Below are 139,675 nucleotides of genomic sequence, written 5' to 3'. Positions count from 1 at the left end.
TTTAATTGGAGTTTTTGTGGTAGTCCAACGTAAAGTGGGACAAATGTGAAGTGGAAGTAAATGGTACACAGTTTTCATAGGGGCTCCGCACAACCTTTAATGTCTTAAATTCATGGATCTAAAATTAAGGCCTTGAAATGTCTTAAAGTGATTAAAAATGTAAGTTGGCCTTAATTTTGTCGAGGCAAGACTATATGCTATCTAGTTTGAGTCACAGACATCTTTGCGGTAGCGGTTGAAGCTAGCACTAATCAGCTGCTAATGTACCTCTGCTGGCTAGCTAGGTTTTTTCATCTTTCGTGGGTAAGTGGAAATTAACTGCCACTTGTCTGGATAATTTTTATATTCGCCTCTGGCTAACAAACACAATGCTACTTGCATTTTGTTCAAAAAACCTGGGCCTTACTTCTATATAAAATACGCGATGTTCTTTTGTAAATTTCTGTCATGACACAAGTCTTAAATTTTATTCATATTGCCCCTGGTTCGGTCTTGAAAAGTCTTAAATTTGAGTTGGTGAAACATGCAGAAACCCTGTTTCAAATCTGAAACAGGGTTATCCCTGCTATCCCTAAAATGTCATCTACCTAAACTGGCAGTGCTTGTGAGAAAAGTGCTAATCAGAAACAGCCAAGAGGCTTATTCTAACTTTGGAGGAGCAGCAGAGATCCTCAACTCAGGTGGGATCTTGCGTTAACAGGACAAGTATCAATAGTGCACTCCACAAAGCTTTGACACTCATAAGTAGTACAGTTTAAAGTTCGCCACAAGCCATGTAGGGAATATAACAAACGTGTGGAAGAAACATGTCAAAAGCTGCTGAAGACCTAGGCCCAGTCAAAGTCGACCTCAATCTTAAAAAAATAAATCAGTGATAAAACTTAAAGATCGATGATTCAAGACTTTCTCCATCCAATCTTTCAGAACTTGAACCATTTTGCAAAGAAGAATGGGCAACCATTTTAATTGCAGATGTCCAACGCTAGTAGAGACAAACTGCAAGAACAAAAGGTGGTTTTATAAATCAGTAAGTTTCTAATGAGAGGGGAACAGGAAAGAGGGCAACCAAACTCCTCTTTCCACCAAGGTATTTTCAGAGGTTCTTCAGTCATCCGCTACGTTGTGTTGGTCCATAACATCAAACTAAAACACGCTCGTATTTGGTTGTAATGTTGCAAAATGTGGAGGGAAAAAAAATTGTGGGTAATAAATACTTTTGCAAGATTTAAGACCTCCAGCGAACTCAATGACATTGACCCGGTTCCATTAACCATCCGTGTAAAAGTCACGCAATAACACGAAACCTCCCTGCTGTTCGCAAAGGACTCTAACTGCACGAAGACAAGTGCGCAGCTGAACTCATGGAGGTGGAGCTGTGGACACGTCAAACTTCATGTCCGTCTGTCTTACTGAACACACCAGGTGGATTTGTTGAACTCTCTTGGAGTCTGTTTGGAGCAGGAAAGCACCTTAAGAGTCCAGTCTGTCCACACAGGAAAAGCCTTATTTGGTACGCTTCAGTTCTCCAAGGCCAAACCGACAGAGACGGACTAATAGCGTCAACGGATGCTCGACGAATGGACTCCATGGCAACACTACGTCACCAACAATGCACGCTAAGGAAAGAAAGCCGACGCGATTCATAACCACTTTATGAGATTCAGTTCTGTGCAGTACGAGTTGCTCATGTTACTTTAATCTGTGAAAATCGCTTAAGTTCAACCCTGCAGTTTTATCTCGCCGCCACGGCAGCTTCGCTATGACATCACATGAGAGGCGCACAATCTGAAACAGCCCTAAGAGAAGACTTAAACTGCTTTAACTTTGGTTTTTCCAAGTCACAGATTTCAAACCACCTTATCGTTACCTAAATCTGATGATTACATTTCAAGATGCATTCCAACCCCTGACATGAAAATTAAAGAACTAATGCTCACATATTGTGGACGTTTTATTTACTCTTTTTTTATTCTTGCCATCTCCTAGTCTTAGTTGTGCAACACAACAGAATGAACGCAAAGAAAAAGGAAAAAAGACCCTTCAAACTGCTGTTTTAAGCTATTATATCTGAAAAGACAGATGGTAGGAAATAGTTTTTAATGCCATACTTTCTCATAATAGTGCATACGTAGGAAGCCATGGATCATTTAACACACAGTATAGTCACTTAATTCTTTCTATGTAATTTTATTTCATAGCCTAATGAAAAAAACCCTGCACATTAGACTTTCTTTGCCTGTGATTGGCCGTATTTAGGGATATCCGTTTATAAGTCCAACTGCTTTCAAACTTGAACCCAGATTAATTAGGTTTGGTGTGAACAGTTTTCTTCGATGCTCAGAATCAATTTTAGCAAAAGTTATCTAAAACCTACAAGACCCAGGTCAAAGAAGAAAATATCATAACGTAAAATGGTTCATTGTGGACATCAAATAATCTACTTTAAGATTTCAGAATCAACATTTTTGTTTTACATCAAAAATAGAAATTATGTTTTAAAAAAGCAACTAGGACCAAACTTTTCTATTCCCTCTATATTTTTTGTTTGGTTATTAGTTTTTATTTACCTAGCAAAGAGTAGCGAAGTCATCCAAAAGCAAAGTACCAATGCTGGCAAGTTTGAAAAACGGGTCTTTAACGTTACCAAGTCTTATAAGTGCTGAAGTCCGTTTCTGCTTTTTATGTGAAAAATATTTTTAAATTCTCAAGTGGATGCCATCCACCATCTGAAAAGATAAGGACCGTAAGTACAGTCACTTCCAGAAAAATACATATCTGTGTGTGAACCAAGCAACCACAAAACGGCTAAAGCCGTCATCCAGGAAGTAGCTTCTTTTCAGGAAGTGCTCTCAGCAGCTGACTGTCTGGAGGACTGGAAACCGTTCACACTGATTAATCTCACCATCAGGTCATGTGATGACGCTGCTATTATAAGACGCCACTCTGGCAGAACTCTACCCATATCCGAAGATTTGTTGGATCCAAAAACAAACAAAAAAACTTTCAGATGAACACAAGTGCATTTTTTTGGCCAGGCAAAGGCACTTTGAATATGACTAATTTAACTTAAACAAGGATGGTTAATTTTATTAAATTGAAAATTTACTAAACAGGCGAGTTATGCGTTTTAAAACTTATAAAAATTAACTGAAGGAAAGCGTGCTAAAGATTTTCAGTTAGCAAAATCGCTAAACTTAAAAAATGAGCTCCGCTATTAGAAGATTAGCCAGTGTCTAATTAAGACGTTAATATTGAATTCTTAACCAAAACTCCAACATGGATGTCAGCGGATGACGTTGTTTATTCTACTAAAAATTTAGCAGGCAAGTTAATTTGTGCTTTAAAATTTACAGGAAAGCATGCAAAATGTTTTTCAAAGTTAGCAAAACGCTAAATCTAAAAACGAAGTCCGCTACTAGCAGATTAGCTGATGTCTAGTTAGACATTTACGTTTCAACTTAAACACCGATGTTGAACTTCATTCTACTGAAAGTTTATAAAACAAGTAAATTAGTACTTCAGAATGTTTGTGGAAAGATTAATTTAAGAAAAGCCCGCAAAACGTTTTCAAAGTTAGCAAAAGGCTATTAGTTGAAGTGTGCTGGAAAACACCTTAAAATGAGCAGCAACAATTGCTTTTCTAAAGTCACTGCTGACGTCTTCCTTCATGGTTTTCTTTTGACACGCCAGTCACCACCAGTAAGTTTCCTTCTTCTAGTCTTTCCTCTTGTAGCTGTTCTTGTGACATTTGCTTACCTCAAAAATAACACACAAAGCATCAAATCAAGGGCTCATCTCTCGTCCTAAATGATCTTTTTCTTTTTGATTCATTCATTGTTTAATGAATACAGTGGAAGACAAATAAATACAGACAGAACAGTGGCAAGGAGAGGAGGAAAACAGAAAAGGAGGAGATATGGAGAGGAAGGTCAGAGGACGGAGAACTGCGGCAGGAATCCTGCTGATCTCTGTGAAACCCTGCAAGTCTCAGGAAGTGGGAACCAAAGTTTACAAGGCAAAACCAGTTTATCCCAGAGCCGAACTGGCCAGGCTCTATGGGAGGAAACCGAAACCGTGTGTTGATGCAAGTGTCGACGCTGGCTAAGAGAGAGAAAGTTTTTAGTGGAAGATACAGGAGGAAAATCCACGGAGGACAGGATGGTGTGAGTAAACCCTCATTTCTGATCTGCCGGAAGAAATAAATAAAAACAACATTTTTTAAAAGAAGAAGAACGGAACACAGTTAAATCAATAAAAAGAATACAAAACTGCCTTGTTGACGTTGTTTTTCGGTTAGTTTTTACTTGAAAAAATACTTTAAAAAGTAAAAAAAAAAAGAAAGAAAAATCAACAGAAAACAGTAGTGGTGGAAGTTTGGGCTGGGCTTGACGGAGGAGACGCCGAAGAGGAAAGACTGAACTATGACAAACGCTCCACCTGAGCAGCTTCACACTTCCAGTAACGTTTCGGACGAGGCCTCCGTGAGCCGAGCTCCGGGGGGTCAGAGAGGGGTCAACATTCAGCTCGGGGTTTAATTTTCTTTTAATGACTAAGGAGGAAGTTAGCGGAGCGGGGGAACATAGACACTGGTGTGTTTAATTAAGACTTGGCTGCTGATTTCAGGAGGTTTTCTTTGCTCCTCCTCTTTACGTCCCAGTTGTAGACTCGCGCCATGTCTGAAGGGAGCCACAAGTCAAGGTGAAACACCAGAAAATGTGGAGGGTTACTGAGAGGCAGCCCCGTGATTAATTCACAACATGTTTCAGGTGCAACCCTAACAACTAGATTATCATCAAAACCATGAAAAAAACCAAAACAATAATTAACTTCGAGACAAAATAAAAATGCAATTCGTATATAGATTTAGTGCACAGAGTCTGTACTTCCAGTCCAAAGGGAAAAACATCTGCCTACTGGGAAATGTTCATTTGACTCTATACATGTTATTCTTCTTCCCTGTAAACCCAGAAATTTGGTAATCCCAGAGTTGTGCATTAACTAGCTACTTTTACTCAGTCACATTTACTTGCGTAACATTTTTGGGAAAATGTACTTTTAGGAGTATTCGTACTAGGCTGGGTTTTACTTGAGCGACGTTATAATGAAGTATCGCTACTCTTCAGTAAACGTCCTGGATCCTCTACCCACCGAATGAAGAACAAACATGTTTTAACCAACAGCTCGCCAGACACAGAAACTGCAGCTTTTTGTTAAAACTTTAGACGTTTTTAAATCATGGTTATTTTGGTCCTTAAAATACCAAAACTGTAACTTAACTTTATATTTTAGTCCGTCTGATTGTGTGATTTTTAAATGTGAAATGACTGATAATTTGATCAGTTTCTCAGTACGTCAGTTGACTTTTTACCAAATACGTTTTCACTTTTACTTGAGTCACTTCTTAGAAAGCTACTTTGTACTTTACTCGAGTAAAGATATGTTGAAGTAGTGCTGCTCTCCATTCTTTGGATACACTGTTCAGACGCTTAAAAATACTACATGTTGCACATCGTGTACAGAACTAAACCTCCCCCTGCATTTCAACAAACTGAGCAATTAGAGAATGCTTCTAGTGACATCTAGTGGCTCAACCTTGGTATAGCTCAGTCATGACAGACGATTTTTTATTTTTTATTTTTTTAAAGGATACTGACTTCGGTGGTGGTGCCCTGGTCTCTCAGGTAGTCCAGGTCTTCCTCCAGCGTCTCCAGGTTGCGAGACGCCGTGGACAGGTTCTTCTCTAGGAGAGCCTGGGCTTCGTCGATGTTGTATTCCAACATGACGTTGGCCTTTTGAGGAGAAGAGCGTTGGAGAAATCGTTATAAGACACAACCGGTGATCCAGTTAATTGGAGTTTCAAAGGTGTAATTCAAATCCAACCGAAAGCCCGTGCTCACCCCTAACCATAGGCAAACTTTGTCAGTGGGCGGCACGGAGGCCTTGCAGTAAACGTTGTCGGCCAGCAGGAAGTGCGTTTCCATGGGCTCTGTGGTTTCCTGAAGATAAACAAGGTGCGGCCCTTAAATTCAACAGGCCTCCAATAGAGGATTAAGCACGATGAGTCGATGATGTATGTATTTTTAAACACAGTTTTGCTGCTATATCACATTACACACGTGGAGCATAAGAAAGAGAGAATATAAAAACAAGAAAAGAAAAAACTGCCGCTGTTCTGTCACATTCATGTTGAACCACGTCTTTGGTGATCAGCTGGACAGCAGGTAAGATCATTAAACATTCACAAACAGATTGGTGACAGAAAAAAAAGGCATAGAAACAGAGAAGGAGTTGAACTCATTGTTGAGATAATTGTCAGCAAACTAGCTCGATTAATCGTTCACTGGATTTAATGATTAATCGTTGTTATTGATTAATCATTAACACCTTTAGTCATCTATTTCATACTCGTTTGATCTAAAGAAATAATCACCAAATCATCAAATCAGCCCTACGGTGAAAATAAGCGACGGTTGCAGCTGTAGCCTCTAATATTCCCACCAAGGAGCAAGAATTGTATTTTTATTTTTTAGTTTCTCTTGTGATTCTTTGAGCCTCTTCTGGGCCGTGAAAGCAGAAACACAAAAAGTTCCCTCTGAAAATGTAGCAACATGAAGGACTAGACGGACGGCCAGAAGGACAAAGACTGATGGACAAACAGGAGTCCAGATGGACAAAGGGACAGACAAACGCATACGACTTTTAGAAATTAGATAACCCAACAAAGTCTAGAGATGCAACTATTTTTTTTTTCCCGTACTCCGATCTTTTCCGGACGTGATCAAATTCTAGAGTTTTCCGGACTCTGTAGGAGCCAGAACAAGCAGGAACGCTCCTGTTCTACTTGATGCTTCTTACATGAATAATACAATTATAAAAGAAGAAAGCAGCAGATTACACACTGAGGTTTCTTTAAGCAGATTAAACTGGGGGAAAAAAATAGCAGAAGAAACATTCACCCACCTTTTTCTTCTGCATGTGTCGGAGGATTTCTAGCGTCTGGGTGATCTGTGGGATCTGGTTTTTCAACCTACGTGAGCGGAGAACAAGAGGAACCGTTACATTACAGCGTCGACTGTTTGGTTACAAGGTCTCTGGGAAACTTCTGAAACTGGTTAAGAAATGAAAGGAAACCGTGTGGCTTCAAACAAAACGTCAAAGACATGAGATCATATTAATAAGAGACAAATGATGGAGTTATAGAAATAAAACGCTGCATATTCTGTGTTAGTGCGGTGAACTTTAGTAAACTGTTTATTTACAGGGTTTCTCTTACATTCCCACAGGGAAGTTCAAGAACTTTTCAAACATTTTCATGGCAAGTTTTTCTTTTTTTAATTACTTTTCCAGCACCACACATTAGAGATAAAAATACAAACGTACTACAGAAAACAGCTTCAATTCCCTATTATATAATAATAATACACATCATTTATAAATATTATTCTACATTTTGGAGCAGGGACAAAATAAACTAAAATGTAGCAAAATTTTATGTTTTGTAATGTTTCTCTGCAAAAGTTACAAAAAAAAAAAAATCTCTAAAAAATGGCCTTGCTAAGTTTTCTGGGAACGACCAAATAGAAATTATTTTTGGGAATTCTAACTGACCTAAAACATGAGACGTTTGGTCTGATTCAACTTAAGACAGCGAGATAAAAATGTGTGTGTGTGTCTTTATATTATTGTTAAATATCTGGTTTCAACTGTAGATGACGCTTTTCAGATTTAAGCTTTTAATCAGACGTCGGATTGAAACTTTAATGCTGCACAGTTTGGATATCAAGCACTTTCAAGGACGTTTTACAGAAAATCAAGCACTTTCCAACCCTTGAAAACACATGAACATTTTCAAGGAGTGAACAGCGTGAACCCTGGTGTTTAAATACTTTTTTTTTTTTTTGGTTCATGTTACCGGAGTTTCTTCTGAGACAGGTTGAGTTCCATGTATTTGTATTTCTGGTACTGTTCGTCCAGCCTCCTGAGCGCCGAGTCTGCCGTCTCGTTGCCGGGCTGCTTCATGAACGAGTCGACGTCCTCCTGTGAAAACACGCGGCCGATGATGAGCGAACTGGAGTTAGCAGATGACCTCTTACGGACAACAGTAGGATATCCTACAGAGGGCAGGCCAACGGGTTTTCTTCTCACAATGGTCAAAACCAAAGTGCTGCTGTTCAGCATGCAGACTCCAGCTAAATTTGTAGTGAAAATGAATATTTTAAAAGGTTTCTGCAGAGTCTAATTTAAGGTTTTTTAAAACCACTATGAATTCTATTTAAGTCCTGTGTCACGACAGAAATGCTCAAAAGAAAAGTACATATTTCGTATGGTGCCAACAGAACGCATGTAACATCGTGTGGGTTGGCAACAGAAGTGAGCCAGTGGCAAAGATTTACATTGTCCAGGTAACCAGAGATACAATTTAGATGAAGGCAAAAAAAAAAAAACTTGCTTGTTAGCAAGTAGGGTGTATGCTAGTAGCTAGTTAGCGGTAGCCTCAACCACTTCCAAGTCACAAAACGGGATGAAGACGCCTGCATTTGCCTGACAGAGGGAATAAACTCTGTAGAATATACGAGAAAATGGTCTTGACAGAACAAAATTTAAGACCTGTTATTAACGTTGTTAAGGCCAATTACTACTTTAAAATAAATTTAAGACACTTTAAGGCCTTAATTTGGACTTTCTAAGGATGCATGCCACAGACTCTGATTCTTGCTTTTCGTGCCAACAACTGGCACACATAATGGACCCGAGATCATTAGGATTGTGATGTTTCTTGCCATGACAAAAAAATTTTGATTTATTGCAATGCTTAAAAATAACTGTCATAATGTTTCTAATATTGGGGTGCCATGATAAAAGCAGCAACATCCTTCAGGTGGTGTGTAAAATGTATTTCTACAAATTAAACAAAAAAAAAAAAATGTCAACATATTCTTTCAACAACAAATTATAACTCCCCAGCTCTGTTCCCCATCTGAAAACTTGCAATATATTGCAAAACGTAGCGGGGTTTTTTGTGCAATATCATTTCATGCTGAACAACTGTGACAAAGTGAATTTTGAGAGAGATAAAAAAAACAAAAAACTTTAGCTAACCATTATGTAGAGGCGTATCACTTAATTTAATTATGCGGAAGTCTTTCAGACACAATCATTATTTATATTAGAAGCTAAGGTGTATCAGTTAATGCTTTATGCAAAACCTCAAAGTGGGAAACTGAGGCCTGTTACTGACATTAAACCTACACTAAGTTACAGAGACCGGCTGAAAAACACAAAAGCCCGTAAAATAATTCAGGAGAGACTGAAGACAGAAAAAGCCCACATCATTCAAACAGTAATGACCATAGATGGAAGCAAGCAGCCGCCCATCCTGCACACACAGCGGGATCATCAACTCACTGTCAGCTCTAGTGCTGCTAGTTAGCTAACAGGTTCGGAGCCGCTATATCGCGCCCTGTACGTCAGGGACTGGTAGAAACACATTAAACTGTACTGCACACAGGCGGCGCAGTGAAAGAAGTTCGGCTTTACGCACCACAAACACCGCTTCGGGGATCCCAAGGTGCTTTTTCTTTGTCGCCTGTACAGCATTGCTGTTGTCTATGGTCGCCGCCATGTTGAAGAGAAGTTGCTTCCTCCCTCACGCCTGCGTACAAGACGCCTGAAGACAAGGGGACTCGACTGCCTCTTGCGGTCACATATTGAAACTGCACCCAAAGATTGAATGTTTCCGGAGCTTGACATTTATTTGGAAATTTATTTTAACAGAGAATGCGCCATATTGGCTACAACATTAATAAATGTTTAATTTGCTCCGTCGTAATTGCTAACTAAATATACTTGGTATTATAAGTTCTGGTGGTCCCATAATTTGCATTACTATTCTAGAAATAAAGTTAATTTCTTTATAATCGACACAAATCAACTTAGATGGACGTCATAACTATTTACATTACTTATTAATTGACAGACAAGATACAGCAAGTAGTATCTGCGTCTATTTATTTCTCACATAATTATTAAAAAAATGGCTATAAAAATTGCAAAAATAATGACTAAATTAAAGTTGCAACAGGATGTTATTGCATTTTTGTACCTTTACAATAATGCATCATGCCGGGAATTGATCACCACTGTGATAGAGTGGAAAGTGAAAGAAAGGATTGAAGACAAATTCCGCTCTTCCCATATAACATCTTCAAGAAGTTTCTTCTTCTGTCCACAAGGTGGCGCTGTTGCAGTTGTTCTCCTGCATTTTCTGGGACCGCTACTGATCAAATGTCTGAAAGTGAGTTCATAAAATGTGTACGTTATCTTCTAAATTAGCTAAAAAATATTATAAAACTGTACATAAAATATTTTAACACAAATGTTCTACTGAACCTGAGAAATTACGAGTTTCGTACATGCAAAAAGGTTGTTAAGTCTGTCTTAAGAAAAAACCCCCCACAGTAAATACTCATTTTGTAGTAATTACAAAATGAGCAATTACAAAAACAAAGTAATCGTTCATTTTATCCATAAAGTAGAGGTGTTTTAATTGACAGAAATGATTATTCCATCAGAAAGTTGAAACAAATAAGAAATAACCTGTACCAGATAAATCAAACACAACTGCAAACCACTCTTGTTTTAGAAGCACTTTATTACAAAAATTATTACAATTTCCCATCCAATATTGATTCAGGAAATTCACATCATCTATGGAACACTGTAGAGTCACATGCTGTTCATCAACCTTTATAAAAATGCTAAAATACTCCATGTGATGTAGGTCTAATGTCTTCCATATCCAGTCTAGTTCTCCACATGTGTGAAATAGTCAACTTCACACTTTATTTAGAAAACAAGCGCCTACAAAATGGACACAATACAGAAAACTTACAAGATGATTTGTATTTTGAATTCGGGTTTCTTGTAGAGTGATCAGTGATGCCACAGTTATTGGTACCCCAGACAATTATTGAAAAGGAAATGCAACTAAAACGTCTTATGTTTATACACTCTTGAGTGGATAAAATTATCTCATAACGTTGGAGTCGTAATCCCTGACTTCCTGTTTCCCAGGGGAGTGCGTGACATGGCACACGTCTATTTCTCCCAAACAGAATCATAAAAACATCATAAAAGATACATTTTTACCTATTTTACTGGTGGTGACCAGTAAAATAGGTAAAAAAGGCGGCGTGCCCCTTGAAGCACCAGGCGTACTTAAACGTAGAACTTGTTTCAGCACATTCAAGGCTCAATGTTGATGTTGTAAAAATAAATTCTCAACATTTACCAAGGATATCAGCATTATTAGTTCATGTCATTCATCGTTTTACTAAGTCGTTGATTAATTGTCATCTCTACTGGTCGCTGTTTGCATCCGCAGGGAGGACTGACAGAGGATATTGATGAAGACATCAATGTCATTCCAGTAATAATCTTGTTTTTAACTCAGTTTTGTTTGTTAGTGCATGCGTCAGCATAAACTTTGCAGTTTGAAAGCGGAAATGTCAAGCCAACCCGAGATTGTTCAGGTTTCTGTTGAACTAATCTAACTTAAACCAGATTGGTTTTGCTTCACATTTGATCCAAAATGAACATCTTCGTATTCTATAAACAACCTATATTAAATAGAATAGAGGAAAGAAAACTGCTATGTTGTGTACAAAACATGCTACCTAACTCAATTAAAGGTTTCTTTTCAAGTTTCCTGACTGACAGCTGTGATAATCAGCGGCTCTGTATTTTTCCCGTGGTCAAAAACCCCTGGGCTGAAGAAAGGGAAAATCCTCTCCGAGAACAAACAGCCGGTGAAGGTGTAGATGTGCGATCTGTCATCCACGTCAAAGAACGAAACCATCCTTTCTTCGTAATCTGTGAACACTCCGATGGTCTTGGGACTCTTCTGGAGTTGAAGCAGGACGGAGGGGGAGTCCAGGGCCCGGTACTCACTGGCGTTCCTTAAACGCACCGTCCAGTAGCCGTTGTCCGGGGTGGAGGTGATCATGCCCTTCCTGTTGACGGACTCTTTGACAACACCCAGGTCCCAGAAGGTCTTATTTCCAACTGCAACCTAGTTAGCAGAACACGTTTTTGAGCACTGGTGCGTCAACACGGGCCTGGCGTCTCTTTGGGTTGATCGAACCGACCTACCTGAAAGTAGAACCTCCCAGACCGGAAGCCTTTCTTGCTCAGAACGCAGATAACCGGGTCAAAGCGTTGGGGAATGTCGGGAACGAGGTGTAGCAGCTCGCCTCGGCCCGCCTGCTTTCCGTCAGAGGACAGGACGATGTTCGGATGGGCCGTGTCTGGGTCCAACACCACATCCACTGTGGACACACCGGTCAAAACTTATCGTCTCCAAGCACCACCTCCTTCCAGACTACGATCAGTACACCCAACGTTTATCATCACAGTCATCAGTGTCTCAGGTTACCTGAAGGAATCTGACTCTATGGAAAAACCTATGAGAGCGACTGCTATTTAAAATCCCAACGCATGTTCTGCTGTTCTAATCTGTTGTTCACCTGGTGTATAAAATCAGGTAAAAACAAGCTCAGAGGCAAGAAGTAACTTAAAACATTTAATTGGAGGCTTTCAAGAAAAAAAAAGAACAATGGGTCATTTCTAGCAAAGAGCAAGAGACACAGCAATATAGTAGGATATGAGGAAGAAAAGGCAAGTTAATAAGATTAATAGAAAAAGAGTCTTTTAATATATAATTGAAAGGGCAAAGTAAAACGTTTAATGCAAGTGTAAATTGTGTTCATACCTGCATATTTTTGCATCCTCCTCATCTCTGTGAAAAAAGAGAAATAAAAAAAAACTTTATTAAATACTTTTTTTAATCAGAAGAAGACAATTAAAATGTTTGTGGACATCGAAAAGATTGAAATGTAGCAATGTAATAATTTTTTTTTGCCATTACAAAGTTTAACAACTTTTTAGAGAAACATGAGAAAATTTTTTTTTTTTTTTTTTTTGCTTTTGGTATGATAATAACCAAGATCACTTACTGGCACTCCTTATAAAAATATATATAAAGAAAGCCTTAAATAAATCATTATCAACCTGACAATCCCAATTGAAATACAAATAAATCAAGAAATTAAACAATTATTCAACTTTTTCAGGTAATCAGAGTGTAAAAGGAGCTCTTTATTAGTAATCCATGAAATCCTGTTTTCCTGAGGCAGAACTTGTCTACTCTGTTTGGAATAATAAAAAAAGAAAGACATGAATCTAACAGAAGTAATCAGGGTTTATTAAATTAGAAAATTTAAATGTTAAATGAAATATATATATATATATATATATATATATATATATATATATATATGTAAAAATAAAAGGCCAACATCTCTTAAAAGGGTAAGGCGGAGGTTTGGAGGCGGGGCCTGTTGGTTAAAGAGTGTGGTAGAGTTCTCACACCTCAACAATCCTCACTCCTTCATCAAATTCTATGATGTCATGATGACGACAGTCGTTTGTGATGTCATCGTCACTGTTCTTTACATGTAACAAACGAAGGTTTGTTACTTCTGGTCATTGCTTGCTACACCACTGACGAGTTCGGACGTACGCAAAGCGCTTTTAAAGTTGAACGTTGATCAAGACCGAGTTTGAATAGAGGTCGTTTTGTCCGGCATGTCCAGTCAAAGGCCACTTTACGTCAACAGTGCGATAAGAAGGCGTTGGGGAGCTGCACCAAATCACCAAGGCTGGTTGGAGGTCCAGAGACTTCGGTCTCTCTTGGAAACGGAGAGAGCGAGACGGTTGGAGGAGCAACAAAAGGTAGCTTCCTTGCAAAGAGAACTGGACAGCACAAAATCTGAGTTGCAGAAGCAGAGAAATCTCAAAGAGATTTTCATCAGGAAGGGCAAAGAGATGAAGAGAGAACTACTGGCGGTAGAAAAGTTTACCGATCCAGAGACTCTCCGCCCTGCTGCTGTCGCTTCCATGGTGCACAGCGAAATAAGACACAAGAAGAAGAAGCTGCTGAAGCAGGAGTTTGAGCAACTGAAGATTGCTCTTATGGTCAACGAGGAAGAATTTATGTCACATATCCAGGCAGGAAAAGAAAGATGCGACACCCTCCAAGAAGAGCTGGACCAAGTGAAGACTCGCTACGAGGAGCTTCGGTCAAAATATGAAGCCCATATTCATAAGGGGAAGCTGCAGGTCGACACAGAGATGTTTTACGAAGAGAAACTCAGGCAGGACCAAGAGCTCTTTGAAAACGTTACAGATCTTTCTGCACCAAGACAGAACGCCGACGCTTATCAGCATGAGAAAGAAGGTCATTTGAAAACACCAAATAATGACCTTGAGCTCACTGAGGAACTCAGAGCAGAAAAGGACAGTCTGAATCAGAGAATGGCACAAGAGTTCACATTCCTGCAACAGGAATCCGAAGAGGCAAGAAAACGTCTCCAAAGTGAACTGGAGCAGATTAAAGTTTCTTACCAGCAACTTAAGGCTGCATATGAAAGGGACGTCTCTGCTCTAAGAGAGCAAGCACAAATATTTAAGCAGGGCGTAGATAAAGAAATAAAAGCTCTGTCACAGAATTCAATGAGGGCCCTAAAGATTATCAATGACCTTGGAGCTGAGAAGGACAATCTTCAAAAACAACTTTCTGCTTTCCAGCAAATGTATTCCACCCGGGAGCTAAGCTACCAAACGGAGCTGGAAAATCTGAAAACGGCGATGAGAGACAGAGAGGAACTAGGACCTCGGAGAAGGAAAGTGGCAAAATGTCCAGACCCAAATGAGAAAGACACGACCCCTGTAAATAACATCTCTGACCTTCTGTTAGAGGAAACCCTATCAGAAGATTTTGAGGTACCTGATGCTTCTCCTGAGGAGCTAAGTGACTTAATAGAGGGGATTCTGAGAGATGCGGGTATTCTTGATTTTAAACCCCTGGAAGTGACAGACCTCTGTGAGGAAACTCTGTCAGAGGAAAGGGAAAGGCCAGATCCTGAACCCATGGAGGCAACAGACCCCTCAACCAAAAGCTTCAGGTGGGAAAAAAAGAGAGATGGCACACTTTGAGTCTGAGGAAACTACAAAAATGGAAGAAGTGCTGGGATACTACTAAAGTACCTAGCAGTCTTTCTGTGAGATTTTGTTGTTCCTCGGTTAGTGTCAGTTTTCTCCGGGTGCTCCGGTTTCCTACATATTCCCAAAAACATAAGTTATTTATTTATATATATATATATATATATATATATATATATATATATATATATATATATATATATATATATATATATATACATATATATATATATATATATATATATATAAATAACCATATAAATAACCAAAAAGGCAAACAAGAAACATTGCAACAAATTCCAAACAACAAATAAACACCCCACTCCTCCCAATTAAAAACAAACTAATCATATATGTGTGTGTTAGTGTACATGTGAGTGTACACCAGGTGAGTGTGAAGCGTCTCTTGCAGTAGCTTAGAGATTCTTCCTGGAATTGTACAAAGTTGCTTTATTGCAACTTTCTGCGTCCAGCTACTGCAACTGGCTTGTCCCCTTGATATGGGCTGAAAAGAGGAGCAGGGTGTGTGTGTGATTCCCCTCCTGCCAGTTTATAGCCTCTCCACGCCAAAGACCTCTGCAGTGCCTCCTCGTGGCCACACACGGAAACTGGGTACATTAACAGTCCCAGGCCAAACTGCAAGGGGTCTCGGAGCAACAGTGGGCCCCCAGAGATGAGGTGCACAGTGTGTGTGGACCTGTCAACCACGGTCCCAGCTATGGGCAAATAGCACCAATGTCTCATGATTACATCTAACAAGGCGAGAGCCTAAAGAGCCTAAAGAGCCTAAATAATCTGAAGCTTGTGTTTCAGAGCAAACCGCCAACCCTGTATTTGTTTGTGGATTGAAGTTTTTAAACTTTAGCTAATTAAAAATATTTAAAGTCGCAACAAACTAGATGGAATTGCCCTTTTATTCATCTGGCCCATCAGAAACCAACTTCAGTTCTGTATAATACAAGCATTTTTAATCTTTTGCGTAAACTGTCAAAAGAACACATCAATGCGTCTAATCCAACCAATTTTCTTCTCGATATATTTTCTTTTACAAAAGAAAGCACGAGTCGCGGGGGACCGGGTATGCTAGCTGCCAACTTATCCGAAGCTAATGCCACTGAATCCTATGCTAATGCTAGCCTACTCATGAGATTATCAACAAAGGAAGAATGCAATCTTTGGAGAGGCCAAAGGTTAACACAAGTAACTAGCCTAATTCTCATTTGCAAGTACTGGCTGTTCAGTTACTGGTGTCAGCCAATCATTAATCATATTGGTAGCTGGCTTCAGAATGGATATAGCCTCCTGTAACAAGGAAGTAGCCACAGCTTAGTGCACAATAGTCTTATTTTTGGGGCAGAAATATTGAGTATTCACTATGGGATTCAGGTGGAAGCAGGTCGGCATGAAGTTAAATCATTAAAACCTCTTGCAGGACAGAAAAGGCTGATACAACAACAAGTGCTATGACTTCTCAAGATGAGAGTTGCCACACATGTCTGTTTCCATTGGCTAGACACAGTTATGAGAATTTAACCCATAAATGAGACATACATCTGGCATCTATATGAGCAGTATTATTCAGCCAACATGGCTGCCTGGTTTTAGGTCATACTGTCATGCTGACCTTAGGCAGTACTATAAACATAGAACAAAGAATCAAAGGAAAGTTTGCTACCATGAATACATGATAGAAAATGGTTGGATCTACAGATGTGATTTCATCCTAAATGACGTTTAAACTCTTTTCCGTGTCGTTTACCTTCTTTCTTCAAGACATCCAGGTCTTTCCTCACAGTGTTATGCAGTCTGGAAAGCGCTCTCCTCACCGTCCCAACGCAGAGTTCAGGGTAGATCCTTGTTTCTGTCCACTCCCTGTTGGTAGGTGGAGGTGACACAAGCGAGGGCAGTCTCTGACCAGGATAAAAAAAAATGAATAGAGTTTGTACATTAATGAAAAATGATCGCCAAAATGCTGTGCTTTCCTCCTGACTGTTTCTACAGTAGCAAACCTGCTTCAGACGACGATCACATTAGCCAGCACATTTTATATATACATACATATATATACATACACACACACACACACACACACACACATATATATCCAGTTTCTAAAAATCTGCTTCCCATCATCACAATCTGAGGTTGATGCTGACCTGCAGGAGGTGCAGGTGGTCGTCGGTGTTTTCCAGCTGGTTTAGTTCGGTGTTTCTCCTCTGCAGCTCAGCGATTTCCTGCTGAAGTTCGCCGATGAGCTCCTCTGCCCTCTTCTCTTCTGCTCTCTGCCTTTCCTCGATTTCTGCATCAGCTTCGGCTCGTCTCTCCTTCGTCGAGTTGATCAGCGACGTGAAGAGACTGTCGCTCGCCTTCTTCTCCTTCTCAGCGCTCAACTGGAAAGCACCAAACATGTTAGCACTTGATTTAAAGAAATGGAGTGAGATATAAGTTTTGATTTTGGTACACCTGGGACAAGCTTCCAGTGATGAAATAAATATAATTTCTACTACAGGAAAACACCAAGATGCAATGTAATGTGTGTTTAGAGCAGGGTTTTGTTTAACACAACACTTACTTTCAGTTGGAGGTTGAGGTTTACTCTCTCCATCGTCACTTACTGTGCTCAGCTTCAGACAGGTTTTTATCTCCTCAATCTTCTTTTGCCGCTCCTGGATCATCTGCTGAAAATCTGCCTGCGTTTGCTTCATGTGAACCTAAATGGAAATAACATATTTATTTGTTTATTTATTTAAAAGATGGGCTGGGTCGGCACTCTGTGTATCACCGAGTTACAAACTGATGGTAAGCGGTAAACAGACGGTACTTGAACAGAGCTTTATCAAGTCTAGAAGACCCAAAGCGCTTCACAGGACATTCAGTCATTCACGCACACACCCACACACACACACATTCACATGCTGATGATGGACAGTGGCCACAGCTGGCCTCTGTCCATCACCAGCAGGTAAGTCTCTTGCCTAAGGACACATAATGACGGAGACATATGGAATGAGGAGTCGAACCGGCAACCTACCAATAAAAGGATGAACTCCTGCCACCATCGCCCCACATTAATCAGACCACAAATAATGGCACAGCTTTCTTTAACATGATAGAGCTGAATTTTTAGCTCACATTGTGCTGATAGACTACTTGATGTGCTATGTTCAGTTTGGGTGATTTCAAGTATAACACATGTAAGAACATTACATCACGATCCCATCATTTCTGGCCTTCAAAGTTCAGCTTACGATGGTCCCCATCTCCCGTTACCTTCCTCTCCTTGCTCTCGTCCTCCATCGTCACCGCCCGGTGGTCTTTGTGCTCCGTCTCGGTGCAGAACTGGCAGACGCACATCTGCTCCGTCCTGCAGAAAATCTCCAGCAGCCGCTCGTGCTTCTTGCACAGCCTGTCCTGCAGGTTCGTCACCGGCTCCATCAGCTTGTGCAGCTTCAGGGTGGCCGCGGTCCGGTGCGGCTCCAGGTGGGCCTCGCAGTACGACGTCAGACACACCAGGCACGACTTGTGGGCCCTCACCTGCAGGGAGGAGGCGGCGCACACGTCACACACGACCTCGCCCGGTTTGGCGGCAGACAGGGGTGAGGCTGAGGAGCAGACGATCATTTGCCTCAAAGCGTCTGCCAGCTCTTTGAAGGCCGTGTTGATGCTTATTTCAGGCCTGGAGGCGAAGGTCTTGTTACAGGCGGGGCACTGGCAGACGTCACTGCTGTCCCACAGCTGCCCGATGCAGACCAGGCAGAAGTTGTGCCCACAGGGAGTGGTCACTGGGTCAGCTAACACCTGCTGACAGATGCTGCACTGGAGCTGTTTCTCTGGGAGCATTTTAGCTTATGTGTCTCTTTATCTGTTGGACAAGAAATAAGACAGTTTGTTAAAAAAAAAAAGATGGAAGAGGCAGCAGTTAAAAAAACATATCATTGACCAATGGTTAGCTTTAGTTGAATATGTAAATATGCCAAAGGTACATATGTCTTTCCTCTCGTTCAGGTTTTCACACAGTCAACAATAATGAGTGTCCTTGGGATGTGGGTTATTATGGATCATCTACCAGGCACACCCAGCCTTTACTGAGGCTATAGTCACATAATAAAAACCCTGACATTACACCAGTACATCCACATAAAGAACCCAATGAATAATCTCTACTCTTAGATCATACAAAAAGTTCTAACAGACTGGCTTTATTGTTTTTGCTGGGGAATGTGAACTAGAACCACCGATCTATGAGAAGCTCAGTAATGTTCTAGCAAAAACCTCAATCTGTCCATCGTAAACTTGTGGTTTCGGACAAGTTTCAGCCCATTGCCAAGTACAGAAGGGCTCTAGTGACGTCAGTGGCAATATTAAGGTTTTCAGAGAGGTCAAGAACCTTCTAACTCTAATGGAGGCAGAGAGACACAATTTATGATGCTGTCACCACCAGGGTTCACTGTTGGTCTACATGCTTAAACCAAAAGTGGACTCTTAATCTTTAAAAAGTTTCACATTTGAAAAGTGACACTTTGAAAGATTGGCTGTGTAGCGTTTCCCTTTCAATGTTTACCAGCGTTTCTCTTTGACAGTTCTTTGTGAATGGATCATCACTGTGGTGGGAGTAATGATTCTGTTTAATTTCTACTCATTCTGTCAATCTGTAGGTTATGTATCCACCCATCCATCTGAGATCAGGTCAGAGTCCCAGCATGTCTAGGAGACACCTCTCCATTGACAAGTGTCAGCTCTTTCTGAAGGATCCAAACATCTCCAGAAGAGATTTATAGTGGGTCTGCCTTGTCCTACCAGTGGGGCATAACCATGTTGGGCTCTTTGACACCTTTCTTTAGGTGTCAAAGAGCCCAACATGCTCCTCTCCCCTTTTGATGCGGAGGGACAACTGTACCTCCTCATCCTCCCTATTGCTCTTTTTGATCATGATCCATATCCCATGACCAAAGTTAGACAGATGGAAGTTTTTGCCATTTGGGCCAGCTCTAGCTTCTCCGCGATGGACCAGAAAAAAGCCAGAAGTGCTGAAGAGAAGGCCCCATTACGTCTGGAACAGTCTCTCGCCCATTAACCCAGCCGTACTGCTTCACATTTCTAAACACACTCTGAACTTTTAGGTTAAATCAGCAGATGATCTGTACTCACCCTTCTCAGCTGAAGCAGTCTTGTCGTCTCTGACAGCAAGGCAGGTGATTCCTTTGACACATGGAGCACAGTTACTCATAAACCAACCCTCCTGACTCGCTGGAACTGCCTAATCTTAAAATCACAATTCACAGCTCAACCAACAATTAGTTACCGTAGCAACATTAAATAGCTGGCTTGTGTTCGGCAACCCTTTATGAGCACGTCTGTATTTATGTAATGATAGTAGTAGTTAAGAGTAGCTCTCACACAGGGACAGAGGTTGTTTGTCTCCTGGGTGTGGTGGCCTGGTCAATGGTTAACATTTTCCACTTGGAACACACCTGAAGTACCCGCTCTGGACAGCACACAGGTATGAGGAAGGCTCCAGAGCAGGGGTTCCCAAAGTGGGTCCTCGAGGGCCGGTACGTTTTAGTTCTCTCCCTGGTGGTAGTAACAACCTTCTGAGCATGTCAGTGTTCTCCTTAGGCCTTCTAACAAGCCGTCATTGTATCCAGGTGCGTTAAACCAGGGAGAGAACTGAAACATGCAGGATGCTGGCCCTGCAGGACCAACTTTGGACATCCCTGCTCCAGAGGCTCACCTAGATACATAATGGACACGTTCAGGTTCATATAAGAGCCATGTCAACAAGTCGGAAGCTTTCACACACACACACGCACACACACTGTATGTGGGATGTTGAAAAATGCAGTGTCTTTTTCACAATTTGGAATATTGCAGTCAGAGATTTCTGGGAATTTTAGCTGGGTTTTATGTGACAGACCAACACAGAGTAGTGCGTAATTATGAAGTGGAATGAAAAAAAAAAAAAACCGCGTGGTGAAAAAAGGAATGTGCCGTGCATTTGTTTTCCAAACAATACCGGTTTACCTTAGCTGACAGTTCGGGAGAGAAGAAAGAATGTATTAGAGAGGCAGTCAGAATGTGTTCACAGGATGATTGTTATGCATTCACACCACAAGTCTGGCCTTTATGAAAGACGAACAAGATGAAGGAAACCCTCAAGAAGTAAGCCAAAAGCTATGTAGGGGGAGCAAGCAAACATGTTGGACATGTGTGTCGGATCCGGCCCACTACAGGTGTTTCTGTGGCTCTCTAGATTCCCGAGGGCCATACAAATAGAACCTTGAAGATAACTGTGTGATGAAATGTCAATCAAATCAAAGCAGGTCAGTGTCTTTATATTGCCATATTACATTATCTATCCAGGAGTCCATTTTTTAACACCCTTGTCCCTAGTGGGTCCATATTACATTAATTAGTTCAAATATATATGGATAAATATTAGACCAAATGTTTCCAAGTGACATAAGGTTTGGACTAATTACGGTTTGGAGCAAATTTTTAGTACTAATCCGACTGAACTGGCCCCCAAATGTATCACTGTTCTCTGTAGTGTCATAACTTTCTCACTAGGTGGCGACAAAGTATTAAAATAGTGGCGATTTCACTAGTATCCTTCCTGCCTTCTAATACAGTATGACAGAAATATATTTAAACTTTAACTACTGTTTTACACTGCGATAGTTATTCGGTTAGAGCGAGTTGTGGAACTAAGTGGTTCTGCAATCATGAACACTTTCATATAAAATTCTGCGATCATAGGGGATAAAGATTAATTACACTTTTTTCTTTACGTGGGCAGGTCTTTGGACTGATTTAAAGAGTATTTATTTAAACTGCAAAAAAAAAAAAAAAGAAAGAAAGAAAGAAAGAGAAAAAATGAAAAATGCCATGCACAGTCTTTATTAAAGTTAGTTGACGTAGCACACGCCCATCCTGTTGCCTAGCCGTCAGAGCTAAAGTGAAACTAAAATTCTCGTGACACTTCTGAGTCCAAATTCGCCCGGAGAGGACGAGCACCGCAATCTTTTCCCCCTAAAACGTCTCCACGCAGCTCAAACCTGTTCTTCGTCATGGCTGGTAAGTTAAATTATCTTCTTGTTGTTAGGCTGCAAACTCGACGATCTGAAGCAAAACCGAGAACAGAACAGAATAGAGCACAGCTTCGCTGCACAGTCTCCTCCAAAACACCCATGTTGTTTCTCCTTGCAGTCCTGTGGTTGGAGACTTTTAATGTTTGTGCAAGAGGCAAAAAATGCGATAATATATGTAGAGCTTCTTCAGGGCTAAAAAATTATTGTTACTTCTTGATTTAAAAATAAAATCACGCAGTATTAGTGTGCTTACTTTTTTTTTAAGACGAGGAAGTTGCCAGAATATGTCTGAAAAGATTCCCATAAAGTCACAACACCTGCCTTCTCAGAGTTTAATGGTGAGATAAAGACAAATGGGGAAATGTCAATGTGTGTGTCTGTGTGTGTGAAGTGAAACGAATTGTATTAAACACTTTTGAACCGTTTTGCACTTTAATTTGACAAATTGACCTGAAAAGAATCCATGCTCTATGCAGATATGTGGGGGTTTGGAACCATATAAAATAACAAACTTTAATGTTATGTGTTCTTTCTGCATATTAAACCACGCAGAAGAAGTTTCAAGAAAATAAAAAAAATCAGCCACTACATTTTGTTTGTAGAGGAACAAGATGAAGGAAACCCTCATCTTGTTCCTCATCTTGCTGATAATATGCAATTTTTCAAATGCATATTATCAGCAGCAAGCATTTAAAAGTTTTTTGAAAGAAAAGAAAACAGGTAGATTGATTATAATTAATTTATAATTGTTTTCCTCTCCTTTTTGCCAGACACACTGAGGATTGTCCTGCTGGGGAAAACTGGATGTGGGAAGAGCAGCCTGGCCAACACCATCTTGGGGAAGGACGTTTTCGAAGTCAAGAACTTCACCAGCTCAGCGGTCACTCACTGCCAGGCAGAGACCCAACAAGTCCACGACTGGAGCCTCACTGTGGTCGACACGCCTGGCTTCTTTCACTCTGGACTGTCTGAGAAGGAGCAGAAGCGTCAGATAGAGAGGTGTACCTCAGAGTGCGCTCCTGGGCCCCATGCTTTTCTCCTCGTGCTCAAAGTGGAGAAATTTACAGAGCAGGAGAGACGGGTCGTCAGAATCATACAGGAATGTTTCTCCGCAGAGGTCTTTAAGTATTCCACTGTTGTTTTCACACACGGCGACCAGTTGGCGGAAGACATGAAGATCGAGGAGTTTGTTGGAAAGAACCAGCAGCTGAAAGATCTGGTGGAGAAGTGTGGAGGGAGATGCCACGTCGTCGATAACAAATACTGGAAAAACCAACAGGACGAGGTCAGAAACAACCGGTTCCAGGTGCAGCAGCTGCTCAACACCGTCAGGAAAATGGTGACAGAAAACCACGGCGGCTGCTACGGCACAAAAATGCTGCAAGACTGGCAGAAACAGAACCAGCAACCTGTAGTCCGCCGTTTATTTCAGACTGTTATGACATATGTGAGACCTGTGTTCATTTTCAGTGTGATAATTTTAGGTATAATTACATGGAAAAGATGGGGAGGACAACCTACAGAAATCAATAAGGACCAGATAATTGGGTTGGACTGATTACAGAATCTCTACCAGTGATCTCAACCTGACAGCAGCTCCATCGTGATTTGCTGCTCTGAATGTTTCTCTAAGAGTAAAAATCAAACCTCTTTGGTCCCACTGAAATTGTTATCCTATTTCTGACCTAATAACCACAATATTATGGATTTTATAATCCGTAATACTGCATAATTATAACAATAACATGTTAATAATGAATTCAGTTTGATTCGGCTACAGGGTTTTTTTTTTGGCAGAGATTTCTCTGTTTTAACTTTGTTCAAGTGTTAAATTTTTTTTAACAGATAACTGGATTCACTGGTCTGGATGGCTGAACAAAACCACCGAATGCGGCGCTGCAAAGCTTTTGACCAGAAAGTGATTGAATATTTGAATTACACAATTAAAACCAAAACATACCCATTACTTTTTTTGTAGATAGATTTTGTTTAAGTTAAGTAAATTGAATTCTGAAGCATCGTTGTCCACAGGTGCTTCTGTTTTAGCGTTTAGCATTTCTGGCTTTTTTTAAAATTATTATTATTGTTGAGAATGTCTTCCCATATTTACGTCACTCTGTTTAGTTTGTAATCTAGCTCATATATTCTGTTCTCTGTGCATTTTGATTTAAACTCTGTTGTTAGACATTTCCCCTCCTCATGTACAGTTCCTGTTAGACTTTATCATCACTCTGTCATTTATAATGTTTGTTACTATGCAATAGCCAGCCCCGCCCTCTCCTCTCAACTCCTCGGGGCTGACTACTGACCAGTTCTCTGTCTAACAGGTCCGGAAAATCTCTTAAGACCGGGGTCTTACCCTGAACAACATCTTTGAGATAATCTGTTTAAACTGGTGGCGAAAGAAACTTTGCCTCCCTCCCCATGTGGGTGTACAAAGAGAGAGAGAAAAAGAGCATCTGTGCGCGGCGCAAGCAGGAAGCCAGAACCTGCGTCACCATGACCCAACCACGAACTAATGCACTTATGACACCTGCAACCCGGGTCATGTCGACCCAGGCGTAGGACTTCTTTCCTGAGCAGGTGGTTTGACTCTGAGCAACAGGAAGCCACCCGACCTCCACCAGATAGCTACATCCTCCAAACTCACATCTCAAGTTCAGAATAAAAATCACATTTATAACTTATTTTACTTCTCTGATTTATCAATCATTCATAATGTTATGATAACTAGAATTTATCATAAAATTTATAATTAAACTTTCATGCTAAGTAATAGTCGGAACTATTTTTATAAATCTGCCGGCTGGAAGTCTACTGTTTGGTCTAGATTTTCTCTTAAGTGATTCATTCTAAAGATAACTATAACTATTGTTAACTAAAAATTCAGATCAATCAAGTTTTATTGGTTTAGAAAAAGGAGAAAAGTAACCAGTGACAGGATAATGGAAAAATTTAATCTTAATTTTTTTGCAATTCAATAACCATAGATTACTTGATTTTGGTTTATCGTTACAAAGAACATACTAAACACAGAGATTACACCTTAAGAAATCATTATTAATCAACACACAAGGCTGTGGCAGTCTCCTAGGCATTTTATGATCGTTTGTTCTGCTTTGGCCTGGACAGATCTCACACTCACATACCAGATTTCTTGACAATTGTTTTTTTTTTTCCCATAATCCCCCTACTATATGCTTTTCTCCAGCTGTTGCATTGAATGAAAAACAAGCAAATTTATTTTTACTTTCATGTAATTAAATATCATTTCATATGTAAAATTATTGCCAAATCAAATTGTATGTTTGCGGCGGCCTCAATATGTCAGACTGTTGAACACAACAGTAATAAAGCCGTTGCTTTCTAAACAGAAATCTGTCATCTGTGGTTCTTACTGAATTAAAAATCAACGACAATTCTTCCTAAACGTTTAGTGACTAACAGCTCCCCTTTGTCTCCGATTGGTTTAAAAATGGAAATATGTATTGACAGATGATGTGTCTAAAATAAAACTCTGCCTTATGGTATTGATTTCAAACATGTAGTTGAGGCACAGTTTTAGTCTAACACAAAATAATTATGTACTGTAAGGATCATGTGGCATTGTGTTTTAGAAATTTTACAAAATTTCATTTTACATTACATGTATTAACTTGTAATAAAAACACAATGAAAACAAAAGTTCAGATCAATCAAGTTTTATTGGTTTGAAAAAAAAGGAAAGTAACAGTGACAATAATTTAAATGTTTGTAAAGGAAAAAAATTAAATCTTAATCTTTAGACATACATTCACAAGTTGTGATAAACATAAACAAGAAAAGTGTTACACACACACACACACACACACACGTATATATATATATATATATATATATATATATATATATATATATATATATATATATATATATATATATATATATATATATATATATATATATATATATATATTTAACATAAACGATTCAGTTTTACAGTTATAAAGAAATAAGTTGGGCTAACATGAAAACTGGCTATTTCAATTTTGTATTCAGAAAACAACAAACTTAATGCAATAAAAATATAATTACAGGAAACAGTAACTGTTAGGTCATGAAAAGGTTATTAAGGTTTGAATTAACAGTGTTGTTCCAAAACGTGGTTCGAAAAACAACTAATAGTTTCACAGTTTCATAGAATATATCAGTTTTCTACATTTTGTAAATGAAAAACCACTTGGATTTATTTCTACTTTCATGTAATATAGAATAGTATATTATAGTACCTGCTGTGAGCTGGAAAACAGACAGTTTTTTTTAAAGATGTAAAAAATTATGTGAAGAACAATGTTTCCCCCCCAACCCTCTGGATCCTTCATCATTTTGTTTGTATTATTTACATAACCAATCTTCTGCCCTGCTGTTTAAATAATATTTTACAAACATTATTAACCACTTCCACAGTGAGCTCTTCTCATCCTCATCTGAGAAATACAAATTTTATCGATGACCTCCTTCTCTGGACCAGACGTCCCATTCAGTCTGCAATAAGGTGTGAATCTCAAACGTGCAGCCATTTCAAACTTTTAGAATTTCAGTTTTCATATTAACTTCATCCATATTGTTTCCAAACACAATGAAAACCAAAGTTCAGATCAATCAAGTTTTATTGGTTTGAAAAAAAAGAAAGTAACACTGACAATAACTGAAATGGTTATGAAGGGAATAAAAATAATTACTTAAATCTTAATATTCAACGTACATACACAAGTTGTGATAAACGTAAGAAATAAGAAAAAAGTTTCTTACATATATATTTCTTTTTTTGTTGTTTTTACAGAAAATAATATAAGTTCTTTTATATAAGATATAAAATAAATACTAGACTTTGATCTCAGAACAGACAACAAATTAAGTTGATAACATACAAGCTCAAGTTAAATGGAAATTTAAATTAAATTGATTTAGCAACAAAGTTCAGTATCATAAAAATATAATTACAGGAAACAGTAACTGTTAGGTTATAAAAAGGTTATTAAGGTTTGAATTAACAATGTTGCTCCAATATATGGTTTGAAAAACAGCCATTAGCACAAATAGTTTCTCCGAATATATCAGTTTTCTACATTTTATGAATGAAAAACTATTTAGATTTATTTTTACTTTCATGTAATATAGAATAGTATATTATAGTATCCGTTGTGAAGCTGCAATTCAGACTGTTTATTTTTTTAAAAATGTTAAAAATTATGTGAAGAACAATGTTTCCCCCCCAACCCTCTGGATCCTTCATCATTTTGTTTGTATTATTTACATAACCAATCTTCTGCCCTGCTGTTTAAATAACATTTTACAAACATTATCAACCACTTCCACAGTTGGTGATGACAGATTTATCAGAGGATGTTTTTACTCCCTCCTCAATTTTAACCCTCCATGAAGAAAAAACATCTAAAACATTTGACAAGAAAATGGGCATTTGTAAACAAAAAGGAGAAGACAATTTTAGGTTTTTTCTGAGTAAAACACCCAAACACAACAACAACACAAACACACAAATCTGACATTTTAAGTTCATTTTGAGTAAAATTTAAACAGTTCACCCATGATGAAGTGGACCTAATGGTTCCACGTTCTGGTGCAGAACCATTAAGGACAAAATTGTACATCATCAGTCTGAGCATCTTGCCCTTGAAATTTAACTTCTTTACTTTATTCAGGCTTCAACTTTGGCTCCTTGTGTCCAGTAATGTTTGGATTGTTTACACAGCATGATACACTCAGCATTCTGTCTCTGACATGGAAAATTATTTCAGTTGTATTTACAACAGCATCCATTGTTGTTTCACTGTTGTAACCTACACCTGCTCCAACTACGCCACCACCAACTGCTCCAGCACCTGCACCAATACCTATAGCAATACATGGGACTACTGTGCATATATAAACACCTAAAAATGCTCCCAGTAACATTCCTACTGTAGCTCCGGCTGATACCTTCAAAATCTCCCCCCAGGGTAATCCTTCTTTCACTTTCCCCACCTCTTGCAGTAACATTTGATAATAATAAAACTTCTCAATGCTTATTTTTCATGTTTTTCTCTATCGATGAGCTGCTCTGTGCTACCTGAGACTTGTTGCTCCTGTTGCCGTCCACCTTATCTTTCCAGTATTTATTATCCACAACGTGGCACCTGTTTCCACACTTCTCCACCAGCTCTGTCAGATCAGGATTCTCTTGAATAAAATCTTCAATCTTCTGCTCTTCTTCCAGCTGATCACCATGCGTGAACACAACCACAGAGTGTTTCAGAGCCTCATCTGAGAAATATTTCTTTATTTTATCGATGACCTCCTTCTCCTGGTCTGCGTATCGTCCCACATTCAGCACAATAAGAAACGTGTGAATCTCAGGTGCAGCCATTTCGATACACTTTAGAATTTCAGTCTTCAGCTTCTCTTCATCCATATTGTTTCCAAAGAAGCCAGGAGTGTCGATGACTTCGACTGGAGCTCCGTTGACATGTTTAGATTCAATCTGGCATTCATCTGTCTCAGAGTTTGGGGACATTTTTTCCTTAAACAGATCGTCTCCCAGTATAGTGTTTCCAAGGCTGCTCTTCCCACTGCCAGTTTTTCCCAGCAGGACGATCTTTGTTTTATTTAATCCTAGAAGACAATGAAACATTTTTTTATTCAATTGAAAAATTAAATCCTACTAGACTTTGATCTCAGAATAAGCAAGGCTTTAGACAACCCCACATGTTTTATTGCTTGAGTTATGTTCAAATGACTGCAAAACTGTGTAGCGTCTCCGTATGTCAACTGTGAAACTTTGGTTCGCTGAAGTGTAAAACTTGACAAATGCAGCTAATACTGCGTACAACAATTAAAACCAGATGTTAACGGTTAAGGCAATAGATTAATCAGAACATTTTAAATATTGTTAATATTACTGCAGATTAATTGAGCCAGTTTTGACCTAAAACCCTCTCTCCCGCAGAGGGATACCACAGCAGCGCGTTACGAGGTTCAACACACGGTGTTTCCACCGCAGCAGACAGGGCCGGAACTTTGCTGCAGAGAATAAGGTAACATCCGCGTGCACTATTATGTTCTCATTTCCACTTTGGATAATTTTCCAGGTCAGATCCACAGAAAATGGATAAGGAGGGACAAGAGTACAAACAGTTACTGTACTGGAGACTCACAAAAAGTGACCGTGTTTTTATTCTGAAGCTCATACTAAATTAAGGACCTACTATTGTTACGTATATACACAATATATGTGTAGAAGAGTTTACATTCAAACTCTTCTGCTTCTTACATAGCAACAGAAGAGTGAACGTTAGTATAAAAAACAAACAAACAAAAAACAATTTGAGATGGCTTCCAAAAAGATGACGGCAAAAAGAAAACAGACGCGCTCTGGTGTAAACAAAAAGCAAAGAAGGAAAATATTGGTGAGAGTAAAATAATTCTTTTTAAAAACAGTCACTGTTTTTATAAGTTCATTTTGAGAAATTAATTTAACCAGCTCACCCGCCATGATGAGAAGGAGCTGAAAGTGTGGAGATCTTATCGTCAGGTGTTGGGGTCGTAGGTAATGAGTGTCTCTCTCTCTAAACTTAAAACTGTTTTACACTTTACTTTCGCTTTTGGCCCCATTTCCTTTCAGTCAGTTATTGGGTGTGTCTCTCAGTTTAAGAATTGCTTGAGTTATGTTCAAATGACTGCAAAACTGTGTAGCGTCTCCGTATGTCAACTGTGAAACTTTGGTTCGCTGAAGTGTAAAACTTGACAAATGCAGCTAATACTGCGTACAACAATTAAAACCAGATGTTAACGGTTAAGGCAATAGATTAATCAGAACATTTTAAATATTGTTAATATTACACATTACACATTATTTTTCCCTTTTGACTCCAGTACAGAGATCAAAATATTTCAAAACACCCGAGCTTATTGTGGATGTGGGCAACGGTACTTTACAGCGCAAGAGGCTGCACTGCAAATACTGAACTTATAAAGCCATTTGCCTCCTCTTGTGGACATTTAGTTAGTTCCTCACTTCGTGTGTAGAGAAACCTCGGCACATAAGCAGAGCAAACAAGACGAAACCCCTCGTCAGTGCGCGTATCACTAAGGATACGCGCACTCCTTATCCTCCTTATCTTTCCAGTGACCGATAAAGTTCCTGTTTTCGTTTTAGGGCCGGCCCTAGGCACAAGTAAACCAAGCAGCCGCTTAGGGCCCCCTAAGTGGAGTTGTAGAAAGTATCCTATATTATACATGTATATAATGTAAACTGCACTGTCAGAGATGCAATACGTTTACAGCAGGAGTGTGAATGACTTAATGATTGGACTGCTGATTGCAGCCAGTCCACATTGTTAGCAGAACTAGAGGGCCTCATAGAGGCTTGGGCCGGCCCTGGTTCGTTTGGATGTGAACGCGCCAACTGTATTTATGACGTTTGTGGGTTTTGTTGGAGATACTTTGTGTTTGTTTTTGTCTTGTACTTGAATACCAGCATGGATCAACAGAGGAAGAGAAAGTTTTCTCCATGTGGGATCATTTTAATCTTAACACAGAGAATAAGGTAAATTATTATTATGTTCTCATTTCCACTTTGGATAATTTTTCCAGGTCATTTCTACAGGATACTTGAGTTAGTTTACATGAATTAACTTTTATTTATATTGTAGGTGAAATAGGGATTTGCTCCCAGGTTTTGTTTTACTGTAACCGGAGCTTTTCCACGATGCTGAGGCTTCATCGCCCAGCAGGAGGGGGGATGAACCGGCTAACACTGTGATAAACCCTGGTGTTTCCAGAAAGCAGACGACTTAACTGGACCTTCAACTCAACCATCTGCTCCCAGTTCAGGTTTGTCATGATTGTGTTTATTTGTGTTTTTAATGTTCTTTCAAATCACTGCACTTACAATATAATAACAACAGATGCATTTTATTTTTCTCTTCAATGACGACCTGCCCCTTAAATGCACTTCGGAGCAGAGTAACCAAAAGATGTCAACACCACCTTGGGAATTGCACCCGATGTAATAGGTACAGAGCCAGTGATATCAGCTTCAAAAGGGAGGCCCAGACTTCCCTCTCCCCAGCCACTTCTTCCAGCTCCTCCGGAGGAATCCCAAGGCGTTCCCAGGCCAGCCGAGAGACATAGTCCCTCCAGCGTGTCCTGGGTCTTCCCCGGGGCCTCCTCCCGGTGGGACGTGCCTGGAACACCTCACCAGGGAGGCGTCCAGGAGGCATCCTGACCAGATGCCCGAGCCACCTCAACTGGCCCCTCTCGACGTGAAGGAGCAGCGGCTCTACACTGAGTCCCTCCTGGATGGCTGAGCTTCTCACCCTATGTCTAAGGGAGAGCCCAGTCACCCTACGGAGAAAACCCATTTCGGCCGCTTGTATCCGAGATCTCGTTCTTTCGGTCATGACCCAAAGCTCATGACCATAGATGAGGGTGGGAACGTAGATCGACCGGTAAATCAAGAGCTTTGCTTTTTAACTCAGCTCTCTCTTCACCACGACAGACCGGTACATGAACAGTTGTCATAGTTTTTGTACTATATGGATACAATAAACAGTACAGACCCCTTTTATGTTGCCATGATCAACACAGGGAGGTGAAATAACAGCCACAGCCCTGTGCATAAAGGGAGACTCCAAGCAGTTTCTAAATCCACCAACAGTTTGAATTAAACAACAGAGCCATGTCAGCTCTCATACAGGAGCAGCAATACTTACTGAAGTTACTAGAGTTATGGCCTCTGCAACCCAACCAAGCAGCATTTATGTTGAAGTGTGACCATGCCAGGGCATGAAGAAACAGGTGGAAGAGCCTCCTTTTACACTCCACACCTGTTGAGAGTTAATTCGATGCCAGGTGTCCTCAGTCCTGGACTGCAGGCTTCATCCTGCTACTAGAGCTTTAAGTGGAAAGAAACAAGCACCAGCTCTCCGCTTAACGTCACATTATGGGACAGAAACACGGGTTACATTTTTATAAATAGATTAATAATTTTATGATAGAGACATGAAAACGGGACAATTTCATGCGTTATTGTGCTATGCTTAACAACTTCAAGCATAGCGTAAATGTAGACATAAAAAAAAAAACAACTTAGAAGAAATATAGGAAATTTAAAGCTCTTAAAAATACAAAGAATTGATAAGTTGTGAGATGTCAATGAGATTATTATTCACTTCAGCGTACGTTTTCTCATTATCAGGCCTGAACTCAACAAGCAGATGGCATTTCTTCAATATCATCTTTTTACGGTTCGAAGCAACGATGTTGTTCTAAAAACAGCCACTGGGACAAAGGCCATGTAGGTGCTTCCCACATCGTGTAAGAGAAAAAGAAATACAAGATTTTTTACTGTCTATTAGCATAACAATTTGTAGTATTGTATAGTTTCAGCTGCATTTCAGACACTAATTACTGAAAAAATATCAAATATAAAAAATTACATGGAAAAAACAATGATTTGATGCTTCATCACTTTGTTGTATTATTTACTTAACCAATCTTTACTAACATTTTACCGACGACTCCAAAGTACCAAACACTTCCACGCTTCCTCACATGCAGAAAAACAGGAGTAAAAGGAGAAAAACATATTTTACTGTTTATTTATTGTTAGTTTGTTTTAATGTTTTTACCACCTTTCACATTTTAGCCCTCCGTCAACACAAATATCTACAGCATTCAAGAAACTACATGTACAGCGCTGAGTGTCCGTCACTGGCAGGTGAATTTGTTTAGTTTTTGACTTGAACTGAGAGGAGAAACAAACTGAGGCACGAGGGTTAGGCACTACGATGCCTCTGCGACAGAGAAAGAGACTTTTTGTTGTATTTTCTTTATCTTCAGTTTTATCTAACTTTGTATGAAGGGTGTGTTGAGTTCGTTTCACCCAAATCTGTTCCTGTTCATTGGTATTTTAAGGTTTCTTGGGACTGGATGATTTCTTCCTGGTGTTAGAGCGCCCTCTACTGGCCGGTGGAGTAATGTAGAAGCCAGGGAGGAGGCAGAGATTTCGTACACAGATTACTTGTCTCACATTTGAATCATAAAAAAAGAACATTTATACACATTTTAAGACACTTGCATCACATTTATAGAATGTCAGAGTCTGATGCTATTTGGTCCAGTGGTATTTAACTGTTATCAGCAACAAAGTTTGATCAACTCTGAGATGTTTATTTAATAAACACCAGTACAAATCTTGTCATAGCTGGTTTGAACTCCACTTAAATTGTTTTTCTTTAATTATTTAGAACGGGGAAAAAATAAAAACCAAACTAAAATTAAAATAAATTATGACATTCATTGACATGCAATCTTGCATTATTTGTTGGAAAAGGAGCAGGTAGTAGGTACAAGATCTTATGATTTTCTGCCACTCTCATACTCATAGCCTACAAACATTTAAATCTCCTCATACCAGATAAGCTCTAAAATGATTTCCACACTTAATGATACTTAAACATCACATTCTCGCCCTTAAATGTACAACTATTTATACGTTTCTAATATCCTCATTTTTGGTCTTAGAGACCCACATCCAATAACATGCTTCCCAATAAGCTCATATTTAAACTGTTTTCTAAAGCTGGTTTATGTTTGCGCTTTAAAACAAAACAACAACAAAAAAAAAAACTCATCATTTAATCCCTTCCATAAATCTGCCCCACAACCTGTTCTTTTTGGTTGTTCTAATACATTGTTTAAAATTTCCTTCTCTTAAATCATAACCCCCCTCTCTGTCACAAAATAATTTTTTGCATATTGTGTGGAACCTGATGGTTTCTTAGGCTGCGTTCACACTGCAGCCTGAAGTGACCTCATTACTTTTTTTTTTTTTTTTGTCAAATCGGATTTTTTATTTTATTTTATTGTTTTTATTGATTTTATTTTATTTTATTTTCCAAATATGCAACCTGTATGTGATCAGCAACGTAAACTGCAAACGACCTAAACTGTCCCGCATGCGCAGTAGAGGGCGCCATAGCGTCACACACAGAGAGCGTGCTCAGTGTTAGCAGAAGTTAACATGGATGCTAATCTTGGAGCATATCCTACGATTTTGACGTTGTTGTCCAACCGGAGCCAGCGCTTTAACAACTTACTCCTCGTTACTGTCCGCCATGGTTGTTGTGTATCATGATGCAGAACAGTGACGATGAGTATCAGTGACGTTCAGATCGGATGACCTGACCGTTCAGATTCAGGTCACGTTTGAATCGGATATGTGTCGGATACCCAAGAAGCCTGGGTCGCATTCGAAAACAATCCGACCTGTGTTGTTCAGGCTGTCATAAAAAGATTATTTACAGCTCGCTTTAAGCCAAAAAACAAAAACAAAATCTGAACTGGGTCACTCTTGACACTCTTTCCAACATACATGGAAAGTCAGAGAGAGAGACTGCAGTGTGAATGCAGCCCTACTTTGATCATGAATTTTACATCTTTAAACTTTACAAGGTCCCAGAATTTCAGTACATTTGGATGAAAAAAAGCAACGGGTTTGCATGTTCCCAATGTCCCACTTTATCTAGTATACAGATTGATTTTTGTTTGTATTACGTACAATGGCTGTAAATCTGTTCTGCATGAATTGCCCCAAAACTTACACACAATATGTCAAATGTGATAAAATGAGTGAATTATAGAAAATAAACCAAGATTTGTATAATCTTATTTCCCTCAGAACAGCAACACTTTGGCTTGTTTTGATTTTACGAGGCAGATCTGTGGTTTCCAGCTAAATTTATCATTCAGTATAAAACCCAGAAATCTGATCTCATGGACTCGTTTTAGAGCCACACTGTCAATAGTTATTTTTATTGCATTATTTTCTTGTGCATTGTGGTTTCCAAATTTAGCTTTATGTAAATTTAATGACAATTTATTGACTTTGGACCAGTGTTGTAGATTTTTTCATTTCTGTGTTGACCACCTCAGAGTTGTTGGATGTTTTCTCTGGTACAGACGTTGCTAGCATCATCTGCAAATATAATATAATTTAACAGGTTTTGATACTCTGAATATATCATTTATATCCTTATGCTTAATAAATCTGATTTCTGAGTATGTATTTCCACAAATTGTTTCCTTTGTCAATGTTGCGTCTAGGCCAGTTTAATGCTACCCCCCTAATTCCTCACCTTTCCAGTTTTTTGAATCGAAGGCTTTCTTGAGAGCTAGAGATCTGCACCGATTGCAAATTTCCTTCAATCGGTGGAAATTTGCACCATCAATGTCAATGTTGACATTGATGGTGTCAACATTGACACCATCAATGTTGACACATTGATGGTGTCAATGTGTCAACATTGACACATTGACACCATCAACGTGTCAATGTCAGACACGTTGATGGTGTCTGACATAACACCATCAACGCCACTGAAGGTGATCTATTTTCTCTGAAACCATGTTGACAGTCTGTCACAATGTTGGGCCTCTTCACCCGCTTTGCCTGCTGCTGGTGGCCAGAAGGCCCAGTGATGTCGACTATATGGCAGCCTCTCTTCTGTCAGTCTGCCCCAGGTCAGCTGTGGCTACATTGCAGTTCCTCACTATCAGTGTGTGAATGAATGTGTGCATAGATGGGTGAATGACTGACTGTAGTCTTCTGGACTAGATAAAGTGCTTTGGCCATTGACTAGCTTTACCATTTGCCTAAAAAAAAAAAAAAACAAGGAAAGGATAAATTTTTTATTTCAAAGTGAATGTTCTTTATTGTACCCGAGTACCGCTGGGCATTCCTCAAGGGTTAATTTTAGACCATCTGTTTGTTTTTTGTGCATAATGTTCTTGGGTTTGTGACAAATGACACTTGATCCAATGAAACGTCAAATCCTTCCAGATGAGCCTGTTGGGACATTCTGTTCTCTCGCTTTGTTACGATGACCTATCAAAAACTGGCTGGGTGAGGTTTCTAGCGCTCGTGTTACATAAGAAGGTTGACAAAGTAAAATGGTTCTCACAAAACCTTCTCAACCCCTTTAACTTTTCCATGTTTTATCATGCTACAAGAAAAAAAAACTTCAATGTGTTTTATCGGGCTTTATGTGATGGATAGCCTCCATAGTCTTCCTGTGAATAACTGAAGATCAGCTGTTCTGTGCAGTTTGTTAGAGAAGATTAATGAGCAAACATAGTCAGGAAGACCAAGAAACACAACATACATGGAAAGTCAGAGAGAGAGACAGTAGTAAAATAGAAGTTGTGACAAGCTTTCATTCAAACAGACTGAGATGAAATTGATACTCTTCTCTCCGAGTTTCAATTTCAATTCAAGGTAACCGGAGAGGCTGCAGATAGAAAAGGGTTTTGACAGAACAATGATGAACTGGGCACGAAACAAATCTGACCTACAAAGAAAGGTGGCCAGAAGAAAGAAATCCAAGAGCAAAAACAATATCCTGACAGTGAAGCAACGTGGTGGCGATGGTATCATCAGGTCGGAGTTGATAATACAAGGGAATATTTGAAAACCCAACAAAGATTGCAAGTAACTTAAAGCTGCAGAGGAGATTCATCTTCTGGCAAGACCTCAAACGTAAACAGACAACCAGAGTCGAACGGAGTGTTGTTCTTTTTTTATTTAATCAGAGCATATTCATGACAAATTCAAGATACGGTGTAATTGAGAATCTGTTTACTCCTAAATACATAGTATTACAAAATGAAGAAACAAATGAGAGAAAGAACAAACAAATTGAAGGAATAATTGAAGGAACAAACCAAACAAACAAACAAACAAACGAAAGACCCCTCTAGTTCAATGCACTTATTTTATTTCTTACGTTACTAATGAGTTTTCACACAGAACATAAGTTTGACTCTAAATGTGTGTGCATGTGTATATGTAAATAAATATTGATTTTACAGTTTTATGAATGCAAAAAATTGAGGAAAAAAACACACAAAAAACTCAAGAACCTAGAGAAGAGATTAAAAAAAGACCCTAAAACAACCTTGAGCGCAACAATGAAAGTCTACATGAAAAAAAATATATATACATACACACACATGTTGCACATATTCATATTTATCACACATATCAAAATAAGATCTGGTTGGGATGTTCACAAGACAGGAAAGTAAATGACATATTTAAGATAAATTAAATAAAATCAGTTCTTATTGCGAGTTGCTGGAGTAAAATTTATGTAAGAAAAGTGCAATAGTTGCAGAAACCTGACAGATTTGTGATTAAGTTCACGAGTCAACTTCTCAAGAGGGATAAGATCTGAAATCCACACGTTGGCGGTGACCAAAATCAAAAAACCGACTCTGACTACCAGCAGAGATTTAGAGAACGTTAAATAAATTGTTTGGAGTGTGTCAAGAAGACGGTTTTTAAGCTTTGATCTAAGCAGCACCGATTAATGTCTGAGGGTTAAATTTATTTACTGGGCTTTTGACTCTTTGTTTCTAAGCTAGAGGACGTCAAATTGATCACGGTGTAGAAACGAAAGTTTACTGTGCACAATCAAACTCATGTGGAAACAAACCACTGAGGTGTTTTTTTTTTAGCAACTCTAAAGTGAAAAGTCAGAGCAGAGAGTCGGTAAAACTGGAGAAACCGGTTGATCGGAACGCCGTGGTGGGAGTAGCTTCCAACATAAAAGGAGCAAAGCGTCTCGTGGAAGTCAACACACCTGGGGAAGACCGTCGACCCACACAGGTGAGACATCTTTAACAATTATACATAACATTTTAATCATTTCTTATCTGAGCTGAACAAATGTGTGCTACTGCTTGAACAAGATCTCCAGAAATATTGCTTGTGGCTGGATCATATTATTAATAATAAATGAATAGATAATAAGAGTGCTAAGTGTTTATTTAAAAAGAAATTTAACAATTCAATGATTAAACAATTTAGCAATGTTTGAAACTTGCAATGCTAACATAATCTGAACCAAGTTGAAAATGTGTTCATCCCTAGGGGAAATTAATTTGTGCAACACCTTTAAAACGTAACATTAGTCCAAGTACTGTGCAGGAAAATGGATTATGATTTTGAGTACGAAATTACAAACTTGGATCACCATATTTTTTCGGAAACCCATCGGCTGCTCGCCGACTCCACCTGCAGCAGGAATGTGCAGGCTGCCGTTTTTACAGGAATCCTCTTGAATGTGTTCAAACGGCAACAAGCTGCAGCCGAGTACAGGAGCAAATGGCAGACAGGAAAAAACGATCAGGAAATACTGACGTTTTTAAATTTCACTTCCCATTTACTGTTATTTAACTTCACCTATTAGGGTTACTTATTATGACTGTCACTATAAATAAGGCCACGGAGCAAACTGTGAAGATTTACTACCAGCAAGTATGTACTATTGTTTTTGAATTGCTTCTTAACTGCGCTCTGTGTTAACCGTTTGGCACAAACGACTGTTTATGAAATTATATGCAGTTAAAGCCAGGTATTTACACACGCCAAATTAAAACACAGGTTTTCTTCTCATTGTTGAAATTAAATCTCTTAGATTTCTTTGTAACTTTCTTCAAATTCTGATGTTTACTTCCATTGGGAGTGTAGTTAGGACAACTGTCTTTCAAACTGCATGACTTGGGTCAAATCTTTTGGGTTTCCTTCCACAAACGTCTCACAATAGTTTACTGGAGTTTTGGCCCATTCCTCCTGACAGGACTGGTGAAACTGAGTCTTCATTCGCGCCTTTTCAGATCCTCCCATGACTTCTCCATAGGATTCATTTCAGAAGTTTGTGATGGCGGCACCAAAAATACTGACTTTGTTGTCGCTAAGAAACATTGTAAGCACTTTGGCTGTGTGCTCAGAGTCATTATCCACTTGGAAGACCAATCTGTGGTCAAGCGTTTTCTTCCCGGCTAATGTCTCTAGATGTTGCGTCATTATTTCCACTTTTCTCATGATGTTATATGAAGCAGACCTGGTCATCCAGCAGCCTAATGGCACCAGTTTATGACGATCCAAACATCCACGTTCTTCCTTCAAATACAACGATGGTCATTGTCACCAAACAATGGCAAACTTTTAGGTTCATTAGACCGCAGGACAGGTCTCCAAAAATTAAGATCTTTGTTCCTGTGGAGACTGGCAAGCTGCAATCTGGATCCTTATACCTTTTTTTTTTTAAGCAAAGGTTTCTTCTTCGCTGAGTGTTCCCGTCAGCCCATGTTGGTACAGAAACAGTTTCACGGTGGATGATGATACCGTCTAACCAGCTTCAACCAGTATCTACAGAATGTCTCTGGCTTTTGTTCTGGGGTCAATCTGCACATTTTAAATCAAAATGCATTCATCTCTGTGACAGAATGAATCTCCTTCCTGAGCGCTGGGACGGTTGGACATTCCCATCATTTTTATACTTGAGTAATTTTTTTGAACAGATGGCCGTGGCACCTTCAAGCATCCGTGAATTTTTCCCAGGGATTAACTGGACTTGTACAGTTGCATAACTCTCTTAATGATATATTGTCCAATTTCTTTTGACCTTCCCACCGCGTCAAACAAGAAGACAGTGTGTTCCCTGATTGGCATTAAAGTACATCTGCAGGTGTGCCTCCAATTAATTCTAATAGGCCAATAACATGCCAGAGGTTTCCAGAGCCATTACATAATAATCTGAGTTTTATTATTGTGTAAACAGACTGCAGTCGTTCGGTATGTAAGTTTCCAAATTCTCTAGGTTTTCTGGCATTTTGTAAATACATAGACAAAAATGTGCGTAATTCTAACTACTGTAAAACAAGAGACATTTGGTCTGATTTAGTTTTAGACAGCGAGATAAAACAAAAAAATGTGCAAGTTTCCTTTTAATTGGTGAACACTTCAGGCTTCAACTGAGAAGTACTGAATAGTACTTTTGAGAAATGGCTTAGTTACAAGTTATTTTGTGAACCTTTTCTAATTCAGGGTCCAGTTTTTTTTTTGTAATAGAGTAGAATATATTTATTTTATTTTTTTAGTTTGTCTTTCCCTTCCGTAAAAAGGTAACCATGTGTCATTTTTTTTTTTTTATCCACCCAGAAATATGGCGTACGCTTTGTCTGAGGAGCAGGTTTTGTGCGTCATTTGCATGGACAGCTTCACCGATCCGGTGTCCATCCCATGTGGCCACAACTTCTGCCTTGAATGCATAAATGGCTTCTGGGACTCGAGCCACAAGGCTGAATGTCCGCTGTGCAAAGAGAGCTTCCAGACCCGCCCAGACCTCAGGGTGAACATCGTCTTAAAAGACATCACCGAACAATTCAAAAGGTACGGATCTATTCCAACATCGCACAATCAAACATGTTCCTCTTCCATTTTACTAAACCTGTGTTCTGTGTCACAACAAAAAGGTCTATGAGGAGAAAACAAGCAAGCGGGCCGCAGCCGGCGCCGAGGAAAAACTCCACCAGACGGTCCTTAAAAGCCGACAACATAACTTGCGACATCTGCAGCGGAGACAAGCAGACGGCGGTGAAGTCTTGCCTGGTCTGTCAGGCGTCTTATTGCGAAATGCACCTGGTGCCTCACCTGAGGGACCCGGTGATGACGAAGCACAGGCTGACGGATCCGGCCACCTTCAGCACGAGTCACCTCTGCAGAACCCACAACAAGCCGCTGGAGATGTTCTGCAAGAAGGAGCAGACCCCCGTCTGTGCGAGCTGCACCGAGAGGGACCACAAGCACCACGAAGTTGTTCCTATGGAGAAAGAGAGCAAGCGGGTCAAGGTATTTCACTCTGCTATTGTAGACTTTACGTTTATTTCAAGTCAAGTCAGGTTTATTTGTGTAGCCCGAAACAACAAGGCAGTTCAAAGTGTTTTACACCATAAAAACATCAAACAGTCACCATTTGTGAAACAAGTAATACATATTAGATGTTGTCAAATGCCATCAGTGAAATCATCAATACACACAAAATATGTTGATCAATGATTCGTTTACTACTAATCAAAAGTAGGACTTCAGAACTCCCTCTTCTTTGTTTTAGTCAGAACGCCAGCAGCAGCGTTTTGGATCATAGCTTGGTTTTTGTCACCCACTAAGTTGTTTGATTTTATTCTCATTTATACCAAGCAATTTATTTCATAACCTTATGAACCACGTTCTATTGATCTTTTAGACAATCTGTGTTGTTGTTTTAAATTTTTGTTCAGGCACAGCTGAAGGTGGTTCAAGCAGAAATTCAAGAGATGATCGAGACCAGACTGAAAAAGACCGAGGAGATCAAGAACTCCATGGAGCTGAGCAGGGTAAGGCTTTTATTTCAGTTCAAATTCAGTTCACTGCACGTTTGCTCTTTCAAGGTGTCCAGCGGATTTATTGCATTATCTGCAATCATTACTGCTACTTTGTTAGCAGAACTAGAGGGCGCTTAGGGCCCCGTGGAGGCTTGGGCCGGCCCTGTACTGATATATGTCGTCCAACCCTATGCCAAGTTATCAACAAGTTTTATCAAAACAGAATAAATGTGCTCAGTGGGACCCGTAGTTTATTTTCAAGATGCCCATAAAGAACTATTCTACGAACATGTTGGAAATAATCATTTAAACATTTGCATTCTAACTTGCTTTCTGTAAACTGTGAAATCAGTTTTCGTTTTTTCCGATACTTGCAGATAGAGAAGGAAAAGGAGATACAAACCAGTGTTCACATAGCCAACCTGGCAATAAACGCCATCGAGAGAAACCAGGCTCTGCTCATCGAGGAGCTGGAAGAAAAGCACGAAGCAGCGAAACGGAGAGCAGAGGATCTCCTGGAGGAGCTGGACCAGGAGCTCGGCGAGCTGCAGAGGAGGCGCAGCGAGCTGCAGTACCTGGAGAACACCAAGGATCCACTACATCTGCTGCAGGTCAGTCGTGGACTGATCACCACAAAAAGACCGTTTTAGAGAATGTGCAAACTGACGGGGCATAATGCAATCTAATATACCAGATTGTGCCAGGTCAATTTCACCGATGTAGCCTTGGCAGCAGCAATACTAGGCTTGTTTCTGCCTGTTAAATTGATTTGCTGTGTTCATTAAATACATAATTTTAGAGCTTCCCCTGTCTGAGCTCTACGCCATCGTCAACGAACTGGTCAGAGGTCAGCGTTGACCCCGACATCTACATAAGACGCGTGAGGACGGCCTTCTCCAAGCTGGTGGACCTCTGCCAAGAACTTGAAAAGAACCTTTGTGCGGAAGGTCTGTGGCTAATTAATTGACATTGCATTAAATGTTGCTCTGGCGACCTTCATGAAGATTTTACTATGCTCAGTTCCAAGTTGATTTATGAAATGGTTTGAATCGATTGTTTCTTCCTGTTTCTTTTCAGAAGTCACCAAGATGGTCAAATTTGCAGGTATGCGCATGAAGCTTTAAGGAAATGCATTGTTCCCTAACACTGACGACCAAAATGTTTAGGGTTTACCTAGACAAACGTGAAAAACTTCAGTGATACTTAGAATAATTTCACATCCGATTGTTGACTTGGTTTGATTAGGGACCAAAGGTGCAACATTTGTTATGTAGCATTTTCAGCTGCTGTGGTTTGTTTTCACGCTGTTCACATTATATACAGTACAGACCAAAAGTTTGGACACACCTTCTAATTGGATTCAATTAGAAGGTCTGTACTTTTGGTCTGTACTGCACGTGTGTAATAGGATACATTTATTGGCAACTGATTTATCAACCATTTTGCTAGTCCAGTGAACTAGCAAGTGGGCGGTTTTGACCTGACTGGAATTGGCAGGAACTTTTTGAAAGCAGATTAGCTTTAGGAATTAAGGATTCATTTTGAAAGCAGATTGAAAGCACTGAACTAAAAATAGTTGTTCACCATTTTGAACAATGTTGGCTCTGTACCAAGAACCACTGACGAAGGCATAAGCATAACTTCCTTCTTCATAAAATGTGAACAAAAATGGATTTTGGCGGATGTAGAATTTTTCTTTTGTCTTTGGCAAAAGACCAAGAGACATTTCTCCTGCTACTGTTGGACACACATTTGTTTTGATTATATTTAGCTAGATTGTCCTGTGCTGTAGCTTGTTTCATGCTCCGTTTGCCGTTCACATAGTTCCACCAGAGTTTGCTTTATTGTTCCGCATCAAAGTTCGATTGCGCATTCAGACCTCCCCGAATGAACCGGACTAAAAAAACTAGAGTTTTGATTGAAGCAGACTAAACAGGGATGATGTGAATGCATCCTTAGAGAGATTAACATTTACTTATCCATCCTCAGTGGATGTGACTCTGGACCCTGCAACTGCTGCCAGCTGGCTGCTTCTGTCCCCGGATGGTAAAAAGGTACAGTTTACCGAGAGACCGCGTCATCCCTCACTATATAACCTGCTCTTCGGAGTTTTAGACATGTGAGTTTTGGACTAACCAGTGTCATGACGGTGATCCACAGGTGAGCCTGAGCTCCCAACAAAGAAAGCACGCGCTCCCTAATGACTCTCGCAGGTTCGATTCCTGTGTTGCCGTTCTGGGGAAACAGAGATTCACCTCTGGGAGACGATACTGGGTGGTCAAGGTAAGTCAAGGCAGCAGAATCACAGCTATTGCTGAACAGTGACAGAGTGTAGGAACATTGCTAACTTGTAGGCAATTTAGAGCTCAAAGATTGATGAGAATTGCCGTTTTAATCTTGTTTGATGTGGCAAGGAGTTTTAAGATTTGACCTTTGAATTAGCAAGTACCACTGGGGCAAATATAACTGAATCCCCTTGTGAAATCTCATCAGTTGTTTAATTCTGTTCTCTGGTGTATTTAATAGGTAGGGGATAAAACAGACTGGGATCTTGGTGTGGCCAAGGAGTCCATTAACAGGAAGGGCTCCATAACCGTCCGTCCAGACAACGGTTACTGGGCCATCTGCAGGCGGAAGGGGGAGAGTCTCCGGGCCTGCGCCGGACCCTCCGTCATCCTCAACCTCCACGAAATGCCTACGAAAGTGGGAATTTTCCTGGACTACGCAGAAGGATCAGTGTCATTCTACAACGCAGACACAAAGACTCACATCTACACTTACAAAGGATGTTGTTTCACTGAGCCCATGTACCCATACTTTAACCCGTGCCTTCACGACAATGGGAGGAACACAGCACCACTGATTATCTGCCCAGTGGAAACGGGGCTTATTGTAGAGACTACAGTGAACTGAAGTTCAAGTCAATTAAACAGATACAGTGAAAAGTCCCATTTTCACTCTACTGAATACTCCAGTTTATTAATGCATTTTAAAGGTTTGAGGAAAATCCTTAGGCTGTTTGTTTTGTATTTCATGTTCAATACCAGAAAACTAATGAGAAGATTCAGAGAACTTCAGAAATCAGTTTACATTTTAAAGCTCTTATTGTAAATACCAGTGTAATTTTCTGTCTCTTTGTTGCTCAATGACCAGTGTTTATAATTCCCCTCATTTTTCTTTGGGGCTTGTTGCAGTTTTACCTTCCACAAACCAACAGTTATCAGCAAAGCCAGAAACAGTGAATGATCTTGTTTTACAGGTTGTTTTAATCTTTTGCCCTCCGTTTGGTTTTGTCCACCGTGGTGTTTAATAAAGGTCATTGTTATTTAGAAATATGATATCACATCGTCACATGCTCGTCTTTCATTTTCCTCTCACGGGTTCTGTGATGTTTGGTGTTTTTAGGGGGCTGAAGTCACGTGTCAACCTTCAAGAAGTTTTATTTTAAAATGCGTTGGAGGAGAGGAGGCAGTTGTCACATTGGAACAACGGGTGAAGGGGGTTAGGTCAGACCATCCGATTTCTCAGTTAGTTTGTAATCAGAAACATAAGAGCTCCACAAAACGTTGCTTGCACACAGTTCTTGTCTGGAACTGGGGAAAAATACAAAACGGTGTAACCCTAACCCTAACCCAGCGTCTGTCTAGCACAAATGTAAATATAATCAAGATAATTAGGAATGAGGTGTAAATGCTACCAAGTCTAATCCTGGCATTTCTAAAATAAATCCACTGTTGTGCAAACACTTGACCACGTGGTATGAAAACATTTTTTTTTAAAGGGAGGAATATCTCTTTCTCTGCTGGGAACACGAGGAACCGGTTCAACTGCATGATTAGACAAGTATCTAATAAATTGCGGGCATTGTGCTTTCAGTTTAGGACTATTTATGACTTGATTTTTACATAAACGTATCAAAGGACGTTAAAAACGCAAGACTTTGTTGAGGACACAGTGCAAAACCAATACCTGGGAAACTTGCTCACATGGCTAGCAGTCAGCTTGTTTTAGAAGGTCACACAAAATCGAAGAAATGCAAAAAATACATGACGCAAGCAAGTCAACAAGCCCTTCAATTGTTCACAGGCTTAGTTTGTTGTTTGTTAATGATTGATAAGAAGCAGAACTGTCTCCCAAAAAGCAAATATAAAGCAGTTGCCATGACAATGAGAGACAGCTGTAGAGAAAAACTTTTAAGTCTAGTTTGTCCTGTATTGAGACTTCCTGTTGATCTCTTTGTTAAAGATTAGATATGCAGGAATTGCTTATTTCAATACTACATCAATCCAATACTAAATGCAAAAAAAGTGACCTTTTTAACTCAAAGAGACGTTTATTCGAGTCACAGCTTCAGGGTTTCAGTGTAAGGGAAACACTGACATCTAGTGGTGAGCTAGAGTTACAGCAGATATTTCATTTCTTTCACGAAACATCAAATCTCTGTGTTCAGTAAACCCTCTTAAACCTGCCTGTTTCTTAAAAGTTTGAAATATAGACTAACAATATGGATTCTATCAGGATTTTTCTAGAGCAAACAAAAAATTCTGTCATTCCCTTTTGGGATTATATTATTTTGTTTCAAGTTCAGGTTAATCCCACCTAAAGAATTTACTTCATGGCAACCCTATTTCATGCATGCTGTAAATACTGAAATGGAATGTTTCCTTGCTAAAAAAAATAATAAAAAATCCTTCGTGATGAGGATACATTGAACGCATTTGTGGCTCGTAACTGGCAAAACAGAAATGTTTTTTGTGAGCTCTCTTATTTTCCCCTAAAGATCGTCATCTCAAGTAAACTGACTGAGACTGGAACTGAAAACTGGCTCAGAAGGAAAAGAGAACACCAACCTGAGGAGCAATGATGCAGTACAATTCATGCCACACTGACAAAAGACATTTCTAGATGAGTCAGCCATCAGATCGTTGAGGTGGTTATGTTTGTGAGCATAATGTTTCTCAGGTTTCTCATATTTTGTCACACCATGATCATTACCCAGATGTCTAAGAGAAACATTTGCTGATGTCCGCAGATTCTTTTATTAAAACAAACCAATCACTGTTCACTTCAAACGTACTTCATGAATGTTTACTAATTATAATTAAGTGCAGCGGTGAATCGCATTTTCTCATTGCCTGAGTTTAATGAATGAGAGACTTTCCTGCTGACTAACATTAGCTGACCTTTCAATGATAAATGACGTTGCTGTGAGGAAACTAACCAGGCTTCAGTGGGTAGATGCTGATCCATTTAGTACCAAACTGGACAAATAGCCAGGAAATTATTCACCCCCAAAATGCACATATGAGATGGAGACTTTGACATCACTAATTTGGCCTATTATGTTATGTATTAATGTCTGAGTTTGGTGTTCGTCTACAACTTTTGGTGACATCGTACCATACCATACCATATTATACCATAGTATAGTACACTGCACCATACCATGGCAACTTTATTCATAAAGCACTTTAAAACACCCATGTAGTATATAAATGTATGTATGTTTCAGTAACAGTATACTATACTATGGCAAAATTTGACAATAGACAGTGAACAGTCCCCTCTAATGTGGAAAGGCAGGTCACAATAGACAACAATAGAAAAGGCCCTGCTCTGTTTGAGTTTCTCCTGAATCTTGGCACCTGCAGCAGCTGCTGTTTGGGAGATCTAAGGGGCCAACGGGGTAAATATGGACAGAGAAGATCAGTGGGGTAACATAGGGCACGAACCTTAAATGATTTAAAATCAAATATTCAGAATGATGCCCACTTTCTTCCTTTTACATTTTGTACACTCTTTCCACTTCAGACAGGAAAATGTAAACTATAGTAAATCCAAAAGGGAGGAAAACATGAACATAATCCTTCTAAAAAACTTTTTTCATGGGAAATTTTAAAGCTCTTGGTCTTACCACCTACTTTTCCCACTGGCAGTGGAGTTACATTGGGGGAAATGAGGATATAAAGAAGGGCGTACAAGCACAGTAGGACGGCGAATAGGCATGAAACCAGAAAATGCTTGATGTGATTAAACGTCTGTTTGAACACAGGGGTTCCTTGGAACAGAGAGATAGTCGCAGAGAGAGGGGGAAAAAGAGGAGGAGCAGAGATAAAACCCGAGGTAAAGGCTGAAGGAGACTCTTGGGAGGCTTTAAATGTTTCCAGAACAACAAGCTACCTTTACTGTCTGATGTAGGAGGTGAGTAAAGATATTTTAGTCTTTTCAGCATGTCTTAATGTTATTTTTATGCCAAAAGGTTTTTGGTGTTGACAACGTTGATGGGAAATTAGTGGTTCATTGAAAAATTACTCAATAACTTTTTTTTCTGCAGAAAATCCATAATTTGTTTCAATCATTTCCAAAACTTTGTGTTTTTAATATTGTGATAAGATTAGGTTAATCTGTATTTTATGCTGAGTTTGTGTGAAGGAATGCGGACTCTGTGATCAAACAGGAAAGATGTGTGAGTGGGAGTTTTTACCTACAGATGGCCTCTCAGTGGTGCCACTCTGATCATCCACGTTCCCGAATCCTGAGTCCAGCTGGCAGCGCTGATGCACGCCGATTCATGGCCAAAACATTACCTAATCACTTATTTTGATCCTCGATGTAATATGGTTTCTATTAATAGTCAGGGTTTACGCATTTTGAACTGCATTTTACTCGAGTTTAAAATAGTTTTACTAGAACATCACAGGTCGTTTTAGCCTATTTAAAAATGATGATAATTACAGGAATGATTAATTTCAGTGCCTGGGTTCTATGTTGCAGTCACGTATATTGCTGATTGGCTTTTTTTGGTTGGATGATTGATTGATCGGATGCAGACAAGCCTTGAAGAGCTACTTTCATGACAACAGTGGAGCAGTGTGCGGAAAATAGAGGATGTTTTGTGATTGATATTTTGTTTTGACACGAGGCGTCAAATGAAATGTGATGTATTTTCAAAGAAAATGAAAACAAAGTCTCTGAAAATGAGCTGTGTTTAGTTGTACATTTTATGTTTCCATTTCAAGTAGAAACAATCTGAAAGGATGGACAAGTATACCTAAACAGGATATATATCTTTACACTACTTAGTACATTTATATGCTGTATGCATCAAGGATTTTTTTTATTTATTTATTTTTTACAGTTTTTCATAGGATGCCGCATATTTATCAAACATAAGTGTCTGATGTTTCACTGCTTCACAGGCCTCAGGCTGTAGACTCTCTTCCATCAACTCCAGCGACCTGTTGTAGCGTCAGGACCTGGACACGCCCCCCCTTCATTGGTGGCTCTCCTGTCGTATTGAAATGGAAAACCTGTCATCTTGATACCAACTAGAAGACGTCTTTAAAGGGAATCGGTATTCAGCCAGAGCAAGCCTGAGCCACTAAATGACACGAGAGGATCCCGTGGCGTGTGTCTTCTTTTCCGGTGGAAGCATGGCCTTGTAGCTAAAGCAGATTTGTACCACAGGAAGTCACTGAAGCTTCGACCTAATTCGGAACTATGGCGTTTCCGTTTTTTAACCCTGCACCTTCCTCGGTTCCCCAATTAATCGTTCTTGTCGGACTGCTCCTTATTGGCCAGTGGAGGCCGTCGGGGGTCAGCTGCCAGAATGACACTGAGCCGATCGTGTTGGAGGGAAAGTGTCTGGTTGTGTGCGACTCCACCCCATCGGCGGAGCCGTCGGGCAACGCTCTGGGCATGTCGGTGAGGTCAGGAACGGGTCGGGTGGCGTTTTCAGCCATACGCAACACCAACCATGAGCCATCCGAGATGAGCAACCGCACCATGACTATCTACTTTGATCAGGTGGGTTGAAATAAGGTGGTAGAGTGAACCCCTGGTAGTCACAAGAGGTTATAGGGACGATAGCCGTTCGCAAATAGCTTAAATCCTTGAGGCACTCTCTACGAATCCTTAGAAGTGCCTATTTTAATAGTTCTAACACCAAATATACCTTAATATGCATGAATACGTACAGTAGAGACTTTCATCTTCCTTATCTCCACTCTTGGGGGTCCAAACAATCCGTGCTGAGGAAAATTAATGCTGCTCATGGACTGGCAGGTTTGTAACACCAGCCCATCACATACTTTGTGGAAAAAAATGCAAATAGACAAGCATTCCCTGAAAAATCTGAAGTCAGGTTCCAAGTAAAATCCCCAAAAAGGGCTCTATGAATTCAGACAATTTAACAAGAATCTTACTGCCCTTACATTTAGCGTATGGTCTTTTAACAGTTATAATCTTAATAGGTATAACTGGCTTCAGTTGATAAATGGAAAACCATTAAGTATCATGAGCTGTGTTTAAGCAGGAGCAAGACAGTCTCCTAATGAAAATATTAATAATCACTTAAAGAACAACAGCAGAACATTAATGGGGGTTTTTTTGTTGTTGATTTTTTTTATTCATATCTTCTCTCCAAATTTCTGACTCCCCCTGGTGGACACCATTGAGAAACGATAATGAATACATGGCTTAGCATAATTCACGATTTGACCTCATGACACTAAAGAACACCATTGGACAATCTATCCTTATTTGACCTACATTATATGTGATTTAAAGCAGTGTGCAGAATTGCTTGTTAGAGAGCAGTCAACACTTTTGGAAGTTTTTATCACCTTTTTTCTGGAATGCTTTGTAACTGGATTAATGGCAAAAAAAAAGAAAAAGAAAAAAGATCTTGTTTTCTTTCATTTCTTTTCAAGCATTACCACCTCTCCTAACGTTTGCCTCTCTCATCGGCATTAAAAGATTCAAATATTTCAAAAAACAAAGATTGAGCAGGCATGTTGAGCTGCTGGAAAACGTCTTCAACAGATTTTTTTCTAATTTAGCTTAGCCTTGAGTTTCTTGACTAATAATTAAGAGAAACTCCGTCTCTCTGTCTCTTGCTCTCTCCTCTTGTAGATTTTAGTGAACGTTGGCAGCCATTTTGACCCGGCAACTAGCATCTTCGTAGCACCCAGAAAAGGAGTCTACAGCTTCAGCTTTCATGTTGTTAAAGTTTACAACCGGCAGACGATACAAGTAAGAGAAATTGCTAAAAGTCTCAGCTAAAACTGCAATCCTACTTCTGCCTGAATATTGTTTCCATTTGTTTATGTCCGTAACAGTTTCACATCCTCAAATCCTCCTGCTACTTTCCTCCTTCGCCTTGTCTTTCTAGGTAAGCTTGGTTCTCAACGGCTGGCCGGTGATCTCGGCCTTTGCAGGTGACCAGGATGTGACACGGGAAGCGGCCACCAATGCAGGGCTGGTGTTAATGGAGCGAGGGGACAAAGCTTACCTTAAACTGGAGAGGGGAAACCTGATGGGTGGGTGGAAGTACTCCACCTTCTCTGGCTTTCTGGTCTTCCCGTTGTAGGGTTCTCTTGAAGCAGGATGTTGTATAAAATAAAGATTGGTTCATTTCCCAAAGGGGAAAGCAATGACAGATGCGTTTATGCTGCAATGTTAGGATCCACATTGGACTGCTTAACCCTCCCGCAGTCCTAAAAGGGGACCCTGCGTGAACTTTTTTATCCCGTGCGTGTTCCTGGCAGGGTCTCGCTGACCCCATGCGTGCTTTTACAATTTCTTTTCTCCTGGTTTCGAGAACTGGCGGGCTGACGAGATATTCCCATCATTTCCCTGCTGTCCGACCGTGACATCTGCCGCGCTCTTCCCGAGCGTCTTCAAGCTAGGACTGCGGGAAGGTTAAGATGTGAATTAGATGAGAGGATGGATTGGCTTTGCACCAAACAGTCTTGAATGTAAATTTCCATGACCATGGTACGTTTGTGACTCGCCATCTGTTCCACAGACTTAATGTGTGTTTAGCTGCTTGCTTAAATCTAGTGTAGCCTCTTTGATGCATGAAAACCAAATGTAGGACATGTTTGTTGGCAATAAAGAAAACAAGAACAACCACTCTCTCTTTGTTTATTTTTAATCTATAAACTGTTAGTTATGGCTTGCTCAAATAGTCAGCTAAAACAATTTTTAAAAATAAATGTGTACATTTAAAGCTTCGGTGTGGAATATTTCCTTTATATCCACTGATGGAAATGGTTTTCATATAGTTAACATTGTTTATTCCCTCTGTCTGTCCGTCCAGCCAGATGTCATTCCTTGTGTTACAAGTAAGAGTACCCTGAAAATTGTTTCGGGTTTTGTACTGATCTCTTACTTGTAAAAGACATAATGTTTTGGAGTTAATTTATATTTTAAGGCATGCAGTATATCCATTAAATCTTAATTTTTCCCAATTTTCTGCATTTACCAACTGAAAGTTGAAAAAAATTGTAATTGGAAAAAAAAAAGAAGTCTATTTATGAGTAGCTTTTTAAAATCGTACCTAAATATTACAATGCTGTCTAAGCTACGCTACCTTTTACAATCTGACAGGGAAGAACACATTGGAAATTTGTGTATCTGGGAAAGAAATATCTATGATTAACTCAGCAATTTTATTCCCAAGCAACCTTGTTTAGGTTTTGCTTACCTTCGAGTTTTAAAGTTGCATAGAAAAGATTGAAAGTTTACCTTAAGATTCTCACTGTCCCATTCAGGCACCATTAAATTACATTAAAGCACCAACATATCAAAATCTGTTACGGTTATTAAAACTGACGCATTGCTTTTAGGATCCCAAACAGCTATGACATCCATTTTTCGCTCCCGCTGATGTACAGAGACCGTCCTCCGTATCTTTCTCTGCGGTGGATCCGGTGGCAGATGGAGGACTGGCTGTGGAAGTGGGAACCAGTGCCAGAATCTTGCTGGGCTCATGCTGGACCTTCACAACCGATTTGTGTCAGCTTCCTGGGACTCAGCAGAGGCCTGTGTTAGCACTTTGGAGATTCGTGTATGGAGCATAAAACTGCATTATGTGGAGACTAAAGGAAAAAAAAAAAAAAGGTCAAAGACTTCAAAATCTGTTTGGAAGTCTTTGAGAAAACGAGTGCGCACACGTAACCAAGTACCAAATTATTATTAAATTTGCGATTAAAAACATGTTATGGGATGCCTATTCAATTTAATGTGCTAAAACAAAAACCTAGAAATAAATTATATTACATAAAATGATTACAAACAGACTATCTTAGCAGGACAAGAAAATTTACTGACCCATGCTAATTACATTAATAATGACAATTGTAAATCACAACAGGACATACAGCACCAGCAAAATTACCAGCTCCTTGCCAATGTACACCACATAATATGGTTCGTAATCTGTGTATTTACTGAAGGGTAAATAAATTGATTATACCTCCTCTTCTCACAGAACCATATTCATGCAGCAGCCATATTGGATTGTGTGGCATTGGTTGGTGGCACAACTCTCAATTTCCAAGTCGGATTTAAAAGTTCATGAGGCATTTTTGTGGATTTTTTCATATCGGCAGTTAAAGAGTTTGTCTTCCTTCACCAAATGTAACGCAGCATGAATCCAGCCCACATCAACACACCCACACTAAACCCATCCTCATCCCCACCTGAAAATAGTCTCCTAATCGTTTTGACAGACAGCGATGTATTTTAAACTCACCTGCTGCAACGCTTCGTTGAAGTCACAGCACTCATCGGGTGAGAAAAAATGTATTAAATTCCAACATTTCACGTAACACGCATTGTTCAAAAATCCTTAAGGTTTGTCATTCTCTGTTTTATTAAAACTCCTGATTCCAAAGCCTCTACAGAATAAAGCAAAAAATAGTGCAGCGTACACCAAAAAAAAAATAGCATTTGTACCTTTAATTTATATTTATATGTACCGTATCTTTAAAACACTTTGTTGCAAAAATAGAATATAAAAAATATTTCTTTCAGTGAAACTACAGTAGTGACCCGCTTAAAAAAAAAAAAACAAAAAAAAAACTCAGCTTCTACACCTGTCTTCAAAACACATTCCTGAAAAGCTTCGAATCAAACGTTCGCTACTTTTAATTACAGTCAGATGGTTGCGAAGGCAAGTTCTGGCATCCTAAGAGATGTTGGCGTTTTGACGGTAAATATTTTCTGACCACAGTTGGCATAAAATAAAAAATTTAAAAAAACAGCCGCCACCTTGGCTTGTATTTAATGGCGACTGTGCAAAAATGCTGGCCTGGAGTTTTTGCCTGCTGCTAAAACCAATTCCAAACAAAAGAAGCCAAATGAATTACAGTAGTAGTAATAAAAAGATGATGGAAAGCTACAAAAAGCTGTATTAAACGCATTTATGCTACAAGAAATAAATAGGTAACATACAAAAGCTAAAACAAATATCTTGTTTTGTTTGAAAAAGAGAATCAAAAAAAAAAAAAAGCAGTTCTGGGAATCTATGGATTAGCTGTACTTGTGCGGTGTTGTGAGGAGCTAACAGTAGATGGCGCCGTCGGGTGCCTCTTTCTCTCGGAGGAGCCAGGGAGGTTGATGTGCATTTTGTTGTTGTTTCCAAACTGCAGTCCAGTCACACTGGAGCAGTGAATGTTTAAAATGCCAGGGCTGGAAAACTGACGCTGTGGAGAAGAACAAACAAACAAACAAACAAAAAAACGCTTGATGAAAATATTTCTGTTTTGGGTGGAACCGAACACGCTGACGCGTCTGATGGCCCAGAGCTTTGACAGCCGAGTGTCAATTCAGAGGGAATGGCAACTTTTATTAAATGTTTTCCAAGCACCTATTTGCAGCAGAAAGATGCTTTAGAAGTGGGCAGGAGTCTGAACTAAAGCTAAACTTTAGGTAAAGGTTTACTCAGACTAGCTCTTTTAGACTAGCTTTTTAAAAAAACGTGTCTTCAAGTACGAAATGGGGATGATTTCCAATGAAAGCTTTTTTTCAAAATAAAAAAAATAGAGTAAAACTAGACTGGTAAAACTGGTTAAAGATTCTCCCGTACCGGTTGTATCTCATGATTTCTTTGACTTTAACTCTTTGTTCTGACAAACCAGGTCAGAATAATCCACCACTTTGCCGTTTTAGTTAATAACGGGAAGAAAACTCCCGGATTTGTTTCCCCCGAGGTTATGGCTCATGGCTGACGGACATGTGGTCTGACTGCTTACAGGTGTGAGATTGTCTGATGATAATTGACGTACCTGACACAGAGGTAACAGAGGCTGATTTTTTGCTTTGCCGTTGGACGTCGAATGAGCAGGTTGAGTGGGTTCCACGGAGGACGACTTCATTTCAGGGTCTGCTGCTTGGCGGGCCTGATCAGCATCACACAGATTTGTAGCCCAACCAGGTGATGGACCTAAAAACAAAACAAAACAAAAAACAAATAAACCTCAACGTGTAAAACCCATGACAGATGACTTGTTCCAAGTCAGATATTTTCCTAATCAATCAGCTAACAGCGTCTTTCTCACCGTCGACTGCTGCGTTGTCTCCTTGATTTCCTGGCCAAGAACCGGCTATTTCCTGAAACATGCAAATAAATAAATAAATAAATAAATAAATAAAACATCCATCCATCCATTTTCTTTACACCCTTCTTCCCTAATGGGGTCGGGAGGGTTGCTGGTTCCTCTCCAGCTGCGTCCCGGGCGAGAGGCGGGGTTCACCCTGGACAGGTCGCCAGTCTGTCGCAGGGCAACACAAAGACATACAAGACAAACAACCATGCACACACACACCTAGGGAGAATTTAGAGAAACCAATTAACCTGACAGTCATGTTTTTGGACTGTGGGAGGAAGCCGGAGAACCCGGAGAGAACCCACGCATGCACAGGGAGAACATGAAAACTCCATGCAGAAAGATCCCCGGCCGGGAATCGAACGCCACTGTGCAGCCACATAAATAAAACAAATAAATAAATAAAAGATAAAACTTTTGTGTTTGACAAGAAAAATTGTTGGTTGGATACCAGAGAGTGACTCCCCGCATCTAATCTAAAAACTGTATCAGTATTCCTCAGAGAACAAGAGACGAACTATTGCATCATTACCCAACAAGTCTTCTGTCTTTCATATAAAATTCCAGTTTGTTTTGAGTAAATTGCAAAGTTGTAACTCCATCCCCTTATCTTTCAAATAATGTTGAAATCATTTTTACATTTGCTTTCTTCACCACCCTTTCCCGTAAAAAAAAAACCCCATAGTGAAGCAGGGAGTGATATGCACAACAGTTCCTCACACCAGCAAAAAAAAAAAAAAAAAAAACAATCTGCAGTGTAGCAACACCACAGGACTGGCCGAGTTGCTGCAATACCAAGAAGAATCTCCCCCCTCCTCACTCAGCGTCACAGTCTTCTTGTTGTTTTGTCGAACTGGGCTAAAGATCTCTCCTTTCTCTTTGACTCTCACCAGAAAGGTGAATATGATGATGATCTTGAGATGTGATGGAGATGTCAAACTGTTTTTATTCATTAACCCAACTCTGGTCGGTAAAATACGAGGTCACTTTACCTACTGACTTTTCACAGTTGCTTTCAGTCATTCTGACAGATTGCTCACCTGAACCGGCGGCGGTCCTGTCCGCACACTGTCACAAATGTTTGCTGCTGCAGCTCTGACCGGTTCTGCTGCAGGAACAACGAGAAGTCAAACCTCCGGAAGTCAAGTCAAACCTTCCGGAAGTCGAACCTCCGGAAAGCCAGGCGGAATTTTCCAATAGTGCGACCAGACTGACCTGAAGTCTCAGTAACGGAAAGCTTTGTCATCCCATGTGTAATCCTTTCTTTTTCATTTTGGTCCTTGAAAGAGGAAGAGGAAGACTTGAGTCAGACCGGGGCAAACCTTTCTGATATAAATAATATTGTGATGCATCATGTTAAATTTTACATCACGCCAACGTGGCTTGACTTTGTTCCTCACCAGTTTCTGCAGGACTTGGTGGACGGCATCGTGAATTGCGGGTCTGTGCATCTTGAATAGTTCTTCCATCACAGTTGTGCATTCTGTCGACAAAACCGAAGTCACGTTAGCTTCAAGAATTTCACGTTTAGTTCATTTCTCTATACTTGGGACTGTTCTCAGTCACCAGGTAAAAAAAACAACAACTTTAATTAGAGTTTAGTTTGACTCTATTCACTTGTCATTGTTGGTTATCTTTGAACAAAGTTATGGACAGGGGCCTCATTCAGTTACATGCCAACAAGATTTTTTTTGTGTGTGTTTTAATCTATGTTATATTGATGTAGGTATGACAGTCTAGCCCGGCAAAAAAAATAAAAAATAAATAAATAAATAACAACAACAAAAAAACAGCGTCTTGTTCTACGCTTTGCTTCGTGGTCTGTTTTGAATTTTACCCGCTCGCTAACGTTCGGCCGTAACGTAATGCGCCAGTTCGACGCAATATTTTATTTTATTTTTTTTACCGGAAATACAACCCTCTTCCGCCATGAAGAGAGAAGTACCGCGTCAAACAAGACGGCTATTAGTGTAAATTCAATATTTGGAAGTGTGGCCAACCGAGGCTTCGTTGACTTCCTCCTCCGTCATTGTTGAAACTACAGGCTACTACTGAAACCGCAGACAATCGAGGTCATCGTTTACGATTTCTCTTTCTGTTCGCTGATTGGCCCAGTAGAAAATCTACGCATTTCAAAGCCCAGATGGACCAATGAGGTGAGATTTGAATGGGACCTGGCTAAAACCTGTGTTTTTTAAGCACAATGCAAAATAGGACGCAGATTTGCGCCATTCTTTTGTATCAATGAGTTGTTGTTTTTTTTTCTTCTTTAAAACATTTTCTCTCATTTTGGTATACTGTACCACTGTTACTTACTGTGGGAGGAAGGCCTTTGTTTGGGATTTGAGCGCCAACAATCCTGCATGAGATCGATGAGTCTCGTCAGTCCCGCCACTCTGGCATCCGTACACCTGATGTCATCCAGAGAAGGACGGTCTCCCCTGGGGATGCGGATAGGCACTATGGCGGACATGGCATCTGCAGGAAAGGCAGAGATTGGAGTCGAAGGTGTGATTAAAAAATGTCCCTTTGGTAAAATTTATACTTAAAAATCTTCACTTGTTTACATTTTGGCTGCCGGTTAAGATGAAAATTATATACAGGGGAGACACTTGCTTAAATTGAGAAAGTTGAATGTGCATAAAGGATGATGCCGTTTAAAAATGTATTTCTTAGTAGTGGTTCAATTTTTTCGTTTAGCCTATAAACACCCATATGACCCCAATTTTCAATAACTTCATTTCAAGGATTTTTTAAGGTTTTGTGACAGTAAAATCACATAAACAGTTAAATATGTCAAATTTTATTTATTTATTTATTTTTATTTTATTTTCATCAGGAGGAGTTGCTAATTGGACAGTCTCTCTCTTTCTCTCGCTCAGTGATTTTTACTTTAATCTGCAGTGGAACAAATTAGGAACTTACTTGGATATGGTTTTTTTCCTGTTGCAATGGACCACAGCAGTATACCGAAGCTGAAACAGAGGTCAAGAGAGTCAGAGATCACTGCAGCAGCTAACTCACCTCCTTATTGTTTTATTTGCTAGCAATCAGAACCTAAAGAAATGGAGCCCACGGCCATTTCATCAAAAGGAGGAAATCGCATGATAGCGTCAATCAGTTGATAACTCATCTGAAAAATATTTCCTCAAATCTTTCACTTCCTATCCGGAATGAAGGATGTAAACTGCTTGACGAACAATAAAAGTGCCCTGATGTCTCTCTACCTGTAGATGTCAGAGGCCCGTGTGGGATTGTATGAAGTGTCAAACGCCTCTGGAGGCATGTATCTCATGGTCCCGCCTGGATCTTCGCTGTCCCTCTTGGAAGATCGAGTGATGCTGCTGGAAAACCTGGCGAGGCCAAAATCTGTAAGCTAAATAGAGGATATAAGTGCAATCAGGCCGTGATATTAATACCATTTTATAATTCTGATTGTGACACATAAAAAAATAATAATCTGAAATTAAACATCAGCATTAATTTAAGGTCAAAGATGTTTCTTTGTGAGATTAGTTTGTAATAATTGCATTAAGAAAAACCCCTGTTCTTGACGACATCTCACTGGATGGATTTTGGAACAGAATAATGTTTGACTGAAAGAACATATTTTTGTCCTGGTGAGATGTTTATTTAAACGTTCATCAACACAAATCACTCAAATTATGGTATTTTTTAAAATTTATTTAAACCATTTTTGTCAATGATGTGTAGAACACATAACTTTAGAGACGGACAATGATAATAAAACCAGAATTGGACAGAAAAATTTAAATTTAACATGATTTTGCTCTACGTCATACAGAATTAGGTACATAAACACAATAAAGGTCTGCCAATGTTAAGTTACTATTCTCTTTCTGTTACTGTTGACATTCTTGTGGAATAGTTCTGGTTGGATACCAGATCACTTTTTTTGGTGGAAATGGTAGAGTTCATTTAAATTGTCTGGTTCCCAGTCACACATTTTAAATCTGGCAAATGTCAGGTCATGTAATCTGTTTTTTATTAAAGACCTTTATAATTTAGAATTATGAGCACCAAAATGATCTTTTGCTTGTTCATAATTTATGAACAATTTATGAACAAGCAACAAAATTGTTGGTACCCCTCTGTTAATGACATTGAAATAATTTGAAACTGACAAAAGTAATCCCCCCCAAAAAAGAAAAAGAAAATTAACCACTGAAAATCAGACATTGCTTTTGAATTGTGGTTCACCAGAAACCACAACAGACTAACGAAACAAGCGTAGACAAAAATAATGCTACCTCTAGAAAAGATTCGAGATGATTTGACCAGAGGGACATGTTAAACTAATGTGTGTCCTGTTGCCTTCAAGCTTCAAGTAGTCAGTCGTCCTATTTAAAGGTTGACAGGTAGTTAGTGGGCTGTTTGGTGACATGGTGTGTATTACGCCGAACATGGACCACAGGAAGCAAAGGAGAGGTTCGTCTTAGGAGATTAGAAAGAACTTTATAGACAAGCATGATAAAGGTAAATCAATACAAGCATCTCCGGTTAGCTTGATGCTCATGTGACTGCAGTGGAACATAGATATTAAAGGTGGACTCCAATGTCAGGGTACATCGGTGCAGTATCGCACTATCCATTGCTGTTTGAACCGACCAAAAAGGAAATCAATGTGAGTTTGCTGCAATTCACACTGACAAGCTGCAAAGGTTCTGGGAGGATGTCCTTTTGGACAGACGAGACAAAACTGGAGCTTTTTGGCAAGGCACATCAGCTCTACGTTCATGGACTCAAAACAGAAGCATACCAAGAAAAGACAGTTCATACGGTGACATATGGAGGAGGTTCTGTCATGTTCCGGGACTGGTTTGCTGCATCTGACACAGGGTGTTTTGAATCTGTGCAGGGTGCAATGAAATCTCAAACTATCAAGGAAGTTGGACGTCACGTAGGTGTAGTGAGTAGAGCAGGTGGAGGTATGCAGCTGTCCCAGGTTCAACGCTCAACCGCCGTACCTTTCCTGCATGTCTTCCACCCTCTTTCCTGTGTACCTACTTTCGGAAAAATTGAAAAAGGCCACTAGCGACAGCCATAAATGGATAGCGACAGCCATAAATGGATTATATATTTTAAAAAAAGATTATCAAGGCATTCTTGACACAAAGTTGCAGCCCAGTGGCCCAGGGGAGAAGCTTTCTTTTTCCACAAAAAGAACACTTGATCTTAGCTGGAAGACACACAACCTGTAGGTTAATGAGGTTAATGACCCAAAACACATGGCTAAGCATCCAAGAATATCTAAGAATATCTAAAAGCAAACGATTAGACTTTTCCTATTTGGTCTCTTATGAACCTTGCTCTAAATGCTATTGAACATCTGTAGAAGAAGCTGAAATGTGTCGTTTGCCCACGATGAGTGGGTCAATCTCATTGGCCCACTCCTTTTCATGATCTAAATAGTTTGATTGGTCAGCTACTCTTGCATATTAAAACAAAGCCATAAAACAGCAGGGAAGAAACCTGTGATTCTCTTAACTATCCAAGCGTTGTTGTTGTCCCCTGTAACTTCAAACACAAACCACCTTTCCTTAACAAAAGACAAATGGCTAGACCATCTGTGTTGAGCTCCACAGAATCCTTGGTGCAAAACAATCAAAATCTTCACACCTGCAGTTCAAACAAGCCTTTTCTCTTTGTTGGGAAACACCACAAACAGCGACAGCCTGCTGTTATAAGATCTGCTGACCAGAACCCACAAAAAGGCAGCCAGAATCGACTGGTAGCCAGAGCAGACCTGAGACTCCTTTGACTCTGTGTTTTTGTTCTCACCTCGCGAGGTTTTGATAAGTCTCTTACTTCTTCTCATCCAGACTCTTGCTATACGAATTTTTTTTCACCCAAAAAAGAAATTGAAAGGTAAACTCCAAAGCAAAGGCTCATACATTTTCACAGTAACAGAAATTGATTTTTTTTTTTTTTTTTTGTGCTTTTTAACAGAGGGTTGTCAACAACGTTTGTCCACGTGGGTAAATATGTGGAGCTCTTGCCAGAACCAGTGGACTCACCTTGGCGTTTAAATCCGAGTCCAGCAGCACATTACTGGGCTTCAGGTCCAAGTGCAGCACAGGAGGGGAGAGACTGTGGAGGAAGTTGATACCCAGAGCTATCTGGTGAGTCAGTCTGAAAGCCAGTGGCCAGGGCGGGGGTCCTTGTAAAGTTTGCTGATAAGAGAGATTACATAGTTGAGGTATTCCACAGTCTTTTAGTTCTTTTTACTACTTTGTGCCATTTTCTACTGCAAAGAAATTGTTGTTTTAAAACTAAACATGATGCCACATGAACATCACAAGCCACGTCTCTTGCTCTGACTGCAGTTCATTCATGACCTTGTTATACTGGCAATCCAAACCACAACATTTTCCTTAGACTTTCTAGGTCAGCGTGTTGCAAAAACCCACTCAAACGTTTTGTGAAAGTTGCAAAACGGATCGTCTCTAAACTCACAACAATACTCTTGGGTGGAATTGCATCGCGTCAAGATAGTAAAGTTTACTGTAAAACATTCAAAGCCGTTGAGATAATTCAATGTGGACCGGCTGCATACCTGGAGGTTAGCCAATGATCCTCGCTCCATGAAATCCATGACCAACCCCAGCTGAATTGACGACCCTGAGGAAGGCGATTTACCCTTAAAAATCCCAATGACTTGTAGGACGTGGCGGTTGGATCCTTGATGCATCATGTCCAGTTCACGCAGCAGATCCTGGCTTTTGCTGTGGTTGGAGGGTTTCCCATCAGTGTGTTATTTTGCAGCTCCGCCAAACAGCCAGTCAGTCGTATGCAGTACTCACCCGTCGTCGTAATGAAGCAGCTTAATGGCCACATCGAAGCACCACTGCCGGTGTTTGGCTTTGTAGATCTGTCCGAATCCTCCGGATCCGATCACCTCCCAGCCCTCTAGATCAGTGTCTTTAACCACTTTCAAAGCAGGTGTGTTTTGCAGCTCCATGGTTCACTAGAAAAAAACCCATTAGATTCTTTCATTGTAGGTTGAGATGAAGTTTCTATTATCCTGTTCACATTTCAACAAGACGTTATTAGATATTATGCGAGAACATTTTCAGAGTCAAACTTAAGAGTTCTTCTAAATTAATATACATTTCCAAAGGCCTTTGATGCTTTTATCTTTATTTTTTTTATAGGAAATGACTACTGTTTGAACACGTATGTCAGAATATTGTTAGAAGAAGCTAAGCAATTTTGAAAACAAATAACACTAAGCAATCAAAATAGCATGGAAAGAAAGAAAGAAGTGAGGATACATCAGTTTAAATTTGTTAATGAATTCTGAATCTACATATTGAATTGCTGTAATCTTAGTCATGATTTCATTGACTGGCCTGTACTGTTAACGCTGATGAAATATGACAGATTCTGATTATATCAAATCAAAGTAACTGCGTGACCTTCTGCTAGTAAATGTTACCAATCGGCTTCACGTAGCGATGTTTCTGTTCAGCAGATTATAGATGAATTATGGAAGATGTACAGCGTCTTGCGAAAATATTCACCCCATTGAGAACGAATATTTCTACCTCAGGACCTTGAGTGAAAATGGACTATTTCAGCATTTGTGTCATTTTATTTACAGAATATGCCTACAACTTAGAACATGTCACGTTATTTTTATTATATTCTTGCAACACTGAAAAGGATTGTGTGGGTCATTTACGTAAAATGATCATCATCCCATCCAAAGTACCGTAGTGTAAACACAGAACCGGTTGTCACGGCAACCTCCTCTGTGATGTTTTGGTTTGAACTAGGTGGAGTTAGCGGCTGCCTGTTTGCTAGTGAAGGCTACCACTGAGCCAGCGCTTAGACGTTCCCAGCAGGTAAGCTAAACGCAGCTCCACCGGTTTGTGATGGCGGTCAATAAAACGTGGTGCCACGAAATGTAGCCTGAACCACACAAATTAGTGGGTCTACTTTCCAAACGTCATGTTGTGCCCACCTGAATGAAGCACATGGTGAGCCACTCGGTTATTATTGCGAAGGGAGTAAGTAATTTTGGATGAGCCTTTTATTTCTTTTCTTTTATTTTGAACGTAAAGAAAAACTCCTTTTTTGACTTTTTTTTTTTGGGGGGGGGGTTGATTATTCCTCTGACAAATAAATGAATAAAATCAACAAGCCGATCAAAAATACTCACATTTATATCTAAAACTGCATCTTTACAGATAACTTGCAAACATGAAGGCTTTTTAAAAAGTCTCTATACAGGCACTGCCACAACAATCTTCACAAAATACTCCATTTGCTGCTAACGTTTATGCATTTTTGGAGACCGAGGGATCTATTTTACTCAATTTCAAACAGGGAAATGTCTTGGTAAGCTCTATCCAGGGATACAACAACCTTAAACGTGAGGAATTTTACCAGCAAATTGGAGGGTGGGAAAGGGAGGAGAGCCTTTTTGAATAATCAATACAAAGCCAAAAGTTGAGGAAATGACTTAAGCAAAAAGTCAGTCATTAAGGAGTTGAGGTATTTCTTTATCTTGTCTCTGGAGTTGCAGTAGTTTGGTTTCAGAACCAATGAAACAAATCTGGGAACTGTACAGAAACAGCACATTTTGCCCCTCACCCTTCAGCTTGAGGTTAATGTTTTTCACCAAGTCGTCTCCCATCTAAAGTCGGTGTCATGTCAGAGTGGCTCACAGAAAAGTCCCAGGGTGTGGTTCAGTCTTCAGTCCTCCCTGTACCACATCAGTGAGAATAGTTCTTCTGAAAATGTCATTTTCAAATATCTAGTTTTGAAACAAATCTGCCCAGAGTCTATAATAATGTACTCCCTCTGCTGTTTGTCACCCTGTAAGTAGGAAGCCATGTTCTTTTGTTGAGCGTTCTCAGCGGAAAATTCAAAGTCAGAGCAAATCACCTATAAGCAGTTCCCTCTTGAACGTCGGCTTATTTATATTAATAACAGTTTAAAAAAGAAATACTTTTTTATTCTAAAAAACAAAACCTGGGCAACCTTTCTACTTAAAGGTCGCACTGCTTAATAAATCAGCAATTTTTCCTTTTTCTTTTTTTTTTTTTTTACAGAAAAAGGGGGACTACTCACCCTTTGGGATTTGTTCTGCTCTCTCATCATTCAGTTGTCATGAAAGAGTCTCAGGGGGGCAAAAAACCCTCTTATTCCCCCACGTTCGTCTCCCAGGTTGTCGCTTTAAGTGAATAGAGAAGTGAAAGCGCTCAGAGCCGTCCCATCAATCCCTCTCACTTCTGCTTCCGGGTTGCACAACGAGCGGGGTTCTACAACCCATTCCTGTTGATCATTTTCTACTTTGAGCCCATGACTCTGTGCAGACCTGCTGTTTTCCCTACATGTAGCAACTAATTCAGCTTGTGAAAGCCATTTTTTTAGGAATCAGATTCAGGACTTAACTGACGTCTACAAAGCTTCCTCATAATTGTTAAAGATTTGGGTTCATTTTATGCTGAAATCTTCCAAATGTTAGAAGTTAACCTTTTCAGTATTATTATTATTATTGTTGTTATTATTGTCATTATTATTTATTACTCCTTTTATCTTAAAAATTTAGTTGCATTCCAAGGCATTTCTGTAAATGACAACAGAATTTAGTTTAATTATCCAGAAGAGGGCTGTTATCTGTGTCTCTCGCCCTCTGGCGAAAAACACAGATAACAACCCGTGGTTACATCCCTCTTTTTCTGTGACCTTTATAGTCACAGGTAATAGCTAAAGCACTGCCTCACACTTTTTTCAGGAAGTGATAAAACAACACTGATAAAATTGAGGATTGATGTTTTTGTCCTGTTTTCAGGAGCAACAAACCTCTGATCTGACAAAAACCAACATTGAAAGTCCTTAATGAGGGTACTTTTTACATTTACAGCCTCCTATGTGCGTGTGTGTGTGTGTGTGTGTGTGTGTGTGTGTGTGTGTGTGTGTGTGTGTGTGTGTGTTTGTGCTGAAATCACGTCAGCACAAACTCTTCTGATTCATACCTGAATCAGGTCAAAGGTTGAAGTGTTACCTAAAGAAGTCAGGTTTTATGACCTTAGAATCTAAGGTTACAAGATCAAAACTACTTTTGGAAAACTAGTGGGAGTGTGAAGAGAAGATTTATTCTTCCAGCTAGCAGCGGATTAACGACTACACCAGAGCCGGAGCAATGTCGGACAGGGCCTCGGGCAAAATTTAATTCAGGGGATTTAGAGCGGATGTGTTCGGTTTACATCTCCGAAGCGACCCGCATGTACAGAAGAAAGAACGTCTTCATCACACATAAGCGGTCAGTGGGAGGATTATGAATCGATTTTATAGTTCATTCAGCAATGGGAACTGTGTTATCTTTACAAGATCAAAAAGCAAAGGAAGCTGATAATACAAACCCACAATAGCAATGGTCTTTTGTGGCGCTTCCACTGCAAATTCAGCAGAGAGGTCTGCTTGGATGTGTAGTCAGTGCTTTGAGTGGTGGCCTTGTGATCACACAATTCATTCGTAAGTTCATAATTATAATTTTTAGCCACTGTTTACGTCCTGATTTACAACGTCTGGCTTCTACTGGTGCAGAATTACGACGCACATAAAGCCTCACATCAGTGACAGCTAAAATGCAACATGACCGTTCAAAACAATTGGATATGCATCCGAATTAGTACCACATACAGAAGTGACAAAGATTGGATTTTTTTTGAAGGGCGTAAAGATTGGAATTGGGTCGTTTAGACTGCGGTGAAAAAGTCGCATCTGGGCGAGAAAAGCGGATTTGGGCTGCATCTGCCTGCTGTGTGAACGTAGCCGATACGTCTTTTGTATTCTGTTCGTTTAATTTTGGCATTTATTAGAACTGAAGAGGGGGCTAATCAGATTCATAAACAGCTAATACCTCAGGATAGTTCCACTTTACATGATGGATCCAAGATAAAAATAACTGTAACTGTTTATCCTTACGCCGACAGATGAAAAAACATTAAGATGTAGAAAGATTGAGCAACAAAACTGCTACAAGATTAGATTGAACGTTGTCTTAATCATCAAAAAATATTTTACTCAGAAAAGGTTTTAACAGTTTGATTTAAAGCATTTTGGTGTCCATGATACCTGGCAAATTGAAACAATTTCATTAAAAATGCCTTTACTGTAACAATAAGCTGCTGTAGATGAAAGATCTAAAGAATGTTTCCCTGGGTACCATTTACATTTTATTGTTTTGTTTACTCTTTTATTTAAATTTCTCTCTCTTTTGATCTTTGTTCAGATGAATTTTGTTACGTTTTTCATAATTCCACATCTTTGTCAGATTGAACCAAACTTACTTTTTATCTCCTAATCATCTGTTGTTGTTGAAGTTGTATAGTCAACACGTAAATATTTAAATCTCTCGTACATTTTGGACTTTGCAGCGTCTCGCGTTGGTACTTTTGAGCCGAATTTTCATGTTTGACTATTTATGACCATTTAATCCTAAATTTCACACTTGTTGAAGGAAGACAAAAGAAATTTATGCTTCTTTGATTTAGGAAAATGCCAAATCATTGTGACTTAAAAAAAAAAATTATCGGAGGAAATGCGTCTCTTCCTGTGTTTAACGGAGTGAACTACCCCCATTTTCCCCTAAATGGCTGTTATAGTGAGAAGACAAAAGCCACGGTTTTACCAGAGTTGTGTGGAAAATATTATGCTCAAGTAAAGCGTAACCAATTAGGTTCGTCAGAGCAGCACGGGGTTAAAAAAGAAAAGACCAAAAACATTCACCTCTGACGTCATTGGAAATCCCCTTTACATTGTTTCTGACTGACACAACTCAAAACACACACTTTCAAAGTTGAACCATAAATGTGTTTTATAAGACTAATATGTTTAAAAACAAACATTAAAAAAAACTAATTGTGTCCAGCTAATTATGTACAGTTTTAATTAAAACGCTGATCTGAGAGAACGTGCGGGAAGTGCAGTCTGGTTACATCTATTGCGCAGCCGCAGAACTCTGTTATGAAGATACTACTGCTGCCCTCGCATTGAGCCCCGTCGAGCCCGCAGCGCTCCCTGTGAGATAAACTGCCTGCTTCACTTTCAGTTTTGTCTTCGGGGCTTTTTCGCCGCTGATGTGATGTGCGGCTCGGGTTCGGGCCCGCAGCTCCACCGGGGACAGCCGCTTGTACGTGACCGTGGGCCCCGTCGACTCTCCCGTCCGTCTCCTCCCCGCCGAGCAACGAGGCTGAGCGGCGGAACTTTGGACTCTCGGCTTGTTTGTTGTTGTTTTATGACTGCGGAAGACCTGGGCAACCAGCTGCTGTTAGAAACCAACGCGCAGGAGTTCTCACGACCTTAACGTAAGCTACCCCCCCCCCCCTCCTCACGACCCCCCAAATGAAATATTTACGACTTGGATTAATGTTGAAAGTTCTTCTGAAGTTATGTTGTTGTGCTTCCGACACGAGGATCGCGGTTGCTTCCTGGTTTGAATTCTGCCAGGGAACGCTCTCTCAGAGATCCGAACATTCAGATGCCGCATTACCTCACAGGTCCACATCTATAACGCTGCTTTCAGTTTAGATTTCTTCATAAAAGCGTCATGTTGGCTGTTGCTGTAAGTACTGTGTGTGCGTGTGTGTGTGTGTGTGTGTGTGAGGGAGAGGCGGGTGGGGGGGATTGCTTAAGCGGAGTTTGGTTGAGGAGCAGCAAATGGATGCCAAACGTCCTTCACTACTCAGAAAGGAAGATTAGCACAACATTGACTGATTATTTGTGATTGTTTTCATTCTTGTTTAGACTTTAAAAGTTATTTAGTTTTCCTGTGAGTGGCTTATTACACCGTAAAAACGTAGGCGGTGAAATCACATGACCTGTGATTCCTTCAGCTGTCTGGTTGGGGCCGTGATGACTGAAATTTCACCTAATTGCAGAGCTTGGTGCTCTTAATGCATTCAGGCATCATTGACAATATAGCATATTACAATGTAACACAATACGGTATTGTTGTCCCCTGACTATCTCTTTGGGTTCACGGTTCTTGAGTGTTGTTATTAGCCGTTTAACTGTGTACAACTCTTTTAAAATAATATGTTCAATTCAGTGATGACTAAGCTGAAATAATCCAATGCGTTTTTGTTCAAATGATCATTTTTCTGTTGTGATACACTGATTAACTTCTTTGTGTGTTAATTTATCAGGCCAGGGCCGTAAAGCTGGAGATGTACTGATGAGAGATTTGTGGCCAATTCCAAACTCCAAAATTTTTGTTCTTGTAAATCTCTTCCCTGCTGTTACTGATTTTTGCTGATTTTGTTCTGTCTTTAAAAACTAGAAGACGTTGTAGGAGCAGCACTGAAGTGATTTCTTGACAGCCTTTATTGCCGCTTGATTAAGAGCAGTAGCTGTAAAACGGAGGTTTATTGTTAATTCAAAAGGTTAACGTGATACGAGCGTTTTTAAAACTTAGTATATCAGTAATTTGCAAGCCGAGCATTACGAGAACATAAGTCTCTGCGTGTATTTCTTGAGAATAAGTCGTAAATTCTTACATTTGCTTTGAGGTTCTGTGAAGGCAGCCAATATTTCCAGCTTCAGCATGTAGCGGTGGAATGCTCTATAATAAAACAGAGCAGCTTTGTGTTACCCCGTTTATCCTTCCTGCTCTCTCTCACAGTCCAAGTGAACTACGACTGCATGCATAGAAAAAAAAACTATTTCCTTTTAAGAAAACTTTTCACACATCTAATACTGACTTCACTTTTGAAGCACCTTTCAGATACTAAATGTAGCTAATGTAGACAGGGTGTCCGCGCGTCATTAAAAAGTCTTAAATTCATGTTGCCAAAAAGTAGGGTCTTAAAAAGTCTTAATTTCTTTAAAAGACTAATTTAGCTCTTAATGTTTATCACAGTTCTTAAGTTTTGTCCTTATCAGTCTATTTAGGACAAAGTTTGTGCATTTCTGTGGAGATACAGGTCTGAAACTCCATCTATACCGGTCTTTAAAAGCCTTATATTTGAGTTGGTGAAACCTGAAGAGACACCGTTAAAATGTTTGCTTAGTTACAGGATCCACACTGAAGAGAGTGGCATCCAACATGGCAGTACGATTATCGCCTGTGCCTTACCAGACTTTGTATTGAAGAATTCATCCATTGAACTAATTTAGGCGTCTTATTTACATAAATATGAACCCATCTGAGAACCAGACGCTTAAATTAAGATGAAATGTTATGCTTTTTGGTATATTCTTCAACAATATGAAACTGAGCTTTGGCTGGGGTCAGGATCTGGGGGGTTTTTCAACAGAATTTGTTAACTCAACCTAACCAGCTGATGTTTTGTTTTTCTTCCCAGTATGCTTGACTCCCAGCCACCGATTTGAGACCACACGATGGCCGGTAAAAGGAGCAGTGGAGGTGAAGGAGGGAGCGGAGATCCAGAGGTGGAGGATGAGTTTGCTTGCGCCGGGATGCTGCGGGGATCTCTGACTTCCCTGCACAGCACCGTGGAGCGGATATTCAGGGTGACATTTGGAATCGGAGCGGACGATTTGCCAAACGGGAACAACGGTCAGATATGGCTGAAGCTGCGAGGCCTCAGCACCGACGTGAAAGCTGCCAAAGTAAGACGCTTCTCCCTGGTTTGTATGTGTTTCGCTCAACGAAGGCCTGCTACTTGGACGTTTTTCCTTCTGTTGGATGTTTCTGCTGATTGCGTGGCAGGTTTCAAACACTGACGTAAACATGGAGTTCAGTTTTTGCGACATTGCTGGAAGTAGTTGGATGTCTGAGTTGAGGTACTGGTACGTGTATCCCAACCCGAAATACATCGAATGCAGGTCACTGCGAGGGCATGAGGTCTTTACAGTAGACTGTCTGGAGATCAGAATCTGATGTGACGTCTGCCAAGTCTGTGAAATGGAACCGTGACTCATCAAGCTAATGCCACAGTTAAGCTAAAACAAATCAGCGGTTTAATCTGGTTAGGATGGTAAATTCAGCAGAGCGTCTCTGAAAGCTTCGATCGACAGGCGTTCATGTTGGATGACTCACTCCGAAACCAGTCTGACTTTTAAAGTCGGGGGTTTTAAAGCTCATCTGCATGTGCTGGCAGGAGGTGGTGAAATGACAAGCCGCTGTTAGCGTTAGCATACTTTCTTTTCTTTTCTTTTAAACTATTATTATTATTGTTATTGACAGGAATGGAACCGAAACCCATTGCCGTTTCTATACTTGCGTGATTAAGCTTCTTTACCCTGGGAGTTGCTCGGCTGCTCATTTTAATATTACGAGTTTGGGAAGGCCCCCGCTTTTTTTTTCTTTTTCTTGAATGCTATATGCGTTTTCTCAAAATAAGACTTACTTATTTATAGACCATAGTTAACTAAATAAACAAGTGTGGATTCTGTCTGCAAACTTTGAAAATCTGCAATTCTGAGGAACAGAGTTGAATTTTCTAGTGGGTTAAAAATGTCTAGAATCAGCCTCTTAAGCGTATCGGCACTAAAACTGCTTGTTTAAGAAAGGAACAGGTATTTAAGACCAATAGGACCTACAAGTGATATGATACGCTTATCAACGCTTCTTTAAGACAGTAATGTTTTTTTTTTACTGATCTACCAATCAACTGTCCAGTGATCTTCAGGTGAAAAATTGAAGAGTTAATATTTGATTTTCTGCCTTTTTAATAACTTTAAACCACAAAAAAAAAAAAAAAAATTATAAATGTGTTAACAAAGCATGTTGAGTCTAGTAAAAATGAGATCGATGTTAGGAAGCTGTGTCTTTATTGGAGATAAAATTGCTATAATACCTACAAAAGTTTACAAAAATGATTCGAACTTATTTTAGTTCCTGTTTTTGTGAGAAAGTTCAGGTCTAAGAGAAATCGGTAGTGGCCAGTAGCGCCCTGACCGGGCCATCTCTAGGCGTTTTCATACCCGAACGTCCGGATCTGTGTAAACGATCACATCCCAACCTTTTCATACGTCGTTTACCTTTGATTAATTGTCTTGTCAGCCGTGCAAGAAGTATGAAAATCCACCCGCACATTCCAATACCTGTGTGTAACCAACTTACGTGAAGCGTCATTCTTTCTGGAAGGCGACTTGATCAGTTTTTAAACAACAGAAGCGTCACGCCCAGAGTTGCAGGCAGCTCGCTGACTCAGCAGTCACGACTACCGTAGCTCAAAGGAGACGTCTGGCAACTGTATGCAAACAGTCAAGACTGTTTTCATGGAAAACTGGTCACTTCATTTGTAGAGCAATCCAGCTCAGCAAAGCTTGTTGTTGCACAAACACATGAGAACAGCACATCTGGTGTCCAAGAAGTTCATTGCTGAATCTTTCTTTGTGTTTTGTGTTGCTATGTAGTCGCAAAATATTTGATCTTTTAGATGATTTTCAGTTTACGATCCGAAGCATAAAAACAACCCACGCGTCGCCTCAGATCAGTTCACTGCTTTGCCAAATTATTTCCCCCGTTTTGAACCCAAATGTGATCATTTTGCACTTGAGGAGAAAATGTTTCTGTACTATGTCATTTACCTTTGTATGTCTGCTTATTACCGTTTCTAACATATAAATTAGGCTGTAAATCGGAATAATCCTGAAAAAAGTATTCAATCTTATGTGAAATTTGTTTTTACAGTTTTTGAGCGATTTTATTTCACACCCTCTTAAACTCATTTCCCACTTGATTGTCTCAGCTCTTGTGAAATATGGCAGATTATGACCACCAAACTCATAAAAATATATTATAATAACCTTTTGCTTGTAGATTATAGTAATTACCACATATTTTTTGACTTTAGGCAAAAAGTCAATTATAAATCAACCGGCTACGTTTGGTTTGAAGTGACCAAAACAAAACAAAAAGAAAAATCACATGATAAATTCAAATGAGCTCACTGATTTTCTTTCTGATGATTAATATTAATTAATATGATTAATATTCTATAAAATCTTGAATCTGCGCATCGTTAGCCTCGTAGTGTTTTTGCCCAAGTCATATTTTGGCCAAATTTAATATTGATCACCTTGTGCCGTTACCTCACCCTGCCTCTTTGCCCTCAGCCTATCAGAGCGCCTGTTGCACTCTAAACTCCATAATTTATTCTCTTTTTTTTTTTTTCTTCTTGTTTTCCAAAAATGTTAAGAAACTTCAACGAGGTCTGCCAAAGTGTGCGTACTGGTCGGACCCAAATCAGGCGATCAGATGCCCAACAATAGCAACAACGCTAAGTTTAGCTTAGATGTAGTCAGCGCTATTTGGAGTATCGCTAGCATGTTGACTAACACAGACTTACTCGGTTTGTTACGCAAGCAAAATTGTGCAAGTTAATAATCTAAAATGCTAAGGCTAGCTTAAATGCTGTCGGTAGCATTTGGGATGTTACTAGCAAGTGGAGTGACGTTAAAATATGGTGTAGGGAATTGTGCTGAGAGGCTGACGTTATGTGACTAAAAGCTTCTTATGTAACTTGGTGATCTGAAGCTGTGCCTCAGATTGTGTGCAGTTGTGCTCAATTTTTCAAAAATTTTTCTCTTCCTGTTTGTCAGATTTTCCCTTCCGTCGTAGGTTTTCTGCTTCCGTCGTAGGTTTTGCTCCATGCTCTTAACGCCTGTTACTATTTTTTTCCCTAAGAGTGGGCTGGTCGTCTGTATCAAGTGGTATTAAAAGCTTCGCTTTCACAAACAAGAACTTTTTCCATCACACCATTCCCCACGGTTGGAAGTCCTTTGAGAGCGATTCCAGAAAGAATGACCGAAAGAAGTGTACAGGGGTGGAGCACTGACCCTCCATCCCCTGTTGCTGTGCACTGCCATGTCAGCAGGCTGAAGGAAAGCTAGAACACTTTCTGTTTACAAATAAGTTAACTCCTGTATTGAATAATTTTAGTAGCAGTAAGAATATGTGTTGCGTTTTTGGTTTTATATATAAGAGTTATAAAATATATTGTTGTGTTGCTCTAGCACAACAATATTTTGGTGTCATATTGCCCATATAGTTCAAGAATAACGGAATAACTTCTTTAAGTCTTTGGTTTTTAATCCAAAACAGTGATCTCGAAGCACAGTGAGGCGAAGAAACCAACTTTATATCAGTTTTCATAGAATTGGAAAATGAATAGAAAGTCAATCTCATCCAAATATTGTAAACTCTCCAACAGGAGTTTTGCTGTACATTTTATTCAAGGAATAATTTATGTATAAGAGACTTTTCATGCTTTCTACCTAAAAAGAATGTCTAAACTTGTCTATGTTTCGTTTTTATGGGACAGTAAATATACTTTAATAACAGGGACAAGGTTGCATTACGTTTAGTCTTGGGCTGTAGAGTTATTGTCACTTAAACGTAAAACACACGACTGAACTGAAGTATTTCTCTCTTCTAGTTATTTGTGAAGGGAGTCGTAAATCAGGAGGTGCAGCAGGAGCTCTCGTATCCCGGGACCCTTCACTGCATCTTCTGTGGAGCCAGAGGGCTGTTCATGGACAGCCTGATCAAAAACACTTCAGCGCTCATCGTGGTAAGTCGCAAACATTCACCTATTGACCATATCCAAACGTCAAACCTTTCCAGTAATTTTCTACTGAACATCTGTTTAACAGAGACCATAATTTGTGGTTTGGATGTTTAGTGGCCATTGCTTCACATCCAGTAATTATTGGGTTGTTTCGAGTCTGATCTGTAAGTTGAGGAGAAACCAGAGGCATGTTATTATTATTTTTTTTTTTTTAAAGCTGTCACACTGAGTATTAAAAAACGTGCATATGTTTAGATTTTGATTGTTAACCATCAAAATGTAAAGGCAAAATTTCAAATGACCCTAAATGGGACGTCATTTTTAGAATTCCAATTTATGAGGAATAGATGTTGCCATAGTGGGTGTGATTAATACAACAAATTCCCCAATTATCATTGTGTGTCATGCCAAGTTGGCCTTTTTTTTGTATTTTTTTTGTAAAATTTTTGGTGCAACACTAATATTGAGCAACATTGTGATATCTAAGAATGACATGTTTGTCAATTTAAAAAAAATTTCATGGTTACTTAACTTCAGTGTTGCGTCACCGGCTCAAATTGAGACACATGCTGTTCAGCAATAAATGTGCCTGGAATAGAAAAAGGAGCAAAGTTGTGGCCGGGAATTTCTCGTCTGTTATTAACAGGTTTGTTAAAAAGTAAATATGCAACTTAAGGGAAATTTGCTTTCCGATTGCTTTCTTTTTCGGTATTAGATAAAAGGCCTGATTTAAAAAAGTGACTTGGAAATTACCTCACAAAAGTTTCCTTTTTGCATGTGAGTTTTGAAGGTTTTCCATGGTATCAAATCTAGAGAAAATAACAACGAACTGTTTACTCCCTTCAACGGTTTGACAAAGATTAAAGGGTCAGAAATTACAGAAGAAATAGTTGCCTTCAGATTACCACTCTGTAAAGGCAATTCTACCAACAGCGTCGTGTAACAAAAAAAAGACCGATGTAGTTCATCATTTCAGTGTTTTTGCTCACATCAACACCTGCAAGTGTTTGTTTTTAGCCATGCGTACAGTTGAATAAAACCACAAGAAAAACATTTGTTGCAAAATTTTAATTAAAGCTGCTGTCAGACTGTATTCTGCTTGGATTTAGAAGGGGAGAAATAGAGAATGTTGTTGAACATCTAGTCCTGTCACGTTTAAAGTAGCCACATCTCTTAATGTCCTCTCATATAGTTTATTATGGAAATCAAGGACGAGGAATTCGCAGTGTTCTGCTGAGTCATGACCGGGTATCTTACTTTCTACGTAGTTCGACAGTTTTATCATACTAAAGATTGATACTAAATGCCCCCAAGTGGTCAGAGAATGGTTTGCTGAATAAATCTCATTCGGTCACCTCAAGCCTTTTGGTGAGGTGTGTAAAGAAAGTGTTTTTTCATCGAGTTGGGTCATTGAGAAGTCACAGTTTTGTCGCACTGGTGCTTAGGAGAGCTGCAGCAATTTTTTTCTACGTATCCAAACAAAATCTACGGTAGCCTTTGTGTGGTGATCAAATTTTGTGTGCTGTACTAAACTGCTGTAGCGATATTGTCCTCTGATGTCTGGGCCATTGAAAGAAAGCGCAGCGGTGTGACAGGAGTCCAAAAACTGCGTATGTACAACATGTGAGCTGAAACTGTGGCAGCAGAAATGAAACACGAGGAAAATCCTTCCTATAGATTTTTTCTTTGACTTATCACTTATTTGAAAGATTTTTTCAGTTGCAACAGACAAAAAAAAGCAACTCTGTACACATCAACTCCACAACTCGCTCGCTAAAGAACCCAAAGTTTCCATTGATTGTGGTTCAAAAATTTTTTTTTAGGTCTCTCCTGTATAATAAAACTAATTGAGGTCCAGGAACCAAAAAGAGAAAAAAAAAACCTGTTCAAGTCCCTAGGACCTTTCAGCTGACTGACTCTAATGTAATTTGTTTTGACCAAACAGGTGGGCTCGCCTGGATTCCTGCTTGTGTCCGGCCTGGCTGAGCCGGTGGTGCGAGCCTACTCACTGATCGCAGAGCTAGTGGCGAGGTATGAAGGCACCCAGTCCAAACGCACTGAGATGGGGGACAGAGTCTTGGGTGAGTCCCTGGATTCGCGAAGGGCCTTCAAAACTCTGGTGGAGAAATGGGAGGACAGACACATTCTGGATCTCCTCGTACTTCCAGGGACTGTGAAGGAAATCCTTCTGGATTTGGTGAAAGAGTCGGGCCTTGGATCGAGCCCAAGCCCAGAACCGATCCATGACAATACAGGTGCAAAATCACATAAAGATTCCAGAGATGGCTGGGACAAAGCCAGTAGTTCTAAGAAAACACTCCCCGATCCTTTCAGTAACACTGATCGATGGGCTGAAGGGAAGGCTACAACTTATGACTCTGCAGCAAAGGACCCCTTTCTCCAAGATTCTTTCTCTCCTGTAGGCACCAGAGGAAAGGCAGAAGGGGCCGAGGAAAGACTTTTGCACTCTCCTCAGGAAGTGGGGGAAGAGGAACAGCTTGAGAAACAGGCAACTGGCGTCAAGGTGGGCAAAGGACAAGGGGACAGTGAAGAGCCAGAGTGGCAGTTGTCAATGGGAAACAAGGAGTTCTGGCTTCTTTTAAAGTTCTTCACAGCCATGGGGTACACGGAGGACGTTGTAAAACGTGTTCTTAAAAAAACGGGGCCTAAAGAGGCGTCACAGATTCTGGACTTAGTTCAACAGGAGCAGGATCTCAGTGACCGGGAGCAGAACATATGTAGCGGTACAAGCACAAAAAAACAAGACGGTGTTATTTTGCACCAGGGAAAAGAGCAGCCCTGTGAGACAGAGCACAAAGAGGACGAGGACGCAAAGGAAGCAGGGCGTAAAATAAAGCATAGCAACGGAGATTTTGAAGGAGTACAAGTAGGAGGCGAGGAGTTGGCGATAAGAAATCACAAACACTCTCAAGGACGGGGTAGCGAAGATGTCCAGGAGGCAGAACAGCAGGAAGACTTTGTCCTAGGGGTAATGAAGAGAGCAGCTGCTACATGTGGGTACACTGAGGAGAATGTGACCAAAATCTACAGCATGTTGGCTGAGGGGTCCACTCACCAGCTGCTTCTAGAGCTGCAGAAAAAGGAAAGCAAGGAGACAGAAGGCTCCAAGAAAGAACCAAGAGAGATTCATGATGTCTTGGTGGAAAAAGAAGAGACAAATCCCGGAATAGCCGAGACTGAGGCAAAAGGGCAGTTTTTTATTCACAAAGAAAAAACAGATCCTGATGAAGGACAAACAAAAGAGACAACGTGGTCTATGCAGTTAGCAGAATCTGACCTGCATACCTGGAGTAATAAACCAAAGCACCTGGCCCCTAATCAACCCATTTCACAGTTAAACCAGCCTTTAAACACGTTAAGACCTCACCAGGATGTCCTGCAGGACGTCAAGGGGCCCCCCATGCCTACCTACGCCTCTTCTCTAGGTCCTCCACTAATGACTTTTCACCCCAGCAAGCAACAGGGCCAAACCACCTCCAGGCCCGACCCGGCCACGTCCAAGCAAACGCATCAAGCTCACCCCAATGCGCCAAACTCAAAGCGGCTCTCTGCAATCTCCTCAAAGCAAGAGCATCAAGCTCAGCCCAACGTCTTCTTCACAAGTGACCCGCCCTCCACCAGAGCGAGGGATAAACGGAGCTTCATGTCACCTTCTTCGTCCGTGGTGGTGACTGGGGAGCAGCGCTTCCTGGAGGGTCTTCAGACCCCCTTTCAGCTAAAGCTTACGGACAAACCTGGAAACCCCAACCTGAGGGCAATCGTTATCGACGGGAGCAACGTGGCAATGAGGTGAGAAGTAGTTCAGGGAGCATCTCTCAGACTTATGGGAAGTATCATTTAACCAAACAACTTCTGGACTGTTGGATTAAAACTCTCTCTGCTGATATTTGTATTATAACACGACTCCTTAGTACGTCTCAGGAACTTTTCTCCCCTGTTGCTCTCGACCTTTTGCCTGGGCTGGTTGTGAACACACACACACGTCAATCCTGATGCAAACCAAACTACCGGACCCAGACCCGCTTTTTGAGTGGATCTCTGTCCACTTCCAAACAAATTGTGTTAGGGTTCGCCTCGGGTGTGAATAATCGGCCTCGATGCAAACCAGCTACGTCCATTTGGACTTTACGAGCCAACGTTGCTGGGCATTGTGGTGAAAATGAGCCCTTCCGTGTTGCTAATGCTACAGCTGCATATACTCATTAGACTGAATCCTACCTGATCTTCCATTTGCTGCCTAGCAATGCTGCTGCTAGCATGCTGTGAGTCAGAGCATCTCGGCTCATTCAACTTGCAACACGCGTTTGCTGATGTCGTTCTAAAAAGTAGAGATATTGCAAAACCTGCGTTTTATGACATCAGTGTTTTATGAGCTGCCCTCAACGTTCAAAATGGTTCTAAGATTAGCGCAAATGCAGCAAGCAGGACTTTAGTGTTTGTTTTGTTTTTTTCTGGGTCAATTTCTGCTTTGTTTACAAATGATAGTCCGCTTGCCAAAAAGCACAATGTGAAAGCAAACCGCACCAAATAGAAAAAAATAAACAAAGTCCTCTTTCAGTCCAGACCAATCGACTTCCCTGGTGTGAAGATACGCTCAGACGTTTGACAACAGATGATATGAAATGTCAGAGTGCCAGATGATCACACATATATTATAATTTTCTCATTAAATTGCTTAAATCTTTTTTTTCCTTCATTTGCTAGAGCAGTGGTTCCAAAAGATTTTCTGGGTTACAATAAAATTCCCTCCTCCCCCAAAAAGAAAAACAAAATCAACTGGGCAAAAAAATCGTTCAACCAGACATAAACCTACACACATATTTTGTTTTCAAACTCCACTGAAGTTTATTTCACACTTCAGGTTGCAACAAAACTCACTATGAACCATCTTTACAGTGAAACACTTTTCTACAGGCTAAGGTTTAGCCTTTAGAAATGAATGGAGGTGTGACTGTGTAACTGTTTCTTTTTTTTTTCATCCATGCAACCCTACACTTTGGGAACCACTGTGCTGGAGAATAGCAGAAGAAAAGATCTACTGTGATCCAGACTTTCTCCAGAAATCCACTAACGGTCTCTCTCTCTGGGTCTTCCTCAGTCACGGGTTGGGTCATTTCTTCTCCTGCAGAGGAATCGCTCTGGCCGTCCAGCATTTTTGGGACAGAGGCCATCGTCACATCAGCGCTCTGGTGCCGCAGTGGAGGCAGAAGAATGACCCCAGGATAAAAGGTAACAGTTGGTTCTCATCTTCTTTATGTTTTTTTTATATATATTTTATTTTTTGTTGTTGTAATGAATTAGTTCAGTTGTTTTGAACAGAAAAAGACGAACTTTGATCAAGAGAGGTCACCAATAGTAAGACCTTTGCGATTGTTTTCCATTGTGGAAAAATGCTCTTAGGTTTTGTTGAGGGTATGAAATAATGATTACGTGTCGTTTCAAGTAGCGAAACCCTTTTTACTTCTGCAAACGTGGCCTTGAGCTTACCTTCGCAATATATCAGAGAGAGCACGAGTTCACTGGAAGTCTGGCAGTAGAAGAAAACAAATAAATCTGAACGAAAAGCGTCCTTGTTGTGCGTGTGCTCGCCTTGAACCTGGATGTTTCCCCCGTCTGAGCAGACAAAACATGTTGTCGTTTGTTCCTGTTTCTCAGAGCAGCACTATATGACGGACCTGCAGAACCTGGGCCTGCTTTCCTACACCCCCTCCAGAGAGGTCCATGGCAAGAGGATCAGCTCTTATGATGACAGGTAGATGTATACTGCTGCTGGAAAGGCACACCTGTCTGTGTGTGTGTGTGTGTGTGTGTGTGTGCACGCTAGGTGAGAGCAGTGCTTTTCCATATTTTGTCAAACTACAATCAAAATCTGCAGTATGTTTTTATTGTAATTTGATGTGATTGACCAAGAAACACATTGTAGCGCATAAATTGATTCTGTGATTGCGGAAATGTGCTCAAAATCCGCATGGAAAAAATGCGTTAGCATTAGCATTTTTTCCATGCAGAGTTTGAGTTTATTGCAGATGTTCTGTACAAATGCACAAAAGTAACGAGTTTGAGTGGCTGCTAACTCCCACCTACCTGCAGGTGGCAGTATTTCCTACTCCTACACTGCTTTCCCCGTCTTTGTTTGATGTCAAGTTATAGTCAATAATTGATATGAAGAGACACAAAAAGGAGCTATTTAAGTTATTTTGAAGAATAAAAATGTTTTTGTGTTCAACCTGTTTGTTATTTCTAATTTTTTTATTCTATATGTAAGTTTTGTATGGGGCTTAATGAAGGGGGAAAATGGCAAAATTCCTTGCAAATGTTTCTTAAGTAGGACAAAGTCAGTGATTTTGATGCTCTGCTTTGTGTTTTTCTCTTCTACAAAATCCCATTAAAAACACTGGAGTTTGTGGTTAAAATGTGACGGAGTGTGGAAAAGATTACGGGGGGTAAATACTTTTTTGTAAGGCAGTCTGTTCCATTCTTGTGACGTTTCCTCTCCCTTTTCCCCCCACAGACTGATACTGCAGCTTGCACAAAGAACAGATGGAGTGATAGTAACCAATGACAACCTGAGAGACCTCTCCGATGAGTCGCCTGTATGGAGGGACATCATCAAAAAGAGGTAACAGTTGAGGTTCGGGAGGCGACGTTTGCCATTTTCCACTCAGAGTTGGATTGTTGCCTTCAGGAACCTTCCAAAATCCCACATCTGAAGTTGGTTTCCATCAGGGAACCCGACATGGGACTAAATTAATTCCAAACTCTACTAGCTGATTGCATTGGATGCTATTAGCTAGTAGAGTTAATGAATAGATTAAGCCTAATTTTCTGGAGCAGAAGCCGTTGCTCTAATCCATCTCTTGTTGTTCTTTCAGACTTCTTCAATACACATTTGTCGGCGATCTCTTTATGGTTCCAGACGACCCGCTGGGCAGAGGAGGGCCTCACCTGGACGATTTCTTACGTTCAGAGCACAGGTAACAAACCAGCTAGTCTGAGGCTAACAGTGTTGCACAGTTGTGAAACGGATGGAAAGGAAAACAGGAGTTATCATATAAAATTTTGAAATGTTCGGCATTCATCTGAGTCCATTTTGAGACATTGGAGACATCCCAGGTCAGAAGCACGGATGGCTAGAATACCCAATAGATGGACTTAACTGCATCAAAATAGTTTTACTCAAGTAGGAGTAAGAAGTTTCCATAGTTACCCTATTAATGGTAAAAAAGAATTTGGTAAAAATTCTACTCAAGAACTGAGTACTGGATCAGTTCATCTGATTTAATATTTTACGATAATGTCATCAGAGAGATGAGTTCTGCTATTTTAAAAACTAAAGTGGAAAAAAAAACCCCAACAAATAAATAACATTATTACAAAATAACAAATTAAGAAGAAATACTTTTTCCAATTTTCATCATCGCTTATTTCCATCTCCTTTCCATTTGTTGTCTCACTTCAGGACTCCCGACCCAGGAAATCATTCGTTCGCCGGCTTAGCCAGCACTTTTCCTTCCACCAAGCCGCCTCGCTCCCAAACCGAGCCCTTAAACTTCCGCGACCGAACCCCAGGGGGCGCCGTGGACGCTTTAGCTCTCGGCGGCCGAGGGAGGGGCAGGAGGTGGGAGGCGGAGAGCCAGCACAGGCAGCTCGGGGCAGGCGGCCATAGGACGACGGTGACCCCCGACAGGAACCCCGAAGAGACGGCTCACCTAAGGGAGCAGCTGCTCAACATCTTCGAGGGACAGGACAACATGGTGACGCTGGTGCTGCAGTGCCATCTGGCGGAGAGAGACATAAATGTGCTTTCTGATCTCATCTTAGAGCAGCAGAAGGACTAGAAATCTCCCTATTTAATAGTTTTTTTTCCCCCCTTGTTTGATAAAACGTTTTCCTGATAAATGGCTTTGTTTTCTACCAAAGCAATTCCAACTACACATTACAGATAATCCGTGCATTATCTGAAAGATGCAACGAAACGTCGACAAATCATCGAGAACGTCCCGTCTCCTCTGTGCCGTCTTTGCCGGGACCTTTTATGTTGGAGTCTTAATATTTATCTGAGCTTCTGCTTTTAATCCACAACTTACGTAAACAGCCGCTTTGCACCGGGAACCTGGAATTATTTCCCAGAAAGAAACGAACCGACAATTATGAGCCCGTAAGACTGCAATTGTTGTTCATTTCAAACTGAAATATTCCATTCAACAGATTAGTAAAAGGAAAAAACAAACCAAAAACTTCCACATAGCATTTGTGTTAGGCGTGCTACTGCTAGCCACAGCAGTTGGTTGTGTTAAGCTCTGACTTAGTGGTGGAGAATTATAAATCCAGTTTTTAGTTATGAGAACATGCCTGGAAAATCGCTCCAGAAAAAATTTAAATGTCGAAAGAAATATGTTCTGTTTTAAGCAAATGGTTCAGTTATTCGTTTAGTAGATTACACCTTCCTGGATCCCTCAACTCAGTGAAACTTGTCAAATAGACTCTTACTTTCATAGAGAAGGTATAAAACTAACCCAAAAATACAGAGCTAAACTAGCAGCATATATTTTTGGTTTGGTCTGCGTGTCTCAAAAGATGTTAGATTAATTATTTGTGGTCTTCAGTTCATAATTACTAAGCGAGGAGATTCGTTCTTTCCTCTTATGCGTCCAACACCAATTTCTTCATTAGATTTCAATCAGACGAGTGAAAGGGCTAATCATTAGCATGCTAGCACGGCCTAGCATGCTAGCACGGCCTAGCATGCTAGCACGGCCTAGCATGCTAGCACGGCCTAGCATGCTAGCACGGCCTAGCATGCTAGCACGGCCTAGCATGCTAGCACGGCCTAGCATGCTAGCACGGCCTAGCATGCTAATGAGCGAACAAAGTAAACATCGGATAATCTCTGGACCATTAATTAAAATATTTATAACTTTTGGGGCTTTTTAAAAATAAAATAATTCGTGTTTGACTCACTGACTTTAACAAATGGATCATTTCTGACTATTAAGATTTTGTTGTTGAGAAAAAAAAAAGCAAAACATTTTCTATGTTTCTACATTTAACAGCTGTTATGCAGAGGTGGAAATATGTGATGCTCGGTGTATGTTGAAACTCCTTATAGAAACACTGAACCAAACCCTGCAACAATTTGTACATTTGGTCCCTTATTTTATTTTATTTTTTAATATTGTCGGGTTTGACAATCGTGCACAAAACTATGACCAAACCAAGAGATGAAAGCAAATCAAGATCTTTTTTAAAAAAAATATATTTTTACATGTAACTATCTCACTAATTTTTCACTGATTATTGAAATAATTTTACCTGCTGTGTTTATATCTGTACATTTTTAAGAGCTTATTAAAGTTATTTCTGTGGTATTTCCATTGTCTCGTTTTACATCCTGTTTGTGGTGAAAATAATGTAAATATCAAACCCACTATCTTCAACAGTCATGTTCATAGACTTGTGCTCACAAGACATAATGGCAACTGGAAGGACACAGGTGGAATAAACTCATGTTTCAAAATTTAAAGTTGCTGTTTTTACTGTTGGCCATCAAAATATGAGTATTCCTGTATCCCGTCGACTTTTAGTCACAGTTACAAACTCGTTTCGCCCTGACAAGAAGAAGAAATCTTTTTATTGAGAACAATTTTATTGGGAAGGAAAATCAAACTTATATATTTAGATGGAATGTTAATATAGATTTCTTTTCTTCAAGGAAAGTAATTTGTAAATAGGAACTCAGTTCATCTTGGGGTTGAGATGAACTGAGTTCAAAAGTTTAAATTGTCTATACTAGCTTTAGAGAAGTGTATGCTTGTACATCATTGTGTTTAGCAGTTGTAATACATTTCTAGAATAGTATTTTCAAATTTGTCAATTTTTCTGATCACATTCAGTATGACTCTAGCAAAAGAATAACAGAAATAAGTGCCTAGTTCTAGGAATGGACAACACTCTTAAAATCTGGAACCGAAACATCGGACGTTCTTGTGTTTAAGTCAGTTTACTTCCAGTTTTTTTTTTTTTTTTGTTGTTGTTGTATTTTTTTACTTTGACATATTTAATGTGCACACTAATTTTGCACATGATTTTGGAATCTGCTCTAACTGGTTTAAAAAAAACATCCGTAGTGGAAAACTTTGAACTAAACCTGCAGTGCTTCGCCTTGTCCACCAGAGGTCAGACATCGCTTCCATTTATTGGATAAGAAGAAGCCGAAAATAAGTCCCGTACATATTTTTGCTTTATCGTTTTAAACAAAAAAACAATACTACAATATTATATTTGTTTTGTCGAAATCTGTTTTAAAAATTTTTTTGTTTTGTTTTTTTTACCTTCTTGTGATAAAATATGTTGTAAAAAAAAAAGGGTTAATGTTCTAGAAGGCTTCATATGAAAACAATGCTTGTTCCTCTAAATCCACATGAGCGGCTTCCTGTTTTAACCTGCTTCCTAGTCTGCTGCCAAAGTTTCATGTTCAGTCCCTAAATTAAGGAACCTCTCTGCAAAGTGCTACGACTGCGTGAAAGAATTAAAAGCTGCAGTGAACAAAGCTCCAGTTTATTCAATAAACCGAAATTACTAAAGTGAACTTATGCAAAGTTTTGATTTAAAATGAGGAAACGTACCAAAACAACAAACAAATGAAATACCAGACAGTTTTAGACTTTAGTCAAATCAGAAGATACGACTACAACCTGAAAAAGAATACAAATGCAGTGATTGGTGCTCTGCTATTGTGACTTTCTGTTTTGTTTCTATTAAACACAAAAACTATAGCACAATACATACTCGTGTTAATACAGGGAGGATTTTTTTATTTTTTTTATTTTAAGCTTCACAGAAGAATACGGTGCCATGTCTTTCCGAGAATAGATTCACATTGAACCGGTTTGGCGAGGCCTGCAACAATGGAGCAAAAAGTCAGCACGTCTATTTTGGGGAACATCCTGAACGAGACTTTTACACTCAATTGGCGGCGCTATAGATGGAGATTAAGGACTACTGATAATTAGAAAGAACTTCCGCCATGTAACTGTGTAGTTATTGAAAAGAAAATGTATGGAAACCTTTAAATAAATGCTACTTTCGTTAGTGTTAGACACACATTAGCGTTATTTCTATACAGATATAAACACGTGTTTTATGGGAACCATTTTTTTTTCTTTTAACAATAAATCATGTGACTCAATTATCAAGAGAGACCTTTATATGCTCTTCGCATAATCTCTTCAGACTGAGTCCTGGATCCTCTCTTAACTGGCCATTATGTTCATAGAAAATTTGATTCTCATCTCTTTTCACTGCTCTGTCTGGGCTTTCTGCCATTGACCTGGATTCCTCCAGTCGAATTTCAACCAAGCCAATCAGTGAACAGAAGGAGAAGATGGGAAAAACGACATACATTTTCTGCTTCCTTTTACAATTGCAGTCTGCCTATAGTTTTAGTAATGGCAGTAGAGGAAGTCAATAAAGCCGTTCAGTTTCTTGTTGGCCACGCCTCCAAATATTGAATTAACATCAGCAGCCATCTTGCTCAGCTCCACACTTCTTGTCTGCACAGTGGAAAAGGGTTGTTTACACTGCATGCAATTTCCAGTAAGCTTCATAGTATCCAAATGGCTCGTATATGTCGTGACTAAACGTCAGGGTAAAATGAAAAACTTCAGCAGAGTCCACGCTACCAATAGTTTCTTCTCTCAAGCTCATAACTACTGTTTCTCTGTAGGATTTAGAGGCAATCCCTTAATGAACGGTGTTCTAGGCAAACCTGTCCTTAGGTTCTCCCTTTAATTTCAATATTTCATAATTTTTGGGTTTGATCAGTCTTGTCTCTATGGCATGTCCAATTCAGAAGTGGTCCTAATGTCAAGAAAGCTTGAAAAGGATCTGTTTTAGTGTTTCCAGAATGGAACAAAAATTCTTATGAATATCAGATTACGTTTTACGTTTTGGGGTTAACAACACAGATGAGACCTCTGGGTGTAAATATGTGAGATTTGAAAACTCGACATGGACAAATATGCTCTGGACTCTATAAATCAGAGGTGATGTTTGTGATCATAAGTGAAGCAAACTTCACTTATTATGGTGAAGTAAAAATGGTTTTATAGATTTTTCCCTCTGGATGTTAAGTGCTCTGGGCAGAAAGCCATATTGTTTAAACAGTAAAAAGGTTGATTTTGTGTCTGACAAAACATTTCCGTACCGATTTGGTCATATATTTCTGATGACATCCTTAGGGTAGGGTTAGGGTTTGCATTATTCCCTTAAGTTCATGAAGACTCTAAGTTCCAGGGGGGTTTTGGAAGAGAAACAGGCCCACAGCATCACAAATCCTCCACTATGCTCAACAGTTAGCATGGAGTGTTTTTCCAAACAATTGTGGAGTGCGAATATTAACAAAGTCCAAACCTTGTTTAAAAGAGAGAACAAAACAGAGTTTATTTCATCTGTACAGATGGAGAACTCAGAAGAGATCAAAGTAATCACCTCTCTATATATGCTGTTTAATGCCCTTCATAACCAGACAGAGCGCCATCACTGATATTCCAAAAAAAGCTTATCAGATTAATACACATAGAGAGAAAAATTCAACCTTTAGTTAAAAACTAGTTTCAGGCAGAATATTCAGTGCCTAAAAATTATCACTCAGCCGTTGGGTCTGGTCTGTCACTCCTCAAAGTATGATAACTATTTGCTATAGTTATTTACTTATCTTCTGTTGCTAGGCTTCTGACACACTGGAGCAAACTTGTGAAGGCCAGAAGAGAAACAATGACTCTGTAACCCTGAGTAAGATATAATAAACCGATTAAACATTGTAAGATCAATATTAAAAGTAAACATACTGTGAATAATTATTTTATTCCACACATTCATCCTCTGTTTCACTAAATCCACTCAGAACAAAGTCAGCGGTTCCATATCAGCATCTTTCAGCAAACTCCACATGTTTATGTTTGTGATGGTAGGACAGAAAAAGGCCTTTTATAGGCTTTTCATGGAGACTGTGACTAAATGGAATGTGACTAAATTTAACTAAATGGAGCCAAACGGATACAATTCAGTTCATTTTCTTTTCATTTCAGTAATTTTGTGGCATACGCAAAGGCACATTTGGCAATGGCGCAGGATTTTTGTTATTATCCTGTCCGTAAATGTGGATAAGTTTAAGTTTAAACCGATATTTCCATTTTGAAGAGTGGCTGAGAAAAAAAATAGCTTTTGTGTCATGCCGTACATTTACCCCAGACAATCAGAAAGTTATTGATATTCAGGTCATTTTAGAAGAACTACCAACGATGCTTTTCTATTTAAGTCTTCAAATTGGCAATTGATTTGCGGGGGAAAAACATTTGCGCTGTGGAGGTTTAGTTTAATCCCAAAACAGCCCAATTGTTCACTATGACGGCCGTACTTTGTTCCAGAGGAATAATAATAGTAAGAAGAAAAAATACCTTCACTTAATTATTTATTGAGCCACCAGCTTTTTTTTTCATGTTCATCATGTATACAACTACTGAACAGAAAAATAAAGACAAGATGTCTTTTATGTCGCCCTTGAAATTATACTTTGACACTTGGACTACATCCGCATCACTCTGCTTTTGTTCCCTTTAATTGTTTCCCCATGATTCTATAATAAGAACAAACAAGTCTCACAAAACTGAAACTATTCACTTCTATTCATTCATCCAAACATAAACATAAACTTAAAGTCAATTTTTTAAAACAAAATTTAATTTAAAATATGTACATCTCGAGACGTGAACACAGACTTTTGATATCAACGTTTTTAATTCGCCAGATCTCAGCATCATACACCCTCCACCGTGCAGTAAAGCGAGCATCTGTGTCATCTACAGTCAGGTATGAGCATGTGTGTTTGCTGATGTCATAAAAATACGGTGGCTGTCAATGTGGGGAAATATTGCCACGCCAGTAAAGCTATTCGACTGGAAAAAATAGACGACAGAGAGGGGAAAAACAAATTCAGAGACAACCTTTGAACAGAACGTTAATTGAGTCAGTTCGCTTTTCTTCGCTTAAAATAGCAACAGTTCTGATTTATTAATAACTATAAATGTTTTAACTTAAACCGACTCTTGGCAGCTGTTGCATGCTATCTTCAATAACTGCATGGGTGTTTGTGACAGCTGCCCCTGCTGTCACACAGAATTGGTAATGGTTTTCTGTTTTCTTTAATGTTACTTTACATATATTAATTAGTGTTTAGTTTAGATTTATCTATATCTTTGAAATTATTTTTATTAGTCTGACTTTTTAAGTTAACTATTTGAAGTGCACACATTTAGTTAACTTTATTTGTCAGTTCTTTGTATTTTTTTGTTAAAGACAACCATTTAATTTCTTCCTTTTGAGTTATTAGTTTCCTTTGGACCTGCCCCTGGAAATTATAGATGAGCTCCAGCTGACTGAGGTCCACGGATGTCAAACTCCCTCAGCGGGCCGGTCTATTTGTTTACCAGGGGAAGGGGATATTTGGTTTATAGTTTATTTTGACCATTTATTTAATGTTTCTTCTTTTTGAAAGTTAGTTTAAATTTGATATTTATTTAATTTAAAGATTTAATAATAATCTCACTAATATTTGTTAGGTTCTTGTGTGTTTAGTTACCCCCTTGTGTGTTTTAGCAGTGGTCTGATCACCCACTATTTAAGTTTCCCTCATGTCTTGTTTGTTAGGTCAGTTTGTGCTTGAGTTTCTTTTGTTACCACTTGAGTTACATTTTGTTATGTTGACCTCAGTTTTTGGGCCCAATTTGTCATTTTGAATTATTTTGGACATTTTTTGTAATAAATTAAGATTATTTTTGGAAATTATTTTACGTCTCCTTGGCTGGTTTATGCAAAACCCTCACAGTGTTGTTATTATGACGTCCACAGGACTGTTGTGTCTAAAATGATAATAATCAAAATTACAATCATAGCTACTAAGCCATCTCTTCTTTCATTTTATGTATCCATGATTTCATTTTCCTTTTGTTTTATTTCAGGTTTGAAAAGTTTTTTTCCACAACTTCATCACATTGATCTAATTTCCCACTAATTTCTTCCCATCTTTGTTTATAAATTCCATCTCTGCTGTGTTTATCTCATTTTGTTTACTTTCTATGCTGTTCCTTTGCTTTGTCTAAGTTTATTTTTCCACTGCTTGACCTCATCCGCCTATACGACTACTGCGACTATAATCTGAGGTCTGAAAACCACTAAAGTAAAACTGAAGAGTGTGGAGTGCACTTAATTCAGCCTGATTCAACTAGTATATATATATATAACTAGAAACATCTTTCTATAATTACAGCTGAAAGTCTTTTAGTCTTTTATTTATTTTTTCTTTTTACGATTAGTTTTTGTAAAACAGCTCAGTAAGATTGAAGGGAAAATCTAAGCCATTGGATTGTTGTACGTGTATTAATGTTTTACCACTATCCAACTTCTGGTCAACTCTTACCAGTTTTACTGTTCCTGTAATGAAGAACCGTATCCCCTCAGCATGATGCTACCAACACCACAAGCACCTTTGTGAGATGTTGAGAACTCAAAATTATTCATTGTACCTTCATTTCACTGCTTATTTTATTCACAATTCCACTTTAATGATGCTGATTTACGTTGATTTGTTCCATTTAACTGTATTAGCTCATTTTTTAAATAAAAAGTAAATCCGTTGACAGACCCGAGTCTTAGCTTTGCGCCGTGTCTCATAGAAAGTCTGATCTTTGCCCCGTCTTTCCTCTCCATCTCTCTCTCTCTTTTTCTCTCTCTCTGTTTACTTTCACTCTGTTTGCTTTTGTGCCGCTGCTGGACCAGCGCGCTCCCGCGCACACAGGCAGGCAGGCGCGCGCCCACGCTCGCACTCAGCTCCCTTCCTCGCGCCCGAAGCCGAACTTCTGAGGCTGGTGCGCTGCATCGAGACCCGGACTTTCCAAGGGCTGTTTTCAGCAACGAAAAATAAGGATTTTGACGGACATTGTTTCGTTTTTCCGCTCGGTTTTAGTTCGGCAATGTTTATTGTGCTTTTTCAGTTTTGTTTGCTATCGATAGAAAGATGACTGTGAGGACGCGGAGCGACGGAGAATCAGGGAAATTCAACCCTGTCCTGCCTGTCAGTTGGTCTGTCAGGGAGATGGAAGATAACTTTGTCAAACAATAAGGTATGGATATCTATCTATCTTCATGGCACATTTCTCTAATATTTAGTGAATTCGCTTCTTTTATTTAAACAGAGAAAGTGAGCAATACTTTTAATGTCATGTTTTACTGTTAAATTCGCCTCCAAACACTTTAAACCGAGGAAAAGTAACACCTTATCACGGCTAGATTATTATAGCTTTTTTTTTAACACTACAATATAGCAGCACCAAAACATTTTTAAATTTGTATGGATTGATTTATTAGCATCCACAATTATACACAAAGGGTTACATTTACTTTAGAACCTTAAATAATATTTTATCATTCACATACCAGACATATTAGCATGTTGCTAGCTTTTATGTATTCTTGCAATTTGTTCTTTCTGACATTTGGTTTGTTTAACTTTGGGGAAAAAAACATTTTGGAGGATCTGAGAGTCTTTTAAGGAACTATATATATTTATTTATGCTAATTTGGGTGGGAGGTTGTCAGGACAAACTCTCATTTAAGAATATAAAGTATTGTTTTCCTCAACCATCTTGACTTCAATTAAATCAGCTGTTGTTTGTGTTTAGTAATAAAACTTGAAGCATTTTATCAGTGGGCTCATAGTGTACATAAAAATAAACCTATGAGATACAAATGAACAATAATAATAATAAAATGCATGGGATGTTTTGGTTAGTCACTGGGATATTCTTATGTGTCTCATCACACCTTGAGGGCCTGTTGTGTTAGGATCGAGAGGTTTCACATGTTTTTGTTTCAATTGTGTCATTTCTCGTTGCATCTGAATGGTAGAGCTTTTCATCTCTGCGTATTTTTATAATTTTTTAAATTTTTTGTAGTTTTTTTTGGTCACCATGAACAGACTGTACTCAGGTGTCCAGGTAGAGCCTGTGAAAGCAGACGAGTAGACCAGCAGAAGTAGCCTACTCCTAGGTTAAGTTTGACTTCCCCTGTTTTTAGGAAATTGCTTCTTTGACTAACAGAACAGAGTAGTGAAACCAGCCGAAAGGAGGAAAGGATACTACCAGAACAGCAGCTCATGTAAAAATTTCCAGTGATTTAGACCTGCAAGTGGTTCTTCCTCTGATGTGAGCTGCAACAACGACACAACGTTAAACTGATCGGCTGCACCAGGTGAGATGAATTTCATTACAATCCCTTCTAGAACAGTGATAAATCAGATTAATCGCTGCAGGACAGATAGATAAAAAAAAGATTGAGACTAATCCTGGTATTAACGTGACAAGGGAGCCAACAGGTTGCATGGGGAACTGTAGCCATGAAACACTGGTTGGGCAGAGAGGCAGTTTTCTGTGATGGGGAAGAAGAGGCAAAAAGAGGGAAGCCACAGAAAGAGAGCTGGGCTGAAGCTCTGGCAGTAGGTGTTGATGGGAAAAAAATGTTATTAATGCGAACCGGGTGAGTCACTGACATTTTAATGCGGTACACACCTGAACAGCTGCACAGTATGTGTGCGGTATGCAGGCGTTTGTGTCACGGGGGAAGAGGACTAACTCGTTTTGCATAATGGGGAAATGTCTCAAAGCGGTGTGTGATGAAAATGGTACTAAAACCAACTCTTTCTTTGGCAGAGACGCTCTTCTTCCTCAAAACATGGAACACAACTCATTGAAGGAGATCGAGTTAAAGATTCCTTATCGATCTGTGGGATCGTACAACACTTCAAACTCACTGTAAATTGACACACAAGCACCCTGGGACAAGTTGTGACAAGTTGTAAGATTGCGCTCGCAGGTATTTATCTCGGGGCAAAAAGCTGACGGATCACAATGCCAGACGAGTCCAGAACTTTGCAGGATGAATTCAGTCCCAGACAAGAAGCAGCACAGATAGCCTTAGTGCCAAACATTGTTGTCATCTCCAGTGATGGCAAGGGCAAAGCTAGTACCTTGGAGCTCCAAAGAGACGGCCTCAAACAGCAAGATGCTCCTGGAGGGAGCCTGTCAGGACTTGGTGCGTCCCCTGTTTCCGTAGAGTTGGGCGAGGTGAAGACGGCGCATGTTCCCGAACCTCTCAAGGCCATTTCTTTGTTGAGGGGGAGAGAAGTGAGCGTGAATCAGGAGTCCCCGGTTGATCCATCCGGCATGAAGCAACAAAACGACATGAACCTTCCACTGCAGGCAAACAGCTGCACCGACTCGGACTATAGCAGCACCAAGTCCAGCCCCGGTTACGCCTGCAGCGGCTTCGGCACGGACCTCTACGACGGAGAGCTGCTGGAGCTCGACCCAAGGAAGTTGGAGAAGATGAGCTCCGTCTCCCCCGTCAACTTGTCTGGGACCAGCCTAGATTCGGACAAGGCCAGGAAGAGCAACCTGGACTTCAACAGAGGCGATTCCATGTTGGACCTGACAGCCAAATCGAAAGCGGAAAACTCGACTAATGGCAGTTCACCCAGATCGTCTGTCGTCAGGCCAAACAGATACAGTGTGGACGTTGGATCCGAGCGGTACCTCGAAGACGACTACGTCGACAGGCAGAGCACCCGGTCTAGGCGGAGTGTGAAAGAAGGGGTGTTTTGCTGCTATCAGGCCACAAACAGAGCTTTCTTGCGCTGCGTTGAGGAGACTCCAGCCATGCTGTCGGGCCTGCTGCTGTCCATCATCTTCTGCGTGGTCATCATCATCGTGATTGCCGCTACAGGAAGGGTGAGATGAAGCGTGAGCGAGCGTCTGTCTGCTTCAGTGTTTCGGCTTCTTTTCCATTTGTCTTCCACAGGTCTGTTAGGAAGACTTGTTGTGCAGAAACGATTCATTGGATTAATCAGTTATTGAAATAGAACTAATCAACTAATTTAGCAATTGATTAATCATTAACTACAGTGTGCAGACTCAAAAAAGGCCAAAAAATAGATGCATTTTGCACTTAAGATAAAAAAACCACCTTTGTCTGTAAATCTGTTCTACTAAAAACTCGTCTAGTTTTAGCTGCACCTGCTGCTGCATCTTATAATAATGAAATGGAAGGAAAATTATGGATTTCAAAATAAAATGAAATAGGCTATAAATCAATTTTATTTATTAATCAAGATTTATTTTTCGATGTTAGTATGCCCAGGGCGGCCATCTTGTTTGAAAAGCGTGTTCAGGTCAACAAGACAAATGTTAAAATGTTACTTTTTTTTTTTTAAATGACAAGAATAAAATCATAATATTACAAGATTTGTCCAATGACAATAAAGTCAAAATTGTAAAGTAAAGTCATAATTTCACCAGAACAAAGTTGTAATTTTATGAGAACTCCAACAAAAAAAATACCAAAAAATTAAAATAAGAAATGTTGAACATTTTGTGAAGATTTTCTTTGGTATCAGTGAAGGAAATACTTCATCTCTTCACCCATAGCATCAATTTATTATCAATAAAGCTGGACTTTCAAATGATAATTTAAAGACCTAAGTCCATTTCAAAGAAATAACTGTGGAGTGAGCTGGTCATGTCAGGTCATGAAGCTTTTTTTGTCATTAAAACAACTATTTTTGTGTAATTTTGCAATGTTCTTCTGATAAAACTGAATCTTTATTCTGCTAATATTACGACTGTATTCTTGTATTCTCGAGATTTTGACCTTTGACCCAATCTCGAGCTTTTTGGAGCCTCTTACAGATTTCTTTACAAGTCAAAAAAAAAGAAAAGTGAAAGCTTTGTAGAACTTTCTTTAGTGACGTTCGGTGAGGTTCAAAGCAGGTGAGGCACTGACTAAATCATATTCATATTTATAAATATAGACCCTCTGCATGTTATTGTGTACATCAGGAAATTCTACGCCTGAAGACATCGCTGCAGGGCAAAAAGACAATTCTTCTAAGCCGCGCTGCTACCGTAGAATAACTCCATTAACTTAATCAAACTTGGACATGTAGATATTATTAATTTCCTGCTGTGATCCACAGCAAAGGGAGAAACTGTTAAAGTACAAAACAAAACCACTTCTTTCTCGCTCTCTCTATCAGCGCAGCTAGGCACCGACTCGTTACCATAGCAACTGACAACAACACCACAAAAAAAAAAAAAAACCCACTACTCAGTTCCCACTACTACAGGAATGTGTGTAAGAGCATGGCCTTGCTGTTTGTGCCCAGATCCTCTTCTTCAGGAGAAATGTTTTCTTTGAGAAACTGTCTTGAAACTCTCTTCAGTTTGAATAAACTGTTAATGCACAAATAGATCATGAATTCAAGTTTCTCTGGGAAGATTAACAACACTTTAGGTTGTAATTAAGACCTTAAGATGTCTTAAATTCATTTAAAATAATGTAAGTTGTCCTTAATACATTGATCATAGGTTTCAAGTTTTATCATGCAGGACTATTTACCCTTGAATATTCTATGTAGTTTACTTTTCTCATGAGACTTTTCTGGCAGGCAAAACCTTGAATCACACCCACCACTAACTAGCTGCTAATAAACCCTTGCTAGTTAGCTAGCTGTTTTCATCTATCACTAGCTTTTCAAAGTGTAACTTATCTGCAGTTGACTGGTCGACATTCATCTTCACCAGTGGCTCATTTCTGATGCTAACCCATGTGATGCTTGGTGCACTTTGGGCAAAAATGCTTGACACTACTGCTTTTGTACATTTCTGTTGAGATACAGGTCTTAAATTTAATTCACAATGGTCTTAAAAATGTCTTAAATTCATTAAATTATTTTAAGTTGACCTTAAATACATTACAGGTTCTAAATTTTGCTGCAGAACTATTTACTCTTGTATATTCTATGTATTTTTTTTTTCTGAAAGTTGTTGGGTCTACTGCTAACTAGCTGCCAATAAGCCCTTGCTACCCAGCTAGCTTTTTTGAGTCTATCATTTTACAAGCGTAAATTATCCCCAGTTGGACAACGTTCGTCTTTGCCACTGGCTCATTTCTGATGCTAACACATATGATGCCAGGTGCATTGTTGTACAACCTAAAGTGAGAAAATATTACTCATTTGAACATGCTTGTGTCCACAACACTGCCTTTATATGTAGCAGGAAATAAAACAAGTAGAAATTTCTCACATTGGAGACTTCAATCAAAACCAGGTCAAACCTCTCAGCTTTGGAAAAATGTTTATCTTGAAGAATTAAGTGCCCGATTATTTTGTACTACAATCAGTGGATAGATTAGATTATCTAGTCTTCCGAGTCAAAGAGAAGACTTTTACTTCATCACAGTGCAAGTCAACGACTTAAAAAGGAAATCTAATCATGGCGTTTAAAGGAGCATTAAACCTGTTTTTGTGAAAACACCAGGACATGCTTGAGCTCCATTTCATTCCAGTAAAAATAAAGTACCGCGTGTGAACAGTTGCCGCAAACAGTCTCCCGCATCCCCACAGTATTTACCTACATTTAAAGAAGTGATACTTTTTCAGAACGCTGTTCTGTTGAACTCCTAAAGCTTTATTGCTGCTCCAACGTCAGAGCAGCTCAGATCGCGCGTCCTTTCGTCAGAGCTTCCCCATATAGCCGTCCCTGCGCCTCCCCAGAAACGGAACAACACGTCACACCTACGCAGAGTAATTAACATGTTTGATATGCTGTGTTTACTGCTCTTGGATATGATCACGTGTGTGTGTGTGTGTGTGTGTGTGTGTGTGTGTGTGTGTGGAATTGTGTTATTGTTTATGTTCCAGTCTTCAAAGCAAACTCGTGGCAACCTGTAACATCAAATAAAATAGTAACTACAGTAACTGCAAAAACATGACCAATTTCAGTAGCCTTTCCTCTGTTTTACGAAAAAGAAAATGAAAGTGTCAGGTTACATTTAAAGCAGAGCCCGCTTTTCATGCAAATGAAAAAAGGCTTTTTAATTTTGCTCCGACTCGTTGAGAGAGATCAGCAGATGATAGGTTTATAGGTCAGTCACTGGAATGCTTTGCACACTCTTCCTGTATTACCTTTGATGGGTTTGCTGATGAAATTGATTTCAGTTTTTAATTCATGACCTGACAAAGCCTCTAAAATAGAGCCTGCTTTCTTTGTTTCTTTTTTCCCCCCACATGTGCATTCGCCTCGCTGCTGTACTCTACTGTGATGTAAAGAAATAAACGAGACCTGCGGCACAATGGGAGTTATTTTGGTTCGTTCGGGGCTCATAATCTGTAAAGTTTCAGATGGAAATAAACATACAGTGACAGTCGAAAATACTTTTTTTTAAAAAGTTGGTGGCTGTGGTTTATGATGTGGACGAAAGCAGGTTTATTAAGATAAAGTGATACAGAGAGGAAATGGCAACATATTTGTATGGAATGAGTTTACAAATTGTTGGAAGCAAGCAGCAGACGCCTGGCTAGTTCCAAAGGAAATCGGCTTACAGTGATCAAGACAACGGGATATAAAAGCATGTCTTACAGGGATTTTACCCAGGTGACTATCAATCTTTAGGATACACTTTCTCATTTAAATGTGTGATAAATACAATAGTTTTCCCATAGAAGGCCAGGGAAGAACTGGGTTCTGATGGTGCTTTTGGGTCCTAAGCTGCATGATGTTCTTGTACATGTTGATGATTGTGCTTCATGTCAGCTAGGTAGGGAGAAGTAGGCCGTATGTAGGACTTTTAAGGCTCTCCCATACTTCATCTGGAGCTGAAGAGTCTGCACGGGGTCATGTGGCTGTAGGATGTTTGGTGACGGATTGTGGAAGCAGATTAGTTGAAACAAAATCCCAAAATTGCTGTTCAAGTGCACTCCTGTGGAAACATTTAACTGCCAGAGAGGTTAAGAGGCTGGGCAGGTAGAAGGTAAAAGTCATCATAAAGTTTCCCGTTATCGTCTCATTTTAACATATAGATGTAAAACTCTTGTTAGAAAGCAAGTTTCTTGTTAAAACAAGGTGAGTTTTATGTCTTATTACAGTTAGAAATGTTTTCTTTTCAACGAGAAACTCTCGCGTTTCATTTAGAAATTTTTACATCTCGTTAAAACACGAAAGTTTCTTGTCATAATAAGTGTTATATCTCGTTATAGCAAGAAACTTGTCCTTTCATGAGAAACTCACATTTCTTGTTGTTGTTTCTTGTTACGAGAAACAAATTTCATGTCTCGTTATAACAATATGCTATTTGTTTTAATGAGTTCCTCGCTATAATGTGACCAGTTTTATATCTCGTTATAACAAGATGTAAAAATACGCTCCTCAGACAGATTATGACTTGTTCAGAAGGCATTAAGGGGCTTGCTATGACTCTCCTTCTTCTCACCCTGTTTCCTCTAGACGACAACTAAAAAGACCAAGAGGTGTTGCTGTTTTACTGTGGCTAACTTTCTGATTTAAAGGAAAAGATATTTTGTTTTTAATCTTGTTGTAACAAGAAACTTTTTGTAACAACAAAAGTTTTACGTCTTTATAGTAAGAAAGTTTTCTCATTTAAAGGAGATACTGCTCCTGAATTAATCCCCAGGCTCTGGCAGTTAAAACGCTTTCTTACATTTCTGCCTAAAACACACCCACAAACCTCTGACCAATCACACAACACTTCGCACAAAGCTCAGTGAAATAACTGGATCTGGGTCTGGTGTGTGAAGATCAGTCGGATGCCTCCCTCCAGACAAAACAATGCCATTTTTACCACGCGACTACGTCAACGAGAGACTTTTCTTTTTCACTTCGGATGAAGTATGGCAGAGCCTTTTTAAACCGTTGGAGCTCACAGCCTGATATGCAACATCTACAGAGATAGAGGCAGATATCGCTGAAGGTCTTCCAGAATTTAATGTTATCCCATGAAGACACTTTGTATGAAAGAAGAAAATTATGCTGTTTGTAAGAGTTGCTGTTTAAACTTTACCTAAATCTGCTAACATTTCCATTATCCAGATAGAAGAACCGTACCTCGGCGATCACGTTGGTGCCCTGTCGGTGGTGTGCGTGGTTCTCTGTCTGAACGTGATCTTGCTCGTGTGCCTGCCCTGGGTGGCCACAGTCAGACGCTGTGGAGGAGCGCTGGTGCTCTTCGTCTGGGGGATGCTCTACGTCACGGCGATGGTCTTCATCTTCACAGGGGGAGAGGTGAACGCATGGGAACAGGTGAGAAGCAGCTAAAATAGAAAATGGGATTGAGTTTTGTTCTTTTCTTTAGTTACGGTATCCTAAAAAAGTTTAAATTCATATATCTGAAATTAAGACCTTAAGATGTCTTACATTCTTTTAAAATGATATAAGTTACCCTTAAATACATTGATCATAGGTCTCAAATTTTATCATGGCAGGACTATTTACTCTTGAATATTCTATGTAGTTTACTTTTCTCATGAGACTTTTCTGGCAGGCAAAAGCTTGAATCACACCCACCGCTAACTAGCTGCTAATAAACCCTTGCTAGTTAGCTAGCTGTTTTCATCTATCACTAACTTTACAAAGTGTAACTTATCTGCAGTTGACTGGTCGACATTCATCTTCACCAGTGGCTCATTTCTGATGCTAACCCATATGATGCTAGGTGCACTTTGGGCAAAAAAGCTTGACACTACTGCTTTTGTACATTTCTGTTGAGATACAGGTCTTAAATTTAATTCACAATGGTCTTAAAAATGTCTAAAATTCATTAAATTATTTTAAATTTACCTTAAATACATTAGAAGTTCTAAATTTTGTTGCAGAACTATTTACTCTTGTATATTCTATGTTGGTTTTTTTTTTCAAGGCTGTTGAGTCTACTGCTAACTAGCGGCCAATAAGCCCTTGCTACCCAGCCAGCTAGCATTTTTGAGTCTATCATTGGCAAGTGTAGATTATCTTTGCTATTGGCTCATTTCTGATGCTAAAGCATATGATGCCAGGTGCATTCTGGGCAAAAAAGCTTGGCACTACTACTTTTGTACACTTCTCACATGGTGCATGTCTTAAATTTCAGTTGTAATGGTCTTAAAAATGTCTTAAAATTTTTTTATTTGAGTTGGTGATAACTGCAGAAAGCCTCTCTGAGTTTCATTGCTCCCTTCTTGTGTTCAGGTGGCGTTTTTCCTCTTCCTGTCTCTGAGTGTTTACACGGTCCTGCCCCTCTCTCTGACCTGGGCCCTCATAGTTGGGATAGGAAGCAGTGTCTCTCACATCATCATCATCAGTGTGTATGTCCCTGTCAAGAATGCAAACACTCGTCCAAACATTCCACTACTGGCCGAGCAGGTAAAACAACATTATTTGTTCTTTCAAAAGATTGAATAATTCATTTAATCTAATCTAGTATGAACAGAGTAGAGTAATATTAAGGAGTTTTAAGATATTTGCAACATTACCTTCACATAAGACTCATAATTCAGATGCAGCATGAAGGTGTATAAAAGTATTTTGTATTGTGCGACCAACACGGTTCACTTCCTCTAGAAAACATGCAAATGATCAGGCAGATATGTTACTGATTTACAGCTTACTCATGTGTAAACAGGAACCTTCTATAATAACGCTCATTATGCGTCTTAATGGGGACAATTGAAAAACGAAAAAGGAGCGTTTGGCCTGTTTCAGCCTAATTTGCATGTCGCCGTCGTGTCTCGTGGAAAACTGTTACGTCCAGAAGGTGAAGACGTCATCCAATGAACTCTTGTTTTGCAGCTGGTGGCGAACGCCGTGCTGTTTATGTGCGTCAACTGCTTCGGGGTCTTCCACCTGTGGATGACCGAGAACGATCTCAGGGCATCCAACAAGAAGCGGGAAGAGTTCAGCGCCGTGCGCTCCCAGAAGGAAGTGAAGAAGTATCAGCAGGTTGAAACATTTGTATAATCATATTTACAGTAATAACACACTGATTCTTGTTAATCCGTACTCTTTTGTTTAGAAAGGACAGAGTCAGTCGTATGAAAAGTCCCTCCTTAATACCTTTCTAGGCAGCTTGTTTCACCTGGATTACAAACGGTTCTGTGTCATTGGTCTCATTAAAGGCCTCATTCACTGGCCAGCCACCGCCTGGTACCTGTATGCTTTCCCTGCTATTAGGCCAATAGATTAATCATTCACTCGTCTGAGGGCTCAGCAGCAATAGAAAAGGCAAACCCAAATGGGCACCATTCATTGCGGGCAAACAAAGAGATGAAACACAACCCAGCGAGCAAACACTGCTTTCTTTTTTACAGACTCCGAACACATCCCTGTCGTTTCTGAGCGACAGAAATCTGGTGGTTTCGAGTCTCGAAACGTCCCGCCTTGCTTCGCCTCTCGCACATTAACACCCTTTTCCGTGTGTTTCATCTGACACAGGAGGGGCTCTTGCTGTCGGTGTTGCCACGCTACATCGCCGTGGAGCTGAAAAGTGAGGTCATCAGGAGGCTGTCCAAGCCAAAGAGCGACGAGGCGAAAGAAACCAGCAACCACCCCAACTTTCACAGTCTTTACGTTCGGCAGCACAGGGATGTCAGGTAACAGCCGCAGGTGGAGGATTGGCTGATCGCTCTTAGTGCTATTTGACTAGTTCTGTTACAGATCCTCAGTATTTATGCATTATCAGATTACAGCCACAAATCTCTGTGGGTTTTATTGGGATTTAGTGTGACGGAGCGACACGGAGCAGCTCAGAAATGTGAGGTGGAACGGGAAATGAGACCATGTTTTCAAGTTTTTAAAAATACTATGGGCTTAGCGGCTTTTATTTAGGGGCAACAGAGTAGCAGGGGTTCAAAATGTATTGATTTCTACATACTACAATCACAATGTGACAAAGTGCCATTGTTAGAAAGAAAGGAAGGAAGGAAGGAAAGAAAGGAAGATAGAATGACATAAAGAAGAAGGGAAAGAATAAAAGACGGAAGGAAGAAAGAAAGGAAGGAAAGAATAGAGGAGAAAGGAAAGAAGAAAACTAAATAAAGTTTAGAACGGGATTGTTCTGGAGTGTAAAAAGTGGTTCACATTTACAGAAATATACAGAATAAACTATATATTTCTCTACCTTTTCACAGGATTAGATGAAAATGTATCTGTCAGAACAAATTTACAAAGAAATGAGACATGGATCAAGACTTTGTCACGGTACACACCTCGCTTCAGGGAGTATCTGAAAGAAACAAAACACAATACAGCTACGTCTTAACACACATTTTTCTTTATAAATATAACTTTGTTATTTACTTACTATGTATACTACATCTGTCACATCTCCTTGTGAACGTCCCTCTATGCCTGAACTCTCCCTCTACAGAGTGACAGACCTTGACTAACTTACTGTTAGCTGTGATTGCTCCATCCTACCAAAAACACAAACATGTTTCTTTTTATCTTCCCCATATGTTAAATATTTATTTTTCTCTGCGTTTGTCCAGCATCCTCTATGCAGACATTGTCGGCTTTACTAAGCTAGCGAGCACCTGTACGCCTGAGGAGCTGGTCGCGGTCCTCAACAAGCTTTTTGGCAAATTTGACGACATCGCAAAGGTAAAGCTGCGTATGATGTCACGTTTTTGTCATAGACATCTTTCTGTTGAATTAAGATGTTTAAGACCCAACTCTTTCGTCCCCCGTGTTTCTTTCTGAGCACAGAAGAACGAGTGTCTCCGCATCAAGATCCTGGGGGACTGCTACTATTGTGTTTCCGGCCTGCCTGACCCCATTCCCACCCACGCCATCAACTGCGTTCGAATGGGCCTGGACATGTGCACCGCCATCAAGTCAGTCCATGTGGATTTATCTGAGTTTGTCTAACCCTTCCCCAAGAAATTTTTAAATGATCTAAATGTGTTATACCGGCATTTACAACGTACAAGACCACCAAATGATCAGTAGGGACAAAAAATAACCAGGAATTATTTTCTTTGTTCCAAAAGAATTCCAAAATAATTTTAGAAATGCATCTTTTTCACTTCTTTTGTTAAGTTTTGGCTTATAAAAATGACATTTTGATATTTGATCAACTCTTAGCAACTTTCCAATCACTTTCAGATATCAATAGATTTATGCAGAAGGTTTTACACATTGTTTTCAGTTGTTTCGCAAAGTGTTACTTTCATCCTTTCATGTATGCTTGAGAAATCCTTTAATCTCCATAGCAACCATTCAGCTGTGCAAAAAGCCTGAGTGGACTTAGCTCCACCTTTGAGATGCAGTCTCTTAGCTTCCAAGATACCGTCTCACGGAGCAGGCCTCCCTCCCCCACTCCGCTCCTTCAAACTAGCCAGCAGAAATTAGCAAACACCTAGTGGGTCTGCGCATCTGCTGAGCTCCTTGTATGAGCTATTTCTCAGTGCAACGTTGGGAAAAACATTGCTAGAGGATTAATAGAGAAGGGTTGTTGTGATGACTTCCTGAAGGCGGAGTTCCAGAAAGACCAGGCCTTTCGAAAGAGACATAAGCCCAATTTTAAGGCGTTAAATTACAACATCAAATTTCTTAAACGTCATATTTGGCATATGTAGCATTTTTATAACAACTGAAGTTAACATAGTTACTTCACTGCACTACAAAATGGTACTATTTGCCTGGAAAACACATAATACCCCTTTAAGAGTTTTTTTGCTTGCAGTAGTTGATGTTCAATACCAACTGCTGCCGGTGTTGGTATTGCTGACGTACCAAGTCAACGTTTTGACAATTTGACATGTATAATACTTTGACGTCAGCTCACACGTTCATTGACGTGTGAACTGAAGTTAGTGGTTTTAATGTGACAAAATATAAAAAACTTAGAGTATTAGTACCTTGGTTGTGTTTTCCCCACACTTTTAAAATAACATATTTTGCATAATCTATTTTGTTTTCCGTTCTGTGCTGTTTGATGCAAATGCAGGACACCATGAGGTGGAAGCCTCATTGCTTGCGTTCGTTGGAAATTCAAGTATGAGGCAAATGCAAATCAAATGTGGCAATATTTGGTTCCATTTCATTTGAATGGAGCCATATTTATGTACTTTGAAAACAAACTAAAAGCTGTTCTGATGTGGAAAGTTATTACATTTCATATTAAACACAATGAAATTCTATTTATATTTAATAATAACATAAAAACTAGATTAGCTTAATATAAGCAGAGAGCTCTAAATATGGTGTGAAGACACTTATTAAGACAAATTGAAAAATTTCATCCACATTTTCTTTGATTTTATCCATGTTTCTCAGTGAAAGTTTGATTTTTAGCTTCTTCTTTGCCTTCTTCTAGTGAACTTAGACGGGCTACAGAAGTGGATATCAACATGAGGGTTGGCGTTCACACTGGCAACGTGCTCTCCGGTGTGATTGGCTCTCAGAAGTGGCAGTATGATGTCTGGTCAAATGATGTTACCTTAGCCAATCAAATGGAGTCCGGAGGCCTTCCTGGGTAAGAAAAGTGATCCTTATCTGACAACTAAACTGTATGAAACCATGTAAAATGTTCGTTAATTTAAATGAAAAAGCAATATTTTTTAAGCTTAAATCTATTCTGGAAACATTTGAACTTGTGTTTGTAAATGCTGGTGCAACTAGGCGAGTCCACATAACTGAAGAAACACTGCAGCACCTGAATGGAGCGTACGAGGTGGAGGACGGGGATGGGGAAAGTCGAAATACTCACCTTAACTTGAGAAAAACATTCCTGGTTATTGACCCCAACAAACCAAGCAATGTTCCGCGAAGGCCTAATCTGGTAGGGGCACGCAGTTTCATTAGCCTTGTTGCTAAAAAGGTGCTATGTAAATAAAATTTCCCTACCCTGCCCTTGTGGGGAAACATTGTCTTAAAATGTAAATTAAAAGATTCTTTTCTCGTAAGTATGGGTTGTTGATCTAAAAACTGAACAGCCTCTGCTGTAACTTCAGGCAGCGGGTGAGAACAAGCAGAGGGCGTCCGTCCGAATGTCTCAGTACCTCAAATCTTGGAAGAACGTCCACCCTTTCGCCGACCTGAGCAACCCACAGAAAAAGAAGGCCTTCAGGCCTCTCAAAGGCGTCAAACCGCGTCCACGGCTGACATCGATGGTAAGGACGTATTCCTGCTTCTCCATCCCACTGGGCAGTGTTGTAAATGATCATGGCCTATTGTACCCCAGTCTAACAGTGCCTGTTATGTTTGTGTTTGATTCTAGGAAGAACCACATTTTCACAACAATCCCAACCGGTAAGCTGCGAGAATCTCTTAAAGAGACGTTGCTAAAATTTCTCCAAAGTCGAATCCAACCAGCTCAAAGGAGCTAAATGAAACCAACTCTCTGGTCTTCTCAGAGGATGCCATCAATAATGTCTTTTCATTTGTTTTAGTCTGTCTATTGATAGCAGCATAAAGGGATCGCTGGACACAGTGGACATAGCTGGGTGAGTTTACAGGGTGTCCACTCATCCTTAAAATGTCTTAAATTTGTGTGTAAAATCAACATGTCTTAAATGCTCTTAAAACTTGTAAGTTGGTCTTAAATATGTTGATCGGAGGTCTTAAATTTTGTCATAGCTTTACTGTTTTGTGTATTTTTTTTCTTGTGGGTCATTTCTGTCAGGCAAAAGTCAAAGATCTTCATTGCATTCAAGGCAGTTGAGGCTGATATAGCCTTGCTAGCTAGTTGTCTTTTTTTGCCTTTATTACAGGCACAAAGCCGGGTTCACACTTTTTACTTATTCTTTATTCCTATGCAGCAAGTTCCCCCAAATATCCCCTATATTTTTAATTCTTTCAGTCTTAAATTTAATTCTTTGTGGCATTAAAATGTCTTAAAAAGTATTAAATTTCACTTGCTGAAACTTGTAGATGGCCTTGTTTAACTTGAGATTACTTTTTCCTGTCTTTTTGAATTTTAAAGTCTAAAATATGACAATATAAAAGAACTACCAGGTGCTGTTTTAGCTTATTAAATTTCTCCAATGTTTCCTTGTTTCTTTTCATTTAGGAGGAAAATGAAGAAACTCAACTGGTTGACTCTGTTGTTTAATGACCTCAGTGTAGAGAAACAGGTATAGTTTCTTCTGAAACCTAATATATGCTCTTTAAAAGTATGTACACATAAAATTCCTTGAAAAAAGTATTTATACGCCTTCAGTTATTTCTCCTTTTGAGACATTACAACCACAGACTTCAATTTGTTTTACTAGAATCTTAGTGTAATTGTGAATTTTAAGGAGAAAAATTAGATGGCAATCAAAATTTTTCAGAAATAAAAATCCGGTGCTCATTTACACAGACATCAATAAATAAAATCTAGTGCAACCAATTCTCCAAATGCTAATTGTAGCTTTGGAAGAGCTGCAGAGTTTCACAGCTCAAATCAGGAAGTTGTTAGATATACTAGAAAACAAACAAAAAAGTAATATCAAGTATTTCTGGTCCAGTTTCTAATGCAAATATTTTAATGCACTTGAAATAAGACAAAGCTAGCTTACAAGTAGCTTTTCAGCAAGACGTGGGAGCTTGTTTTAGTCAATAATCACTTGATAAAAAAGGTACTACTTCCACTTGCAGATTGATTCACTTAAAACAAGAAATTTTTCCAGCGTTATAAGTGAAAACTGCAATTCATTAATGAGCTCCATCCAGTCTGACTGAGTTTGAACTGAACACTCATTCAAGCCAAAGTGTCATTTTTCTTCAACTCCATATAAAATCAATTGAAGTTAGAAGTTTTAATGTGACAAAATGCACAAAAGTTTGAGTATTAGTACTTTGATCAGGGCAACACACAGGAAACCTTGTGACTGAAAAGACAAAATCTTGTCACCGCTAACCAGCTTTTTTTTAAAACTGCCTTCCAGTTCCGCCTCTCAAAGGTGACGAATTTGCACTACTCTGTGAGCTGCATCGCCGTAATTTTTGTGACTCTTTTCACCGTCCAGATGCTTGTCTCTGAAAAGTAAGTAGTTCTTAAAACATCTTCATGCATGCAACCGTTGTGTCTGTTTAAAGCTGCATCTTAATTGTTCTGAACATTTTTACGGCGAGCAGATTAACTTAACTCAACTTTGTGACTGTTACAGGAACTTTCAAATGGCAGTGTCCTACGGTGTGACCTTCCCTGTAATGGTGGCACTTCTGGTCATTTCTTTTGTTGCGTACATGAAGGTAAAATCTACGCTTATGCATCAACATCAGATTAACGCTGCATGACTTTATTATAGCTGATGCTAATTGAGATCAGCTACAATGAAATGAAGCTCTAGAGAAAAAGAAACAGTCACTGTTTTGCAAAATAAGTCAAACCACTTGAATATTACCAAACTTTAATGCTCTTTATTGGGATTTTAGGTTACAGACCAACACAATGTTTTATATGTTTAAGACATGAATCCCGGGCTGCACAGTGGCGCAGTTGGTAGAGCTGTTGCCTTGCAGCAAGAAGGTCCTGGGTTCGATTCCCGGCCCGGGGTCTTTCTGCATGGAGTTTGCATGTTCTCCCTGTGCATGGTGGGTTCTCTCCGGGTTCTTCCTCCCACAGTCCAAAAACATGACTGTCAGGTTAATTGGTCTCTCTAAATTCTCCCTAGGTGTGAGTGTGAGTGTGCATGGTCGTTTGTCTTGTATGTCTTTGTGTTGCCCTGCGACAGACTGGCGACCTGTCCAGGGTGAACCCGACTCTCGCCCGGAACGCAGCTGGAGAGGAACCAGCAACCCTCCTGACCCCATTAGGGAAGAAGGGTGTAAGAAAATGGATGGATGGATGGATGGACATGAATCCCTGAAAAACTCCAATGCATCTTGTTTAAATCAGTTCAATTTCACTTATATGTATAGTGTCAATTCACAACACGTCATATTAAGGTACTTCACAAAAAAAGACAATTCAATATACTGTCATGTTGGGCTCTATTCTTCTCACCCACATGCAGAAACACAAGACGGAGTACCCGAAATCAGTAAAAGAAGTTTATTTGAAAAAAACAACAACGGTGAAATCTGGGTCGGGGGACCAAAGGTATAAACGGCCGGGTCTGGTTCACTGGAGGGGATGAGAGGAGTGATGAGTTCAGGGGCTGTTGGAATTTGAGATTGAGAGTGAAGGAACGTTCTTACTGGATTAGGTGATGATCTGCGCCTGGGAGGTTTCGGTGGTACCGGGGTGGAGGAAAGTGATGGAGGGCGACCAGCGGGTATTTTCCGTGGCGTCACGAGGGCAATGATATTGTGGAGGCAGCCGGAGGTTCAGGGTTCAACGGATAGTCCTCAGAGTACTTTACGGTTCACCTGGGGAGGAGACGCACAAGAAATTACTCGGAGAGTTCACTAGGAGGAAAACACAGGGAAACGCACGATGACCTGGTGTACCATATCAGGCTAACACTCTGGCAAAGAAGTGTTGGCTGCTCCCTCCTCCACCAGATAAGCTGATCGCTTACAGGTGCGCAGGTAATACTGCTGCCGGTGGTCACGCCCTCCAGTCTCCACCTCATGGCGACCTCTGGTGGAGAAAAAAAAAAAGAAAACAGCAAAACACCCCGGATCCCAACAGTACCCCCCCCTCAACGACCGCCACCCGGCGGTCCAACAGAAGAAGAAGAGCAAGAGGCGTGAAAATCAGAAATCAAAGAGGGATCCAAAATAAAAGAACCGGGCACCCAAGATCGGTCCTCCGGACCGTAACCGTCCCAATCAACGAGGTATTGCCAGCCCCTACCCCGTCGACGGGAGGCCACGACCCGGCGAACCCCGTAAGCCGGGTGCCCATCTACGTCACGGGGGGGGAGAGGGGGCTCGGCAGGAGGGCACAAAGCGCTGGTCTGAACTGGCTTGATCTGTGAGACATGGAAGGTGGGGTGTACACGAAGAGAAGCAGGCAAACGGAGACGGACAGCAGATGGACTGATGACTGATTCGATTTCATATGGACCAATAAAACGGGGAGACAGTTTCTTGGACATGGCTTTCAGGGGAATATCCCTGGAAGAAAGCCAAACTTTCTGTCCAGGTGTGTAGTCAGGGGCTGGTCGTCTCTTGCGATCTGCAAAGCGACGATTCTGGTCAGCGGTGCGGTGGAGAGCGGAAATGGTTTTGTCCCAGAAGGCTCTGCAACGCCTGATGTGATGACGAACGGATGTGACAGTGATTTCCTTTTCATCAGACGGCAGCAGGGGGGGCTGGTAACCAAGGGAAACTTCGAAAGGGGACAGACCTGTGGCAGCCGAGACATGTGAATTATGTGCATATTCAGCCCATGGCAGATACCGAGACCAATCGGATGGGTTAGTGGAAGTTAAACACCTGAGGGTAGATTCGAGTTCCTGATTTAGTCGTTCTGTCTGACCGTTGGACTGGGGATGGTAACCGGATGTGAGTGAGACCTTGGCTTCTAGAGCCGAACAGAAATGCCTCCAAACCTGGGAGATGAACTGTGGGCCTCGGTCTGACAGGATTTCCTGCGGGATACCGTGAAGTCTGAAAACATGTTTAACCATAAGTTGAGCTGTCTGGAAAGCGGAGGGGAGTTTTCTGAGGGGTATGAGGTGACAGGCCTTAGAAAAACGGTCGACAATAGTTAGGATAGTGGTCATTCCTTGGGATGGAGGTAACCCAGTAACAAAATCTAAGGCGATGTGCGACCATGGGCGTTTGGGAATGGGTAAAGGTTGTAACAGACCAGAGGGGGGTTGATGGGAGGACTTACTGCGTGCACAGATGGAACAGGCAATAACGTAATCCTTAACGTCTTTGTGCAACGACGGCCACCAGAAGCGACGGGAGACCAGAGCTATAGTACGACTAACCCCAGGATGAGCGGAGAATTTGGATGAATGTAACCAATGGATGACACGTGCTCTAACCGAGGCAGGAACAAAGATCTTGTTAGATGGACCGGTACCGGGATCAGGCTCAGACTGTTGAGCTTGCAGAATTAGGTCCTGGATCTCCCATGTGACGGAGGCGACTGTGCAACTGGGGGGTAGGATGGTGGATGGAACCTTCTCAGCGTCATCAGGGGAATAAATTCTGGAGAGCGCGTCAGGTTTAACATTACGAGAGCCAGGACGGAAAGAAATGGATAGGTTAAACCGGGAGAAGAACAATGACCACCGGGACTGGCGTGGGTTGAGTCTTTTGGCTGACTGGAGGTAAGAAAGGTTCTTATGATCAGTCCAGACCAGCACAGGATGTTCAGCGCCCTCCAGCCAATGCCTCCACTCCTCCAGGGCAAGCTTTATTGCAAGCAGTTCCCGGTCTCCAACGTCATAGTTTTGCTCCGCGGGAGACAGTCTGCGGGAAAAGAAAGCACATGGATGAGTTTTCTGGTCTGAATTGGAAAATTGAGACAATACAGCTCCTACTCCAATGTCTGATGCATCCACCTCCACTATGAACTGCTTACTGGGGTCAGGTTGAATGAGCACCGGTGCACTGGAAAACAGGGACTTTAGCTTGAGGAATGCTGAATTCGCTTCTGGGGTCCAAGAAAAAGGTGTCTTAGTGGAGGTTAGGGCAGTGAGTGGTTGGGCCGTCTGACTATAGTTGCGGATGAATCGCCTGTAGAAATTAGCAAAACCCAGAAATCTCTGGAGTTGTTTGCGGGATTCTGGGACGGGCCAGTCCAAGACTGCTCTTATCTTTTCTTCAGTGGGTCGCACCTGTCCACCCTCGAGAATAAAACCCAGAAAGGTCACGGACGACTGGTGGAACTCACATTTTTCAGCCTTTACAAAGAGTTTATTTTCCAAAAGCCTTTGGAGAACTAAACGGACATGGTGTTTATGTTCCGACAGATTCTTGGAAAAGATCAAGATGTCATCTAAATAAACAAAAACAAAAACATTCAAAAAGTCTCTCAAAACGTCATTGACTAACGCTTGAAAAAATGCTGGAGCATTAGACAACCCAAATGGCATCACCAAATATTCAAAGTGACCAATTGGGGTCTTGAAGGCGGTCTTCCATTCGTCGCCTTTGACGAATGATAAAGAGGTGATAAGCGTTTCTGAGATCGAGTTTGGAAAAAACTGTGGCACCCACGACTGGCTCAAAAGCTGAAGAAAGAAGTGGTAATGGATATTTGTTCTTAACTGTGATTTGGTTCAAACCTCTATAATCTATGCAGGGTCTCAAAGATCCATCCTTCTTACCAACAAAGAAGAATCCGGCTCCCAGTGGAGAAGAGGATGGCCGAATGATTCCAGCTGCACGGGACTCATTGATGTATTTCTCCAGGGTCTCTCTCTCACGACGTGAAATGTTATAGAGTCGGCTGCTGGGTAAGGGAGCTCCTGGGAGTAAATCAATAGCACAGTCATATGGACGATGTGGTGGTAAAGAGAGAGCCTTGGACTTACTGAAAACTGGTGCTAGGTCATGATATTCGGTGGGGACTGAAGATAGGTCAGGAGGGTCTGCCTCCTGAGGAGTCGCCGGAGGGGAACCTGGGGGAACTGCAGAACGAAGACAGGTGGAGTGACAAACAAGAGACCAAGATTCAATGTGCCTTTTAGACCAGTTAATATGTGGGTTGTGTAGTTGGAGCCAGGAAAATCCTAATACAATTGGTGGGTTAGCAACCGGAAAAACAAAAAAGGAGGCAGTTTCAACATGATTACCCGAAATGATTAACTGTACTGGTTTGGTCTTGTGCGTGATTTGAGGAAGAGCTCTGCCATTTAAAGCTGAAACTCGCAGGGGAGTGGAGAGCGGAACAGTTTCAATGGCCATCTGCTGGACGAAATGGGAATCAATGAGATTTTGTTCACATCCGGAATCAACCATAGCAGAAAGAGTAATGGACTGGTCTTTATTAAACAGGACTGCAGGGAGTAGGAGACGAGGATTCTTTTGATCTTGTTGATGGTCCGCCAGTCTCCTCGCATCTACTGGCGGACCCGGGTTTTTGACCGAACCTCGCAGCTTGAAATATAGTGACCAGAGCCTCCACAATACAAGCACAGGTTTGATTGCATTCGTCTTTGTCTCTCTTCAGGTGTTAGACGTGTGTGCCCTACTTGCATGGGTTCGGGTTCTGGTAAGTTAGAGGACGGTAAGGGGGTAGAGGGTGTCTGGACGGACTGAAAAAATCTTACCGACGGAGTCTTCTTACTTCGTTCTCTACTGCGGGTACGGATCCGATTATCGAGGCGGATGGTTAGGTTGATTAAAGCATCCAATGTGTCAGGCTCCTCGAGGGTAGCGAGTTCGTCCTTTAGTTGTTCGCTCAACGCATGAAAATAGGCGCTTTTGAGCGCTGACTGATTCCAATCAGAGGCAGCGGCTTTAATTCTGAAGTCTATAGCGAACTCGGACACTGTTCGTTGTCCCTGTTTGAGGGACCATAATTCGCGAGAGGAAGAGGTCTTGTCAAGAGCCGGGGAAAATACTAATTTGAATTCCTTTAAAAATTCGTCAAAAGTACAACCATAATCTAGTGAAGATGAAAATCTTGATTCTGCCCAGCTTAGGGCTTGACCGGACAACTGCGATATAATGAATGAAATCTTAGCATTATCATGAGGGAAACTCTGCGGCGAGTAATTGAATAAAATAGAGCATTGTAGCAAAAAGCCCTGGCATTTGCTCCGGTCACCAGAAAACCTTTCCGGGTTGAGTGGTCGTAGTCCGGAAAACATGGGCTGGGCCATATCCACGGAACTGGAAGGAGGTGGAGATGCCGCTTGCGAGACTGCTGAAAGCACCGGTGCAGGATCTGGAGCGGGAACGGAGGCCTGTGGAGCAGAGTTTCGCATAAAGTCTATTAATTCTTCGAGGCGGCGGTTTGTTTCTAACTGACAGCTGGATAATTCCTGTAAAACTGCTTCATGATTTTGGATTAGTGAATGTTGTTCCTGTAGGGTTCTCCGGAGTGATTCTGCTGGGTCTGTCTGTTGGCCAGAGTGTTCTGTCATGTTGGGCTCTATTCTTCTCACCCACATGCAGAAACACAAGACGGAGTACCCGAAATCAGTAAAAGAAGTTTATTTGAAAAAAAACAACAACGGTGAAATCTGGGTCGGGGGACCAAAGGTATAAACGGCCGGGTCTGGTTCACTGGAGGGGATGAGAGGAGTGATGAGTTCAGGGGCTGTTGGAATTTGAGATTGAGAGTGAAGGAACGTTCTTACTGGATTAGGTGATGATCTGCGCCTGGGAGGTTTCGGTGGTACCGGGGTGGAGGAAAGTGATGGAGGGCGACCAGCGGGTATTTTCCGTGGCGTCACGAGGGCAATGATATTGTGGAGGCAGCCGGAGGTTCAGGGTTCAACGGATAGTCCTCAGAGTACTTTACGGTTCACCTGGGGAGGAGACGCACAAGAAATTACTCGGAGAGTTCACTAGGAGGAAAACACAGGGAAACGCACGATGACCTGGTGTACCATATCAGGCTAACACTCTGGCAAAGAAGTGTTGGCTGCTCCCTCCTCTTAACTCCACCAGATGAGCTGATCGCTTACAGGTGCGCAGGTAATACTGCTGCCTGTGGTCACGCCCTCCAGTCTCCACCTCATGGCGACCTCTGGTGGAGGAGAAAAAAAAAAGAAAACAGCAAAACACCCCGGATCCCAACATATACGGTAATTGAGTCAGCTCCAATTCAACCTAGTTATCAAAAAATGCATCAAGTTCAGTTTATTCTTCAAATTGATGGAAAACATTTTCCATCTAAGGAAACCCAGCAGCAGCATTGACTCCTCCTAAGTTTCTAAATATATTGAGGTTTGTGGATGTAAGGTGGCTAAAAGGTGAGTTCAAATGGTATGGATACTTTGCCAGACCATGTAAGCAAATATGATTTTGGAAATTTTGATTAAAGGTACCAAAAAACATTGGAATGTCTGCCATTAAAACATTAAAATGGAAAGCGTAGTTTAATGGTCTCCCCTAAGTAGAAATGATCACCAGTTTTCTGTGTCCTGAAAAGACTCAGAGTGGTGCCATAGTGACGTTTTTCGCTTTATCCTCATCAGAAATTGCACTCCAAGTTGCCATTAAACGTCCAGTGGCTAGTGAAGCTGTCACGCAACCTCCCTGCCAGGGCGGTGCTGCGGTTTTTCCTCGTCACTCTGTGTATCCTCATCACTTTGCTCATGGCCATCCTCAACTTGGTAAGTATTGTTTCTGATCATTCGCTCGATTCGTTTGCTTGATGGTCTCATTTCCATTGTGTCCGTATTCTATCCAGATCATCCTCCCACGAAGAAACTGCACGTTGGTCACTAACACCACATATTTAGGAGGACACAGAGTGCATGATCTGCCTGTGAGTATCTCACCAGATTCTGAGATCTTTTTTCTACATTTGACAACACATTCATGGAAACAGGAGACAGTTTTTGCACCTTTTTCTGTGCTAACATTGATTTCTCTCTGTGTTTGCATTTCCCATAGTTTACATTAATCTTTAACCTTGTTGGCTAACTATTACCTATCTAGTAGGTTTCACTGTATTCGCAGTCATAGTATCTGAAGCTCAGATCTGAATTGTTCCGTTCCAAGTTTGTAACAACACATCTCACCAATTTGCTCCTGTTTCTCTGCCCTCCCTCCTTCTGGTGAAAACATCCAGTACTACCTGTACTGCTGCCTGCTGGCCATGCTGGGAGTGATGGTGTTTGTTAGGATCTGCTTCTCTGTGAAGGGATTCCTGCTCACGCTGGCTGTGGTGGTGTACCTAGCCCTCTTCCTCAAAGTCTACGAAAACGAGTCCAGTTGCCTTGTGGATGTGTTCTATAATGAAGATCACAAACAGTGAGTGACCTTATGCATAGTACTACTGGGTCTACTTGGATGTTAGGAGTATTTTTTAGCTGCAGATGCATCCTTTGCTACAAATGATCAAGCGTTCACTAAAGGAATGTTACTGCATTTTAGGAAATAATATGCTTATTTTCTTATTTAAAGAAGAAATGAATTAAACTATTGGGTTATTTTCATCCTTTGATATATTTATAATACTGTATAAAAACGGCTTAAATGAAAAAATCTCCAGGATGTGTCTATGTGTTTTATCCAGTTAATCATCACAATAGTAAGTTAATCAATTACTGAAATCTTGTTTCTGTTTACATTTCGGTTTGTTGACAAACTAATACACCCCTGAGTGCGTGCAGACGAAAGCTACGCTGCACGTGTTAAACTTTCCTCCGCTCACCGCCCTCGGCAGTCATAATGCCACCAGCCTCGCTTCGGGAAGGTCTTAAATTTCTTCCCTGTGGTCCGTGACGTCGAGCCCAGATTGTGAATCCTTGTCTGCGGTTTCAGATCTCCATCATTTATTTAGCTGCTTTCTATAGAAAGAAGCCCTCCTGGGTGGCAGGGGATGCAAACCCTGTTTAGAAACAAGGCATCCATGGTTGAGGAAGTTGGAAGAGGGAGTGGGTCGGCCTTTTTATTGATCTGTTCAACTCTAGAATTACTTTATATTTGTGTCTGTCTACAGTGTCGGGGTGCTGAAGGACCCTCAGATCATGTCCGGGATCTGGCTGGTCATCTTTTACATTGTGTGCATCATTCTGGCTAGACGGGTTGGTCTCTTTTTATCAATTACCACACAATACTGTATAAAGCGTACCAAATTGGTCGATGCACATTGAGACGTTGTGTGTGTTTGTGTGACTCTGTCAGGACGAGCTGACGTGTCGCGTAGACTTCCTGCTGGAGTGCTGCTTCCAAACAGAGCGAGAGGAGATGGAGACCATGGAGAACGTCAACAAGCTCCTCCTAGAGAACGTCATGCCGCTTCACGTCGCCTCCTTCTTCATGGGCAAAGCCGTCCGCAATCAAGTAAATACTGTACAAACATGACAGAGTAGGGATGCAAGCAATTAACCGGCTTGTGATTAATTGTTAATTAATGGTTTATTGAGTTAGAATTGGTTCCAATTGATTAACTTCGATTGTAGTTTGGCTGACATTCATCACAGGCCGCCGCTGGTCATTGTTAAGCGGAGCCAGTTGATACAGAAACAAAGATGGCGGGGTTATACCAGCACGGGAAAGAGAAACGGTCCAAACAGAGTCCGGTTTGGGATGGAAAATGCATTTTATGTCATTCTGTTTAGAAATATAAACACTATATAGCAAAGAAAACTTGAGACATGATGAAAAAACATTTCAGATCTGTTCTCCATGAAGTTAATGCACTTCATGGAGGAAAGTTTTAATATTCCTCCCAAAGATACCACAGATGGTACATCTGTATGGACGAACATCTCTCTGTTCATGGGGAATTAAGCGTTTCGCATGTTTTATACTTTTCATATTTTATTTTTAGCTTAATAATGTGAGAAAACCACAGTTTTCTGTTTATTCAGTCGGTATTTAATACAACATAAAATAATCTCAAAATTAATAGTCTATTTTTAATTGAGTATATTATAAACAATTAACCCTTGGTGTTAGACAATTACCGTCTTGAAACAAGAGGAAAACTCAGATTTTTTTAAGAAAATGGCAGCTTCTCAAATAATCAATCAACTTTACATTAACTGATCGATTGATAACTTGCATCCCTAGTACAGATGCACAGAAATGTGAGCTTATAACAAAACAATATTAAACCTTGGATGAAAAATATATCTAAAAACGAGACATACAAACATTTTTGGCAGGATTTTTGTCAACATCTCCCTACATCTCAGTCAACATGCTCCCAAATGTTAAACCTTTGAACAAATTAGTCGTCAGTTCTTCATCTACAACATCTCCTTTCTTTTTTTGCAGGACCTGTACAGCGAGTCATACGAATGCGTGTGTGTGTTGTTCGCATCGATGCCTCAGTTCAAAGAGTTTTACAGCGAGAGCAGCGCCAACGGAGACGGCCTGGAGTGCCTGCGCTTCCTCAATGAGATCATAGTGGACTTCGATGACGTACGACCACGGAGACAATGTGAAAGAAAGTTAAATACTCTCTTCTGCGTTCTAACATTTAGTCTGTTTGTGTCTCAATGCAGCTTCTGTCTAAGCCCAAATTCTCTTCTGTTGAGAAGATTAAGACGATTGGCAGCACTTACATGGCTGCTGCAGGACTAAGACACTGCCCTGTAGGAGAAGACAATAAGGTTTGTAAAATGAAAAAAAACAACAAAACTTCAAGTTTTGTATTAATTGTTTGCTACATTTTTTCAAAGCAAGTTCAGCTGACACAGGGAAAAATTCCTGTTGGCTTTTTTTTTTTCTCAGCATGTAAAAGAAAAGCCCTGCTAACAAGTGTGATCTCTGGCTCCCCCTACAGAAAATCGACATGACCTACACTACTGTCCGCACCATGGTGGAGTTTGCGATAGCAATGATGAGCAAACTGGATAAACTCAACCAGCACTCTTTTAACAACTTTAAACTCCGGATCGGTGAGTTCATTTTAATATTACCAGGAGAGTGGTTAGTTCACTGAAGAAAAAAACAACTGTTTTCATGTGTTAAAGCACAAACTCTGGTTCCAGAAAGATTTTAAATGCAAAAGAATTTCCAATTTGTTTTTCACTGGTGTTTTTTGAGCCTTTCATTAGACAAAAAACTGGTTTTAGAAGAGATAGACTATCTCAGTATTCCACACTGAGTGGCAAAAAACAATGATTTCTGACTTTATGAGCTTCTTAAAACATAAAAGAAAGTACAGTAGAGGACAGCTATTGTGCAATATTCTGTGAGAACAGATTCAATCTAGGTTTATAGCTTTACACTGGTAAATCACGGGTTCCGATTTTTAAGGCCGATCTGTTTTAGAGAGACATACAAGACAATAAGATGTTAAAATGGACTATATTCAGTGTAATTCTTTGAACAAATTAAAAAAAAGACTTAACCGCCACCAAGTTCAATTCTAAATAAAACTAGCATTGAAACAAAATACCTTTTTGTCCCCCAAGTTCTGTACATTACTAAAGAAATACTAAATGTAGCTGCTCTGTTTAGGTGACCTATAGCTCATAGTAACTGGATTAAAGTCAGTAAGGATCAAATGAACTAAATAAATGGCTGTAATTCATAAAGAGAAGCACCTCAACATTTTCCCATGTTACAACCAAAAATGTGAAGATATTTTTATTAGAGAATTGTGATACACCAAGTAGTGCAAAGTTGGGACATAGAGGCAACAGGTGCATTAAAATGAAGGTAGGAGTTAAGATTCGACAAGCTGAATTTTAGTAACCCATGAAATAACAGCATTTGTGTTAATGTCGACCACATTTGAAGATGTCATCACCGTGCGCCATGGAAAGCAGAAAGTCTGCAGATTTTGAAATGTATAATTTGATCTCTGCTCTACAGATCAGTGCTCACAGGTTTTTATCACAACCAATTCTTACAAATACTTATTGTTCAAATACTTATTGTTCAAATACTTATTGTGGGAATGAATTGAGAAGCTATCATAACAATCACAATGTATTGATAACCACAGGATGCTACTTTAAAGTAGCTTCAGCTGAAGGGTTACTTAACACCTTAGTAAAACTGTAAAAATACAGCTTCTTGAATTTTCTTCAGTGTAGTGTATTAGTTATGTTTTTTTTAAATACATTTATTTTGTAAGATATCTGTCTTTTAAATCAAAGTTCAGATACAAACACTACTTAGATTTTTGTTGCTATCTTGTTTTACCAAACTGTTGTTATTTCTACAAATAAATAAATAAATAAATATGCACAATGAAACAAAAAAAGGTGAAAAATGTGCATAAATTAATTCAACAAATCTTGCCAAATCTTTATTGCCGCTGGTAATATTTTCAGTATTATTAAGCCTTTAATTACAAACAGAAGTTGTCTCGCTATTTTATCTCTAAATGCTGAGATGTGTTTTTGAAAAATGAATGAATAAAACATAATTTGTGAGGTTTACAGAGGTGCGGCTGGTTCCAGTCTACTCTGCATCCTTAGAACTAGAACCAAACCTGTAGAAGCAGCATTCAGTTTTAATGCATCTCTAATCTGGAACAAACTTCCAGAAAACTGCAAAACTGCTGAAACACTAAATCAATACTGAAACTCCACCTGTTTAGAGTTGCCTCATAACTGGAGCATTGCTCAACATGTTTGATGTGTGTTTGCTTGATGATTCTGATGATGGAGTTTGACTAAATGTAATGTTTATTACTGGTCACTGTCTTACGTTTTTATGGTGCAAAGTGGTGAACTGCCTTTTTACTTTGCTTTTCTGTAGAGGATTCAACTATTTTGAATAATAAACTAATGCAAAACCCACAGATGCAAATATAAATTGGATGTAAAGTCCTAAATAGGAGGCAATTTTATATTAAAATGATAATTTATCTTAAATGTGAACAAGCATGTATTCTTGTCTGTTATCCACTTGCAGGGGTAAATCACGGCCCAGTGATCGCAGGAGTTATCGGCGCCCATAAACCTCAGTATGATATCTGGGGGAACTCTGTTAATGTTGCCAGTAGGATGGAAAGCACAGGGGAACTGGACAAGATACAGGTTAGAAAAACGCTCAACACGTGCACAAATTAACGACTTGCAAAATAAACTTTATCTATGTTTGTCATTTTTTTCCCCAGATTTCCAGGACAGAAATAAGCTCCTTATTGGCAATATTATGTAAAACTGACTTTTCTTTAGTTTTACATTGTGTTATAATATTATTCCCTCATTAAAAACATACCTGGAGTGTTTCTTTGATTCTTTCATTCATGCTTGAGAAATCCTTGAATCTCCCACTGCAACTATTCAGTTGTGCAAAATGGCTGGGTGGAGCCAGCGCAGCCTTTGAGATGCAGCTCGGAGCTCCTTCAGACTAGCCAGCAGCAATTAGCAAACTACGCATCTGCTGAGCTCATCATATGAGCTTCTCAGGGCAAAACGTTGCCCTATTAACTCCTGCATAGAGTTAATACAGGAGTGATCTTGTGTCGACTTCCTGTCAGAAAGAGCAGGAGTTTTTAAAGAGACAGAAGCCCAATTTCAAGGTGTTAAATTACAAAGCAAATTTCTTTTAAGTCACATTTTATTTACATTTTTTTAACAACTGTAGTTAACGTAGATATTTAATTGTGGTATAATATAGTGCTGTGTGCCTGGAAAACATAACACTTCCCCTTTCAAAACAAGACAATGCTAATAACAGATGACTGGATTAACATCAAAAACGTTTTGTTTCCCTCTCCCTACCATGAACTCAGGTGACGGAGGAGACCTCCCAAATTATCCAGAGCGTGGGGTACGACGTCAGACTCCGAGGAAAAGTCAACGTGAAGGGGAAAGGAGAACTCACCACCTACTACGTCAAAACCGACCATTCGACTCCTCAGTTCTAATCGAGCTTAAACTGGGCGCTACGACATGAACACCCGTGGCTCAGTCTGCCATAAAGAGCACAACGCCGGATGAGTCATTCTGGTTTCCGCACAACCAGCGGCTGAGATATAAACGAAGACGGCAGCTGCTTTTTTCGCACCAGATCCTGACTCGACGAAAAGAAAGGATCACGGCAACGGAACCCGTTTTTACAGGATGAGACAATAAAGACGATCCATCCTGACTGCTGAAAACAAAACACAAATGGCATCTGGAAGGACAACTCTTCCACCTCATGGACCTCTAAAAGGCCTGCATTGTGCTGTATCATTCTATATACTGAAAAAGATTTTTAATGGGGGAACTCACCAAGGCTGGATCACGTTCGTCGCCAAATTCCTAAATAATGCTAATTTAGATCCAGTAGGAACACAATGACCAAATACTGTTGTAAGAGAAAAAGCTTTACAAAAGAAACTTGGTCTTCCTCAAAAAACAAATGTCTGACCTGAAAGAATGACATTTATCATGTATTAAAAATAATTTTTGTATCTCACTTCTATATTGAGGGGTGGGGGGGGAATGTTTTACCTTATGGTTTTGATTTATTGAAATGCACTGGTTTAGCAAAGAGATTGTAAGTCGTGGACCAAAGAAATGTTTTTTATTCCGACAACCTGTTATAATAGGGAAAAACCTGCACGTTCCTGATTGCATAAACAGAGATGGAAAAATGTGAAAAAAGTAAAAACAAAAAACGTTTTTCAGTTGCTCCATCCTCAAAATGAGTGGACCAATAGATAAAAAAAAAAAGTAGAGTTTGCACGGAAATGAACTTTTATTGTTTACCTTTTTAGTCTGGGTTGGTTTAGATGGAGTGGAGTGGAAATTTTTAACACTTTTTAGTCAACACTTGCACAGCACACCTATGGACCTTACCAAGCTCCGCCCACAACCGACCCACGTGACCGCAAGTCTCACAAGCAAAGCCTCGTAGCGCATTGTTTCTATGTAAACATGACTCCATTAGTGCATAATTTCTACCTGATTTTCACAATATATCAGCTACTACAATGGACAGAGGAAATAACAAGTTCATGTCATCATCTGGGAGGAGGTTACTGGTTTTTCAGTCACAAGCTGGTTGCAAACCTGAGGCCAGCAGGTGTCGGTCAGTTATGGTAGATCTGAAATTTGGTTTGATGACCTCAATATGAGAAGCTACAGACTGATAGGAGGAACCAAAGAGCTCTGTTACGGTAAAGAAGCCATTTGTTTGTTAAAATTTTATTAAATCTATTTGTTCTTTTTGATGTTTGTTATGAATGACGTATAATCACAAACAAACAGGGTAATTGGTCCAACGTTTAGAAACTACAGCGGCTGTAATGAGCCACAGCAAATGTAAACAAAGGTAAAATAACCCGAACAGGTGATCAACTCAAAACCATTCGTACCTTTTTAGTCTGTCTCTCTTTGTAGTTTAAGCACACTTGTTACCGTATCAATCGCCTGTGCCCCGCAAGACGAGCAAAGATTACGTTAAAAACAAAACATCCAGTCCGTTACGATATCAAGTTTCCAGGCTTGATATTTATTTATGGATTATTAATCAGCGCTTCCCTGAACACAGCGATGGTTGATTGACCAGCTGTACTTTGTGCTAGAGTCGCTAACACGAGTAACAATTTAGTCCAAAGCCTTTTCTGCTAAAATAAAATCTTTAGTGTGTGTCAGGTACAGTACACGTTGCATATTGATCTGTTTAGCTAACGTAAGACTGTGTAGCAGACAGGCTTCAAGGTGTAGAAGTTGTATCAGAACTGCTATTATGCTGTACTTAGCTAACGAGAAGCGTGTGTTTGTGAGACTGCCACCCACGTGACCACGTAGAATGAGCATCAGCCAATGAAAAGCGGCCCCTCTGGTAAGGTCCATTATAGCCTGAACGATTGGGATCCCAGAGTATGATGTCACTGGTGACATTCCTCGGATGCAATCCCTGATGCTTTAAACTACTGTTTCAAACAATGTCTCAAACTGACACGACTCTATGGGGAAAAAACTCTTCACACGCGTGAAATGATGCCATGAAAACTTACATGAAGGACAGGACATTGCACTTTTTGACTTGTGATTGAAGGATGAACTGTAACTTGTATGTTTGTGTCGTATTGAGGGAATGCTGAGAACTGTGAATGGGAAAAATGAGCTTTATTAGTATGGAAATATATTTTTACTATTCTATTTATATAAACTAATTATGACAATAAAAAAATACATACATTAATTCGCCTGCGTTGTTATTGTATATGTGTCTGTTTCCGAAATGCACGGAGCGTCAACGATCACTCGATGTGGAATTTCCCCCCACCCCCAACCCGCTGTCGGTACCGCCCACCTGCTTTCTGATTGGCTCAGACTCCTTCCTTTGTCTGGTTCCCTCGCACGCGATTGGCTGTTCGGCTGTTCATCACGCTGCTTCCTGATTCATGGTGCGGTTTGTTATTGAGCGGAGCTCCTTTAAATGTGAAGGGAAATGTTGACGGTCGGAGTTGAAAAAGTTGGTGAGTTGTCTTACACTGGTTTTCCAAGCTGTCCGAGTTGTTTATTAGTGAACAATGTGCGAGGAAAGTGGAATTTGGTTGAGGTGGGAGCGAGTAAAGTTTTAACGCGAACTTCTCCGCGGCTGCTACCTGACGTCGCTGTTACTCCTCCAGGTGAACGGAAATACCGTGGCACTCTTGTCGCTTCCTCATAACGAGAACAATTTTTTTTTTAACCTTCATAGAGAAAGAGGGCTCGATTTTCGCCGTGGAGCAGCTGCTGGTACAGACACCTCGAAGATGTCAGGAGCTCCTGAGCAGAACAGGAAGCGTCGTTCCTTCAAGCTGTTCCTGATCGCGACCGACCTTCAGGTCCAGGATGATCTGGAGGGTCCCATTCTGCTGAGCAGGGGCTTCATCTGCCAAGAGCAGGACCAGGGCAGGATCCGAAAGGACGCCCTCTGGGTTAAGGTACCAACTGACTTCATGGCAACTTCTGTCGCGTACACGAACTAAACCTGCTGCACTTCATTATCACAGTGTTAAATATCGTCAGCAATACGGAGAACAACGATGACATTCATTCACATTTAGGATGGCAACCAACGAATGTGATTAATTTATAGATCATTCTGACGATTAATCGGATTTTAAAATTTGTCAAATTCTTTTATTATTGTACCATTTTAGCCGTTTTATACAACACTGGAAGTAAATTAAAGTTGCAAATAAACAAAGGATTCAATAAATTTTTAAAGACGAAAGCAAACAATTTATTTGAAAAAAAAAATGCAAAAGCAGGATTTCTTTAGCATAGGCTTGATCATTTTTAGTAAAGGTGGATCTACAGCTAAAAAAGTACTTCTGGCATCAACATGTGACAAGCTCAGCCCTTTCTGCTTGACTTAACACTATTACATAGTAGGGCTGATCTGTTTTTTTGTTTTGTTTATGTATGTTTGTTTTTTATGAGTCAATTAATGCTTAGATTTAAGAAAAACATGTTTAACAGGAGATTTTTTTAAATTTGGCTTACTGGGTATTTTTATTTAATTTTTCAGCAAATGACCTTTTTTTCATGTCTGTATGCTCTAGTTAACGATTAATTGATTACTAAATTAGCTGACGATTATTTCAATAAGTGATTTGGCACAATTAATTATTTCAGCCCTGATAAGATTTAAACGCATTTCAGTGATTAGACAAACTTTCCACAGTTTATTACAACTCCAGTGGATTTTACTGGGATTTTAAAAATAGTTAAATCCTATATTTGCAGAAGGAACATCACACCCTGTTCATATTTTTTATTTAAAATTCTATATTTTTTTAAGAAATGCCACGTTCCCATTCATTCAACCTTGCTGAAGGAATCCATTATGGATTTTGCCTGGCCTTTTTTTCCCCATAAAGGCCCAATTTGTGGAGTTCACGACACGGTCGACATGGTTACCAGAGTTATGTAAATACCCCCACATGCAGTTAAAATCGCACAGAAGGCGCTGCTACCACCCTGTGGTATCTTTAGTGAGGGAGCATCTTGTCAAAAGATTCTTCCACCTGAGCCGTGTGTCTCTGCAGCTCCCCCAGAGTTGCCATGACACTGTTTGTTTACAAAGAAAAACGTCTGAGGGTTTCGCAAAACATCTAAAGAAATGAAATCAGTCGCAGTTAGAGTCTGTGTTCTGATTAGCTTCTGAAGTCAATTATTTGCTTGGTACGTAGAGAACCTCCTGATTATGTGCTGCGACATGTTTGTTCACCACAGTAAATCCCAGTCATATACACTGAGGTTTGTTCTTATTACGGTTTAATTGCCATTGTTGTACTAGGGAAGTGTCTGAATCAGAAGTCAACCTTCCCCACAAAGCGTTGTGAATCTTAGCCATACCTTAAATTCACTGTTAAGGTAAATTTAAGGTCATCTTCGTTCTCAATGTGGTTTGATTTGGGGTTTTTTCTTCCCGCCTTGTGTGAACTACCTGTCCTTTTCATTTTCATGCAGGTGCTGGACAATGGAGTCATGGTGAAAATAGAAAAGAAATACTTGCTGGAAATCTCAGCTGACCTCGTTGGACTGGTGGAGCCTGTGTCCGACCTGGAAGTTCGACTAAACCTACTAAGTAATGCGCCAGCTGCGTTTAGCGAATTAGATTGTTGAGCGATCACATGAAGATTGACATAAAACTTTTTTTTTTCTTTTTTTTTACAAATGTCTGCGCAGTCAAATTTTCTGACTCTAATCTTTGTGTGTGTTGTGCGTTTTTCAGACAATCCCGACAACCTGCGACAGCTGGCTTCTCTCCCCTCTAACGCTCCGCTGTGGGTCCTGCTCGGCGCTCAGGATGAGCTGGCCGAGGCAGAACTCAGGTACATCGGACCGCTCAGCGGAGGGAGCAGCGCTTTGTATTTTGGAGTGGAGCTAAAGGTAACATTTGAGGGGTGGGTTCCCAGGAAAACTCCATAGATATGAAAGGAAGAGTTGAACAAGTAACTTGAGGAAGAAAAAAAAAAGGCCTAACCTTGTTAAAGCAGAGAGGATAACAAAGCTGGATTATTCGCTCTCATATATTTACAAAGCTTTGAAGAGTATTTATACTGTTGAACTATCAGTGGAAGCAAAATCATAAAGAAATTACAAAAAGAGGTTACATTTTCTGTCTTCCAGGATGTGTAGCACATGATTTTAATCAAATCAATCAATCAAATTTTATTTGTATAGCACATTTCAGCAGCAAGGCATTTCAAAGTGCTTTACATCAAATCAAACACAAAAACACAATGCAACATAGAATCAACAATCAAAACACAACATTAAGTCAGATTCCATCAATAAATATGTAATTGATCACGTTTCAAATACAACTTTAAACAAGTGGGTTTTTAGTTGAGATTTAAAGGAAGTCAGTGTTTCAGCTGTTTTAGAGTTTTCTGGAAGTTTGTTCCAGATTTTTGGTGCATAGATGCTGAATGCTGCTTCTCCTCGTTTGGTTCTGGTTCTGGGGATGCAGAGCAGAACCAGAACCTGAACTCAGCAGTCCGAGGGCGCTGAATACAGATTTAAAAAAAAAAAGAAAATAAAACAGAAATATATTTATTATCACACATCGGGAAAATGTAGGTGTAGAAGGAGCATTGAGGTATGTAGGTTTACACCAAAAAAAAAATCTTTAAGTGTTAAAAATGTGTATGAAAACAAGATTAATAATATAAAATACTGTGCAGTTATCACAAGTGGCTTAACTGGTTTCAAGGAATGTACAATGGACTAGATTTACTTTTTTTTTTTTTACATAATGTGTATTTTTTTTTAAACTATTTACAATGTATAAACACTAAAAAGAGTACAGAAAAACAAATCAAATGTCATTAGTACGAATGTCCAAATATGGATTGAAACGTGTTGATTTGTTACTTAGAAAATATGATGAATGTTGACGAAATTAAAGAACTTTCCAAACTTGATAGCTAAGCTCAAAACTGTAATGCATTTAAAATGGTTTTTCAAATCAAACCATAGAGTTGGGTATTTTTCAAAACATAATATAAAATGAGAAAATAATGTGGTATAAGATCCAACTCTTTGCCATCACCCTTATGATTAGTTCACACCACAGATATTCTCAGATTAATTTGGGCCTCAACACTACGTCTTAATCAGGCTGCTACCCTCAATTGACTAATCTATTGATTATTCTGATGATTAATCGATTAATCCGATTTAAGAAATGGCATATTATAATTTTGTATAAAAAAGGCCCAAGGGATTAAATTTAAAAAATCTGCAGAAATGTATAAAAGATGCAAATAAACAAATAATTCAGTTTTTTTTTTTTTTTTTTAAATATAATAATAAGGAAATACATTCCATTGCCTAAAATGCAAAACCAGAGAATTCCTTCAGTAAATCTGAACCAAGTGAAGCCAAAATTATTCCACTAGAGATTTGGCTAAGACTTATTTACGTGTTTTCATCTTAAATGTAAAATGTACATATTTTTATTCAGTTTTTGATTAATTACTGCTCTGCATTTTTTGAATTAGTATGTTCCAGCTAGCAACTACTAAATTAGTTGACAATTATTTCACAAATCAATTAATCAGATGATTTATTGTGATTAATCCAATGGTTTATGATGATTAATCATATTTATTTAATTGTGATGTAGCATGATCGTTATTTAGCGTGATTAGTCATGATTAATCAGACAATTTATTGTGATTAATCATGATAATCATCGGATTTATCCAATGATTTTTCATGATTAATCTGTAGAATGCAGATTAATCATGATAATCATCAGATTTTACAATTTTATTGCTGTGTATGTGAAGTAATGTGTGAGACAACCTTAATTTCCCTATGGGATTAATAAAGTTTAACCTAACCTAACCTAACCATTTGTTATGATTAATCCGACTATTCGGATTTGGATCCTTTTAAAGCATGCAAAAAAAAAAAAAAAAAAAGACCAATGAATTGCTCATGAAAAGCCTGTTTTTCCTTCCTGTTGCCCCTCCAGGGTTCAGCAGTGGGTAGAGGAACCTGCAATGGTTCCAACAAGGGCATCCGCTACTTCTCCTGTCCCGACGCCTGCGGCCTCTTCGTCCCCGTGAGCCACATCCGCCTCCGCCACTGGTCCAGCAGGAACAACATCCGCGCTCCGGAGAAAACCAGGGACCGTTCCCGCCGCTCCAACCACGGCATCAACGGCAACAACGATCGCTCCAACCAGCCCCACCTGCGTGGCATAAGCTTCCATCACAATCGCCCCAAGGTCCCGCTGCAGACGCAGGACGTGCTCTCGCGGACGGCCGAGTCGACACCCATCGCCGTTCACAACAATCCACGCGGCTCGTCGTCACCGCCACCGTTCCACGTCGGCCAGAGAGTGTGCGTCAACCTGAATGGCATTGTCCACGGCGGGGAGGTGCGGTTCTGTGGCGCATTGCCTGGCCGATCCTCGTCTTCGACGTACGTCGGAGTCCTTCTGGTGAGCATGAACCACACAAGATGCATCTGGCCTCAGGATGTTGAATCCTTCTCCTTATTTATTGGTCTGTTGGCGTTTTGTTGTTGTAGGATGCTCCTGTTGGTAACTGGGATGGACTTTACAAGGAACACAGGCTCTGCCACATTCCCTGTCATCTCTATGGACTGCTGCTTCCCGTCAGCAGCGTTTTTGCAGGTGCATCACAGGGTTTCTCCCACATATTGATTGTCTAGTGGTACTGTCAGAAAATATTCATTTATTTTATTTTTTTCTTAATTCTGTGTTTTCAGAACAAACATCTCCTAAGCCCATCTTGAAGCCAGCGTTGTCCCCTAATACCAAACAATCACCGATGTCACCAGCTCCTGCTCCCAGGTTGCCCCTGGTTCTGCCTGCTAAACAAGCGCTGAAGCCTCCTCTTCCTCCTCCAAAGCCTACAAACAAATCTTTACTCATGCGCCCAATGCCGCCTCCAAAACCTCAAAACCTAACACCGGTGTCCGCCTTGGAGCACACCAACGGTTCCCACAGCCCTTTCTCGCCTTTAAGACCCGTAGACAATGAAGAGGAGAATGAGGAGGAGGTGGAGGAAGAGGAGGGTGCAGATGATTACGGAGGAACGAGACTGGAGACAGAGCTGGAGGTCGGGTCGATGGTTGAGGTGAACGACCCGCCACTCTTCGGGGTTATCCGATGGATTGGTCACTTAGGGGCCCTCAAGGAGCTGGTGGCGGGAATTGAGCTGGTGAGTGTAGCTTCAGCTTCGGATTTCTTGCTCAGTTTAATTTCTCTTGACCTTTAAATATTGTTGAGGTTCTGCACAAAACTGATCTCAGATACGACACAGAACTCTTTTAGGTAACAGCAGAGCATTCTGGTTTTCTAAAATATTTTAAATTAAATAAAGAGTTGTAATTAATGAGACATTCTGTTGGATAAAATAGAAGGAAAATGTAAGGAATCACGAACCAAAGCAAATCCGTATTAATATGTTGTTGCACCTCTTATTTCTTGTCTAAACATACAAGTCAATGATCTTATTCTTCACTGTGAGTCAAAGATTCGACCCTAACCTTTTTTTTATTCTCCATCAGTAGAAGTAATTTTTTTGTCAGTGTTTGAGTTAATCCAATTAGTTTCTTATGTTTCTCATCAGTAAATACCTGCAAATCTACATTAGTTTGATTAATAATAAATGTCAGATGTTTGATTCGGTTAATATCTCCTGGTGATATTTGTGACAGCCATTGAATCGCATGATATTAACCAATAGATAGTTTTAAACCAATAAATAAATGAACATTACATAGGTTGTTTTATTAACAGTATACCGGTATAATTTAATGAAAGATGCCATGGAGGTTATAACACATTTATTCAAGCTTATGTCAACGACTACATGTACAGGATGTCTTCTTAAAAAATATACAATTCATGTATCCAAAATATAAGGGCCTTAAAATGTATTGAATTCATTTTAACAAGCATTTTGATATTCTTGCTGGGTTTTTCTGTCAGGCAGAAGTTTAAGTTGTACTCATATATTTTCATTGCATTTGTGACTCGTGGCGGTTGAGGCTACCGCTAACTAGCTGCTAACACACCCTGGCTAGCCAGCTAGCTAGCCATTTTGCGCCTATCTCAAATTTGTCGCCAGTTGGTTGGAAGGAGTTTGTATATTTTTGTGGAAGTATGTTGCAAGTGTCACTTAATCGTCTTAAATTTGAGTCGATGAAACATGCAGAGAAAACTTGAAGCTCTGTATCCCATAAAAGGGACAGAAAATATGCCAGTTTCTAAGATATTGGTAGATATTTATGTTCAGTAGGAAATTATGTGGGATGCTGACCGACTCCTACCGAAGAAAACTGATTAGAGGTGTTGAATCAGAAAGTTATACAACAACATATGACGTTCAGGGTGTGTACAGTTAAGCAGCCTGATTACAGCACATGTGTTATATACATTTTTTTCACACTTTTGCGTTTTAGGAGCAGGAGCTGTCTGTTGGAACAGACGGCAGTTACCTCGGCGAACGCCACTTCCGTTGCCCCGCCAACAAGGGGCTGTTCGTCAAGCTCCGCAACTGCAGACGGGACTCCAGGTTCCCCGTCCCCGAGAAGCCCGTCAACCAAGTGGAGCGTTGCAACTCAATAGGTGAGAAAGCGTTAGCCGCTTAGCCAAAGCTAGGCTGCACCTAGTTCTGTGAAAGCTGGGACATTTCTGTATCCTGTTGCATATTATAAGCGATGTCGCCAGTTCTCTTGTGATTCCAACCTGCGTCCGTGGCTCTCAGCATTTGCAGATTGGGGGAGCGAGCGGGTGGACGAACACACTCCTCCGGTGGACGGGGACGAGGCCAGGCAGATGTACGAAGGCTCAAAGAGAGGCATCCAGGGTCACCTCAACTCCTGCTACCTGGACGCCACGCTGTTCAGGTGAGAAACAAATGAATGTGTTTGAGAGAAAAACGATAGAAGCAGTAACCTGGTTCCATAAATGTGCATTTTACATATTACATTGAGACATTCGATTAGGGCTACAACAAGCGATTATTTTAGTTATCAGTGAACAATTTCTCGTGACGATTAATCGGATAGAAATAATTGTCATGTTTTGCAGGTTTTTCATTTAAGCCTTTTTAATAAAGATATTAGAAATACATTAATAAAATGCAAAGGAACAAATAATTTAATTCCTTTTTTTAAATAAGAAAAAAAATAATTTCTTGCCTAAAATTCAAGAAAATCTGACCATTTCTGGATTAACCAATTAATAATTAAATTTTCTACATGTGTTATTCTCTCAGCGGAGTCTGTATACTCCAGCAATAACAACTATTCGATTACTAAATCGGTTGACAATTATTTCAGTAATTGATTCATCACGATTAATCCGATTAATTGTTTCAGCCCTACACTCAATAATCTACTACATCAAATTGGACGAGCCTGAAATAAAGATCAGCTGTCCTCGTTGGATTTTTATTCAATTTACCTGCATTCTTGGACTAAAGTCATAGTTACCATATAGGTTACAAAAGATATAAAAAAAATATTTTATTGTACAAATGTGCCAGTCAGGAGAAGGGAACAAAAATATCCAAAGCATTAAAGATTGAAACCCATTTTCTTACAAATGGCGAGGTACCTACAGGGAAACATTTAAATGTTTATTTTCTTTTTGTCAGAGTAGAGCAGGTAAATCTGGTTTATTCGAGATGCAGGATACTGACAGACTCTTCTTTCCTGTCAATCAAAGAAATGGATAACGAGTGAGACAATGATTCGTTTCCCTTTGTCTGCAGTTTGTTCTCCTGCTGCAGCTCGGCAGACTGGGTGTTATTTTGGCCATCTGACGCCGAAACGAACCAAAGCTCCAGACTGGCTCAGGACCTGCTTCGCTGTGAGATAGTCAACCCACTGAGAAGGTGTGTGTGTGTGTTTTATTTTGTTTTCTCAACATTAGCAGAATGTAGACAAAGATTTGTGCACGTTTGTAATGGAAACACAGATACTCTGACAAAATTTCCCACCCTACACAGAACCCGATCTAAAATATGTGTGTGTGTGTGCGCGGGTGTGTGTGTGTGTGTGTGTCGCTCTGTGAAGGAATGGCTATGTGTGTGCCAGTAAGACCATGGCTCTGAGGCGCCTGCTGGAAGCTGCCAACAGCAATGCAGGGTTCACCAACCAGGAAAAAGGTGTGCATGCATTGTGTCCGGGACTCTGATTTCCTGCTTTTCTTTTTTTCTTTCTTTTTTTCTAGTTTCTTTTAGTTGTTGTTTCTTTATATATTTTTTAAGGTCTCTGTTAATAAAACTAAGGAATGTTGCCACTCTGCTCTCTCGTCCTGTCTGCCAGATCCCGAAGAGTTCCTGAACAAGCTTTTCCAGCTGCTGCGAGTCGAGCCACTCCTCAAGATCAGGTCATTTATTCATTGGCTCCTCTATTCTACCAGCACATAAGACCGGCTGCAGGTTAACACACTCTTCCTGGTTCAAACGCGGTTACAGCTGCAATCAGACCTGCAGCTCATGTGCAAACAATGCCATCATGTCTGGTTGTCGCAGCGACAACGTTGCAGTTTCCCTCCATTCCTTACGTTCTTGTGCAAGAGCACAGCACAACCGAGACCTACGGCTAGTTTAGTTCACACGACATCAGAGACACAAGTGCAGAAATCTCCTAAGTGAATGAAAATCTGAGTTGTTTTTGCTGCACTATAAGTCATTTTCTGCATTCGTCGCAGCAAGAGAAGCTACAGAATGTACTTTTTAACTTTAAAACTTTGCTTTCATTGACAAAACCCTCCCAAAAAAAAATCCTGTTTATGACTTCAGTAACCCCAGAGGAAAGTACTTTTTCCACGTGCCGCAGCTAAAAATCACACCTGTCCTCCTCCCTTTTTCTTTGTTTCAGATCAGTGACTCAGCAGGCTCAGAAGTGCCATCTCTACCAACTCTTTCCACCAACACTCCCCCCGTCGCCCGTGTCCCCCGTCGACTCGCCCATCCCCATGTCCTCGCCCGCGTCCATGAGGGTCGCCAGCGTTCAGTCCTTGCTGGAGTCCTCCTTCCTGCACGGCGGCCTCAAGTTTGCCGAGGTAAAGCTCGGGATTTCATCATCCAGCTGGTGCCATGGCCATTGCCTTCCTGTGCAACTAATCTACCAAAAAATAAAAAATAAATCTTGCTTACAGCACAGTTTAGGCTTTCTGCCTTTCACTTGGATTGTCTCCGGTCTGTTTTTGACCAGGCCTATCAGAAGAAGAAGAAGAAGAAGTTGTGCACATTGACGTAGATTTTTTGCGTAGTCCGTCTGTAGTTTTAACCGTGGCAGCAGAGGAAGTGAAGGAAGACGTTCAGACTGTGTCGGCCACGCTTCCAAATATTGAATTAACATTAGCAGCAGCCGCGTTCAGGTTGGCACTTCTCTCTTCGCGGTGGAGGATGGTTGTTTATAGTGCAAGCAGTTTCCGATAAGCTTCATAGCACCGAACTCATGGACAAACGTTACCGATTGGGTAAATTTGAATACCTCAACAGAGGCCACTCCTCCTGGAAGCAATCGTTTCTCAATAGCCGAAAGCCCAAACCATCTGGACGAAGCCAATAGGAGAACAAGGGGCTGGATTTTAATTGTACTACCCAAGAATTATAAAAGTTCTTCTTTCTTTTAGCTACTTTAAACAGAGGTAACACGCAATCTTCATATTGCTGTAAAGTGTTGCGTTAATATTTTTCTTGGTCCATGTTGACTCCAACATTGTTGAACTTTAAGTTTACGTCAAAAATGTGAATGAACTAGAGAATCAAGACATGAGTATTTTAGTTCGACCGCAGCATAGGGATTTTTATGAACACTAAAACATTGATCAGACGAAGTCTGAGCCTGAGCATCTTACAAAAACTTGTATTTATATTCCTTGCCCCACCAGGCTCCCTCCTGTCTACTTCTGCTAATGCCCCGGTTTGGGAAGGACTTCAAAATGTTTGACGCCATCTTGCCCAGCCTCAGTCTGGATATCACAGATTTGCTGGACGACAGTAAGATTTTATTCCTTGTCATTTGTGTCTAATATCATGTTTTGTCGTTTGCAGTTTTTATTTCATTTATGAATATATCTCTTGCTGCGTGTGCCTGTGTCTGTAGCTCTCAGGCAGTGCAGTATCTGCCAGGCTGTAGCCGAGTGGGAGTGTGTGCAGTGCTACGAAGACTTGGACATCACTCCCGGACATCTTAAGCAATACTGCCAGACGTGCAACACGCAGGTATCCCTTCATCACCTGGAAAATGTGTCAAAATAGTAATGATAAAAAAAAAAAATCAAGAACGGTATTGATTCTGTTCATTTTTTCTTCTAGGTTCACAGTCACAGGAACCGCGCGTCGCACAACCCGGTCAAGATCGCCGTTCCTCAGGGGCCGTGGTCGGGCCCTCTGCATCACACCCGCCAGCGGATGTCTCTCTTCGCGGTGACGTGCATCGAAACCAGCCACTACGTCAGCTTCGTCAAGCACGGACCCCAGGCCTCCGACTGGTTGTTCTTCGACAGCATGGCGGACCGAGAAGGTGAGCGGGAGGGCAGCACGAATCACTTCTCCTGTGTCAAACACGGAAGCCTCACATTGGTTTGTTCTCTTGCTCGCCCAGGCGGCGAGAACGGCTTCAACATCCCCCAGGTGAGGGGGTGTCCCGAGGTGGGCCGCTACCTGGGCCTGTCGGAGGAGGAGCTGAGCAGGGTGGACGCCTCGTCTTTGAGGGAGTCGGCCCGGAGGCTGCTCTGCGACTCCTACATGTGCCTGTACCACAGCCCAGAGCTCAGCCTCTACAAGTGATATGAAGAAAACCAGTGAAGAGAGAAGAAGAGAAGAAAAACACACTGAAAAGGGGAAAAAAAGAAACAAATGCACTCACAAGATATCATGTAGCAAAAACAACCGACCTTACACAGCATTGATTTATCTTTATTATTGGAGTTATATGTTTTTTGGGGGGGTGTGGGGGGCTTTGTCTTGAACAAACATGAAGAAGCTGAGCCTTTCATCACTCAGACCTTATATCTGTGTCTCAATGTGCATACACTGTACAGAACCACTGTGCCTCTTATATGTGACTCATGTATACTCAATACGGTTTGCGCTGCTTTATTTGATTGTCAGTACGTCTGTATATAATATAATTATTCTGAACTGACAGCTAAGATGCACATACATGTTTAACTTTTATTCTTCAGGTGGCGTTTAGATGTTGCAGCATATCACTGTGGGTAATGTTTGATATGATAAAAGCCCCAGATTTGATCTGTTTTCGGTTGTATTTGTTGTTGCCGGGTTTAAAAAAAAAAACAATATCCAGACATATCTGAATATCTCACAGAGCACTGTTTAGTTTGTCATCTGAAAATGGCTTAACGCTAATCTATAAAGATGTCATCATTCCCCTAAATTGTAAGGCTATTTAAGTAGTACATTCACCAAGGTAACTCAAGAACAATTCATATGTAAATTACCTTTTACATCACCATTGTGTCCTAGTTTATTTTGGTCTATGGCATAAATTCTCCAAAATGCTTAATTTGTCAAAAAGAAAAAATTTGAGTATGTATATTGCATAGCTTTGGACCCTATCTGAAGTTATAATTCAATTCAAAAGATGGAAAAACACAAAATAGGATGCGTGAGACATAACAAAATTACAATATTTTAGAATAATTAAAACTTTTATAACGCAAAATCCCTGTGTAGGTAAGTAAATGTGGCGGAAGCGTCCTCCCCAATATGGCGGCGATGCTAACGTACCAACTACTGGCTGTGCGACGTCTACGTGCACCTACGTCTCAAGAGCGTAACTGCGCCATCATTGAGGGCCTAGGAATCAGCGAGTGTCGGCGGAACAAGTTGTTCTTCGGCTCTCCTTACGGGCCAGTGTCGTTTGTTTTTCTGAAAAACCCCACTTCGAACGGCAGCAACACTGGTTTAGATGTATTTGTAAGGTAAGCTAACCTCCAACAGTGCGCGTGGCTTTAGCTGTTCGACGTTAGCTGACAGCGACACCCTGCCTGCGCTGCCTCGAGCTGCTACTTCTAACTGCGGGGCTGCCGCTGTGTTTACTGGAACAACTTAAACCAACTAATATCTGTAATACCTAATCCAAATCTCCGTTGGAGATTAGCACGTATTGCTATCAATACGTGCTAATGTCCTGTCTTATTCCGCCTTATTATCCACGTGTCTGTGTTAGAAAGCGTTGATCAAAGCTATTGCTTTATTAAATTCGCCCGTTGTTAAACAAAAATCTTAGTTTCTGTCAAATTAGCAAAAATGGCATCTGTGACAAATAAAAAGGTATTGGAAGTGCAAATTATTCAAATTTGAGCTTCTGGAAATGGACTTCGTTATGCTATTTATTGTATATTGCACAAAAAATGATGTAATCGTCGATTAGTGGTTAAATCTGACTTTATTTCTGTTTTAGATGTACCTCTACCAGATCCGATTTCATACTGTTGTGAGTTTATTAGGATCCACTGTTCCAGGAAGGTTTCTGTCCCTGACAGTTAAATATTTTTGCTGTTGTCAGTGTGTTATATTTATATTGTTCAGTCATTTTGGGAATGTGATTTACAAAAGTATTCACACACCCCTGGAGCTTTTTGTATGTTACAACCACAAACTTCAGTGTATACCAACACAGAGTAGTGTATAGTGGTGAAGAAGAAGAAGGGAAAGTGTTCATGTCTTGGCACATATTGTCAATTGAAAGGTCTGGACTTTGAATTTATCAAGAGGTATCATGTTCAAGGTTTGAAGAATCCTAATAAAATCTGCTAAAATTTGTGGTTGTGACATGGCAACATGAGGAAAAAAAATGAAGTAATATTCTCGTAAGGCCCTTGTAAATTATCAGCTGCAGTAAAATACAGTTTCTTTATTGTTTACTTTCTTAATATTTTCCTTTTCAAGATCCTTAAAAAGAGAAGAAAAAAACATGTAATGAATATCACCATGTATTTGTCTAGCTGCGTGCAGGTGCACACTGTCTCCGAGGACCAGCGGTGAAGTTTGTTGTCATGGCGTCTCCTCAAGGAGGAGGAGCTTTGTCCACAAGAGGAGGCAGCGGAGCCCGAAGGATGAAGTGGGCCCTTGAGCTCAGTGTGGGAAACACAAGGTAGACTATCACCCTGCCTATGTTTACATACCATTTATGTCAGCTGGAGTACTGTGTTTTAAACTGTAGCAAGCACGTGAAACTATTTATGGTTCAAAATGAAATAACCATTTAACACTTTTTTTCTTTAAAAATGCAAATAGCAATTGTTTTTTTTTCTTGAAGTCCTTATACTGTGTGTAGGGTCCTTCACATTTCAGCTTCTGGAATCTCTCATTTACGGTCTTTTCACTCCAGGCCTGTAGAGGGAGCAATGTGCTTGTTTTCTGATAGTGAGTTCAGAAGAAAAAAAAAAGCAAGAGAAAAAGATTCATACTATAACTTTAACACAATTTTTACATCTTGGACTTATGGGCATTTTATTCCTTCACCGTTCCATACTTTCTACAGTTTTATTCAGAAAGTTGTTTTTAGTTCTGTTACTTCCCACCAAAACAGACCACTGGATTATTCAGGTCTTTATTTGATTTGTTAGCCTGGAATCTATTTATACCGAAGCAAAAAAGTTACAGAGAATGCCACCTAAACACGCACCACTGTTGGCCACAACAATTTTCAGCTTGATCAGCCCTGACAGGTATTTAAAAAAAAAAAAAAAAGACGTATTAGATTGTATGACATGTCAAGATATGTCTTTAGCGCATTTGGTTTGTTTGAGACAGAGTAAGTCAAACATCCAGCGGATAACAGGATGACCGAACATTTTCTTATTTATTATTTCAACATATTTTATGGGACCTATTAGATTTGGAAATTTTAGTGCCTTCAAAAAGTCATAGCTTCATTTATCTAAAATTAAAGCCTTAAAATTTCTTAAATTTGTTAAAAATGAATACATTAATCGCAGGTCTTAAATTTTGTTGTGGCAGAACTATTCAATCTTATAGATTCTGTGTAGGTTTTTTTTTTCACTGAACTTTTCTATCAGGCAGAAGTTTGAGGCTTTATGTGACTCAAAGCATTTAATGCTACCGGTAACAAGATGCTAATACTTGATTACTTACTAGCTAGCAAGCAGACAAACAAGCCATTAGCAGCCAGCATATGGTTCATTTGCAATTATGGCTCTCTAGTTAGCTAGAGTGCCACAAAAAAAAACAGAGAATTTTTAAGTTCTGGTCTCCTGCATTTCTTTGTACATCTTTGTCATTATATAGGTCTTAAATTTTATTCAGAATGGTCTTAAAAAGTCTTAAATTTAAGTTGATAAAACCTGCATAATCCTGTAACAGCCTTTTCAGTATCAGTAAGTTAAAGCTTTATAAGAGACGGAATTTGGCCATAAAGCTCTGATGTCAAAATATGTTTTTGTACATCAAGAGAACCGAATCAGATGCGATAAACCCGCATTTTCTCTTCAGCACTAAGCAATTCCTACTTTGCCATTTTGTCCACTTTCAAATAAATAACAAGTCTTCATCTGGGCACTGGAGGCCATCCTTTAAAGTTGTTTGGAATATAATTAAACCAAGATGGATCCTTCACTAGTTGGTCAGAAACTACCAGTCTCCATACATTAGCACTAATCTGAATGTTGCAGAAACGGTTTGATTCAGAGCTGGACTGTTGTTGGCGCTTGCAGGAGCCGCGGTGACCGACAAGGCGGTCAGGGCGATGTCGTTTACCCCATCGGCTACTCAGAGAAGCCCGTTCCCGACACCAGCATCCAGGAGACCGACAAGAACCTGGTGGAGAAGGTAGCGTGGTTAGCATTGCTCAAACAGTCTCCATGTGTGTTTCCTCGAGCATTTTAACATGTTAAAATGTTCTGTCTGTTATTCCATAACCGACCATTCTGCTACGCGTGAAAGGAGTTTATTTGACAGATTTGCCGTTTTTGCCCCAAACTTGACTCTCTCTCTCTTTCTCTTCTTGTTTTGTGCTGCAGCGCTGCTGGGACGTGGCCCTCGGGCCCCTGAAGCAGATTCCCATGAACCTGTTCATCATGTACATGTCTGGCAACACCATCTCCATCTTCCCCATCATGATGGTCTGCATGATGGCCTGGAGGCCCATACAGGCTCTCATGTCGATGTCAGCAAGTGAGTGTTCAGTATTGACATTGTCCGCCAGTTCCACTCCCAATCCGTGTTCGTTTCTGACTCACTGACCGTGTCGTCCTGGTCGCTCAGCCTTCAAGCTGTTGGAGAGCTCCAGTCAGCAGTGGCTACAGGGGCTCGTCTACCTGATCGGTAACCTTCTAGGAGCGGCGTTGGCCATTTATAAGTGTCAGTCAATGGGGTTGCTTCCGACACACTCGTCCGATTGGCTGGCTTTCATCGAGCCGCCGCAGGTAACGTCACACACACACACACACACACACACTGGTGACGACCGTAGACGCTCACCAAAAGAAGCCTTTCAGATGATACAAGTGTTGGCGTGTCATAATAATAAATGATGACGCGGCGTTTGTTCCAGAATGAGTCAAGCTGGGTTTTATTCTCATAATTCCTAATATGGTGTCATTTATACAAAGGGCTGCAATATTTACTGTCCAAAATGCCAATTTTGCCGTCAGTCCAACTTAATAACTCATTAGAGCCATAAATGTTACATGAATGACAGAGTAGTAGGACCATACTGAGAAAAAATAAAAAAAATAAAGTCCTTCAATTAAGAGATAAGTAATATTACAGAAATAGCGTTCTATGAGAATAAAGTCACATTACAAGAATAGTCATACGAGAATAAACTTGAAATAATAAGAATAAACTCATATTTGGAGAAAGTCATATTTAATGTAATAGCATTTGTACCATGTCATAAATTGCAAAAATATAAATACAGGAGAGTTGTGGTGTTTAGTTTTTTTGTTATAGTCAATATAGCTCTCCAACCAGGGTGTTATTCTGTCAGAGGGCAGCACAAGCATTTGATCAAATCATTGACCAGAGGTCGTTTTAAACTCAGTTTGGTGATTTCAGACTAATGTAGAAGTGAAAGCTGCGACTTAAAGACAAATCAAACCTGCTCTGCATTACTCTACTCTGATTACAGGTTACTGAGCTTTTTCAAAGTGGAGGCCTGTGAAAAGGCCCTGCTGCACTGGTTTCTGAAAGCATCAGGTGTGGATGAAACCGGTTTCATCATCAGGTTTGGATGAAACCGGTTTCATCATCAGGTGTGGATGAAACCGGTTTCATCATCAGGTGTGGATGAAACCGGTTTCATCATCAGGTGTGGATGAAACCGGTTTCATCATCAGGTGTGGATGAAACTGGTTTCATCATCAGGTGTGGATGAAACCGGTTTCATCATCAGGTGTGGATGAAACCGGTTTCATCATCAGGTGTGGATGAAACCGGTTTCATCATCAGGTGTGGATGAAACCGGTTTCATCATCAGGTTTGGATGAAACCGGTTTCATCGTGAGGCGTCCGTTTAGCCCTGTTGTCCCGCTGCAGCTCTGAATCACGCAGCAGGTTTTAATGTGGTCTTTGTCAGTGACTCTCAACTTGGGTTTGTAGTTACATTTGACAGAACTACAAGTATAACTTGTTCTTCTCTTTGCTATGCTAATAATGCGTTAGACAAGTTTTTCTAACACCTTCAATTGTGCGTGGAAACACCCACTTCGACTCTTTTTTTTCTTTCTTTCTTTCTTTCTTTTTGGTAAAGGTAGTAGGACCTCGTTAAGCGTTTAGGATGAACCATGATGCCTAGCATGTGTTAAATAGGGCTGATTTTTTTTCATTTTCCATACCAATATCTGAGGTTTAGTATCAGCTGATAAAGGAAAACGGCGCTGAACTGACTTTTCTTTTTCTTCTTTTAAACATAAACATAAATATACCGAATTATAATTTTATTTGATCACTTAAATCCACCAATAGCATCACAAGCTTGGTCAAACATGTGAAAACAACAAGAATTTCATTTGTTCAGCCATTGTAAAATAATTAATATACTGAAACTGATAAACACGTTAGGTTGGTCAGACATTTAAAAAATAAACTGCAGCAAATCTTCCAAATGGTTGAGAAAGTTCAATTAGGAATTCTAACTATAATGTGAAATAAATAATAAAGCATAGAATTAGAGTAAATAAATCTGTATTTATGGGTCTGGCACATTGTCACTAATACCTGAATTAGAATGTTTTTCAGTGTCTGGACCAAAACAGATATTAACATCTCTACTGACACCATAATATTTTGTTTTTGTTTGTCCTGGACAGAGGATGGAGATCATGGGCGGAGGGATGGTGTTGTGAAGCGGACTTCCGCTGACCTCACATACTGTACATACTCCACTCTTCTTCTTCTTCTTCTTCTTGCCGCACCACCAGGCAGCCCATCGCAGGCGAAACAAAAGCCTGACTTTTAGCCATTTCCAGACGCCATCAGGATCCAGACTCAGCCACCTCAGCAAAAACAGACATGTTTACTACAGCACAGCTTAACATCAGGGATTTATCCGCCATGTTCTCCATCATCCTCTCTCTCTTCTGGGTTTGTTGCTGAAGCGTTACTTTGGTCTTCCTCTCTGGCGATAAGCAAGCATCCTTTTTTTTTTTTTTTTTTTTTTTTTTTTTTAAATACTCTCATAAAGATAGCAGATAATGTTGTTGACTACTGTTTGGCTACTGTAATTTTCTGTGCAGATAAAAATTGACTTTGCAGTAGATTATTAATGGGAGAATTTCATAGCTCACAGAACTCAGACCGTAACATCACTAATAAAAATCATCTTGTCCGTATAATTGCTGAAATTGTTGGGCAGAGTCTGCAAAAATGTTTAGCTTTTTTTTTTTTTTTTTTTTTATAAACCCTCCCCCCAAAAAAAATTAATCACATCTTTTTATTTTTTTATTTTTTTTAAATTGTATATTCAGTTTGTAGTGAAATAATTCAATATGTCAACACAACTTCAACTCTCTGCCCAGCAACATTAACTCAGTTTTAATTTATAGGTCTG

The 139,675-nt window shown here is 40.1% G+C and overlaps 12 protein-coding genes and 1 pseudogene across 25 annotated transcripts in view; 9 read left to right on the top strand and 4 right to left on the bottom strand.

Annotated features, from left to right (window-relative positions):
* The window catches only part of rab39bb (RAB39B, member RAS oncogene family b), an 11,641-nt gene extending 10,421 nt beyond the window's left edge, over positions 1–1,220 (top strand). Inside the window, exon 4 of the mRNA XM_044096981.1 lies at positions 1–1,220. This exon is cut by the window's left edge and continues 879 nt beyond it. The gene's annotated coding sequence lies outside the window, so the exon portion shown is untranslated.
* A 2,593-nt stretch (positions 1,221–3,813) lies between these two features.
* vbp1 (von Hippel-Lindau binding protein 1) lies at positions 3,814–9,699 on the bottom strand. Its single transcript, XM_044096979.1, has 6 exons — positions 9,542–9,699; positions 7,913–8,037; positions 6,961–7,027; positions 5,898–5,996; positions 5,651–5,789; positions 3,814–4,676 (listed from the first exon to the last, which is right to left on the bottom strand). The coding sequence occupies exons 1-6, from the start codon at positions 9,620–9,622 to the stop codon at positions 4,600–4,602; spliced, it is 588 nt and encodes a 195-aa protein (XP_043952914.1). The 5' UTR covers positions 9,623–9,699; the 3' UTR covers positions 3,814–4,599.
* Positions 9,700–10,653: 954 nt separating this feature from the next.
* LOC122819916 (nuclear factor 7, brain-like) lies at positions 10,654–20,444 on the bottom strand. Of its 2 annotated transcripts, XM_044096977.1 has the most exons (8): positions 20,209–20,443; positions 18,331–18,922; positions 17,676–17,771; positions 17,217–17,450; positions 16,820–16,970; positions 12,770–12,796; positions 12,151–12,326; positions 10,654–12,070 (listed from the first exon to the last, which is right to left on the bottom strand). In XM_044096977.1, the coding sequence occupies exons 2-8, from the start codon at positions 18,898–18,900 to the stop codon at positions 11,699–11,701; spliced, it is 1,626 nt and encodes a 541-aa protein (XP_043952912.1). In that variant the 5' UTR covers positions 18,901–18,922; positions 20,209–20,443; the 3' UTR covers positions 10,654–11,698. The 2 variants fall into 2 exon arrangements, with proteins under 2 accessions (XP_043952912.1, XP_043952911.1); XM_044096976.1 differs by having other exon boundaries at positions 17,217–17,771; positions 20,209–20,444.
* Positions 13,356–17,362, top strand: LOC122819918 (cingulin-like protein 1). Its single transcript, XM_044096978.1, has 2 exons — positions 13,356–15,023; positions 17,283–17,362. The coding sequence occupies exons 1-2, from the start codon at positions 13,645–13,647 to the stop codon at positions 17,299–17,301; spliced, it is 1,398 nt and encodes a 465-aa protein (XP_043952913.1). The 5' UTR covers positions 13,356–13,644; the 3' UTR covers positions 17,302–17,362.
* A 1,508-nt stretch (positions 20,445–21,952) lies between the features above and the next one.
* Positions 21,953–25,525, top strand: LOC122819915 (GTPase IMAP family member 9-like). The gene is made up of 2 exons (XM_044096975.1): positions 21,953–22,134; positions 22,919–25,525. Exons 1-2 carry the CDS (start codon positions 22,128–22,130, stop codon positions 23,704–23,706), a joined length of 795 nt encoding a protein of 264 aa, XP_043952910.1. The 5' UTR covers positions 21,953–22,127; the 3' UTR covers positions 23,707–25,525.
* Positions 25,526–27,748: 2,223 nt separating this feature from the next.
* Positions 27,749–29,764, bottom strand: LOC122819914 (annotated as a pseudogene).
* An 8,018-nt stretch (positions 29,765–37,782) lies between these two features.
* LOC122819913 (E3 ubiquitin-protein ligase TRIM39-like) lies at positions 37,783–45,146 on the top strand. 2 transcript variants are annotated; one of them, XM_044096974.1, is made up of 10 exons: positions 37,783–37,857; positions 40,195–40,425; positions 40,509–40,884; positions 41,313–41,408; positions 41,774–42,007; positions 42,196–42,343; positions 42,474–42,500; positions 43,386–43,450; positions 43,557–43,679; positions 43,923–45,146. In XM_044096974.1, exons 2-10 carry the CDS (start codon positions 40,199–40,201, stop codon positions 44,307–44,309), a joined length of 1,683 nt encoding a protein of 560 aa, XP_043952909.1. In that variant the 5' UTR covers positions 37,783–37,857; positions 40,195–40,198; the 3' UTR covers positions 44,310–45,146. The 2 variants fall into 2 exon arrangements, with proteins under 2 accessions (XP_043952909.1, XP_043952908.1); XM_044096973.1 differs by lacking the exon at positions 37,783–37,857 and having other exon boundaries at positions 39,905–40,425.
* Positions 45,147–47,481: 2,335 nt separating this feature from the next.
* On the top strand, positions 47,482–51,311 carry si:dkeyp-74b6.2 (cerebellin-1). Its single transcript, XM_044096972.1, has 4 exons — positions 47,482–47,597; positions 48,596–49,202; positions 50,310–50,429; positions 50,569–51,311. Exons 2-4 carry the CDS (start codon positions 48,897–48,899, stop codon positions 50,764–50,766), a joined length of 624 nt encoding a protein of 207 aa, XP_043952907.1. The 5' UTR covers positions 47,482–47,597; positions 48,596–48,896; the 3' UTR covers positions 50,767–51,311.
* Positions 51,312–52,481: 1,170 nt separating this feature from the next.
* Positions 52,482–66,841, bottom strand: ripk3 (receptor-interacting serine-threonine kinase 3). Of its 4 annotated transcripts, XM_044096969.1 has the most exons (14): positions 63,890–64,015; positions 63,410–63,521; positions 61,615–61,778; positions 61,368–61,536; positions 60,829–60,984; positions 58,018–58,166; positions 57,716–57,765; positions 57,107–57,268; positions 56,191–56,273; positions 56,006–56,069; positions 55,831–55,898; positions 54,743–54,794; positions 54,470–54,627; positions 52,482–53,887 (listed from the first exon to the last, which is right to left on the bottom strand). In XM_044096969.1, the coding sequence occupies exons 3-14, from the start codon at positions 61,770–61,772 to the stop codon at positions 53,708–53,710; spliced, it is 1,449 nt and encodes a 482-aa protein (XP_043952904.1). In that variant the 5' UTR covers positions 61,773–61,778; positions 63,410–63,521; positions 63,890–64,015; the 3' UTR covers positions 52,482–53,707. The 4 variants fall into 4 exon arrangements, with proteins under 4 accessions (XP_043952904.1, XP_043952905.1, XP_043952903.1 ...); XM_044096970.1 differs by lacking the exons at positions 63,410–63,521; positions 63,890–64,015 and adding an exon at positions 66,763–66,841; XM_044096968.1 differs by lacking the exon at positions 63,410–63,521 and having other exon boundaries at positions 63,890–64,042.
* On the top strand, positions 57,164–82,849 carry khnyn (KH and NYN domain containing). Of its 6 annotated transcripts, XM_044096964.1 has the most exons (10): positions 57,214–57,298; positions 58,024–58,161; positions 69,130–69,397; positions 73,174–73,308; positions 75,251–77,115; positions 78,425–78,555; positions 78,982–79,078; positions 79,838–79,945; positions 80,199–80,300; positions 80,786–82,849. In XM_044096964.1, exons 3-10 carry the CDS (start codon positions 69,167–69,169, stop codon positions 81,162–81,164), a joined length of 3,048 nt encoding a protein of 1,015 aa, XP_043952899.1. In that variant the 5' UTR covers positions 57,214–57,298; positions 58,024–58,161; positions 69,130–69,166; the 3' UTR covers positions 81,165–82,849. The 6 variants fall into 6 exon arrangements, with proteins under 6 accessions (XP_043952902.1, XP_043952899.1, XP_043952900.1 ...); XM_044096967.1 differs by lacking the exon at positions 58,024–58,161 and having other exon boundaries at positions 57,164–57,298; XM_044096965.1 differs by lacking the exons at positions 57,214–57,298; positions 58,024–58,161 and adding an exon at positions 60,800–60,933.
* Positions 82,850–89,219: 6,370 nt separating this feature from the next.
* On the top strand, positions 89,220–119,467 carry LOC122819909 (adenylate cyclase type 2-like). Of its 3 annotated transcripts, none has more exons than XM_044096959.1 (27): positions 89,220–89,504; positions 90,480–90,630; positions 91,089–92,165; positions 97,323–97,532; positions 98,457–98,630; positions 99,057–99,206; positions 99,699–99,856; positions 100,754–100,865; positions 100,971–101,098; positions 102,583–102,741; positions 102,888–103,047; positions 103,220–103,378; positions 103,486–103,517; positions 103,658–103,711; positions 104,278–104,341; positions 105,137–105,234; positions 105,359–105,443; positions 112,250–112,387; positions 112,465–112,542; positions 112,849–113,030; positions 113,722–113,806; positions 113,907–114,065; positions 115,005–115,151; positions 115,235–115,342; positions 115,516–115,630; positions 117,603–117,727; positions 118,429–119,467. In XM_044096959.1, exons 3-27 carry the CDS (start codon positions 91,287–91,289, stop codon positions 118,561–118,563), a joined length of 3,894 nt encoding a protein of 1,297 aa, XP_043952894.1. In that variant the 5' UTR covers positions 89,220–89,504; positions 90,480–90,630; positions 91,089–91,286; the 3' UTR covers positions 118,564–119,467. The 3 variants fall into 3 exon arrangements, with proteins under 3 accessions (XP_043952894.1, XP_043952893.1, XP_043952895.1); XM_044096958.1 differs by having other exon boundaries at positions 90,457–90,630; XM_044096960.1 differs by lacking the exon at positions 90,480–90,630.
* Positions 119,468–121,017: 1,550 nt separating this feature from the next.
* On the top strand, positions 121,018–132,888 carry si:cabz01101003.1 (ubiquitin carboxyl-terminal hydrolase CYLD). Of its 2 annotated transcripts, none has more exons than XM_044096955.1 (17): positions 121,018–121,110; positions 121,335–121,560; positions 123,095–123,212; positions 123,360–123,517; positions 125,613–126,083; positions 126,173–126,278; positions 126,374–126,828; positions 128,075–128,240; positions 128,380–128,521; positions 129,391–129,513; positions 129,695–129,786; positions 129,947–130,010; positions 130,505–130,688; positions 131,523–131,631; positions 131,738–131,856; positions 131,950–132,157; positions 132,239–132,888. In XM_044096955.1, the coding sequence occupies exons 2-17, from the start codon at positions 121,390–121,392 to the stop codon at positions 132,421–132,423; spliced, it is 2,871 nt and encodes a 956-aa protein (XP_043952890.1). In that variant the 5' UTR covers positions 121,018–121,110; positions 121,335–121,389; the 3' UTR covers positions 132,424–132,888. The 2 variants fall into 2 exon arrangements, with proteins under 2 accessions (XP_043952890.1, XP_043952891.1); XM_044096956.1 differs by having other exon boundaries at positions 121,099–121,263.
* Positions 132,889–133,409: 521 nt separating this feature from the next.
* On the top strand, positions 133,410–139,298 carry emc4 (ER membrane protein complex subunit 4). Its single transcript, XM_044096957.1, has 6 exons — positions 133,410–133,580; positions 134,607–134,755; positions 136,338–136,452; positions 136,644–136,797; positions 136,888–137,048; positions 138,936–139,298. The coding sequence occupies exons 2-6, from the start codon at positions 134,658–134,660 to the stop codon at positions 138,969–138,971; spliced, it is 564 nt and encodes a 187-aa protein (XP_043952892.1). The 5' UTR covers positions 133,410–133,580; positions 134,607–134,657; the 3' UTR covers positions 138,972–139,298.
* The last annotated feature ends 377 nt before the right edge of the window (positions 139,299–139,675 follow it).

Source organism: Gambusia affinis, linkage group LG18 (assembly GCF_019740435.1).
Source record: "Gambusia affinis linkage group LG18, SWU_Gaff_1.0, whole genome shotgun sequence".
NCBI lineage: Eukaryota > Metazoa > Chordata > Actinopteri > Cyprinodontiformes > Poeciliidae > Gambusia > Gambusia affinis.
Note: the sequence above shows the minus strand (reverse complement) of the source record. Positions and strands in the feature narration are given on the sequence as shown.

Bases quoted from the DNA above. Each gene is read 5' to 3' on its own strand.
- vbp1 (XM_044096979.1), bottom strand. From the start codon at position 9,622: ATGGCGGCGACCATAGACAACAGCAATGCTGTACAGGCGACAAAGAAA. The intron at 7,028-7,912 runs GTAACATGAACC...CCGCTCACGTAG, and splicing joins CTGTCTCAGAAGAAACTCCG to GTTGAAAAACCAGATCCCAC. The intron at 5,997-6,960 runs GTGGGTGAATGT...GTTTATCTTCAG, and splicing joins GACACATGCAGAAGAAAAAG to GAAACCACAGAGCCCATGGA.
- LOC122819918 (XM_044096978.1), top strand. From the start codon at position 13,645: ATGTCCAGTCAAAGGCCACTTTACGTCAACAGTGCGATAAGAAGGCGT.
- LOC122819916 (XM_044096976.1), bottom strand. From the start codon at position 18,900: ATGCTCCCAGAGAAACAGCTCCAGTGCAGCATCTGTCAGCAGGTGTTA. The intron at 16,971-17,216 runs GTCAGCATCAAC...TATCCTGGTCAG, and splicing joins ACCACCTGCACCTCCTGCAG to AGACTGCCCTCGCTTGTGTC. The intron at 12,797-16,819 runs GTAAACGACACG...CTTTTTTCACAG, and splicing joins GGATGTCTTGAAGAAAGAAG to AGATGAGGAGGATGCAAAAA.
- LOC122819913 (XM_044096974.1), top strand. From the start codon at position 40,199: ATGGCGTACGCTTTGTCTGAGGAGCAGGTTTTGTGCGTCATTTGCATG. The intron at 42,008-42,195 runs GTCAGTCGTGGA...ACATAATTTTAG, and splicing joins ATCCACTACATCTGCTGCAG to AGCTTCCCCTGTCTGAGCTC. The intron at 43,451-43,556 runs GTACAGTTTACC...GGTGATCCACAG, and splicing joins TGTCCCCGGATGGTAAAAAG to GTGAGCCTGAGCTCCCAACA.
- si:dkeyp-74b6.2 (XM_044096972.1), top strand. From the start codon at position 48,897: ATGGCGTTTCCGTTTTTTAACCCTGCACCTTCCTCGGTTCCCCAATTA. The intron at 49,203-50,309 runs GTGGGTTGAAAT...CTCCTCTTGTAG, and splicing joins TGACTATCTACTTTGATCAG to ATTTTAGTGAACGTTGGCAG. The intron at 50,430-50,568 runs GTAAGAGAAATT...TTGTCTTTCTAG, and splicing joins ACAACCGGCAGACGATACAA to GTAAGCTTGGTTCTCAACGG.
- ripk3 (XM_044096970.1), bottom strand. From the start codon at position 61,772: ATGGAGCTGCAAAACACACCTGCTTTGAAAGTGGTTAAAGACACTGAT. The intron at 54,628-54,742 runs GTGAGAAAGACG...TTTTGTTTTTAG, and splicing joins AGACAACGCAGCAGTCGACG to GTCCATCACCTGGTTGGGCT. The intron at 53,888-54,469 runs GTACGTCAATTA...TCTTCTCCACAG, and splicing joins CTCTGTTACCTCTGTGTCAG to CGTCAGTTTTCCAGCCCTGG.
- khnyn (XM_044096967.1), top strand. From the start codon at position 69,167: ATGGCCGGTAAAAGGAGCAGTGGAGGTGAAGGAGGGAGCGGAGATCCA. The intron at 69,398-73,173 runs GTAAGACGCTTC...TCTCTCTTCTAG, and splicing joins CCGACGTGAAAGCTGCCAAA to TTATTTGTGAAGGGAGTCGT. The intron at 77,116-78,424 runs GTGAGAAGTAGT...GGTCTTCCTCAG, and splicing joins GGGAGCAACGTGGCAATGAG to TCACGGGTTGGGTCATTTCT.
- LOC122819909 (XM_044096960.1), top strand. From the start codon at position 91,287: ATGCCAGACGAGTCCAGAACTTTGCAGGATGAATTCAGTCCCAGACAA. The intron at 103,518-103,657 runs GTAAGCTGCGAG...CATTTGTTTTAG, and splicing joins TTTCACAACAATCCCAACCG to TCTGTCTATTGATAGCAGCA. The intron at 113,031-113,721 runs GTGAGTGACCTT...GTCTGTCTACAG, and splicing joins TATAATGAAGATCACAAACA to TGTCGGGGTGCTGAAGGACC.
- si:cabz01101003.1 (XM_044096955.1), top strand. From the start codon at position 121,390: ATGTCAGGAGCTCCTGAGCAGAACAGGAAGCGTCGTTCCTTCAAGCTG. The intron at 123,213-123,359 runs GTAATGCGCCAG...TGCGTTTTTCAG, and splicing joins AGTTCGACTAAACCTACTAA to ACAATCCCGACAACCTGCGA. The intron at 131,857-131,949 runs GTATCCCTTCAT...TTTTTCTTCTAG, and splicing joins GCCAGACGTGCAACACGCAG to GTTCACAGTCACAGGAACCG.
- emc4 (XM_044096957.1), top strand. From the start codon at position 134,658: ATGGCGTCTCCTCAAGGAGGAGGAGCTTTGTCCACAAGAGGAGGCAGC. The intron at 134,756-136,337 runs GTAGACTATCAC...TGGCGCTTGCAG, and splicing joins CTCAGTGTGGGAAACACAAG to GAGCCGCGGTGACCGACAAG. The intron at 136,798-136,887 runs GTGAGTGTTCAG...CTGGTCGCTCAG, and splicing joins TCTCATGTCGATGTCAGCAA to CCTTCAAGCTGTTGGAGAGC.